The sequence below is a fragment of the Chelonia mydas genome, chromosome 5, assembly GCF_015237465.2.
Source record: "Chelonia mydas isolate rCheMyd1 chromosome 5, rCheMyd1.pri.v2, whole genome shotgun sequence".
NCBI classification, from domain to species: domain Eukaryota; kingdom Metazoa; phylum Chordata; order Testudines; family Cheloniidae; genus Chelonia; species Chelonia mydas.
Window position 1 is genome coordinate 71,790,071 of NC_051245.2, and position 144,179 is coordinate 71,934,249.

At 41.1% G+C, this 144,179-nt stretch overlaps 3 protein-coding genes across 6 annotated transcripts; 1 reads left to right on the forward strand and 2 right to left on the reverse strand.

Moving 5' to 3' along the window:
* Positions 1-17,128: 17,128 nt before the first annotated feature.
* Positions 17,129-32,550, reverse strand: CDO1 (cysteine dioxygenase type 1). 2 transcript variants are annotated; one of them, XM_007055406.4, is made up of 5 exons: positions 32,228-32,550; positions 26,526-26,603; positions 22,962-23,119; positions 20,036-20,205; positions 17,129-17,430 (listed from the first exon to the last, which is right to left on the reverse strand). In XM_007055406.4, the coding sequence occupies exons 1-5, from the start codon at positions 32,404-32,406 to the stop codon at positions 17,401-17,403; spliced, it is 615 nt and encodes a 204-aa protein (XP_007055468.1). In that variant the 5' UTR covers positions 32,407-32,550; the 3' UTR covers positions 17,129-17,400. The 2 variants fall into 2 exon arrangements, with proteins under 2 accessions (XP_007055468.1, XP_043403445.1); XM_043547510.1 differs by lacking the exon at positions 32,228-32,550 and adding an exon at positions 31,664-31,684.
* Positions 32,551-47,179: 14,629 nt separating this feature from the next.
* On the reverse strand, positions 47,180-52,001 carry ATG12 (autophagy related 12). The gene is made up of 5 exons (XM_037901578.2): positions 51,806-52,001; positions 51,297-51,433; positions 49,169-49,231; positions 48,814-48,876; positions 47,180-48,106 (listed from the first exon to the last, which is right to left on the reverse strand). The coding sequence occupies exons 1-4, from the start codon at positions 51,972-51,974 to the stop codon at positions 48,817-48,819; spliced, it is 429 nt and encodes a 142-aa protein (XP_037757506.1). The 5' UTR covers positions 51,975-52,001; the 3' UTR covers positions 47,180-48,106; positions 48,814-48,816.
* Positions 52,002-52,087: 86 nt separating this feature from the next.
* Positions 52,088-94,107, forward strand: AP3S1 (adaptor related protein complex 3 subunit sigma 1). 3 transcript variants are annotated; one of them, XM_037901575.2, is made up of 7 exons: positions 52,099-52,322; positions 61,898-61,989; positions 65,919-66,030; positions 73,506-73,577; positions 83,151-83,258; positions 86,693-86,734; positions 93,521-93,669. In XM_037901575.2, exons 1-6 carry the CDS (start codon positions 52,254-52,256, stop codon positions 86,726-86,728), a joined length of 489 nt encoding a protein of 162 aa, XP_037757503.1. In that variant the 5' UTR covers positions 52,099-52,253; the 3' UTR covers positions 86,729-86,734; positions 93,521-93,669. The 3 variants fall into 3 exon arrangements, with proteins under 3 accessions (XP_037757502.1, XP_037757503.1, XP_037757504.1); XM_037901574.2 differs by lacking the exon at positions 86,693-86,734 and having other exon boundaries at positions 52,088-52,322; positions 93,521-94,107; XM_037901576.2 differs by lacking the exons at positions 52,099-52,322; positions 86,693-86,734 and adding an exon at positions 52,386-52,691 and having other exon boundaries at positions 93,521-94,107.
* Positions 94,108-144,179: the final 50,072 nt, after the last annotated feature.

Here is a 144,179-nt window from a genome sequence, read left to right on the forward strand (position 1 = left end):
CATTGTTTCTCTCTGTTATTAAAAGGCTTTTTGCTACACTCAGACTATGTGCTTGCGAGAGGGGAAGTATTGCCTCTTGGAGGCGCCCAGCGGGGGTGGTATATATTTGTCCCAGGTCACTGGGTGAGGGCTCGAGCCGGTTTGCATTGTGTTATTGGAATGGATCCCCTAGATATTGAACCCGGCCCTTGTTGCTGCCAACTCTGACGGGCAGAAGGGTTACACTTAAATAATTCCTCTCCCTCCCTGGTATTTATCCCTCTGATATATTTATAGAGAGCAATCATATCTCCCCTCAGCCTTCTTTTGGTTAGGCTAAACAAGCCAAGCTCTTTGAGTCTCCTTTCATAAGACGGGTTTTCCATTCCTCTGATCATCCTAGTAGCCCATCTCTGTAGCTGTTCCAGTTTGAATTCATCCTTCTTAAACATGGGAGACCAGAACTGCACACAATATTCCAGATTAGGTCTCACCGGTGCCTTATATAATGGTACCAACACCGTCTTATCTCTACTGGAAATATCTTGCCTGATGCATCCCAAGACCACATTAGCTTTTTTCGTGGCCATATCACATTGGCGGCTCATCGTCATCCTGTGATCAACCAATACTCCGAGGTCCTTCTCCTCCTCTGTTACTTCCAACTGATGCGTCCCCAGCTTATAACAAAAATTCTTGTTATTAATCCCTAAATGCATGACCTTGCACTTTTCACTATTAAATTTCATCCTATTACTATTACTCCAGTTTACAAGGTCATCCAGATCTTCCTGTATGATATCGCGGTCCTTCTCTGTATTGGCAATTCCTCCCGGCTTTGGGTCATCCGCAAACTTTATTAGCACACTCCCACTTTTTGTGCCAAGGTCATTAATTAAAAGATTAAATAAGATTGGTCCCAAAACCGATCCCTGAGGAACTCCACTAGTAACCTCCCTCCAGCCTGACAGTTCACCTTTCAATGTGACCTGTTGTAGTCTCCCCTTTAACCAGTTCCTTATCCACCTTTCAATTTTCATATTGATTCCCATCTTTTCCAATTTAACTAATAATTCCCCATGTGGAACCGTTTCAAATGCCTTACTGAAATCGAGGTAAATTAGATCCACTGTGTTTAGACCTTATGCTCACCTGCCAATATGCACATTTATGCCTCCAGATTAGACCTACAGATATCCAAAGATAAGGTGTAAAGGTGTAAAAATCAATACTTCAGTCCTGCTCCCACTGAAATCAACTGGAGTTTTTTTCCATTGTGACTCCCCTGGACTAAATCAGCTTTTGGGTCTGGCCCACTGTTCTCACACCTTAGTGTAGACAGTGTGTCACTAAACTACAAAAAAGTCAAGTTCCAGACAGCAGAAAGGGGCCATGTTTCCATTTGAACAGGTACAGTATTTCTTAATAGAGAATTTAAAACTTTCATATGATGCATTTATACCAGTTATATGCTATTTGAGTGTTAAACAAAGTATTGCTTATTTGTACATAACAGCAACTCTGTTTCCCTCTTTGGTAGATAATATTGTAGGATTTCACATCTAGGACCTAAGTTTTCATTATATAGCATATTCTGGCCATTCGGAACTTTATAATGACATTAGGAGAACTCAGATCCTTCTGCTCCAAAAGCACACACTGCTACCATGTGAGCTAAAAATGATTTTCTATTAGAATTAATCAATGGTGTGTCATAGACTGTCCTGCTAATTCTGTCCCATTAGAGGGCAATGGTATACACACTAGCCAGGTCATTACATAATACCTTGTCCTGCATCAAAACACATGATTTAGCTGTAGTTACACTCCCATTTAACTTTACACAGCCAGTGAAGCTAGAATTATTATTTAAACATAGCTCCTTTAGATTAGAAAATGATTCATATTGCTTAATATATTCAACCAATTCATCTTTAATTACTGCTGGCAAATTGTCCACAAACAGATTGTAACTTTCACCACTGTATTTGTTGTTCAAAATGGTATGCAAAATTTCTGCGAACAGTTCTTGAACTATGGCTTGTTTGTGAGCATTGAAAATCCAAACTGCTTCCCAACTGGCTGAATACAACTCTTAGAATCTGATTCTTGTGCAAATAACAGTGATTAGGAAATCACAATTCACTTTCTCAAAATAGTGACCCAAATACACTCTTCAGAAAATATTTCCACTCTCAAACTAATCTGTTGGAAAAGTGGAAAATGAAGACAGTCAAACAAAATGAGTTTAGCATTCTGAATACATATTTTATTTATTTATTTATTTACTTATTGCACCAGTTATATTGAAATTTACAGATGAATTTTTAAAATGTTTCTATCCTCCAAAGTGAAGATATAATATTTGTATTTAATGTGTGCACTATTTTTTATGATATTCTGAATTAAAAGATTTGCCTACTAAAGGAAGAGTTCTCAGACCTGGCACCAAAGACTCAAAGTGTGAGCTAGTAGAGGCATTAGAAACTTCATCCAGCTATTGTACCACACACCTCAGCTGGCCTTTCTCAGAAGCCAGGTGGAGTTTATATGGACTTTAGCCGTTAATGATGTTGGTGTTTGTATGGAAAGGTTCGATTCCCTTTCTGTTCCCTCAAGATCACCTTGGTATATGTGATGTGTCAGACACTTGGCACAGCACTGGGTCACTTTACTTGGCATGTTGGGTAGCAGATAAGCTTACATTTTACAGTGCTAGGGATTGACCCTGAACAACTCCCCTTGAAGGCAATGGGGATTTTTATCTTACTAAGGACATCAGGATCTGGCCTCTAGCTTTAAAATAACTGCTTATTTCTATCATTTCTTGGGTTGCACATCTTGCATGTGGAAGAATAAATATATAATAATCCCTGTAGGCTCTCCCTCCCCTTGCTCTACTCAGCTATGGTGTCTCTCTTGAGGATCCTCACTGTAGTAAGGAAGGGACCTAGCCTTCAAAATGAGTCCAAGAGAGGGACTTGTAGATTTCATTAATGCTTCATTCTACAGTGCAATTTCTTGCCCTTTTTAATGTCAGCCCTCCTCTGTATATACACAAGCCACAGCTGAACCGCAGCATCAAGACTGGCTGAAGGCAGGAAGTCAGTTTCCCCCAACACATGAACAGAACTGTAAACTGGTGTTAGGGTTCCTTATGATGCAGGCACTCACCCCCCCACCCTCATCCCAGGAACAGACAGTTTCCCTCTGCGTTTTTCTCACAGCCTCTGTCACAAAATGATTTTGAGATGCTGGTTAGTCTTTCACCCAAGCATCTTGTGTAGCACATGGCAATGTGCTAGCTTTTCTCTACTTTCCAGCATATGAAAGCTATAAATAGGCGCGCATTAAACTCCACTGAAATACATTTTACTTGGAAATGCACTCCAACATTTCAGATACATAAATACACATCAAACTGCGAATGCTGCATATACCCAAGACAAGACCCGTAAGAAGGGTCTGGCAGGGGAAAAGAAGGCAAAGAAATCTTTGTCAGGGGAAGACAGCGGACATTGGGAACTCAGTACATTTACTTACCTGGTATCAGCGTTGAAAAACAGAATAGGTACGGCTAGAAGCTGGAGAGAAGGACACTGTAGACCAATCTATATACCATCACAGAAAGTGTGTCTCTGTCCATCCTCCACTACATGAAGAATCACTATCAGAGGTGCTCCAGTGTATGCAATTAGGTTCCCCTCTACTGGTTGCAGCCTAAAGGGGACATAAACCCAAAGCAAGGAGAGATGTGGATGAAGAAGGGGAGGAAGAGAAATTGAGAGACAAAAGAGGGTGAGGGAAGAGGGGAGAGAATAAGATAGAATGGAGGATTAGGAGGGGAAGAGTGTGAGTTAATGCCACAATCCACAGGCACAAGCCAGTGGCAAGTAAGTTGCTAAAAATATAAAGACAACTCTTTTGAAATGGTTTGGCATGTTTGTACTGTCTGAGGCATTTCTGGACAAATAAGGATTGGTTTCACCGCAGAGTATGAAAACCTTCCTGGTTCTGCTGCTGCAAGAGTTTTATGATATATAGGGATCACTCCACCCATAACTGAAATGTCACCTCTGGAATGAAACACAAGAGCTGCTTGTCAATTAAAGTAACACTACTCAGCAGCTTAGGACAGGAAGTGAAGAGCACTGAATACAGCTGAAGCTACATGGGAATTGCATATAGGCAGGCAGTAACAGCCAGAGTTGAAATTTGGCCAGAACAGAGGCTTGAGTTTGTGGGAAGCAGGAAACAGATTCCTGCATGATGATCATAAATTTTGCTCCATGAAGACAAAGTGGCCGTGAAGCAACACCCATCTTATGGACATGGATACCAAGAATTTAAAATCAGGAGCATAACAAAATCATCCATGTGCTTGGGATCCTGGCTAAGACAGAGGGTATTGACCTATTCACTTACTGGAAGAACATTTTGTCTCCTGTGCTGTGCATGAAAGTTAATGGGTAACGATGAATGAACACTAAATGGAGAAGAGTTACTGCATCCCTGCCAGCCCAATGGGTGCTACACAGGTGCACTGGATATTGTACAAGCTGCTCAGTTGTCAAAGGGAGAGAAAAGGGTCAACTTCCATTGAATCCAGTGCTACTCCCATTCACATGGGAGTAGTAACTCATAATGGCAAAACCCACAGTGATTTCAGTAGGAGCAGGATCAGATTTGATGGCAGTTACAGATGTTCAGCACATCTTGAGAGATGTCAGATAATCTTACAAAACACCCTCAGTCCCTAGTCAAGAGGCCAGTCGCATGACCTCAGATTTTCTTTTCAGATATAATTTCACTCCCTTTTGGAATCCTCACAAACTGGATTATTGTTTATCTAGTGCCATAAGTGGACAAAGGATTGTACAATGGGTTAACACGGCCAGTCAACAAAGTTGCTGATGCAGCAGTAACCTTTACTGTCCCCATTTTATATATAGGAAAAAGAGCGAGGTTAAGAAACTTGCTCAAACAAGGTCATAGAGCAAATCGTAGAGATAGGAATATAAGGCAGATCTCTGAACTTTCAATAGTAGAGAACACTACCATAAAAACACTGGCTAGTAACTCATAATTCTATCTAGCTGTGATCCACAATTACTAAAGAGTCAGTTCTGTTAGAATCCAAAAGTTGGACCCCTTCATGGTGAAATTTCTGTTGGTTGACACAGAAGTATTTGCCCACTATCTTATCTATGAGGCTCCTGTCCTACTCACACTCCATTGCTTACTTCCTTTTTGCTGTTATCACTGTACTCCTCAGGAAGAACCTCATCTTCATTATGAACCTTCTTATATACTAGTTTATTCTCATCTTAGTCATCATATTACTTCTGAAATATGATCTATCCATCTTGGGCATCAGTCTGCAGAGAGAGAACACTGGCTCCAGCTCAGGGTCAGTGTCTCCAAGCAGTAAATACCATAAGCTTCTGACTTTTGATAACTTGTGGTTAAGGAGGATGGCTTGGAATCAGGAGGGCCGGGTCGTGTTCTAAGGTCCACCAAAAACTTCTTCTGCGACCTGGGGCAAGCCACTTAACCTTTTTGTGCCTCGTTTCTTCATCAGAAATGCAGATTTACTTACCTCACAGGGATTTGTGAGGCTGAATTCATTAATGTTTGTGAGAAGAGCTGAGATTCTACAACAAAGGTGCTGTGTAAATGCAAAGTATCATTACCCTTATCAGTCTACAATACAGTTAAATGCTCTTGGACCACCTAGAGTAGAAAAGATGTGGTATTTCCCTCTGATATTTGGAGTTTACCTGGTGGCTCATTATGGTTTATCTGTTAAAAAAATGTCTGTGAATATTATTAACCAGCCTCCTCCAACACACCTTGTTCATGCAGATGAGCTCTCAGTGAATGTGGGAGATCTTTGATTTCATTGCCTGGTTACAAACCACTTAGAAATGTAAAAGTTGCAAATGGAGAATTTGGGGTGCAACCACCATTCTTGACTTTTTAATACAGTGGAGATTTTACTGATTTTAATCTCATCCAATACAGACCAAGTACTGTATCCAATCCATTAGCTCTAAATCCAGTATTTTAGATTGTAAACTCTTTGGAGCAGGGATTATAATTTACTATATAATTTATATAGTGCGTAGCGCAATGGGGCTTTATCTAGATGAGGCCTAATAACTACCACAGTATCAATCACAGAATAGAATAATAGACATGTAGGAGTGGAAGGGATCTTGATAAGTTTTCTAGTCCAGTCCCCTGCACTGAGGCAGGACTAAGTATTATCTTTCTAGACCATCCCTGACAGGTGTTTGTCTAACCTGTTCTTAAAAACGTCCAATGATGGAGATTCCACAACCTCCCTTGGTAATTTGTTCTAGTGCTTAACTACCCTGACAGGAAGTTTTTCCTAATGTCTAAACTAAATCTCCCTTGCTGCAATTTAAGACCTTTACTTCTGGTCCTGTCCTCTGTGAATAAGGAGAACTATTTATCACCTTCTCTTTATACAACCTTTTACATACTTGAAGACTGCTACCAGTCTCCACCTCAGTCTTCTCTTCTCCAGATGAAACAAACCCATTTATTTCAATCTTTCATCATAGGTCATATTTTCTAGATCTTTAATAATTTTTGTTGCTCTCCTCTGGACTTTCTCCAATTTATCCACAGATTTCCTGAAGTGTGGTGCCCAGAACTGGACACAGTACTCCAGTTGAGGCCTAATCAGTGCTGAGTAGAGTAGAAAAATTACTTCTTGTGTGTTGCTTACAACACTCCTGCTAATACATACCAGTATGATGTTTGCTCTTTTTGCAATAGTTTTACATTGTTGACTCATATTTAGTTTGAGATACACTATGACCCCCAGATCCTTTTCTGCACTACTCTTTTCTAGGCAGTCATTTTCCATTTTGTGTTTGTGCAGTTGATTATTCATTCCAAAGTGGAGTACTTTGCATTTGTCCTTATGAATTTCATCCTATTTATTTCAGACCATTTCTCCAATTTGTCAAGATCATTTTGAATTTTAATCCTTATCCTCCAAAGCGCTTGCAACCCCTCCCAGCTTGCTATCGTTCGCAAACTTTATAAGTGTGCTCTCTATGCCATTATCCAAATCATTTATGAAGATATTTAACAGAACTGGATCCAGGACAGATCCCTGTGGGATCCCACTCAATAATCCCTTCCAGCTTGACTGTGAACCATTGATAACTACTCTGAGTATGGTTCTCTAACCAGTTGCGTACCCATCTCATAGTAGGCTTGTCTAGACTATATTTCCTTGTTTGCTTATGAGAAGGTCATGTGAGACAGTATCAAAAGCCTTACAAAAGTGAAGATATATCACATCTACTATTTACTCCCTATTCACAAGGCTTGTTGCCCTGTCAAAGGAGGATATTAGATTGGTTTGACATGATTTGTTCTTCACTGTTTCTTATTACCTTCTTATCTTCTAGGTTCTTACAAAATGATTGATTGATCATTTGCTCCATTACCTTTCCGAGTATCGAAGTTAAGCTGAGTGATCTATTATTCCCTGGGTTATCCTTATTCCCCTTTTTATAAATAGGTACTATATTTGCCCTTTTCCAGCCCTCTGGGATCTCTTCCATTTTCCATGAGTTCTCTTCAGCCAGTTCCGTAAGTATTCTAGGAAGTATTTCATCAGGCCCTGCCCACTTGAAGACATGTAACTTGTCTAAATAATTCTTAACTTGTTCCTTCCATATTTTAGCCGCAGATCCTACCCCATTTACATTGGTGTTCACTGTTAGTCATTTGATCACTGCTAACCTTTCTGGTGAAAACTGAAACAAAATGTCATTTAGCATGTCTGCCATTTCCACATTTGCTGTTATTGCCTTTGTGTAAAGGGCCTACCCCTGTCCTCAGTCTTCCTCTTGCTTCTAATGTATTTGTAAAATGTTTTCTTGTTAATCTTTGTGTCCTTAGCTCATTTTATGCCTTGGCCTTTCTAATTTTGTCCCTACAAGCTTATGTTTGTTTATATTCATCCATTGTAATTTGACCTTGTTTCCAATTTTTGTAGGACTCTTTCTGGTCAATATTTATTTATTATGATGATTATTAATGATCTTTATAAGGGCTTCATTTTTCCTTTTCATATGTATGAAGAGAAACCAAGCAAAAACTATGCAGAAAATTCAAAAGGCATAAAAACAAACAGGGTGCAAAATTTAACCCTCATTGGCAACCTATTTTAGAAAAAAATTTGGAAATTATATCCCATTTTAGAACACAGCCCTAACTACGAAGTCGCTACTAGGTGCCTCCGTAATACTACGAGCTTCTATAACACATCTGTCAAAAACCTGAAAGCGCTTCATTAAATCAGGGGTGGGCAAACTTTTTGGCCCGAGGGCCACATCTGGGTATGGAAATTGTATGGCGGGCCATGAATGCTCACGAAATTGGGGTTGGGGTGCAGGAGGGGGTGAGGACTCAGGCTGGGGGAGTTGGCTCTGGGGTGGGACCAGAAATGAGGAGTTCAGGGTGTGGGAGGGGGCTCCAGGTTGGGGCAGGGGGTTGGGGTGTGGGAGGGGGGTGAGGGCTCCAGCTGGGGGTGCCGGCTCTGGGGTGGGGCTGCGGATGAGGGGTTTGGGGTGCAGGAGGGTGCTCTGGCCTGGGATCGAGGGGTTTGGAGGCCGGGAGGGGGATCAGGGCTGGGGCAGGAGGTTGGAACGCAGGAGGGGCTCAGAGGTGCAGGTTTCGGCCGGCGCTTACCTCAGGCAGCTCCCGGAAGCAGCGCCATGTCCCCACTCGGCGCATGGGGCGGGGGCAGTACGCAGAGCCCCCTGGATGCCACTAAGCATAGGAACTGGAGGGGGGACATGCCGCTGTTTCCGGGAGCCGCGTGGAGTCACGGCATGTGTGCACAGACGGGCTCCCGACCCTGCTCCTTGGCTGGAGCCAGATTAAATCGGCTGGTGGTCCAGATGTGGCCCCTGAGCCATAGTTTGCCCACCCCTGCATTAAATGAATGTATCCCTGTGAGGTAGGGAAGAAATACATTCCCTTATTACATGTGGGCAAACTGAAGCACAAATGCAGGAGGTGGGAGACCCCAGCTCCAACCCCTTGCTCCAGTGGCTCTCATTATTCACCCAGAGTGGAACAGCTTGAATAGGAGACACTGAGGGAGCCCCACACTGAATATCCCATCGCTCAGTGGTTGGAGCACTCTCCTGAGAGATGGGAGCCCCCTGCTCAAATAGTCTCCCCCCATGGCAAGGGGTGGGGAGAGTGAATTTGGCTCTCCGACATCTCAGGTCAATTTTCTAACCCCTGGGTTTAAATGCTATAGGTTGGCGCCTCCTCCAATAACATTTGATTCGAGGACTTACCCCTGCTGTATGGCTTTGTGCCCCTTGGATGTTATTATACAGTTATTGTGCCCACCTTTGCTTAGATCTAGATATGTTACTGGAAACAAAAGGAAGGCATTATGTACATGTATATTCTTGTCACAGTTACAATAAAGAGTTTAAAAAACTCAAAAACTTATTTTCTCAACTACTTATTCCTAATTAGGTTATCCCTGAGCTAAGACAATCCTGAAGTTTTAGAATGAGTGTGTTTTCATTATCCACGCTCACATGGGTGGATCTAAAAATTATCTTAATGCATGCAAAAATACAATTCCCAGGTTAAAAGGCTACCCAAGTGGAAGTTTTTCTGTTTACTCACTATGTGATCTAATCTGGCCAACAAACAAACAAAGCAAAAACAAAACAAAAAAATCTATTGGACCAGATCTCTGTCTGACCACACTATACTTGGCACAGGACCCAGAGGTAAGAGAAAGATAACTTCATACCACCAGTGTGGTCATTGGCTCTTGGGACAGGCCAGGAATGATTTGGCCCTTGCCATGAGTTACAGCAGGGATCTCAAACTCAAATCACCATGAGGGTCGCATGAGGACTAGTACATTGGCCCGAGGGCCGCATCACTGAAACCTTTTCATACAACGATACAAAAGTATAGTGAAAAATGAAAAAAATGAAGAATAATATAGTATGCTATTAAAAGTCAATGTATTAACTTTTTTTAAACTGTAATGCAAAGAGGAGTTTTAATAAAATATAAACTCAGTCATGCACCTCACTCAAATGACAAAACACGCATTTACTTTAGAATTACTTCGGTTAAAGCCCTCCCCCTGCCCCTCGCCTCGCCCCGCCCCCCACTCCACCCCTTCCATGAGGCCCCACCCCTGCCCCGCCTCTTCCCACCCCTTCCCCACCCCCATTCCAACCCCTTCCCCAAAGTCTCTGCCCCCTCCCTGCCCCTATTCCAACCCCTTCCCCAAATCCCCGCCCCAGCCCCGCCTCTTCTCCATCTCCTCCCCTGAGCTTGCTGCGTCCCCGGTCCTCCCCCCTCCCTCCAGGAAAGTCCTATGCGCCGCCAAACAGCTGTTTGGTGGCAGGAAGTGTTGGGAGATAGGCAGAGGAGCGGGGACATGGTGTGCTCGGGAAGGGCTGGGGTGAGGGGAGCTTGGTTGCCAGTGGAGTTGGCGCCTATGGCGGGCCACAGGAAATAACTCTGCGGGCCGCATGCGGCCCGTGGGCCGTGTCTTTGAGACCCCTGAGTTACAGCAACCCAAAGACTGGCTACCCATAGTCCCAGAAGGCCTTGCAGCAGCTGGGGATTGCCATAACACAGACATGCCCACGTGTGCCTCCTTTGTCTCAGGAACATCCTGTACACTAGAGTCTAGGAGGGAATGTTGGTTGCTATATCAGCTCTAGGACACCTGGGAATTCCCCTTCCCTAGTGAGAACCTCCAGGTAGCCAGTTAAGCTGATTTTCCAGAGTGGGGTCCAGAATCAGAGTTAAACCCAAGGTTTAATTTTCCCAGTAGATTATAAAAATCTGAAAATAGATTCAAATGAAAGTGCATCCTTAATCAGATCTCTAATGTGATGACGATGGCATACTTGAATTCATCAAGGGCTGAAGCAATGATATGAAAAAGCTGGAAATGAAGAGGAAGTGGGGTGGTAAAGGCTAGAGGAGCGCACAATTTCTTTTCACTTTCATAGTGGTATGGTAGAGGTTTCTCTCACACTCACGCCATCCTCAGTGATTCTAATGCTTCTTATTGATGGAATGTAGACAATTCTAGACTTGGAAGTTTCTCTTAAACAGTAGATAGACTTCCCTTGCTACAACAGCGTAAACAGCTGGTTGTGACAGCTTAAGGGAAGACTAGATTTACCATAATCTGAGGTTTAAACTAAGGGCCAGATCCTCAGCTGGTGTAAAATGGCAATAGCTCAACTGAAAGCAATGGAATGACACCAATTTACATCAGCTGAGGAACTGGAACCTAGGAGCTCACACTCTTCCTGCTGCCTCGTTTCTAAATGAATGTACTCCAAAGTGGCTTTGTACACCACCCTCAAGAAGAGGGCACTTTCAAATGGCATTTTCCCACCAGGAATGGTCTGACTCTTAATGCCAGCAAACCCAGACTCTTCAGCCCTCTTTTCTCCAAGGTCCTGTCTGCACTGCAAAAATAACCAGTGCCAAGGAATCCAAAGACAACCCAACCATTTCCTCAGTACTCAGTAGCCTTGCAATGCAGATGGTTAAAACATGGTTTAGTCCTATGTCTTCACACTGAACTTCATCTTTTTATTTGTAAACCTGAGATCAACTCCGGGAATGGCCCCTCACCTTCATTTACTCTAACAGTGTCTCACAGATATCTGCATTCTAGTGATTGTTCTCCAGCTGGGACTGAAAATGCAGCTTTCCAAAGAAGATAATCAGATCTAGGACCTCTGAAGGGATCTATGCGGATGCACAGGGGGCATGGCTGCTTTCATGAGTATATGAACTCCCTCCTACCTAGTATCAAAAAAAGGGGCACGCCTGGCTGCCTGCCAGCATTATAAATGGAGATGTGACAGCTAGTTAAGATGACCCTGGAGCTGTTGAGTGGCACACAGATACTAAAACAGTTTAAGCCAGCTGTGAAGCAATGCACATCTTGACTAGATGAAGGTGTGAAGCAATGCAGTGTGGGATAGTAACTGGAGGCCTATCAGCAGCAAAGTAGTTAGTAATTCGGCTACATGAACTTTAAAGGAACAAACTCACTGTGACATGGAGTTACTCCTGTCCCAAGGAGGACTACTGTGATCTAAAACAGTGGTTCTCAACCTTTCCAGACTACTGTACCCCTTTCAGGAGTCTGACTTGTCTTGCGTACCCCAAATTTCACCTCACTTAAAAACTAGTTGCTTACAAAATCAGACATAAAAATACTAAAGTGTCACAGCACGCTATTACTGAAAAACTGCTTACTTTCTCATTTTTACCATATAATTATAAATCAAGTGGAATCTAAATATTGTACTTACATTTCAGTGTGATATTTGAACCTGTTTTTCACTTGTGAGCCTTCTTTGAAGCTCAAGCCCCAGGCAGGAGGGCTGAAGCATGTAACTTAGCTTCGCAGGGCCCCCAGTGGCATAGGGCCCCAGGCAATTGTCCTGCTTGCCACCCCCAATATTGGCCCTGCACTTGCAATCCCGCTAAACCCATCCCGTGACCGTCCTGGGGGCTGCAAGCCCCAGGTTGAGAAACACTGAGCTAGACGAGTTGAGTAGCCCCTGGAAGACTTCTGCATAATCCACTGACCTAAGACACCAAATAATTCACTTTTAAAAAAGGTGGTGTATGGTGGACACAAGACACCTTCAGGGCAAACTAAATCCAAACTAAGTTAAAATTCCAGTATTGACAAGCCTTCAGTTAAGTATAAAGCCATGTCCTTGGATGCAGAAAGACACAGTGGCAGAAACCCACTTCCTTGGCACATTTAATTAGTTGGATTGCTGACAGTAAATATGTGGTTTGTGTTGAGGCACGTGTTTGGGGAGTGAAGGGAAGGTTTAATTTTCTGGCTTCTGCTCTGAGGGCTTCCTAAAAAAACACATGAGTTAGAAGGCCAACACGTGGCACTCAAAGTGAGATTAAAAAATTGCACTACTCAGGGGCTGAACCTGAAAGTTGAGCGGGGGCAGCTCAGCAAGATGTGGCTTGTTTTCATAGCAGAGGGAAACCTTCTTCCCACCCAGAGAACATGTTATGCTCATGGTAATTGCATGTACTTTCCCATGCGTCTTACTGAAACACAGGGAGAATCACCGGAGGAAAATAAAATTTTCCACAGAATTTCCATTCTGATGTTGTTTTTTAGGGCTAGAGCAATTACAGTTTTATAATCCTGCAGGGAACAGGTTGGGATAGCTGCGTGTTGGAGAATGGAAAATTTTCTACAATGGGAAAAATTATTCCTGTTAGCAAATGCTGCATTAACTTACATTTTAAGTAACACATTATTAACATGTAACCAGCTGGCTTTTTAAACATGTCTTTCTCTACAGTAGGTGCTTAACAACATGTTAAATAAGATGTGTGAGTAAAACATGTTTCCTAATACACCTCATTTTTGAGGGTCTACCAGTAGGAAGAGGTAGAACAGTAAATAAGCAGTAGCAGAGACAGACTGAGTACCACAGATGGCTCAGAAGATTAGTAATAATGGGAAACAGCTTTTTGCCATCAGGGCACTGGTTCACATCTGATTTTGAATTGGTAGTGACAAAAAAATCAGTGCTATCTAATGACTGTAAAATAAGTTGGTGGTCTCAGCCAATTTCTTAGTGGATAGTATCCGTAACTTCAGGACTGTTGTCAACTTTATTTGCAATCTCACCAGAAAGCCCAAGTATTGAACAGGCATGGGGCCTGACCCTAGAGGTGATCAGCACTGATGAAACAACAGAAGTCTCAGAGTAACTGCAGGCAGATCTGCCTGCTTTAAGCTCAGGAAGGCTACACCCTGGCAGTACAAACAACTCTTTCCCAGGCTTGGGAGGAATGTGAAAAAACAATTTAAGACTAAGCTCACGAACAACATGTACCATTTGTATCCTTGCAGCTCAGGTACAGGCTTTTTTAATAACAAAAAACAAATTGCAGATAATACAGATCTTGGCATTGCTGTTCTGTTGTTTCTCTACTTCTATGGCAAGCGCAGTGAAAAAACCCAAGTCTTGCTGGAGCGCACAGTTTCATCTGGCACACGTTGTTATTTAGAAATTGAAAACAGAAAAGCAAACGAACAAGTTAAACAGTGCAGAGATTACAACAACTGGTGGAAAGTTACAGTGTTGGCATTTCTGCTTCTCATGGAGGCCAAAGTTGTTGGACTTGTGTCCACAAAAATCACACTATTTTTCCTTTTATTTTGTGATTCACCATTTTACTGATCTTCAGCAAATATAAAAATGAAGGTGCAAAGCCACTGAGAAGAAAACAAACAGCAAGATGCCAAGTTATTGGGGACTAGGGGATATCATAATACTTTGCACTGTGTAGTGTTTTTCATCCATAGGTTTCACAGTGCTTCACAAGGTGAATATTATTAACCCCATTTTACAGCTGGGGACACGAAGGTACTGAGAGATTATGTTGTTTGCTCAAGGTTCTACAATGAGTCAGTGGCAGAATTCTGTTCTCTGGACTCTCAGGCTAGTGCCCTATGTACCACTAGAGCCTTCTGTAAAGTGGAGAATTTGCACCAGTTTAACTAAATCAGTTTTAAACTCCTTACTAAATGCAATGAAACCAGTTTAAACCTTGCTCAGGTAAGTCTTACTTGCATTAGTAAATTGCCAAATTAAGCTAAACCAATTTAGGCAAGGGTTTAACTGATTCAAATGTATTTACATAATAAGTTTGCCTTGGCTTAACTAGATTGATTTTAAAAAATGTAGTTAAACCAGGGCAACTTCTCCTATATAATAGACAAGACCTAGAAAAGACGACAGCAAAAGGGCAAGAGGGGAAGACACCCATGAGACATGATGAAGTCAATCTTTTTTAAAAAGCACAAATGAGCTGGCTCTGCACAGAGGTTACTCTATTGGGCCAGGGTGAAAAGAATCTTTGACCTCCAGTTACTCAGCACACAAACAAATCCTCCTTGTATCTGCAGCTCCTGAGCCGCATTTATTTCCATGACTGCAATATCCCCTCGGTAGGAGAGGAAGGACGGACAGTGGAGCCACATAGATGAACATCCACTGTTAGCACCCACTCCAAAGACTTTTCTGTGTTTCTGAAGACGAGTTTAAACACTCCTGTTGGAGAGGTGAGGTGATGTGGCTCATTTCTCTAGGAAGAGGCAGAAAGTGCTGCCACCATGTGATTTCAGTCCTAGCTCAGGACCACCATTCAGGTTGCAGATACTTTTGGGAATTTCAGCAGTAATATATCAGGACAGGATACACTTTGAAATCTATTGGAGTCCAGAAAAGTATCAGTAAAACTCAGCATTTGAAGTGCCTTTTGCCAGCAGGATCTGCTGCTCCTTTCCCTTCCAATTTTGGACTCAGCATGTTCCTTTAACTTCCTAATGGGTTTCCAAAAGAGGATTCCCTATGTAGACATTCTCCCTGGACTCCTGATTCCCTTTGCTAACATCTTGCAATTCTCTCTGATTTGTTTATTCCATTGGAAACCTCAGATTCACTCCCTCACACCCCTAAGAGATTTACCTGTGTTGAATTTACCTGGTGTAATATTTGGTTAGGACTTTCATAAGCACCTGTGGAAATTAGGCACTAAATTCCCATTGATTTATGAAGGGAATTATTGCCTAACTCTTATCTGTTTTTGAAACTCCTTCCCAAAGTTTCTCCCATCAGACTTTTTTTTTTTACTCCTGGAAACTTGAAAAAGAGCCAAAGACAGAAAACAGTTTTTATGCCTATCACAGAGCACATGGTAAATGGCTGCTACTGAGATTCTAAAAATCTCTGTAGTGTTTACTTCCAATAAGGAGGAAGATGTGAAACTCATTAGAAAAAAGTACTGTTAAAATTTTAAAAACATAACTACATTACTGCCCAGTGGAACATAGTCACTTAAGAAGAGAGTGAAGAGTGCAGTAGGATCTTTATTCAGCCCCATTTTCTACTTTTGTTTTTATAAGGAAATGTGTATTTTCACTTAGTGTATCTCATCTTCTCATGTACATGTTAGGTCAGATAAATAAAGAGAGTCTTTTATGGAGGAAGAAAAAAACCAGACCTCACTGATTTTTGGTGCATTTCTGTTTTTATTATAATTATGTTTTGAAAAAACTCCTGTGTATTGTAACTCAGGGTTAAGGATGAAATCTTGGAGCCACTGAAATCTATCAAAAAAATCCCATTGGCTTTAATGGGGTCAGGATTTCACAGTAAATTTTAAATGCTTTTGTCTTTTTAACTCCTCTTCTAATAATGGTATCACCTAGGTAAGATTTAAGAGATATTCATGAGAGATCTACAGAGGATGGAATTAATCATGAGTAATGAGCATTATATATATGACAGGTTTCAGAGTAACAGCCGTGTTAGTCTGTATTCGCAAAAAGAAAAGGAGTACTTGTGGCACCTTAGAGACTAACCAATTTATTTGAGCATGAGCTTTCGTGAGCTACAGCTCACTTCATCTTCATCAGCTGTAGCTCACGAAAGCTCATGCTCAAATAAATTGGTTAGTCTCTAAGGTGCCACAAGTACTCCTTTTCTTTTTGCATTATATATATGTTAGTTATCAGGAAAGAGGCTGCAATCTTTGGAAATTTGTGCTCAAATCCAGTTTTATTTAGGTTTCCCTAAAAGCATTCAGTAGCTACACAACAGAACTCTGGAAACTGGATGTTAGCCATATTAAACATAATTAGTCTGGTTAAAAACCCAGACCTTTGCCCAACTCAGTTAACTTTTCAAACATTATTGTACATGAAGTGCATTATTGCTCCTGTTTAAAAACAGATCTGACAAATGAAATTTAACAAAAATAAAATAAAAAATGCACAACTACCAAAATGTTCCAGAGCATTAAAACATAAAAGGCTTAATTAAAAAAAAAAAAAAAAAAAAGACAACTGCTCTTACTAGTATCCAATACATTACAAATGGGTACAAATGGTGACTTGAGGCTACAAAGTTTAGATTACTAAATACACTGAGCACGCATACCATATAAAAAGACCTATAAAAAGTGTCAAATGGTGTTTAAAACACCTACTACTGATATTCCCAGTACAGTTTCAAAAGTGGAATTTAAAAGAGGCTAGGATCAGAAAAACAAAGTACTTGATTCTGACTTTACAACAGCCTATGTAAAGGCATCTAACCCCTGCAGCAGCTTATAGCACTAGTCACCTTAGGGTCCCATAATCAGTATTCATTCAACATAACTACATATTGCCAGGAAGCTTCCCTACTGTATTTCTATGTACGGGTTATTCAACTATAGCTAGCATCAGCTAGACAATTCTTCTGTCCCTGGTCAAACATTCAGCAGGCCTTAACACATTAATTCTGGTGCTTCTCAGTTGTTCTCTTGTGACACTGCTGTTGCCTAAAAGAAAGAGGAGAGATTCTTTTAAAAGAAAAGACTTGAGTAGATTATGATGCCCCATCTACTTAAGGTACGTATATGGCCCCCATTACCATAGTAGCTGGGTGCCTCAATCTTTAATGTATTTATTCTCACAACACCTCTGTGAGAGAGGGAAGTGCTCTTATCCCCATTTTACAGCTAGGGAAGTGAGGCAGAGAAAGACCATATAATTTGGTGTGACCTTGGGTATGTCCGTGGCAGAACAGGGAATTTAACTCTGGTCTCCTGAACCCCTGACTCGTGCCCTATCCACACCAGACCATCCTTCCTCTCAGACCTGTTGAATCAAGCTTGATCCTGTCAGCAAAATTAGACCCCCAGTTTAGTGGGGATGGGGGGTGAGAATCATCTAACTGCACTTGCACATGAATGCCTACTAGCAAAAAACATGATGATGTACTACACCTATCAGAGGGCAGGATCAAGCTTATGGGATTTTTCTTGGCAAGCAAATTCTCTATATTAATACTCTGGTATAAATACACAGTAGCACTCAAAGTGCACTCTAGATCCATATAGTTTTCTTTGACTAAGCACATAGCAGGCTACTTTCTGGGGGAAAGTCACTGGTAAGTTAACTGATTAACACTGAAAAAACCAGGCTTTCAGTGTTTGGCATGTTATTCTATTATTCTATGATATTCTATGATTCTGTGTACAAGTGGGTGCAGCTGCACACAGAATTTCTGAATAATTGACCAATTAGCTTTAAAAACCCTCCAGCACAGCTAGATTCCTCTATTAAACCCTAGCTAAACATTTAATGACAACTAATTGAAAAGTACATCAGGAGTTTACTTGCACATTTTGTTTAGTTTGAATGAAAAGGAAAGCTAACAGAAAGTGTTGCATGTTTATAATATTTAGATTTTCAGGTAGATTTTCTTGTTCCTAAGAAAACGTACATACACTTTGCACTATCCTTTGTATTTTTAACCTCTCCTCCCATCTTGCACTTTCCTGCCTCCCCATGTTCCTTTGAGACCTGGTAAACTGCAAAAGACTGTCCGTTTCCAATGAGCTTTCCAGAAACCCTCACTGAAGCCAAAAGTTTTCTGCAACATGAGGTCATTTGAGACAGCTGTATGGCCAAACCCAGGTTCCATCCAGCCCCTGTTTACCAGTTGCAGTTACTGGAACTAAGTGGAGACATCCAATGACTAAGATTTTTCCCACTCAAAAATCAGATAAAACTTCCCATCATAGGTACAAAAGTTGCCAGTTGCTACAGAACAAGAACAGGAAAATATTTGAAGTTCAAATAGCTAGTTTCCAAATATTTCACTTGTTATCTTACACACACAAACCAACCAAGACTTCCTCTCAGGTAAATTTTTTTTAAAGAAAGAGAAAACACAAGCAGCAAAAATCTTGAATTTTTATTCTCATGTGACTGTGCTATTCAAAATTTATCTTATTTCTTCTGGATGATAAGGACTGGAAGGAGTTTAGTTGTCTGGAGGACTTTCACACGTGTAAAGTTTACAGTTTGGGTGCTTTAATGTGAAAAGCTGCAAAGAAGCACAGCTATTTGCATTGTGCTTGTTGGACTGGAGGGATTTTGCCCATTATACATAAAACCTTAGCTGAACTTCACCTACTAAAGGCTTGATCACTCATTTCCTGCTAGTCCATCAGTGAGAGTTAAGAGTGCTCAGTACCTCTCAGCATCAAGCCCTCTGTGAACATCCAGTCCAGCCATGGGCTATCCTAAACAAGGTCCTGAAGATCTGCCTCATTTCTTTACCATTAAGCAGCTTTCCTCCTATAAAGGTCCTAAATTGTGGCCAGGTTTAGACACACTAAAGAGTTCCAAAGGGAAGCCCATCAACCACCACTCCCAGTCCTGGTACTGAGAGCTCCAGACAGAGGCGAACACGGCATTGGTGCTATGCCAGTAAGCAGACCAACCTTGCTCGGGGAGTCTGCATTTCACAGTTTGTTTTTTAAAAATGTCATGACACTGTGTCAGTTTTTGTTGCCAACAAATTACAGGGAGAAAACAATTTGGACTTGAAATGTGAAACTGCTTAGCCCAGCAGCACCCTCAACTCCTTTTGCTATCAAGGGGAGCTGATGGCTCCTCTGTACTTCATAAAATTGGACCTTTTTTTACTGTGGAGCAGGGGGCAGATGGATGAGCAGAGCCAGTAATACCTAAATCCAATTGCAGTTTGGACAAATGACACTGCCTCATCTGTGAAATGAAGATAATCCTTCCTCCCTCCTAGGGATGCTGTGAGAATAATATTTGTACCATGCTTTGAAGAGGCAAAGGAAGAACTTCAGTGTAAGTGCAAAGTAGCATTTTAAAAACTGTGTGTAAAGGGAAACTTAAAGTTGACACCAAAACTGAGCTTCCTTTCGAAACATGTTTCATCTCTATCCTAAAAATGACCAGACAGTCCATAATAAGAACTGTGCTTGTGCTGGACAGCCCACCAAGAGAGCCAAGGGCTGGTTTGCAATGATGGGCAGCAACACAGCAAGCTAGGTCTCTGCTCTGTTCACATGAGGACACAGGATAGTTGAACATAAAGGGTATTCATTAGCTTGTACTTACACCTGGAGTCCTTTCTCCAAACTGGCTATAGAATGTCATTTTGACTTTATGCTTGTGTCCGGTTCTTTGATCAAAGGTGTTACAGCTGTCAAAGGATGGGCTGTACAAGTGCAGACTAATAGCAGACTCTGTGTGGCTTGTGTTCTCCACACGGTGCAGGCCAATGGAGTCTAGACAAGTGAGGACATAAGAGGAAAGGCTACATTAACAGACAGATCTAATTAAATCTGATACGTGCCTGGAAAAGCACCATCTCTAAACCAACAAGACAGCTGGATATACCCACGCTTTCAGGATGAATTTTTAACTCAAAAAAGAGAATTTGGGTTTTACTCTTTAGGACAGATCCCCAAACTCATTGGGACTTCAGAATGTCTTCCTCTCTAACTTTCCATATATAGAATTTTTTGTTATCTACTATGGTATAAAGTTTAACAGGAATCTACAGAAGCTTTAGGAAGAGCAAATGGTTGGTAATTTATTATCAGCTGCCATCCCCAAATGATATTTTCTTTCCTAGGAGACACTGGTGCTCTGAAGATGTTGGATGGAAGATTTGTTTTTCTAAAGAATAAACAAGATATTTCAGAGGAAAACAGGGTTTTGCATTGCTAGTCTTCAGTCTGATAACAAGGACATCAACCATGTTAAGACTGAACTATTTGAATTTCAAGTGTAAATTCCCGGGCAAGGAGACAGTTGCTTTCTTTTACAGTTGTCCATCTTCCAATTACCCTTTCCCATTTGTCTGGGCTTTTATTTAAAGTGACAAATTACCAGAGCATGGCAAACATCCAATCTTCACTGAAACAGCAAATATAATTGAACAGGTAATAAAACAAGCCACTGCCCACAGTGTGGCTATTAATAAGTTGACAGCACTTTCAGAGAACCAGAGGGCAGAAACAGAGTTCTATAAAATACCCAAAGTCCGAACATTAAATCTACCAAAACTTATGTTGATTGAGCACTATGGAAGAATTTTAAAAACTGCTCAAGAGTTCAAGAATTAAAGTTTATGATTCCCAGAGCAAATGCAACTCAGCCCTTTATGCTTATGTAATATCTTATATAATACTCAGCCCTTAATTGTACAATGTAGCCCAGATACTATTACTGTGGGAAGCACTGGTGCATTCCAACTTTGGCTCATTTAAACTATACACCTGTACATTTCATTTACACTATTTCATTTAATGAGGGTAAAAATCCCTAAGTTTATATTCATGTACTGAGAGATTAAAATCAACTCTCTCCTGTGAGTTGTCTTATAAGCAAAGTGGAAACACCAAGTAATAGGCAACTAGCACAAAAAGGAACTGCCATGCTACATGGGATATTCTTTCTGCATCAGCACCATTTATTTGAATGTGCAGATATCCGGATAGAAACACTAATACCTTAGGGCTTTGTTAAAGAGTTAAGGCAACAAATTGTGAATGCACAGCATTTAATTTTCTGTTACTTTTAAGTTGAAATATCCAGCCAGGAAACACAGCAGAGGAGCTAGGCATACAGTTCTCTCAGAGGACTAGTTAGAGGCTTTTAAAAAGATTGCTTTAAAAACAAACAACAACCCAAACAATTTGTTTTTGGAGCATACACACACATAAAGTGCAAATGTTTTCTGAACCAGTAAAAAAGACTGACGTCCCAATGTACTGATTGTATTATAAAAAAAAACCACCCCTTTGACCCCCAATAAAAACCCTGAGCACTTGAACAGATTTCTCTCTCCTTCCACTTCAGAAAGTTTGGTTAATGAAAATCCACCTCTGGGGTGAGAGCAAGCATAGAAAATAATCAGAAGAAAAAGTTTTCAGGAAGTTTTCAAAGGCACTGGCCTCTGGCTGGCTAGCCAAAAGACTAGCTGTACAGGGGTCAAGTAAATTGTTCAAGCCTTTGGTTTTATTTGCAAGCTTCTCACAACAGAAGTAAATATAGAAAACAGCATACAGTGCCTACCGAGAGTTGTACAGAAGCAGTTACACATATTACAATGTGTCAGAAGTAGTCAAGAAGTCCACCATTTTCATACAATATTGTGCACTACTTCACTACTTGTGCTGAGCACTGCAGGACTGGGCTTTAGTGTACTTTTGTACATAGTGAACAACATTGTTCAACAAAAAAGACCCCTCCACTCTCTACCCCAAGTCAAGATAGGTATGAGCTACTGTGCATCCTAAAAAGTGTAAATACAGAATTCTAAAAGACCAGAGCAATGTTCATTTCAATCATTATCCATTCTATTGCTGGCTGTTAGATGTACTGATTGTGTGGGCAATTACTGTTCTACTACGGTTTTGTTCTTAGGCTTTCCATTGTAACCCAAAATGACCTTATACACCCAAGAGATATTTTCTTCATAAATCCAAACAGAGACCTGCAGGACCGGCTCTAGGTACCAGCTAAGGAAGCTGGTGCCTGGGGCGGCACTCCTTTCTCGGTGGCACTTCCGCGGCTGCTTTTTTGTTTTGGTTTGGTTTTTTTGCTTCGCTGCTTGGGGTGGCAAAAAAGGTAGAGCCAGCCCTGGAGACATGTATGAATTTTGGATTTTCATACATGTGATTTGCCTTTTGCTTTACATTTTCAACTTCACATCCACATGCATTTTCAGTTAGTGATTTGGAGCTCAATCCTGCAAGGCTCTGAGCATTCAGGAGCTGTTGAAGGATCTTAGCCTTTACTGCAGTATCTTAATCATGAACTTAGATGAATGGGGTTTTTTTAGACTGTTTAAGTTTAAACACAAGTTTGAGGAGAGTCTGAGTCTGCACAGGTGCTGTATACAAAAGGTTTAGATGAAATACAAGAACCTATAGCTAGACCAGTTTATTAAAGAGTGAACTTTTCAGTTAAGAGTTATAATCATTGATGGGCAGCAATGAAATGGTCATATATGAGACATTAAAAAGAAGCTTACCGTTGATATAGGCACATTGATTTTCCCCCAAAACTCGTTCTGATTTCTTCGTCATTGCTCCAGTCCCTTTTTTCCCAGGCCACTCAAACAGAGTCTCTTTTAGATTCCCCTGAAGGATCTTCATAAAGCAGTGTGAGTCAGTGTGATCATGAATACTGCTATAGAAACACAGAATAGCTGAACTCAGTGTGATGTATACATTTAATACCACCTACTACAAATTTAACAGACTACTCCTGGGGGAATTCTGTGCCAAAAAATTAAAAATTCTATGCACAATATTTTTAAAATATGCATATTTTATTTGTCAAAATAACACAATATAGTCATGCTATTTTCAAGTATTTTGGTAATTTATTTCAAAATACCTGTAAGCAAGTATGTCTGTAACAAACAAAAAAGATTCCAGAAATGTTTTTTGACAAATAGATTCCTTATTAGGCATATTAATACAGAACTTTGACTCATAATTCATATAAATTACAAAACAGAAACATATTTCCCATACCCCTCAGAAACAGTGCAAAGGCTTGGGGGAATCTGGGGCAACAGAGGAGCTGAGGGATAGGGAAGTAATTGCTAGGAAGGAGCCTAGGAGTGAACCTGGAAGGTTGCTGGGTCTGGGTGGGAAAAGTATGGAACAGGGTTTTTCTTGGGGGGGTGATTTTTAGGGAGGTGGGGAGCATCTCCCATGCAGAGCCTGGATGACTCCTAGCTTCTCCCATTCAGTCAGGCACATCTTCTCCTGTCCCCATGTGTCCCTACACCTGCCCCCCATCCCCTCTGTTCCCCATCCCCATGTGGTCCAGCACCCCTACTCCCATTTAGCCCCTGCCCCAGTCTGTTCCCCGCACTAGCCCTTCTGAACCCTCATCTATGTGACCCTCCCAGAAGCTCCCTGTTCCTTGCTCTATCCATCCCCCCATATCCCGGACCTCCTCACCTGGCCCTGTGGGCAGGGTGCTGTGAGGAAAGCTGCCCCTCATCCTCCCTATCCGCAGCTGGCTGCGAGCCAACTGCCCTCTGTTCTGGCGCCACAGCAGCCCTGATGGGCGAAAGGCGTGATTGCAGCGCCTCTCCGGCAGAATGTATTTTCTGCTGAGAAAAACATCTGCGGGGGACATGAATTCTACACGTGCGCAGTGGCAAAGAATTCCCTCAGAAGAAACAGACACTATGGTGTATTGTAGCGGTATAACAGTATGTGCAGGACATGAATGTTATTGCACACTTGTCACATTATCAGAACACCAGCAAATCTCAAAGAAATATTTACTGTGACTGAAAGATACTCAATAAAGGCTGATGTATTAGAAAGCTATTACAATAACTTAACAACAAATACAGGTGTTGGAAAATTTAGCAGATAACTACTAGCTGAAGGATTAACCATACTAGCCAGAAGTAAACACAAAAGAAAAGTCTAGGTAACACATGCTGGCTGTTGAGAAACAACAAGGCACTTTCCATGGACTTTGCTTGGGGGTTCTATCTTTCCTATCAGTTACAGTCTAGGAATAAACTTGAAACTCCACCCCACTATTTGGGAGAGGGAGCTTTCTACTTCTTCTCCATCTTCAGGGCTTCTTTGCTGCTGTGATGGATGTGAGGTACATAGGAGAAAGGAAAGGAGTACTTGTGGCACCTTAGAGACTAACCAATTTATTTGAGCATAAGCTTTCGTGAGCTACAGCTCACTTCATCGGATGAAGTTTCACTGCTTCCCACTGGATTTAATAGCAACAATTAAACTGACCAGACAGAGCTGTTCATTTCACTTTGCTGTTGTTTGGCAAAGCTGTGAGCAGCAGCAGGAGCACTGGTGCAGGCTGGCTACCTACTCAGGAATACAGTTGAATTGCTATATTTGCAGCCGTAAGGGCTAGAAGTATAGTTAAAAAGAAATTAAAGCTTCACTGCTGCAGAAGTTGAAGGCTTCGTCCTCACTCAGGCAAGTGGATTTTTTGACCCCAATGTACAAGGCTAATCAAGCTTCAATCTAGAATATGATGGATTTAAGTGTTATACACAGCAAATGTTCCAATCCAAACAGAAGTTATATTGCTGTTGACTTGCAAAAAGCAGGGTTTTTTTAAGTAGGCAAGTTCATGAATGTCATGTAGTCACTCCCTCAACAGTTTCTCTTCCAATTAATCATGTTAACTATTTTATCCTGCTTACATAGGGAGTGAAAACAAGTCGTGGTATCACTTTAGTCACCAGCAGATGCTTGTCCAAATCATAAACCAGGACACCATTTGACAATAATTTTAGTCTCTGCTCAGAAAAGACCCTATGCTAAAGAGCTGGTGGGCTGCAGATCTAGACTGCCCTCTTACATCTATTTGGGGAAGCATGGCACCATCCCAAATTAGACCTGACAGTGTTAATTCATTTTCACATCTAAAGCAAACAATTATAGTTTTTCTGCTTAAATGCAGGGTCAGTGATTATGTGACAAAAAATTACAGGCTAGAACTTTTTTTGGTTAGCCAACGAAGTTGTGAAAGAACCTCAGAGAGACAGATCCTGCCCCCATGTCCGCAGGCACATAAAACCACCCAATAAGCAACAGTCCTGGCATGGTTCAGCACTGCAGAAGATGCAGGCTATACAGAATATATATAGGAAGTCTGAAACTCCTGCATACCATAGAAGAAAGCTCTGCAGGGAGCTTCAGAGGCACTATGACAGTGATTCTCAAACTTTTGTACTGGTGACCCCTTTCACACAGAAAGCCTCTGACTGCGACCCCCCCTTATAAATAAAAAACACCTTTTTTATATATTTAACACCATTATAAATGCTGGAGGCAAAGCAGGGTTTGGGGTGGAGGCTAACAGCTCGCGACCCCCCACATAACCTCCTGACTCCCTGAGGGGTCCCGACCCCCAGTTTGAGAACCCGTGCACTATGACTATGCAGATCCACCAGTCGATGCCCCCATACATCCCATGTAGACTGGTCACAGCAGTTGTTGTCCCTTTATCATTGTGATAGCAACCACAAAGTGGCCTTGTTATACAGTAGCGTGGGGTGGGGAGAGTCCATTCCTTCCCACACTCCAAACTGCCTAATCCAACCTCGTTTTCTCAGGCTGGCCACACAGACCAGGATTTAAACTATATAGGTGTAATAGAAGCAAAAGCTTTTATAGCCTCTAATACATGGGCCTGATCCTGCAGTTCTGATCAGGCAGAACTCCTATAAAGCAGTTCTTTAGTTTTACTAAAGAATGCAAGATCCAGCTCTGTAACTATAAGGTTAAAAAAGCTCAATGGACAAAACAGAAGCTTAGATTTGGTGGAAGACTGAAAACCGCAGAAATGCCCTAAAATCATGAGATACACAGTTTTCAAAATTACCCCTTTGGCAGAGTCATCCTGATTATTACTACTTATTTTGTTTGTAGTTATCAGTTAACCACCCTCTACCCATTAATGTTTGTGAGGAAGATGGTTTGTCTCTTATTACAGGACAATGACACACAGTAGTACACAGACCAAATGAAAAATACTGTAGCTTTATTTCTGTCTGCAGGTATCAAGCTGTTTGGATACAAACCTGCCATGTCCTTCACCCCAGCATAAGATCATCAAGTTGAACTTTCCATTTCCTTTATCCACAAGATTTCTTGTGTACCTGAAATTGAAAACATCTGTGGTTTTTAAAAATATATGTGTGTGCATATAAAGAAACAACAGGGAATATAAACATGGTTAGTGGCAGCCTATATTACAAGGTTTCTTAGCTTTGGAAAGCAAATTATATGCAGAGAAAGTGAAATGGAATTTTTAAGTGGTTTTTGTCACTGCACTTTTTCAGGTTGGAAAAAAAACGGACATACAACTAGCGCTTGATAGCATCAGGAAAGCTTTTAAATTAAATCCAGGACTGAGGGTTGGATGTATATATCTGAAACTGAAGGAGAAGAGAAAATCTAATATAAATAGTTGCTGAATGAGATCATTTCAACAGCAGGCTTTCTAATTAGAAACAGAGTACTGCAACAAAGAAAAGAAATGTGTACATTTTTCTACAATTCACTTTCAAATATTCTTGGTTTTCCTTTCGGTGACTGCATTCTTTTGCACTGGGCAAAGATTTTTGAAGTATGGGGGTTACCACATATGGTAAAACTGTTGCTTTTCTGGACTATTCTGGTTTTTTGTACTTGTAATTTTTTTGTACGTCTGAAACCCAATACCAACACAGTAATTTCTGTCAAACAGCTACACCCAAAACAAAGCTCGGAAGAGCAGAAGATACGAAAAAAGTTTCCTATATTAAATCAAACAAAAAGAAAAGCAGAAAAGGCTTGCTTTTTACATACATGTTATTCATGTGGTTAATCAAGGGTATGTTCCATTCTCATGGCTTGAGGGCCTCCTGTCCCTAAACAATACAGGTGATTTCATCCTCTGATTCCTAACTGAAGGCCCAATCCTGCAAGCTCGCACATGAGTAGCCTCATTGATTTCAATGGGGTTACTGACAGTGTGAAAAGTGAGGCATATGCTTATACCTTTGCAGGCCCGGGGTCTTAAGCAGTATGAGAGTCCCTAACAAAAAGTGTCCCTCTGCCGCAGCCACTAGTAACTGGTGGGAGATTCTCACCTGGCACACAGAAGAAGTTTTTCTGTTTGTGTTAACTGGCTGTTTGTTTTGCCTAATCTGCTATTTTCCCACAAGATATCCCTTTGTTATATTCTGTCAAAACAGCATGGTGGTAACAAATTATTTTCAGTTCATCCCACATATTTTGCCTTAACTGAATCATAAAGTTAGTTTCTGCATTTCATCTCATTCCATCTTTAGTTTCATCACTATTTTTTATTTTAATTTTTATATAAAAGTTCTCTTCTGTATGACATCACAATACAAGTTTTGTCTGATTAAACAGGTCACAATCTGTCATTTCTGCACAGCTGGCTACACATACATCTAGTGTTACAATGCTTATATCAGAACACAAGTTTTGAGGTTTGTTCTGAATGGGAAAAAAGTCAAACTGAGAAGAAAGGAGTTTATTTTTTAATCCAGTATAATGCATCCACGATAAAGAGAAAAATAAGATTTTTTTTAGAAGTGTAGAAATAATGTATGTTTGAGTTACAATGGAAAGACACCAGCTGCAAGGGGCAAATCAATATTTAGAAAAGTAACAATTACTGTTAAGCCTGAACTGATATTGTACTTTCTTCTCTGCTAAAGCAAGAATATGATAGAAGAAAAACCTAGTCTGATGATATCAGAGGGGGCTGAGGGAAAGGAATCAAACAAACAAAGAAAGTGAAGAAGGGACAACATGGTACTTCTCACTGCCTGATGACAGGATATTGTGCACACCCCCAAGCGTTCAATGAAACTAGATCCCACACTTTAAGGTGATGTGTTTTCCCCCCATCCAAGATTTAGCAACCCTCCTGACACACTTAAATGTAGAGGTGGGCAGGAAATGGTTTTCCCGTCCGACAAATATTTTCAAGAATGCAAGTTTTCCGGTTCCGCATCAAGATGAAACTGAGTGAGAGACATACCCACTCCAAAACAGCCAAAAGCCAGCTGATTAGGGCACTCACCTAAGACAGAATCAGTCAAGTTCTCTCTGGTCATCATATTAAAGGGAAGGATGTTCTTGAGGTTAAGGTACGGGAGTGGGACACAGATGATGTAGAGTCTATTCCAGGTTCTGACAGAGACTGCCTCTGTGAATCTGGAGAAATCACTCAGGGTAGGTTTATCTTGGGAATTTTCATTACTCTTTTCCCACTGTCTAGCCCTAGTCCATGTCCTTCCAATGGTAATAGTGTTTAGTATAAACAATGTATGGGTGCCAGCTGACACAGTGGTAGAAACCCCTGTACTCTGTCTACACCTGCCCTTCCACTAGTGGAGCTCAAGGATGCTGGGCTGAGTGCTAGTGTAGCTGAGTCTGTAACTCAGTTCCTCACCTGCAAACTGTGGATAATACTTGCCCTACCTTGCAGGGGTGGCATGAGGACAACTTCATGAATGTCCGGAGGGGGGTGGGGCACTGATGAACACTGCAGAAAATCCTATAAACTAGGGTGACCATATTTCCCAAAGGGAAAATGGGACACCACATCGCGCTAGCCCAAGGCCTCCTGTTGCCCCCCCATGTGGGGCTGGCCCGAGCCGATAGCCTGAGCCCTGCTTCCCCCACCCCTCGGCTGGTGTCGCTGTTCACTCAAGCCCTGCCCACATCTGAGCCCTGCCTCTCCCTCCCACACCCATGAAGCTGGCGTTGCCACTCACCCCCTGCACCCCACTTTTGGACAAAAGTGGCATTTGTCCCGCTTGCTCTTGACAAATGTCTAATTTACTTTTGCCAGAAAAGTCAGGACAGCCAGGACAGCCCTGTCCCGGCCCAAACAGGATGTCTGGGCACCCCCTACCCTAAACAGATAGTCATACATAAGCACAGCTCTAATGTTTGTCTATTATCTTGGTAATTAGCCCGGATGGGAGAAATTGAGAGGGGTGGGGGAATCAATCTAAGCTCCTGCATTAGGACACTGCCCATGCACTCAGGTCTGCCCATTGACTTCATACTCTTCTACACAAGGGGAGCCCAGGCTAATGCCTATGAGCTTTCCGCTCAACCCTCCCCCCATTTCTTAGACTGGAGAGCAGCTGCACAGGGTAACTTTGGAGCCACAGTCCATGTCCTTCCCATGGTAATAGCGTTTAGTATAAACAGTGTCCGGTTGCCAGCTGCAGCACAGGGCAAACAATCATAGAATACCAGGGTTGGAAAGGACCTCAGAAGGTCATCTAGTCCAACCCCCTGCTCAAAGCAGGACCAATCCCCAATTTTTGGCTCAGATCCCTAAATGGCCCCCTCAAGGACTGAACTCACAACCCTAGCTTTAGCAGGCCAATGCTCAAACCACTGACCTACCCCTCCCCCCAACAATCCGTGCCAGGTCCCGGCAAGTGATGCCCAGGAGCCCATGGGGCAGAGACTGCCCTTGGTCCTGACGCCTTCCAGCTTCATCAGGCTAGACAGCAAGCCCCGGCCAACCAGGCAGCCACGTAGTTCACTGACGTGGGCCGGCTCTGATTTGGGCGTCGCTGAGGGACAGCTCTGATTGGCTGCCGGAGCCCCGCCCCTGGCCCTATCTCTGAACAGCCCTTTGCCAGCCAGCGCGGAAACCTGCAAAGCTACTGGTGGGGAAGGGCGGGAGAAGGGGATAGCGCAGCGGGGATGCGCAGCCCGCGGAGCACAAGGAGCAGAGGGAAAGGCGGAGGGCTGCACGCGCGCCGCCGCACCCTCCGGGGGAGCACGGCGTGGGGGAAGGGCCCCAGGAGGATTGCAAGGGAGCTCCCCCGCGCGCACCGTGTGCAGGGTCGAAAGGAGGCGCGCAAAAGAAGTGGAGCGCGGGAGCACGGAGGGAGCAGGAGGCGGGGGCAGAGGAAGAGCGGAAGGGCACGGGAAATGCCACCCCAGACCCCTGCAGGGCGGGAGAGGAGGAGTGCCTGGCAAACGCAGCGGGAGGTGGCAGGATGGTGTTGAGAGATTTCAGAGTAACAGCCCTTAGTCTGTACTTGCAAAAAGAAAAGGAGGACTTGTGGCACCTTAGAGACTAACCAATGTATTTGAGCGTAAGCTTTCCTGAGCTACAACTCACTTCATATCATACACATTGTAAGGAGAGTGGTCACTTTAGATAAGCTATTACCAGCAGGAGAGTGAGTTTGTGTGTGTGTGTGGGGGGGGGAGTAAGAAAACCTGGATTTGTGCTGGAAATGGCCCAACTTGACTATCATACACATTGTAAAGTGAGTGATCACTTTAGATAAGCTATTACCAGCAGGAGAGTGGGGTGGGAGGAGGTATTTTTTCATGCTTTGTGTGTCTATAAAAAGATCTTCTACACTTTCCACAGTATGCAGCCGATGAAATGAAAAATGAAAAAGCTTATGCTCAAATAAATTGGTTAGTCTCTAAGGTGCCACAAGTCCTCCTTTTCTTTTAGTGTTGAGAGAGGGGTTTTTACTGCCGTGACCCGTTGGTTGGGGCTGGGGGGCGGAGGGAGAAGAAGAGTTTTTGCAGAACAAAAGCCGAGGCAGATGACTGGTGCTGAGTAGACTTTATTTCAGACCACTCCATGCACAACCAAGGCTTCCTGACCTCCGCCAGCCCGCCCCCGGAACTTTGGCTGGGGACTGGGTGGGTTTGAGCAAGCGCTTTCGCTGACCTGTCCCTAACGAGTCACCGCAGCAGTCAACAGTAAATAGCTGGCGCTGCGGTCACCGTTACCGAACAAGAGAGGTGAGCCGCGGCCCCCCTTCCCACAGCGCGGCGCGCACCAGCCCTGAAGACTGGCTTTGTGGAGCGTGGCGATGCGGAGCGAAAGTACCGAGCTGAGCTGAATTAGTCTCCTACTGCTGATCAGTCTGGGAAACTTGCCAAGATATTTTCTCTGGGTTCGTAGTTTCTGAGTTGTTTCCAGGAGACTGGCTTCGTTCTGAATTTGCAAACGGTTCCACACTTGGGGAGGTGCCTCCTCCCATCCGTCACCTCCTAAAACATCTTTGCTATTCGCATGAAAACCACGCATCTGGAGAACAGTTAGAACTGAAGGGAGCAGTCTAGGAAAAGCACTGAGTGTACTAGCTTTAGCAGACAATAAAATAAAGAATAAAAGCCACGTGCATCTAGATCAGATTCTTACCCACAGCTGTACTTAACTGAAATGATCGCAACAGTATAAGCAGTGGCGAGGATACAGTCCTGTTATCCGGCCCTTACAGTGACTCTTCATCATTGTTGTGTATTCCAACCATGTTCTTTATTTTACACTCTATTACAATTAAGTTTACACCGAGATGCCAGTTGCCTCCTTCAGCCAGATGTCACGTTATGTAGATCCCAACTATTAGAACACCAGATGATTGCAAAGACTCTTCCTCCTCTAATTCCTCAAACCGATTCTAAAAGATATTTGGAGTGAATGCTTCCATAGCTCCATGTATGCATGCACACATGAACTACTTCAGTTTAATTCAGGCTTCGTGGAAACTGGTCATACCTAGACTTTACATTCTACTCCTCCGAGCTCTGTTAATTTCACTTTATTTAACTCCCCCCCCACACACAAAAATAGCACAAACGACGTCCCTCAATTCCCACCAGGTGTGTTTGTCTGTCTTGCTTGCTGCGCTGTTCATTTACTATTTAGACAGACTCCTTTTTGCGTTACCACCCTTTGCTCTGAAATAAGAAGTGCTGACTTTACCTGTATTGGTCAAATTGGGCATATTTCATCCACTCCACAGGGTTGCTCTCATACGATTCCATTAAGGCGTGCACTTCTTCTATACTGACTTTATCACTAGAAAATAAGTGATGCAGGATCTGGATCAGTTCCTGTAAAGTCTGCGCTTTCCACACTTCTGTTTGCACCGGCTGCTCCATGATACACCTTCCACACAACCGGCTGCAAGCAGCAAAATTGCTTGTGCTTGGACAAGCAGATTCACCTTCCCCTTCCTAGCAAACAACAAATTTTCTCGCAGCTTGGTGCTGCCTGTATTTATGCTCCTGAAGTTACAGTGGGAATGTACCAACTACCCAAGGAGGGTGGGAGGGAAGTTCACAAAACTGGTTAGTGAGCTATGGGATCCTGGGTTATGCAAACAGAAAGAACCTCCTCCCCCCTCCTGACAAAGAGTTCAGGTATGGCTTCTTAAAGTCCCCCCTCCTTTTGTATGGGAAGGTTGCACTTCTTCATTCTAATGTTTTGCCCCACTCCCAGCCATTTTTTAAAGTGCATTTGAATCTCTTCTTTAAGTGCCAGACTCTGTAGCAGCTAGAAAGCCCCAGCCCTGCATGCTCAAGGGAAAAAGCAGGAACATTAAAAAATAAATCATGAATGGTCCCCACTCTAATCCATCTAATCTGTCTGCTTAGTGTAGTAAAGTATCCATCACCATATTATCTATCCCAGAGGTTTGCATTGCTTCACCTCATGCAGTACCGAAGTATCCCTCCTTCTCACACAACACAGCTTCAGAATGACCCCTTCTCTCCCCACAGCATACTCACCAACCCGGTTCAGCCCCTCCCCCTGCCCCTTAATAGAGGACTCCTCTTCCCAAGCTCATAGCAGTTACTTAGCCCTGCCTTGGCTGCATCAGCTCTGCAGAGCAGGGATCACTGTGTCCCCATCCTTGTCTGAGAGGAAGGGATAAAGTTTCCTAGCCAGCTGGAGGTGAAAAAGCATCAACTCTGCAGATCTCAGCTCATTTGCAATTGTCTCTGAGGATCTGAATTCCTTGATCCTCCTTCTGCAGCAACACCTAGTTTATAATATAATAAATACACTGCCCTTCAATACTTCCTTCCCTCCCAGCACCTCAAAGCACTTTACAAACATTAATGAATTTAGGGAGACAGTTTCAAAAACACTTACGTGACCTAGGAGCACATGCCTGAGGAATTCTTGCTCCTAAAGTCACTGAGGCACTTTTGAATATCCCACCCTTAGTCCCAGAACAACCTAGTTAGGTAGGAAAATACGCCCATTTCACAGTGAGGGACACTGAGGCACCAAGCAGCAATATCTGAGGCCACATAGGAATTCTGTGGCAGAACCAGGAATAAAACCCAGGTTTTCTGACTTCTAAGATGGTCCCCTAAACATATCATCCTTCTCCTTTTCTAGTTCTGCACTTACCTTTGTGCATACCCCTGGCTTCATCAAGCACCAGGTCCTCCTTTTACCATCTCCCTATGCTGCGGGGGAAAGGGGTTACAGCACCAAGACCTCTTCTATGGGCTAGCTGCAGGCCATTAAAGTCAATCTCTTCCCTCAAACCTAGCTGCTTACAAAGGGAGAGGGGAACTGTTAAATAACAGGGGCAGGTTGTCATAGACACTCCTGAAAAGTGCAGAAGCGGAGGAGGAGCAACAGACAGCACAGGCTTAGGAGACAACCACCAAACCAACAGCCAAATGAGAGCTCCCCAGTCATTCAAACTAGAGCTGTCAAGCAATTAAAAAAAAATCATGAATAATCGTGTGATTAAATGCACTTTTAAACAATCATAGAATACCATTTATTTAAATATTTTGGGATGTTTTCTACATTTTCAGATATATTTATTTCAATTACAACACAGAATACAAAGTAAAGAACAAAAGAAATAGTATTTTTCAATTCACCTGATACAAGTACTGTAGTGCAATCTCTTTATCATGAAAGTTGAACTTACAAATGTAGAATTATGTACAAAAAAACCCTGCATTCAAAAATAAAACAATGAAAACTTCAGAGCCTACAAGTCCACTCAGTCCTACTTCTTGTTCAGCCAATCGCTCAGACAAACAAGTTTGTTTACATTTGCAGGAGATAATGCTGCCTGCTTCTTAATTACAATGTTACCTGAAAGTAAGAACAGACATTAACATGGCACTATTGTAGCCTGTGTTGCAAGATGTTTACATGCCAGATGCGCTAAAGATTCATATATTCCTTGACGCTTCAACCACCATTCCAGAGGATGTCTCCATGCTGATGACAGGTTCTGCTTGATAGCGATCCAAATCAGTGCAGACCAACGCATGTTAATTTTCATCATCTGAGTCAGATACCACCAGCAGAAAGTTGATTTTTTTTTTTGATTCGGGTTCTCTAGTTTCCGCATCAGTGTTGCTCTTTTAAGACTTCTGAAAGCATGCTTCACACCTCATCCCTGTCAGATTTTGGAAGGCACTTCAGATTCTTAAATCTTGGGTTGAGTGCTGTAGCTATCTTTAGAAATTTCACATTGGTACCTTCTTTGCATTTTGTTAAATTTGCAGTGAAAGTGTTCATAAAACGAACATGTGCTGGGTCATCATCCGAGACTTTTATAACATGAAATATATGGCAGAATGCGGGTAAAACAGAGCAGGAGAGATACAATTCTCCCCCAGGGAGTTCAGTCACAAATTTAATTAACACATTTTTTTTTAACAAGCGCCATCAGCATGGAAGCATGTCCTCTGGAACAATGGCCAAAGCGTGAAGAGGCATATGAATCTTTAGCACATCTGGCACGTAAATATCTTGCGACGCCAGCTACAACAGTGCCATGCGAATGCCTGTTCTTTCAGGTGACACTTTCAGGTGACATTGTAATTAAGTAGTGGGAAGCATTATCTCCTGTAAATGTAAACAAACTTGTTTCTCTTAGTGATTGGCTGAACAAGATGTAGGACTGAATGGACTTGTAGGCTCTAAAGTTTTACATTGTTTTGTTTTTGAGTGCAGTTATGTAACAAACAAAAAAAACAAATTGCACTTTCATGATAGAGAGATTGCACTACAGTACTTGTATGAGGGGACTTGAAAAATACTATTTCTTTTCTTTATTTGTGCAAATATATTTTGTTTATTTGTAATCAAAAATATAAAGTGAGCTCTGTACACTTTGTGTTATAATTGAAATTGATATATTTGAAAATGTAGAAAAACATCCAAAAATATTTAATACATTTCAATTGGTATGCTATTGTTTAGCAGTGCGGTTAATCACGATTAATTTTTTAAATTGCAATTCATTTTTTGTAGTTAATCATGTGAGTTAACTGTGATTAAGCAACAGCCCTAATTCAAACCAGTTGGACGCATTTAGGAAGGGCAGACCCTATGCTTTTTAGCAAAAAGATTTATAATTTTCCTCATTCTGTCCCTCCAGAAATAATCCCTCTTACTTCCATGTAGTTTAGTGGAGAAAAAAAGATTTCTTCCCCATCTCCCCAAACAAACCTATTCCTAGATTTTAAATATGGCAGGTATGCAATAGAGGGCTGGGGTGGGAGAGAACAGGTGGCTGCTGCTGAGAAAAGGGGAGAAACTAAGAGCAACACCATCTTCAGCAACTCTCTTCCACTTGTGTGAGGCCTCTCCATGTGGCTTCTCTTCCCTTTTGACAAAGCGCAGTACATGCAGTCACCATGGGGACAGGGTCATCATTTATGAACAAAATTGACATGCAATGAATCTTTCACCTTTCTGTTTATGCTATGGACATAAGAAGGAGGTAGACACTTCAAAAAGTCTTCAAGCAGGAAAGCTGTAATGAAGAAATGTAAAGGTTGACATGAGATTGATTAAAAAAAAAAGCCATAAACATGTATATATTTTTTATAAAATGTAGGTAAAAGACATGATAAGGATATTTAGTTCAAATACAGTTTACAGTATCAGAGCACATTAAGGCCATGCTCCTGCACAGCATTTGCATCTGAGCAGTACCAGTTAGTTAAATGGGACTGCTCACATCCATTAGCACCTAGCCATGGTGACTGGCATTCTATAAAGAGGACCCAGGTATACCACATTTTATTTCGGGGTCACAGACTAACACAGAATTCACACCTTGCCAGAAAACTGTGCTTTTGAGTCTAGATTCAGAAGGGGGACTTAGGCACCTAAGCATAGGTGCTGGAACTAGCGGTGCTGGGGCTGCTGCCGTACCCCCTGGCTTGAAGTGGTTTCCATTATATGTAGGGTTTACAATTTGGTTCAATGGCTCACAGCACCCCGTCCCCCCATAAAAATTGTTCCAGCACCCCTGCACCTAAGTGCCTATTAAGTCCAACATTGGCACTTACACAACCAGCCCTCAGACCCCAAGGGACTTTAGAAGCCTACAGGGTTAGGTGCCAACTATGTTTTCACCTTAAAATCCCAGAAGTGCCTAAATTTCAGTGGCTGGGCACAAACACTGTCACCTAAGTCCTGATGATGTCCAGCAGCTCACTACCTAGCTCATGGCTAAATCTTGGTGGGATTCACAAACCAGGTTCTCCCTCCATCTCTTGCTTTGGGACCCAATCCAGTAGGCATGCTCTGAATAAGCCTACATTTGCTGGAAGAGGTGGTGATGGCCCCCTTGTACCCAATGTGGGATATGGGGGTTTGAATCCCCACTCTGTCTGATAGGGAGCAAGGACTTGAACCCAGGTCTCTCACATAAGTGCCCTAACCACTGGGCTGTTGAGTATTCCAGAGTGGATCTCTCTGTCTCCCCTGTTGAAACTGTTCCATTGTGTATGTACGGCTAGTCATTTCACCAAAGAGAGAGAATAGCTCCACACACACACAATTGACACTTCCCTCAATCTGCCCCTCCCCCCCCGCTCAATTTATCCTGGAGAAATACCTTTAAAATTAATCTAGCAGAATAGAAATAACCCCCCACGCCCCCATTTCAAATAGAAATGGTGAAAGCTCTATAAACGTAAATAGTGCTTCATTTTATGTATTTGCACAGGAAGCTATATAAAGAACAATGGACACTTAAAATTTTTGCAGATTTATCTTTGCAAAAAATTAACATTAGTATGATATTCCCATGCTATTTCACAGGCAGAATTGTGTTGATTTTAGTAATGGTGATGGCCACTGCACACAGATAGCCAAGTTATAAAAGATCTTGTGCAGTATTGTTGTAGTCGTGTTGGTCCCAGAATATTAAAGAAACGAGATGGGTGAGGTAATATCTTTTACTGAGCGAACTGCTGTTGGTGAGAGAGAGAACCTTTCAGAGCTGAAGAGTTCGGTATAGTTTGAAAGCCTCTATCACCGTTAGAAGTTGGCCCAACAAAAGCTATTAACTCACTCACCTTGTCTCTTTTGTTGGTATCATAACCACAAGAGCAAAGCTTGAAAGATATCTCCAGCCGTATTCACAGTTTTCCTGTGAAAAGACCCCACTGAAGTCAATAGGAAAATGGTTTATTTGGAGATATTACTAAGCACTCTAGTCAGCACTGTGGTAAAGTCAATGGACTCCATGCAGGCACAGGGTCCTGACTGCATGGAACTATTTAGGATCCAGGTCTTATATAGTCCCAGTCAACATAGGATTTACCCAATGAAAACAATAAAAAAAAGTGTGGTAGGGGGATTTAATCCCAATATAAATGGGAACCATTTTCAAATTCAGAGTTCAATTTATTGTGAATGAATGCCTTACATTTTTAAACACTTCCTTAAATCCCTGAAAGGTGTGTACTTATACTCCTGTAGAAGATGAGCCATTATACATATTCAAGATAATTCATTGTAATGACGGAATATAAGGTTACAGGACACCTTATTCCAACAAAAAAGAGTGAATTCACTAGAGATATTGTAAATGGCAACATTTCAAAACAGAGTTAAATAGGTTTGTATAAAACTGATTACTTAAAACATACTTAAAGAAAAGCTACATGTTGAGGCAAGTGGTCCCATGTATTAAATCTAAATGTTTCTAAATATGGGACTCAGTCCTATACCACTATGCCCAAGATACATGTGGGCCTCTGCAGGATGTGCAACAGACTCTTGAATGAAGTAACAGTGGACAATTTCTTTCTTACTTCGATTTAAAAAAAAAATCACGAAACCAATAGCAATAGTTGAATTGCACAATACCAAACATTTGGGTATTTCAGAGGCCAGCAATTAAACAACTTACCATGAAATTTCTTTTTATTTACGTTAGTTCTCGTATGGTTTCTGTTTTCATGAGTGCCTCATTTACCCTCGCACAATATTCCGTGAGGTAGGGAAGTACTATTATTCCTATTCTACAGGTTGACAACCAAGTCACTGAGAGACTAAGTAACTTGTCCAAGCTCACACAAGAAGCCTGTGGTGCAGCAAGAAATTGAAGCCATTTATTAATTCCCAGGCTAATTCCCTAACTACTTGATCCCCCTACCTCCCCTCTATGCTGCTAACCTGAGAGAAAAGAATGCTGGCACTTCACCCCCTTGGTATGAGTCTTCACTGCTCATTCATAGATCCCCATACTGCTCATTATTTACCAATAATATTAAGTGTCTAAATTCACTCAAGATTCTATATATTTGCAAAAGAGGATTGACCCTTCTGCCCAGTCAAGTGCAATATGTGGGTTCTTATCAGTTTAAGGTAATGTGTCTTAAAGATTCTGGGACGACCACAGAATTCACTGTAAATAAGAAAACAGGTATATACAGCATAAAACATTTTGTCAAACAGATAATAAAAATGAAAATAATGTAAATAATATGCTACAAAGAATATTCCTTTATAAGTAGATGGTATTCTACAGGTTTCAGAGTAGCAGCTGTGTTAGTTTGTATTCGCAAAAAGAAAAGGAGTACTTGTGGCACCTTAGAGACTACCAAATTTATTGGAGCATAAGCTTTCGTGAGCTACAGCTCACCTCATCAGATGCATTCAGTGGAAAATACAGTGGGGAGATTTATATACATAGAGAACATGAAACAATGGGTGTTACCATACACATTGTAACGAGAGTGATCACTTAAGGTGAGCTATTACCAGCAGGAGAGCGGGGCGCGGGGGGGTCCTTTTGTAGTGATAATCAAGGTGGGCCGTTTCCAGCAGTTGACAAGAACCTCTGAGGAACAGTGGGGGGTGGGGGGGAATAAACATGGGGAAATAGTTTTACTTTGTGTAATGACCCATCCACTCCCAGTCTCTTTTCAAGCCTAAGTTAATTGTATTCAGTTTGCAAATTAATTCCAATTCAGCAGTCTCTCGTTAGAGTCTGTTTTTGAAGATTTTTGTTGAAGAATTGCAACTTTTAGATCTGTAATCAAGTGACCAAAGAGATTGAAGTGTTCTCCGACTGGTTTTTGAATGTTATAATTCTTGACGTCTGATTTGTGTCCATTTATTCTTTTATGTAGAGACTGTCCAGTTTGGCCAATGTACATGGCAGAGGGGCATTGCTGGCACATGATGGCATATATCACATTGGTGGATGTGCAGGTGAACAAGCCTCTGATAGTGTGGCTGATGTGATTAGACCCTATGTTGGTGTCCCCTGAATAGATATGTGGACACAGTTGGCAACGGGCTTTGTTGCGAGGATAGGTTCCTGGGTTAGTGGTTCTGTTGTGTGGTTGCTGGTGAGTATTTGCTTCAGGTTGGGGGGCTGTCTGTAAGCAAGGACTGGCCTGTCTCCCACGATCTGTGAGAGTGATGGGTCTTCCTTCAGGATAGGTTGTAGATCCCTGATGATGTGTTGGAGAGGTTTTAGTTGGGGGCTGAAGGTGATGGCTAGTGGCGTTCTGTTATTTTCTTTGTTGGGCTTATTCTACAGTAAGGCTCCAAAGCACTACATCTTACAATGTTGTTGTGGTGTTTTGGACCCTTAATGGAGAATACTTTTTTATAAAATAGGGGCTGTACCAATAAAATTGAAAGTGGTTTGATTTACACCACACAAAATTCTGTGCCTTTTATCTCACATAAAGGTTTGCTCTAAATTCCTGTGGATGTAATTATTTACATAATGTATGATCTTTTCGGTGAGAACCAGAAGCATGTCAGGAGCTGTTGCAAGCGTAATTAAAACTCTACTATTCAGAAATATATAACAAACATCACAAGCATACATCACATCATACTATGAAACATATACCTCACAATGTGTGTGATATACGCATTTCACTAAGTCAGGCTATATGTTGAATAACGTATTGCCCACTGACACAGATACATTCACATTGATGTATGAACTGCTGGGCGAAGCAAATACTATTCATCAGAGAGTTGTGATTTTCAGCCCCAGCCCTGCCCCCAGTTTGGCCCCCTTAGCCATCGGTTTGTGCTCAGTCTGGGGATACATTAGCCTGCTGGAAGTATGTGGTAAGTCTTAGGTTTTCACTTATGTTTTTTGTTTAATGTACATTGCGAGAAAACACGTTTTTAACTAAGATGTTCCACTCTCTCAATTTGCAACAGTTAAATAATGAGAAAATCAAATCTCCCTAAGCCTTCTCTCTAGAATAGTTATTGTGGGGTCTTCTATTTGGAGCCCCTCTTCTCTGCTTTGCAATTGTGCTGTTTTAGAAATAGACGTCCTTTTGTGCATTCCACTTCCCAGAGAAGGCAGGGATTATTAGCTCCAAAACTAAGCCAAGAATGCGTCAGACTTTTTTGCCCATTTTAACATCCCATATTGATTTTTTATGTTTATGTAGGAGTTGCAACTTTGATCTATTGTTTTGATATTTTTATGCTACAGCACACCACACAATCTTTTGGTACAGATATTTAGCAATAACATTATATTATATATATAAAGTTTAATTAAATCAAGTTGACAGTTGTGAATGGGTATTCCATAAGAGCATATGAAGCAGACAAACTAATGTTAACTCACTTCTACCTCGATCCAGTAGGTCAAACTCATCTGCTTCATCAATTTACATGGAGATTGCCACAGGACCATGGTAAATTTAACTCTGGAAATTATGTTATTTTATATTATGTGTACTGTACCTTTAAATAGCTAAAGACTACTTATAGACAAGCAGCCATCTCGTGTTCTGGCAGAGGAGACACACAAACATATCGTGCTCTCTAATGGGGACTTTACTTTTGTTCCTGCTTTGTGGTCTTTGATTAATATAAAAGTCACTTATGCTGAAAGTATATCTTTGTATATGGAAAAACATATAAAGATTAACACTGACTATCTTGCAGCTCATGCTGTTTTATGCAAGGCTGATAACTTTGTTAGCTATCCCCATCAATGATCCATGGACAAGGAGCATTCTTTTCTTCTCTTGCATTATCACCAATAACAAAAATGCTACAGGCCCAATTATACCCTCAGTAACATCCATACAAGCCCAAAAGGTAATGAGGCCTCAGATGGCTAGCTGAGAACACAAAGGTTTCTACAGCCATTAAAGACAAAACTTAATTTGTAGGATCATTAGTGCTAGCAATGATGCATGGGAATAACCTACTGGTCTCTCAGAGCAAAAGCTCCATTTGCAGAGGTGACAGATAGCTAATGATATCTGAGCTGGTGTTATTGGGATGACAAAGATAGAAACATCCCCATTTTGGGGGGTCATTTTTCAGACTAGAACCACACTTTAAACAGGGTTGAGAAGGTCTTTGCTAAAGTTGGCACTGAGCTGACATTGATACTTATACCCGTTGATTCAATACCTCCCTATTAAGCAGGTTCCAATTGAGGCAACTCCAGTTTCATTCAGTACCTCTGATTACCTGGCTTACTATTTATTTCAATTATTAGTTTATATTTAATTTAAAAAACTGAACAGTACAAGTTAATTTCTTATATAAGAAAATATTTATGGAATATTCATTCATATCCGTTGATAAAAGGCAGGTGGCTTTTGGATAAAAGGCAGGTGGTCATACTGATTTTCTTAGGATACAGGAGCTGGTAGAGGATGTATAGGGCTGATCATGGAGCTCTAAGAGGGTGACAGGAAATTACCCCTTCACCTAGTCTGAGAGGGGGGGAGATACTGCTTTTGTCACTGCTTTTTTTTTTTTTTTTTTTTAAAAAGATGTGAGAGGCTGTAAGGCACAATCATCAGATGATTGGAGTTCCAGTAGCATCAACAAGCTGAAAAAGAGGTTCTAGACTTTGTTAGCTGGAAAGTGAAATTATTTAGGCGTTGTAAGGAACAGGTTAGGTCCTTGGAGTCTGCATAGGGAGGAAGCAGTTGCTAGGCACAGAGTGAAATGTAGCATTTCTGTTAATTTGGAAATAATGAGAGGAAATATAAAAATACTTTTACACCTTTAATAACACATTCAGAATATACTAAACCAAATGAAGTAGTTTAGACATTCACATCAACATTACCATCTGTGCAGATAGTGCAGTATTTCAGCTATATCAAACACTATTCCTGTAAGAAGTGACAAGGGGGAAAATGTTAGAGAGACTGTCGCAGCAAGGCAAGATCATGATTATATTATCCTGCTGCTGTATACCAAGTAAACTTCCAGTTTAAAGAAAAACAAACTGACGAGGAAACAGTGAAAGTCAAATTTGATTTGACACTTGTCACACTTACTTTTTTAAACTTTTCATAGATTCTAAGATCCGAAGGAACTATTATGATCATCTTGTCTGACTTCCTGCATAATACATTTCATTCTGTAACTCACCCCATAATTCTACATCAAGCCCATAATTCCTAATTGAGCTGGAGCATCTTTTAGAAAGACATCCAGTCTTGACTCAGAAACTTCAAGTGATGGAGAATCCACCACATTCCTAAATAAGTTGTTCCAATGGATAATTTACACCTTATTTTTAGTCTGAGTTTGTCTAGCTTCAGCTTCCAGCCACTGGATCTGGTTATACTTTTGCCTGCTAGACTGGATTGAAGAGCCTTCTACTATCAGAACCTTTTCCCCATAGACCACAATGAAGTCACCACTTAGCCTGCTCTTGAATAAACTAAATAGAATGGCTTCTCACTGTGAGGCAGGTTCTCCAGACCATTCACGTAGAACTCTTTTCTGAACTCTGTCCAATTTGTATTTTTAAAGTGTCGACACCTGAACTGAAAACAGTATTCCAGTAACTGTCTCACTAATAAAAAGAACCTTAGAGACTAACACATTTATTTGGGCATAAGCTTTCGTGGGCTAAAACCCACTTCATCAGATGCATGGAGTGGAAAATACAGTAGGAAGATATTACACACACACACACACACACAGAGCGAGCATGAAAAGATGAAGGTTGCATACCAACTCAAACAGTGGTGTCAACTGTTTAAAACGCGCCACCCTGATTACCACTACAAAAGTGATTTTTCCTCCTGCTGTTAATAGCCCACTTTAATTGATTTGTCTCTTTAGAGTTGGTAAGGCAACCCCCATCTTTTCATGTTCTCTGTATATCTGCCTATCTTCCTACTGTATTTTCTACTCCAGGCATTTGATGAAGTGGGTTTTAGCCCACAAAAGCTTATGCCCAAATAAATTTGTTAGTCTCTAAGGTGCCACAAGTACTCCTCATTGTTTTTGCTGATACAGACTAACACGGCTACCACTCTGAAACATGTCTCACTGTTATACACAGTGGTAATACCACCTCTTCCTTACTTCTACTCTATATTCCTCTGCTTATACATTCAAGGATCACACTAGCTAGTAGCCACCACTTCGCATTGACACATTATGTTCAGTTGATTACTTACTGTGGCCCCAAGCATTTTTTCTGAATTACTGCTTTCCAAAATACAATTCCCCATCCTGTGAGACCTACATTTTTTGTTCATAATGTTATTTATGACCTTACATACCTTTGGCTCCCCTTTAGCTGTGTAAAAAACAGCAAACAAAAACACCATGTTTTTTCAAGGTTCAAGTGAACCCAGTTTACCAAACAATCCAGATTGCTCTGTAGAACTGAGCTGTCATTATTTACCACTTCACAAATTTGTCACCTGAAAACTTTACCAGAAATGATTTTATAATTTTCTTGCTGATCACTGATAGAAATATTAAATAGCACCAGATCAAGAACGCATTCCTGGATGCGCCCCACTAGAAACACCCCCTTAGATGCCTCCCTATTTACAATTAATAGCTGATAGATATTAAAAAATAAGTTTTTAATCCACTAATAGATCTATGGATTTTGTATAGTGGTATTCATTAATATCAGAATATACATGAGATAGTCATTTGACTTACAGGAATCTATGTAGAACATGTCAGTATAGTTACTATATTAATAGTTACCGCTATCAATTAAATTTCGAAGGTCATAAAAAATAGTTTGTTTGTCAAGACGTATTTGACATAAAACCAGCGTGATTGCATCAGTTATACTACCATTCTTTATTATTATTTTTTCTTTTACTGATTGCATCCCATATCAGCCTTTCCATGGTTTTGCCTTGGATCAAATGTCAAGATAATGTAGGCTTTTTTTAACTATTGGCACAACATTAGCTTTTTTCCAGTCTCTAGAACTTCCCCAATGTTCCAAGATTTGTCAAGAATTAACATTAATTACTCAGACAGTTCTTCAGCCAATTTTTTAAACTCTTGAATGCGGGTTATCTAGTTCTGTAGATTTAAAAATGTGTAGCTTTACACATTAAATATTAAATTCATATCAGTTTCCAAATTATTTTGTCAGTTTTTCTGATATTTTTAGCAATAGTTGAGACTAGAAGTCATTTCTGCACACAACCTAGTACTTCTTGGTCCAGATACACCAAACAGTACAGTAATGCCATGACGCCCATAAATTGCTCTGGCAGTCACATGACTATTGTATTTTCCTTCCATGCATTAAATGAACTTGGGAGTTTGAGAAGCTGTATCACCACAGATACAGTTCTAGTTAATATCGTTTATGAAATGTATTTAAATAAAAAAATGAAAATATGCATATTTTCTCTTAATTGTTTTAGTTTATCTTTTTGCACTCATCCTACAACTCAAATGGATTCTAAAGTTTAAATTTACCCACACTGGTCAACACTCTGAATAGTGAAGATTACCCTTAACAAGGAAAGGTGCATAGTCAAGATCCATGTGATTAAAAGCTTTAGGACTGGGCCCAGGATGTGTAAGACTTCCCTTAATTCCCCCACAGATTAAGTCTGCAACCTCATCCTCGTGTGAAGTCAGTGGTCCCAGTCATCAACCTTCATGATTTAATTTTATAATAAATCCTATCTAGTTTTAAAATATTTCAGTTTGTCACCTCTCACTCATCATGTTTCATGATCAAGAAACTTTATCACTATTCTTATTTCCTTTACCATCTGTTGCCCTAGATGGCACTCCCTCCAATTTAGCTATGTATTTCTTCAGCTGTACTGCATTAATTAACTCAGCGTCATTTAAACTATACATAGCTCAGATATTATTTTACACTTCCATTATTTTACACTTCATATTTCGCCTCTTGACTTGATGCCTGATCTATCAAAATTATCCTGCAATACAGCTACCTCCCGTGTTTCTTAACCATTTCCTCCATTTTAGGCTCATCTGCAAATTGAGATATTACACATTATAGCTTTGACTAAATCAATTTATTTACTGTGGGGCTTCATTCTTTGCCAGATTCCACAGACCACACACTTCTGACTCAAAAAAACCTGCTAGCCATTTATTCACTCACTTTAATAAGCTACGTGACTCACCTTTAGAAAGTTTATACAATAATCCATAATTTCAGACAGACACATATAAAGAATTTCCACTTTTAGGGAGGAGTTGCTATCAGTGGTTCCTGAATGGTGGCATATGGATCACTGGTGGTCTTCCAAGTGCTTTATTGTGGTCAATGGAGAGATGGCCACTTGATCACTGCTAGAAGCAGCTGAAAACAGGACCACCGAGAAGCCTCCTGTAACTCTGAGGCAAAATCTTGGTATGTGTTAAACGCTTTACTGAAAGGAGATTAAAAGACTAGCACTCCCTCTCAATGCCAGAAAGGCAGAATAAGAATGAATTCATAGCAGAGGAACCAAAGTGAATAAGGAAATCTCCCTAGACCCTCCCTCCCCCCCAGTTAGGAGTCTGAAAGAACAAAACATTTTTTAGCTAACAAGTGTGGGAGGAAAAGAACAACTGTCTTTAAGTCTATAAAAAGTGAAAATGCAAGGACAAACAGGAATGATTTAGTGTGGTTGAATGCACCTGCCAAGTCCCAAGGAAAAGCACATTTTATACCTCTAAATAAATAAGAGGTAGGTGCTGCACCTTGGCAGGGGGGTAGACTAGATGATCCTCATAGTCCCTTTTAACCCTATGATTCTAAGTTTGAAATAGGACAAAACTGAGCAAATTAATACATATGTTGAATGCAAGGAAACAGACACCTAACAATGAGGTCTATTACCACTGTAAAATAGCCCCCAAGGGAGCATGAGAAGCCCTTGCTTCATTTAAAAACTCAAACGGATGAAAATGATAATGCAGCAAGACGAACAATCCTGCAGTGGAAGGTGGATGGATAAGATGACTTACATCTCTTCCACCTCTCATTTCTATTCTTTCCTTTTCTGCTTCTCGCATCATTCCAAATGGCCATATGCACCACACCAGTAGTTTGATTAACTAAGACAACTAAGATTTACAGTCTCCGTCTAAAACTAATTAAAGAGAGCCACGGTTGTGGTTTCTCTCTTAGCCAAACAGATTGCCACGTAGGAGCCACAAGCTTGAGAGCAACCTCAATGCACATGTGTTTAGCAGGCAAAACGGGAATTCCATATCACTTTCAAAATCTATTGAAAAATATGCAAGTCTTTTTATCTTCAAGTACCCTCTAGTGGCTGTTGAAGGTTACAATTGCTTCAGAGCAACCCAATAGTTGGCTCTGAAAGAATAACAGGTATTTATTTTTCTGGTTTTGAATTTTAATCAAAGGAGTACTCGTTTAACTGTTCTAGAATGTTTTTGTATTTATTGGAAGACATCATTCCATAAATAAGGAGTTATAACCTTGGGTATTATACCAGTTTTCTAAAAATGTAGTAATTATCACTAAAATAATTCATTTGGAAACAGATTTAGAACACACCTATTCATAAACCTTCAGAATTCCGATCATCTAAATACAGACAGACACTTAATTAATCAACACATTTACATAAATTAGAGTTGGTTGCAACTTGATTAGCTGAAATCAAAGAATTTTGATTTAGCTTTCAACATGAAAAAAAAATACCGAGTTTATTAAAACATCCTAAATAGAACAAAAATTATGCATGCAGAGGATGTAGCCGCACTTTTGGGTAGCATATATTAGCAAGCAGCCAAATTTACAATCACATATTAATAGATCAGCAGGCTGCAGATAATTCTTTAGTATTCCTTCATGTTAATAACAGGAGAAGTTATTTGGTAGAGGAACTTGATTAAGCCTTTGCCCATCCCTAAACAGCTGTTTGGCAAACCTCCTTTCCCACATAGGGCAGATGTCAGTGCATGGGTGGGATGGAGACTCAGTATCCTTCTTCCCATTATTGTGATAGTAAGTCCTCTTCAGGAGAGCCACTTCCTGTGATTACTTTGTGACAGTTGTAAAAATGTCCCGAAGTGGTGTTGCATTTCTTTTGATGGAACAGTGACGATACAGCAGATGAAGCAGGGGACCAGGAGCACAAGTGGAAGTAGGCTTACAGTAGGCTTTAGCCATCCAACATCTATTTCCATGGAACTGAAAGTCAATAGCTGGGTCACTCTCTTTCTGCTGTTACTGGTGGGTGAGAGCTGCCAGGGACATTTTTCCAAGCATATTATAGCTTTCGTGAAAATATGAAACAATTAAGAAAAAGCTGAGAAGCATGTGTCCTGCTATTGCTAAAGGAAAAAATTAGACATTTTATTAAAAAAAAATAGTTCAAGAAATGCAGTTGTATCAGATACTCACATAGCTTAAGGTGTGAGAGACTATATGGTATGACAATACATCTTTTACCTTGTGTGCAACTGTTTATATAGGTTACTTATGAGACAAACACTATAAAATACTTGCCTGAAGTGAGGCATAAGAGAGAGACTACGCATTCAAAGTAAAGACTTCACAACATGTAAGAGTAAACTGCACATAATAGAGATGAACATTATGTCAGACGTAAACTAAATCCCTGTGCACATGTGCAATAAATATCCCTCCTAATAAAGTGAAGCTAAATCCTCAATACAGCATTCAGAGCAATGGAGAGTTATGCAGTTCACAAGGCATGAAATAATGTCCTTTCATATGTGGCAACCAAGGAGCTCTGCAGCAGGAAAGATGGCTCTATTCTACAGATGGCACATGCAAAATTATTTCCATACAACAAATGACACAAGGAAGAAAGAATTACGTGGCTGAAAAGCGTATGTAGCTCTTCTTTTATGCAAGTCATCTGCATCATTTTGTACATAAATGCACAGAATAAAATAAATTCATAGGCAGTAATGTACAATTCTCTTCAGCATGTCCATGGGCATGGTTTCTGAAGATTATCAGAGCCCTTTTCCTTTCTGAAGGCCAGCAGTCCTACGCATCAGTGGCTGCTTACCATTCATCCCCACGCTTGAGATTTGCAGTAATGCAGTACAAGTTTGCCATCACTTCCAAAACACTACAGGGGGAAAGAAAAGGGAGTGGAGAAAGAGAAAAGCAACAAGGGGTTAGATTACCAATGAAGCAGTCCATTCGTGAATTAAACTATTACTATTGGACAAATGCATCATGAAACAGTGTCACCTGTTATTAATATATTTATGTGATGTTATCAATGATGTGACACAAATTTATGATGTCACCACTTTGGGCATGACAGGCATATAGCAGATTTAAAAAGGCAGACAAGAGTACAGACAGATTCTACTAAACAAATATTAAGACAGAATAACACTCAAAACTAAAGTCACCTCATAGAGTGTCCCAACTTCCTGGTCTGGAGAAGGAGCAAAGGATTGATTCACATATATAAACTGTGAGGGAAGAAAACAGAAAGTGAAAAAATCTGCCTGGGGAGTTATCTTCCTACCTATGAGGAGCACTTTTTCGAACCTGTGCCCCTGGCAGGGATAGGGTGAAGGCTACCTTCTGTTCACCGTATTTACCTCTCTTTACACCTTGAAAATTCTGCATCAGAGCCACCATTATTTAGGGAGAGAGGTACTGCATGGAACCTAGCAATTCTGTTCTTTAACTGGCCAACAGGGTCTTTGCTGGAACAATGTGAGACACTCCCGTTTCCCCAGAGTCTGAGCATCCTACCCATTTGTACTAGGACCTGCAATCAAGCACTTGTCTTGCACACTGCCATCAAGCCAATGGTCTTGTCCTCACTCTTTTGCTTTGAATATCCAACACCAAGACCTCCTGTCTAGTGCAAAATTTCTTGCAACAAACATACCCATGGAAACTTTTATCTAGGGGTGAAAGTAACATAAAAGTGTTACAGTAATTTCAGGGCCTCGGGTGGAAGGGGTGGGGCTGGGGATCAGCCTGCCCCAGCCAGCCCTTCTGCGCTGCCCAGCCCTCAGTGCCCAGGGCTCCGGAGGTGATTTAAAAGACCCAGGGCTCCAGCTGCTGCTGCGGTAGCGGCGGCCAGGAGCCCCAGGCCATTTTAAATCGCTGGGCCCTGGGGCAGCTGCCCCTTCTAGTGAAGGCCTGCTAAATCAACAGCAGAGCGCTCTCCAGTTGACTTCCTTACTCCACCTCTCTGAGAAGAGTAAGGTAAGTTGACGGAAGAGCATCTCCCATTGACGCAGCGCAGTGAAGACACTGCGGTAAGTCGACCTAAGCTACGTTGACTCCTTTTACATGATTCATGTAGCTGGAGTAGTGTAACTTAGGTCGATTTACCCCGCTAGTGTAGACAAGACCTAAGTGCTGAAAACTTCTAAGTTTATTAAAAGAAAACCAGGAACTGGCCTCCAGGGGAACAGGAGTGTCTGAGACTGATGGTAAGACCATAGATGTATGTATCTATATTATTATTAATCATTTTTATTACCGTAGTGCCTGGGAGCCCTAGGACCTTGGTGTGCTAGGCACTATACAATTGCATAAGGAAAATGCAATAGCTTTTATTTAATATAAGGGTTTTGAGATTTTTTCCTGTATGCACTACAATGATTTGTGTTTTCCTTACGTTTTATTATATATGTATTTCACTTCCTTCACTTATTTAGACAGCTGAATTTGTGCTTAGCCTAGCTAGGCTAACCTCATCCTAGGGCAGTGGTCCCCAACCTTTCTGTGGGAATAGCATATTCCTATTCCCAGAAGACTGTGGCGGGCGCCAGACACCCTGCTGCTGAAATGCCGCCGAGAAACGGCAATGCTTCTCGGCAGCATTTCGGTGGGCGGTTCTCTGGCGGCCACGATCGGCGGCGGCATTTCAGTGGCGTGGCGTCCTGAAGGCACACACAACTGCCCCGGCGGATGCCATTGCACCCACAGGCACTATGTTGGGGACCCCTGTCCTAGGGTGACCAGACAGCAAGTGTGAAAAATCGCGACGCAGGTGGTGGTGGTGGGGGGGGAATAATAGGTGCCTATATAAGACAAAGCCCCAAATATCAGGACTATCCCTATAAAATCGGGACATCTGGTCACCCTACCTCACCCCAATGTAGACCCATCTAGGTCAATGGAAAAATGCTTTTGGTGAGGTAGCTAACTTTGTTTTTGGAGCTGGTGTTCCTACACTGATGGAAAAACCCCTTCCCTAGTGCAGGCTGGAGCTGCATTCTGGGGCGATGCTAACATAGCTTTGCAACAGTACGGGCTCCATAGTCAGGAAGTACTACCAGCCCCTTTTGTTCTCAGTTTCCCCGTGGAGAGTTACCCTGTCACCATACAAAGCAACTTACACAATTAAGAAGCAGGCAACATGATGCCATCACGGCCTGCAGCCTTGCCAGCTCCACACGCCCCGCGCTTCAACACCCTTTTATTACCTGGCAAGCCTACAGGACACCAAGCAGCCCCAGTGCCCACCGCATCTTTCCCTGGCTCAGAGACTAAACAAGGCAAGGCACGTACCAGCTGCTCCGAGGCCACCAGCTTGAGGAACTTTTTGATGAAGTCAATGAGCCCCTGGATGGTGCGGGTCCTCTCCACGGCCCACTTCTTGTTCTTCATGATCGGCGTGTCCCCCACAGCCTTCAGCAGGACGTCAACTAGGGCGAAAGCAGAGACTGAGCGAAGGAAACCAGCCCCCGCGCACCTGCCTGCCGCAGAGGCAGAGCCCCGCCCCAAGGCACAGGCAGCCGGCCGCACCGACAGCGCAACAGCGACAGACAAGCTATTGGCCGCTGTCCTGCCGGCCCACCCGCGGCCGGGAGATACCAACGCGCCCGTACGACGGGGCTGGAGCATTTTCTCCTCTTCTCTCCCCCCCGCCCCGATCGTATCCTCTGCCTTTTCCTAATTGGTTAAACTAGCTGAAGTAGGCGGCTCATTCTTTCACCCGATTGGCCAATGCGCCTGGCAATCAGAGCAAACCCAGGATCTCGCCCCGCCCCGGAGCAATAATTCCTTTTTCCTATTACTTTTCTTCTTGGTATCCTCGGCGGGTTCCTCGGTCACCGGGGAGCCGGCTGAAGGGGGAGCCGGCTCGGCAACCCCCACCGCAGTTCCCCCATTCGGGGGCTCTTCTCCACACTCGCCTCGGCTACCATCCTGAGGAGAGAGCGGTAGCTGCTTCTCCACTTCCGCCATATTGCTTACAGGCAAGTAAGGGCGGACGTGACGTCACCCATATTAACTCCTGGCCACTGAGATCACGTGACCGAAGGGCACCATTCCCGGCGAATGTTGACAATCGCGATGAGCCGCACTGCCTTGTCAGGTGACTTCGTGTCACGTGGGCAGCGGGAGCTGTTCTGTTTCCGCTCTGGGCCCGAGTCGTGGGGGAGCTGCTGCTGCTCGGGTGAAGGGGGAGGGGCAGAGCTCGCAGTGACCCGGCCGGCTGGAGCGGCCTCCTCCCGCCGCCTCACCATGATCAAAGCGATCCTCATCTTCAACAACCACGGCAAACCCCGGCTCTCCAAGTTCTACCAGCGCTATGTACGGGGGCGGGCGCTGGGCGCGGCGGGGGGGGGGGGTCTCTGTCTCTCTGAGGTTGTCCCGCCCTCGGAGTGTGGCCAGACCGGGGCCTCAGGAGGCTGTTGAGAGGCGGGGTCGGGATAGGGGCAGTAGCGAGGAGTGGGAAGGGCCGGGCAGTGGGTCTGTGCAGTGGGCTGCCTTCCCCATCAGGGTGCAGCCCCTGCTCTGGGGGACGGTGCAGATCTTAGCCCGCAGGAGCGCAGCTCAGAGGTGACCCTTGTCACTCTGCCCGCTTCCCAGCACCCGCCGGCCTGAGCCATGGGTCCCGGCGACTCGTGTGCAGGGCGGCGGATGCAGGCTCCCTGTAGGCGGGGCGGCGACTTCTCGCTGGTAGGTGGTTGGGTGTTGGCGGGTCTTGGTGTCAGCAGGCAGTTGATGTGATCTGGGTCTCTTTGGGGTTGGTGGCCCATGTCTGACTTTAGGGCTTGTCTGCACTAGGAAGACTTATTGTTTGAACTATACGAGTATAATTAAAGCAGTAACCCCCTAGTGTAGATGCAGTTAAACTGGTATAAAAGTGCTTATACAAGTATGGTTTATTCTAGATTAGAAAGGGAAATAAATTATACCAGTGTTAGGTACCTTTGTACTGGTATAACTGCATCCGTAGTGGGCTTAAAATGGTATCAGTATAACAATAAAAATCACAACTGTATCTGACATACCCATATGGTAGTCCAGAGCTTAGAACTGTATCTACAATACAGTAGTTGATTATGGCACAGGCACTTCCAGTGCAAATTAGCCAAAATCATGCGCCACCAATACTGAGGCTCCCAGTAACAGTGATTGATACTGAATATGTGATAAGCGAAGATGATTTTCCAGTACATTGCTTAGATGCAGACCTGGAACTGAGCTAAATACCTGATTCTGACCACCTTTTAATTTTTTTGGGCGTGTGTGTGTGTCTAATTCATATCCAAACTTGGTAACTCAGGATCTCTTATAATTTGGGGTAAAAGGCAATGTTCCCTCTAATTTTTTACATCCATGTGCCGAATGAATTTTATTATGTGCACCAATATGGAGGTGATGTGTGGTGGGGGCGGGGCCGAGGGGTTTGGAGTGTGGGAGGATGCTCAGGTCTAGGGCAGAGGGTTGGGCTTGGGGTACAGGGGGGCGAGGGCTCTGGCTGGAGGTGTGGGCTCTGAGGATGAGGGTTTTGGGGTGCATACTGCCCTGGGGCTGCGGTGGAGAGAGAGGACTTAAAGGGAACTTAGGTGAGAGGATGTTGGACAGACAGAGGATGGACACTGATAATAGGTTTCATGTTAAGGTTTGTAGTGAAACTATGGGTTTCTAGTATTTCAGAAATTAAAACAATAGTCTTAAATATTCATTTTAAATAGTTATATCTGTTTAATGTGTTTGAATCATAATTCTTTTAAAAATTTAAAATTAATTTAAAAATCATGATAGGTGATAGCGTGGTTTATATGGTTTTCTTCTGATATGCCATACTGTCTTAAAATTAGAGATGCGATGTAGAGACATTATACATTCTTCTTTTGAAATACAAGAAAATATAATCAAATCAATTACTTTTCCCAAAGTACTTTTTTAACCTCTTATAACCTAATTGATTCATAGCTGACCAAATTTATAGAGACAGAGACCTCAGCCATCTGCTGTTCCTTTTTGCTCACCATTCCAAAATATTGCACCAGCCTGTATATGAAATAATAAGTGACCATTAATTATGTCTGTTAATAATACTGTCCAGGACTGTTAAATAATTATTCTAAACCAAGTGGTTTTTTTTGAGAGATGATTTTACAAGAAAAAACAGAAGCTCTCAAGCTTTCCCACCCAACTGACAATTTTGTTTGAGCAAAAATCATTCATGCACTATTTCCGTCATAAACAGTTTAATTTCAAAACAAAATTTATTTTGAAGGTGAAAGAATATAGAATTCTGACTTCCAGTAAAAATGATTTACAGCTTTAACTGTGGAGCCGTTACTGCAGATTCATAGTAATTGTCTAAAATATTGGAAAAAAGAATTAAAATCTTAGACAATATGCTTTGGAGAGTTCTTTTACACTCCTTTCTATATCTCTTGTGCACCATTACGTGCCTCTGTAGTTACAGAGATGCTAGCGTTGAGAACATGAGAAAAAGGCTTACAGCCTTTGGTAGAGGTCAGTCAGCAAACTTTTTTTCTGTAAACTCCTATAGTATTAGAAAAGTGATGATTCTCATACAAAGGAAAAAAATTAATGAACAGCAGCAGATGCTGAACAGTGAAATCTTCAGTGAGCTTAAACTCAAAAAGGAAGCTTACAAGAAGTGGAAATTTGGACAGATGACTAGGGAGGAGTATAAAAATATTGCTAGAGCACGTGGGGTGTTATCAGGAAGGCCAACGCACAAACGCAGCTAGCAAGGGATGTGAAGGGTAACAAGAAGGGTTTCTACAGGTATGTTAGCAACAAGAAGAAGGTCAGGGAAAGTGTGGGACCCTTACTGAATGGGGGAGGCAACATAGTGACAGATGATGTGGAAAAAGCTGAAGTACTCAATGCTTTTTTTTGCCTCGATCTTCACAGACAAGGTCAGCTCTCAGAATGCTGCATGGGGCAACACAGTATGGGGAGGAGGTGAGCAGCCATCAGTGGTGAAAGAACAGGTTAAGGACTGTTTAGAAAAGCTGGACGAGCATAAGTCCATGGGTCCTGATCTAATGTATCCAAGGGTGCTGAGGGAGTTGGCTGATGTGATTGCAGAGCCATTGGCCATTATCTTTGAAAATTCGTGGCGATTGTGGGAGGTCCCGGACAATGGAAAAAAGGCAAATATAGTGCCCATATTTTAAAAAGGAAAGAAAGGGAACCTGGGGAACCACAGACTTCCAATACAGCCTCACTTCAGTCCCCAGCAAAATCAGGGAGCAGGTCCTCAAGGAATCCATTTTGAAGCACTTGGAGGAGAGGAAGGTGATCAGGAACAGTCAGCATGGATTCACCAAGGGCAAGTCATGCCTGACCAACCTGATTGCCTTCTATGATGAGATAACTGGCACTGTGAATATGGGGAAAGCAGTGGATGTGATATATCTTGACTTTAGCAAAGCTTTTGATACAGTCTCCCACAGTATTCTTGCCAGCAAGTTAAAAAAGTATGGACTGGATGAACAGACTATAAGGTGGATAGAAAGCTGGTTAGAGTGTTGGGCTCAACGGTAGTGATCAGCAGCTCGATGTCTAGTTGGCAGCCGATATCAAGTGGAGTGCCCCAGGGGTTGGTCCTGGGGCCGGTTTTGTTCAAAATCTTTATTAATGATCTGGATGATGGGATTAATTGCACCCTCAGCAAGTTTGCAGACGATACTAAGCTGGTGGGAGAGATAGATACACTGGAGGGTAGGGATAGGATCCAGAATGACTTAAACAAATTGGAGGGTTGAGCTAAAAGAAATCTGATGAGGTTTAACAAGGACAAGTGCAGAGTCCTGCACTTAGGAAGGAAGAATCCCATGCACCGCTACAGGCTGGGGACTGACTGGATAAGCAGCAGAAAAGGACCTGGGGATTACAGTGGATGAGAAGCTGGATATGAGTCAACAGTGTGCCCTTGTTGTCAAGAAAGCTAACGGCATACTGGGCTGCATTAATAGGAGCATTGCCGGCAGATCGAGGGAAGTGATTATTCCCCTCTATTCGGCACTGGTGAGGCCACAGCTGGAGTATTGCATCCAGTTTTGGTCCCCCCACTATAGAAGGGATGTGGACAAATTAGAGAGAGTCCATTAGAGGGCAAAGAAAATGATTGGGGGCTGAGGCACATGATTTACGAGGAGGGGCTGAGGGACTGGGGTTAGTTAGTCTACAGAAGAGAAGAGTGAGGGGAGATTTGACGGCAGCCTTCAACTACCTGAAGGGGGTTTCCAAAGAGGATGGAGCTCGGCTGTTCTCAGTGGTGGCAGATGACCGAACAAGGAGCAATGGTCTCAAGTTGCAGTTGGGGAGGTCTAGGCTGGATATTAGGAAACACTCTTTCATTAGGAGGGTGGTGAAACACTGGAATGGGTTACTTGGGAGGTGGTGGAATCTCCATCCTTAGAGGTTTTTAAGGCCCGGCTTGACAAAGCCCTGGCTGGGATGATTTAGTGGGTGTTGGTCCTGCTTTGAGCAGGGGATTGGACTAGAGGTCTCTTCCAACCCTAATATTCTATGATTCTATGCACGTGTTTGTTTGTTTTTTAACCTGTGGGAAAGTGAAGTTTGTGCAAAATTCTATGTAAATATGTGCTTTGGAGTCAGGAATTACCACCGCAGGCTTGATCGGGGAATGAACAAAACAAAAGAGTTAACCCAGAATAAAACTGAAGTATAATCTTTTAAGCTGTGTGCTGTATTTCCCAGCTGTGGAGTTACCATTGGGAGTAGAAAAATACACAAAAACACTTGTCTTCAGCAAAATTAATACATCTAGATATTAAAAGTAGTACCAATGGAAAGAATTTCACCTTTGGTGTCTGTGGCTAGTCAGTCAAATACACAAAGGTTGCATTGTTCAGAATTATATAACTTCACAACTTTTACTGTTAAAAATATGTTTGATCAAGGACGTACCTTTGCAGAAATGATGACTGTGGCTCATTGGGTGGCACTGCCAGTGTTTAATAAATGAGTACATTGCTGGCAGAAAACCACTCTCTCTGAGTGAGAGAATTTCATCCACTCCCCTGGGAAAGAGAACCTGGAGAAACTATAACACAGGTCAAAAATCCCACTACCTCTTCTTAGCACTTATCAGCCAGCAAACTGATTATCTTGATTTACCATTTCAAAATTAAAATTTATGTGAAGAGTTTCAGGCTGGCTATGTCTGTAAGACTTCAATTTCATTTTTTATGTGTGTGAATCTCCCCTTCTTCTTCCCAATTTCAAAGGGGGGATTTCAGAAATTTCAGGGAAGGGATTTTGTTATTTTCCTTTGTCTGTTAATTTTACAGTGTTTGTTACTTGGATTGGTAGCAGAAAGGGACTTGACTATAGGAAACTCTTACTAAAATGAATCAGTTCACTTCTATTTTCTCTTTCCTATCCTAAGATTTATTTCATCACTGATTTGTTTTTTTGTATGTCTCTTTGCTATTGTCCATGCCTGTTGCAGCTGCAGCAGCTCTGGGAAAAGTAGGGGGATGGCTTTGTGGTTGCCCACTTTTTTCTGAGCTGCATTTGTCCAAAGAACTGAAGGACAGTGGGGTTGCTCCCACTTGACATAGACTTGTTGCTGTCCCTTCCTGTTAAGCAGGATTATTTTGCCTGAGGAGCAGTAAAATTGTGGGAACATTTAAAAGCTTCACAATTCCAATAATCTTGCAGCAACCGTAAAACACTAATTAGTTTGATCCATAGTTTAGTGACAGTAGAATGTACAGTAAAACCTCAGAGTTACAAACACCTCGGGAATGGAGGTTGTTTGTAACTCTGAACAAAACGTTATGGTAGTTCTTTCAAAAGTTTACAACTGAACATCAACTTAATACAGTTTTGAAACTTTACTATGTGGAAGAAAAATGCTAAGTTCCTTTTTTTTTAGTAGTTGACATTTAACACTACTGTACTGTATTTCCTTTTTTTTTTTTTTGGGGGGGGGGGGGTGTCTCCGCTGCTGCCTGATTGTGTATTTCCAGTTCCAAATGAGGCGTGTGGTTGACTGGTCACTTCATATCTCTGGTGTTCATAACTCTGAGGTTGTACTGTAGTTACTGTTACTTTGAATAAATATTTGTGTATGATCATTGCTTTGTTTACAGTTTCCTTCTACACATCTACAACTCGTTTAGTATGCCCTAGGCACCGTGATAAATCTTTTTGTTTGTTTGTTTTAGTTTACCTAACAGTATGTCCACAATACAGTATTTAATTTTGGCCCAGAATGTAGCCGCACTTTGCACCAATGCAGCTCACCCTGTGCTTGAAACTGGGGTGAGCTGCACTGTGCAAATCCAGCTTTCCTTGTCTACACTAGTGTTTTGCACCACCCATTACTGGAATTAGGACAAAAAACCACAGTTCAGTAGAACAACAGGTTCTGCGTCTGGGTGAACAATTACAGATATATGAATGAAACTAAGCAATTTAAATGAAAATATTTTCTGAAGTGCAAGTCCTCTACAGTGTTTAAAACCGGACACTTCTGAATTGTGCTAGAAAACTGCCCTTGCCTAAAGTCTTGCGAAGGCAGAGGATATATCTACAGAGCAAAGAACCACCTGCGGCTGGCCTGTGCCAGCCGACTCAGGCTCGGGTTGTGAGGCTGTTTCATTGCTGTGTAGACTTCTGAGTTTGGGATGGAACCTGGGTTCTGGGACCCTCCTACCCTGTAGGGCTCTAGAGCCCAGACTCCAGCCTGAGCCCAGAAGTCTACACAGCAGTGAAACAGCCCGAGCCCTGTGAGCCCAAGTCAGCTGTCATGGGCCAGCCACAGGTTTTTCTTTGCTGTGTACAGATACCCTGGGAGGAGGAGGAAAACTTTACATTTTGTGTAATTATGACTTTAATTGAATGGAATGTTTTGACAGAAATGTGTTCTGCATACAATTGTGGGTGATACCTACGATTTCCCCCTCTTTCTTGAAATCCATATTTGAGAACTTGTAATATGGTACAATTTCAGAGGAAACTTCTAGTATTTAGTGAATCTAATTTACATTTAGCACACGGACTGACTTTGTTATGTTGCTAACCAATAAGAAAGAGATTCTTCTTAAATGAAGTAATCCAGTTTCTGTGTTTGGGAGGTGGGGGACTATCTGAAATTCAAAAAGCGCAGCTATGCTAAGAAATGTAAAAGAAAAAGAACATGAAGATTACATGTTAATTTGAAGAACAGCCTCCCTCCCCATCCACCACCAGTTACATAATTGTACCATGTAACAATTGTGGAACTTAATGCCTATGTATCATTGATTTCCCCAGCTTCACTTGAATTTAAAAACTACCTGGTTCATTGAATAAGTACTTCATAATAGCTACTGGAAAATGCTTGTTAGTTACCAATCTGAATTCCAGTGCTTGTATTTTAAGTCTTTTTAATTACACACTTTTTTCCCTTCTAAAAGGCAGAACCATTTGTGTGTTCTAGTCAGTGAAAATTAGGCTTGCACTCTAAGAGGATTTTGCAGATTTAGATCTAAGTGGAACAAAACCCAGTTCTGGAGACAAACCTCTCTTGTCTCTGCTAGGTATCCGATGCACTGCACTGAGCATAATGTGTCATCTTTTGTCAAGCTTATAAAATAAGACACTCATAGATTCCAAGCCAGAAGGGACCAGATGTTCATCTAGTCTGACTTCCTGTATACATAGGCCATAGAACTTCCCCCAAATGCTTCCTACAGCAGATTATTTCGAAAACCATCCAATCTTGATTAAAAATTGTCAGTGATAGAGAGTCCATGACTCTTGGTAAATTGTTCTCATGGTTAATTACTCTCACCATTTAAAAATTTATGCCATTTCCAGTTTGAATTTGTCTCCTTCAACTTCCAGCCATTGGATAATGTTATACCTTTCTTTGCTACACTGAAGAGCCCATTATTAAATATTTGTTCCCCATGTTGGTACTTTCAGATTTTAATCATGTTACTGCTTACTCGTCTCTTTAAGATAAATAGATAGACTCAAAAAGCTCAATCACTATGAGGCATATATTTTAATCGTTTAATCATTCTTGTGGCTCTTCTCCGAACCCGCTCTAATTTGTCAACATCCTTCTTGAATTGTGTGCACCAAAAGTGGACACAGTATTCCAAGAAGCGGTCATTTCAGTGCCAAATGTAGAAGTAAAATAACTTCTCTGCTCCTACTTGAGATTCCCCTGTTTGTCCATTTAGGATCGCATTAGCTCTTTTAACTACAGCACCCCTCTGGCAGCGCATGTTCAACTGGTTATCTGCCAGGACACCCACATCTTTTTCAGAGTCACTGCTTTCCAGGGTAGAATCAGCCGTCATAGAAGTATGGACTACATTTTTTGTTCCTACACGTATACATTTACATTGAGCTGTATTAAAGTGCAACTTAGTTGCTTGTGCACAGCTTACCAAGTGATCTAGATTGTTCTGTATCACTGACCGATCCTCTTTGTTATTTACCACTCCACCAATTTTTGTTTCATGTGCAGACTTTATTAGTGATGATTTTTATGTCGTCTTCCAGGTCATTGATAAAAATGTTGAATAGTGTAGGGCCCAAGAACCAATATCTGCAGGATCCCACTAGAAACACACCTGCTGTGTGATGATTCCCCATTTTACAATTACCTTTTGAGAACTATTAATTAGCTGATTGTTTTATCCAATTAATGTGTGACATGTTAATTGTATGTTCAGTTTCATTAATCAAAAGCCATGTGGCACCAAGTCAACTGCCTTACAGAAGTCTGAACATATTATGTCAACACTATTGCCTTTATCAACCACACTTATAATCTCATCAAAAAATATGTTAATTTGATAGGATCTGTTTTCCATAAACCCATGTTTATTTACCTTAATTACACTACCCTCCTTTAATTCTTTATCACATCCTCCATTATCTTGACTGGAATTGATGTGAGACTGACGGAGCTATAATTACTCTGGTCATCATGTTTACCTATTTTGAAAAATTGCCACAATATTAGCTTTCTTCCAGTTTTCTGGAGATTTTTGGAATGTGTAGCTTTGTTGATAGCAAAACTGACAGATCCCTTCCATAACTAAATTAAGGTCTAATCTGGTAGATTAATCTGGTAGATTTTCTAATCTGGTAGATTAGAAAATTTGGGTGATTTTTCTATTGGAAAGTTGTACTCATGGTGGTTCTAGAATGTAGGCCCATTGTCGTAATTTAAAAGTGTGAAATAGTTTCCTGAACAACTCTTGGATAAGGTCCTGTTTACCCAGACTTGTACTGGTGTACTGAAGATACTTTAAAAAAAAATCATTTTCGGTAATGCACTGCAAACCCCTGTGTGGATTATCTTAAATAGGTTTTGAAATGGTAAATCTTAGGCTGAATCGATATAAACCAAATCAATACACAGTCTTCAAACTGGTTTAAGAGCATCAATTCAGGGGTTTGTATTGCTTTAACTAAAAACATATATTCAGTTAAACTGGTGGAAATTTGTTTGTAGACAAGATCTAAAATGCAAAATAACATTTTGTTCAGTCTACAGTACAGTTATCAGGGATGGTTCTGGGAATGTTTCTACTCAAAATAACTTGTCCTAAAGTTTATGTTAAATCAATGTAGGTTTTTTGAGAGCAGTAAAACTTATTTACTGTTGCAACTTGTTTAACAGCTTTGTTCAGTCTAGTTTAGAAAAGTGTCACCCTATAGCTTAATAACGGACCTCAAAGATAATGAAATAGTGTTACAATAAATTGAGGGTTGACTGATTAGAAGGCAGCAAAGATGATTGTCTTGCTAGTGCTGTTAATAAACGGAGTGCAAACTATATGACCTATAAATATAAACTACTGTTAACTAATCCACTTTAGTCTGATAGTAAAATACATTTTTTTTTTTCACAGAGTGAAGATACACAGCAACAAATTATCAGAGAAACTTTCCATTTGGTATCCAAACGTGATGAAAATGTTTGTAATTTCCTAGAAGGAGGCTTGTAAGTATTGAAATTTAACAGAAATTTCTAGTATTAATGAATAGCAAGGGATGTCACAAAAACCTTGAAGAGTACCATATTTTAGAGCAGGTTTCAGAGTAACAGCCGTGTTAGTCTGTATTCACAAAAAGAAAAGGAGTACTTGTGGCACCTTAGAGACTAACCAATTTATTTGAGCATAAGCTTTCGTGAGCTACAGCAGTAATTTAGTTAAAATTTCTGTCTAAATATTTCTGATGCACCCATGAGAAAGACCATCTACCCGTCTCCATTGTATCTTGGTAATAAATACGCTGTTACAGTTAAGTAGCTATAACTATCTTCTGTTATAAAGTGTTCTCTGACTTTAACAAAATATTTCTTCTAGGGCCCTGTCTGTTGTACAGCTGTAACTGAATTAGGGGATATGGTTACAACACAGCTGTCGCTGATCCAGAGACAATACAGAAACAAATATATAGTAGCCTAGATGGCACCTAACTATATTCCCAAAGCCCAGCTAAAGCTTTGAGGTCAACCTAAGAGACTGTTTCACTACACCATTGCAAAACTTGAAATCAGTGGCAACTTGTCTACTGGGTACATAGGCCTGAGCTCCTAATATTTGGATGCTGTGTGCTCTTGGTAGAGGGTTCCTGGCCTAAAGATTCCATGGATTTCTGCCAGAGTCCAAGTTTGCTGGTTTGTAGAGCAGTGGTTTTCAAACTTTTTTTCTGGGGACCCAATTGAAGAAAACTGTTGATGCCTTTGACCCAACAGAGCTGGGGATGAGAGGTTTGGGGTGTGGGAGGGGCTCTGGGCTGGAGCCGGGGATGAGGGGTTTGGGATGCAAGAGGGGCTCTGGGTTGGGGGGAGGCTCAAGGCTGGGGCAGGGGGTTGGGGTGCGGGAGGGGGTCAGGGCTCTGGGCTGGGGGTGCAGGCCCTGGGGGCGTCAGAGATGAGGGGCTTGGAGTTCAGGAAGGGGTTCCAGGTTTGGGGGGGGATTAGGGCTGGGCCAGGGGATTGGGGCATGGATTTACCTCCGGTGGCTCCCGGTCAGCAGCGCAGCCGGGGTGAAGAGGCAGGCTTCCCGGAAGCGGCCAGCAGCAGGTCCGGCTCCTAGGCAGAGGCGCGCAAGCGGCTTCGCGCTACTCTCGCCCGCAGGCACCACCTTCCCCCTGGTTCCCATTGGCTGGGAACTGGCCAATGGGAATGTGGAGCTGGTGCTCAGGGTGGAGGCAGTGCGCGGAGCCCCGTGGGCCCCCTGCCTAGAAGCCGGACCCACTGCTGGCTGCTTCTGGGTTGCAGTGCGGTGTTGGAAAAGGTAGGCACTAGCCTGCCTTAGCTGGGAAACACCGCCGACGGGACTTTTAACATCCCAGTCGGTGGTGCTGACCAGAGCAAGGCGACCCAGTGCCTGACATGCCGTGACCCAGTACTAGGTCACGACCCACGGTTTGAAAAACACAGCTGCAGAGCAAGTCTGGATTAAGAAAAATGATTGTTTTAAAAACTGTGTTAGCAAACGCATTTTTAAAAGTGGGTCTTTTGCACAGTGTAGACAGCAAGTTGTGTTGCTGGCCATGATCAACCCTAGGCTTCTCCCATGTAGCAGGTTTTTGAACTTGACTTTCCCCGTCTACACTAGGTACAAAATCCTGTTTACAATGTGTTTAGCTAATGTGTTTCAAAACATGTCTGTTTTTCCTAGTTTAGTTGTGCCCTCTGAGCCTGGTATTTAAATAAAGCATATTTGTTTGACCTTTGGTTAAAACTGTGGAGTGTTTTCCTCTGATGTATTGGGGTGGCTGATAAGGAGGCAGATATTTTTGATGACAGGTGTTGTCAGTGCTGAAGTGATGATTGGATTTTTAAGGTAAAAATGTCAAGTTTTTTTACTCCTTGCGATCTTAGAGCATGTTTGTTGTGAGTTCTCACACCTTAACAGAGGGCAGAAGTGCTGAAATAAGAGACGCGTTCATTCAAAATTTTAGTAATTGAAGTTACATAGGTATTAACAAAAAACACAATTTTTGGGAAAAGAGGTCATGATTGACTTTGTTTTAGCTGCCATGATTTTGGTCTCTTTGTAGATCACTGTTGACACTTAACATGAGTTAACTAGCTGCATTCCTCTGTGGGGGGAACCTAGGGTTGACTAAAGCCAGTTAACATGTTAAAAGCTGTGTCTACGCTTGGAACACAATCATGATCAAAGTTGTGGTAGCTACCATGATACCAACCCTGACCTGTTTTCCTAGTCAAGACAAGGCCTGACATTTGACGAACAATCCTTTCTCCTCTTAATTATTCCACTTTTGCTTTCTTCACTCTTGGAAGTATCATTGCAGTAGTTCTCCAGTTAGCATAGTCTTCCAGGCTGGACAGGACCTGAATTTCTAATGTTAAAAAAAAAAGCCACAGAGCAAAAGCCCACCCTTTCAGGCATTTTTTTTATACATCATAAAGAAGTGCGCAAAAAAAAAAAAAGTGGGGGGGGTGGGTGGCACTAGCTCAACTTTTGTTTCCTTTCTTCAAGTCCCCATTTGATATAGCTCTTCAAGCAGGGACAGTCTTCCTGTGTCTCTGTAGAGCAATTTGCACATTTTGGGCATAATTGTAATATAATACTTGTAAGGTACTTGGAGGTTCTAGCAGTAAGTGTGGAACAACTTCACATGCACTGCAATATCTAGATAATTGTCATAAATTAAGGACACAGTATCAACCTTTACTTCGCTTTTTTTTTTTTTTTTTTTTTAGTTTTCAAATCACGAAAACTCTGTATATTTTTTGTTTTTGTTTAGTATTTGGGAGCATGGGACTTGTCTCTTCAAGCATTAATGTGAAGCTGTGTGGAAAGTGCAGGTGTTCTAAAGGTTCTTAATAGTTTTAACTTACAAATAAAGAATAGAAAATTAGAGGGATCATTTCTTTGTGCAGATTTGTGATCTATTAGACTCTGGTGATTTCTTCTGTAAATCCAGTTTAGGAGGGGTTTTTAATGGCTTATTCCCCAATGTTCAGAATCATCAGCTTAATACCTGTATACCCATGTGTCACAAAATGTTTTCATTTATACATGAACCATGTTGTTGCTTAACATAGAATTTTTAGCCACCTAAAGAAGAGAGATACATGCCTTCTGATATTTACAGTTAAAATTTTCTCTCAGGGGGAGGCTATAGAGGATGGGCTGAAGCATATCACTGTTGATTCACTTAAGATAACTCTTCCTTTTGTAGTTCACTAACTTGATGATTAAGGAGAAATATAAGGAATTTAAATTTCTGCATCTCTTTTAACATTGTAATACAACCAGTTGAGTGCAATGTACTCATACTTTCTGTAATGTCAAATATTCTGTAGCACAACTGTTGTATTAATTCAGTTTATCACTAAGATCATAAATTTTGTTTAAGTGAATATCCGTGCAATCCATGTGTACTAATCACTGACTTCAGTGCATGTGTACTTAAATTTTTTCAACTCCTCTCCATGGCTCCCCTGAGCGGGACTGGGAAAGATGCTTGGGCATGTGATCGACCCCCTTCTGAGTAATATTCCTTACTCTCTGCTCAGTGCCTGCTAGAATGTCAGAGTGACACTTGCACACATGTGGAAGAGTGTATTTATTGATCTGTTTGCCATAGTTCTGATGTGCAGGTGCATATATCGGTGTGCTTACTACTGTCTATGAGGATATTTACTAACAGTAATTACAATTCAGAGTTAAGATGTCATGTTGGTTTGGCTTGGTTTTTTCCAGAGCACCTTTACATTAAATTATGAGGTTCTGTATTATGCTGTTAATGGCTGAAGTATTTTCAACATATACTTATTTCATGATGTAATTTAAATTTAAACTGTATCCTGAAAAGTATATAATTTGCTGTTAATGAGTTTTTGCTCATCTTGTCTTGACACTGACCTAGCTTCTCTTTATTTAGACTAATAGGTGGATCTGATAACAAACTAATCTACCGACACTATGCCACGTTGTACTTTGTCTTCTGTGTGGATTCTTCAGAAAGTGAACTTGGCATTTTAGACCTAATACAAGTAAGTGTTGTTTTTAAAGGAAATGCCATATTTTTAGAGATACTTGGTGTTTCTGCCTTCTGGCTTACCTTTTTCTGAATTGCTTGAAAATAAAGATGACTTCCATTATAGTGTAAAGTACAACATACTTGTGTTAATCGTTGTACAGTTTCCTACCATTACTAGAGAAAGTTCTTTTTTCACAAATTAATGTTTAGGTAAGAAAACAGTTCATTTGACAGGTAATGAGCCTAAATTATAATCTGCCATATTTTGTTGCATCTTTGCAGAGAATTGGAGTCTAGTTTTGGTAACAGATTCATTCAGTTCAAATGGCTGTTTTCCTGGATTTTTGTTTCCTCTTTGCTCACTTTGGCATTTTGTAGTGTCTGAACAGTGCAAGATATTGGATATCACATACAATGAATCATCTTTTCACAGCTGTTTGCTCTACAGAGTAGAGTTGCTTTGTTTTGTAGCATATCTTCTTACTCAAATGTGTTAAAATATTTACAAAGTGAGAAGAGCAGCGCATTAATATTTAATGCAACTTCTCAGGTATTTCTGAATATTCACTCTATCTACAAAATATACATCTTCATTCTTAATTAGAAACAATAGGATCAGAAAAGACCACTTGAGTTATCCAGTCTGATCCCTTGCATTTTGCAGGGCCACTTATGCAACTCCAACTGATTTCTTTCTTGCTGTGCTCTGATATGTACAATGCTGATACTTCAGCAACCTCCCAATAATTCCACTATCCAATGGCACTGTCTAGCCTGTGTTTCCTTTTCATGTCTTTAGGACAATGGCTTTATGCGTACTGAAGCCTCTAGGTAGGTGTGCAATCATCATAAAAACATCAAAATTAAATCTTTGTTCTCAAACTTCTTCACAAAAGCACCTCTATCACAAGAAGTAATTCAACCTATGAACACCATTTCATCTCCCAATACCAGTCTGACATCTTCCCTGTGGAAGCTATAATGCTTGGAAACATAAACAACTGCGGGAAGGAAACAATATATTTATAAATGCTTTCTAGGTCACCTTTAGCAGATCAAGGTGTTCCATGGATATTAATCTTTGACTTTCACTCAGAGGATATACTGTACATGTTTGTCCAGCTTCCGGTCTCTGCCTCAGAGGATTCTCATGTCAGGACAGACTAGTGAAACCTTTCACCTTAATACTGCAGACTTCTTGTATATAATCACTTTTAAGGCTGTATACAAATTGTTTAAAGGCTCTTTGTATTGGTGTTTGTGATTAACTAGAAAAGGGAGAGTGCTATGGGTTAGCATCATTATCAGTGGGTATGTAAAGTCTACAGGGTTAAATGTGAGTTATTCTTAAATCTCCCTTGAAGTGTTACAAGAGGAAATCAAGGCCTTGGTTCATCTTTTTTCTCTCAGTAGAGTTTATGATATTATAGCCACAGTAAGCAAAATGAAACTAGAACCTTGATGAACAGCCAGAGCCATGGCAATGCGAGGGAGAGTCACATCAAACTTTCAAAAGAACCTAACTAACTTAGGTGCCAAGTCCCTTTGACTTTCAGTGAGACTTAAGCTTCTGAATTGCTTTAGCACTTTTGAAAATTTTACCCCTTATGTATAGTCTTGACTTCTAAGGCTCACTTCCCCATGAAGTACCCACAAAGAATACTGAGATCTCAGTGGTTAAAATCTGTACAGAGCCTTGCAAGTTGCATTTGTGCAATCAGACAGTTTTATGGGAGGCATAATGCAGTTTGGTCTGAAAGATGGATTTCTTAATTTCTTAACCTTAAGTCATTATGACCATAGATGCATCCAAGTAGAGCGAGGTAAATCACATGCAAATATTGCAATCTTTAGAGGCACACTAAACCTAGAGGTCCTGGGGCAACAGACTACTGTAATCTTTAACAAGTCTGGGGTCCAAAAAGCCTAATATTAATTCAAACAGGTATGTAAGATACAAGGTAGAACTGGGTGGGAAATGATTTTCCTGTTATGGAAGAAGTTTTGAGATTTCCAAAAATTTTCCTGTCCCAACTTGGGACAAAAAGTCCGTCTAAAATTTTCACAAACCAGAAATCCGGGGAAAAATTCAGATTGGCTCAGTTGAAACATTTGATAACTTCAAAATATTTCACTTACGTTTTTCCTTTACGTTTTTTTTTTACTTTACTGTAAATTAACTTCAATCTTGAACTGAAATTCAGGGGACATGTCAGCAATTTCAAAACTTTTTTCAAATCTTTTTTTCGCACAGGATGTTCATCAGAACCAACCTTATCCTGCAGACAGATTTGATTTCAACAAATAGGCATTTACCAATGAAAATGTTTAGTTGAAAAATTCCTGACTGGCTCTAGTACGAGGTCAGCCCTTTTAGTTTAGGTTAGAGCTGGGCAGAAATCCAAAAAACTTTCTTCTGGTTGATGAAATTGAAAACTTAAAAAAATCAATGGTAGTTAAGGTCCATTTGACAGATTTGCCTGAAAACTGACAGATTTGTGCTTTGGCTGACCACCAGAGGGAGTGATTTCCACAGTCTGACCTCCCTCTTATGTACTGGAGGCTGGAAATGCTCAAAATTTTTTTTTAACTTTTGTAAAAAGAAAAGGAGTACTTGTGGCACCTTAGAGACTAACCAATTTATTTGAGCATAAGCTTTCGTGAGCTACAGCTCACTTCATCGGACGTATTCAGTGGAAATCATCCGATGAAGTGAGCTGTAGCTCACGAAAGCTTATGCTCAAATAAATTGGTTAGTCTCTAAGGTGCAACAAGTACTCCTTTTCTTTTTGCGAATACAGACTAACACGGCTGCTACTCTGAAACTTAACTTTTGTAGTGCTTCAAGTGCAGTAGTTCCCAGATGTCAGTACCCAAGTCCTGTTGTGCAGGACCTGGCACAAACGTAAGAAGAGATGGACCCTGTCCCAAGGAGCTTGTGATCAAAAAGACTCTCAGCAAAAGCATCTCAGCTGACTTGAGCAGTTTTTATAGTGCACAGGGAATTCTGTGATCCCTAAAGCAGCCACCTGCTAAACCATATAAGGTTTTATAGAGTAAACCAGATACTTCAGATTGCACCCAGAAGCAGCGGGGAAGTCAGTATAGTTTATGTAGAACAAGTGTAATGTGCTCATGCTGACCAGCTCCACTAGGAACATGTATTGTTATACTCAGCACTATTAAAGCTTCCAAGTTTCATTGAAAGTCAGCCCCATGTGTGGTGGTGCTGCATTTATTTACTGCTATAACTACTAATGTCCAACCATTTAGGTATTAAATGCCTGGATGATTGTCCCATGCGTCTATCAGAGATCACTTTGAGCCAGTTGTCTGAATGATGACATTACAGCTTGCACTGTAGTAAAAACACTTTCACAGGCAGACTGGATTAATCTCTCTTGAGGTTTGCTAGTGCTCTCTAGATTTGGTGACACACAAAAACCTGAGTTAAGAAAGTAGGTCTATTGACACCAAATACAAACAGGATTTTCTAGATCTGAAATAGACATTCCATAATATTTCTTATTTAGATTTATCGTTTTATAGTATCTGTGTTTTAGATGCATTTGATTAGTTATCTGTTTTTTTCAGCCGTTAATGCTGTAGTAGAATCTGAGTACTTAATGCAAGAGGAGAAGGGATGGTCTTGTCTTGTGGCTAAACACTGGACTTCAGAGATCTGAGTTTAATTCCCTTCTCTGCTACGGACTTCCTGTGTGATCTTGGGCAAGTCATTTAGTCGTTTTGTCCCTCAGTTCCCAATCTTCTGCTTGTGTGTTGTGTCCTTTTTCTCCCACTTTGTCTGTATAGAATGGAAGTTTTTCAGGACAAGGACTGTGTTGTTATGTTGCTGAGCACAGTGGGCCCTGATGCTGACAATGGACTTTTAATTTGTCTTACCATAACACTAAGAACAAACTGAGGTTTTGATTATGTATGCTATACTTAGTATTGTATGTATTTAGGTTTATTAATATTTGAGTAAAATTAAAACAAAAAATAAAATACAGCTTTATTGTAATAGTTCATGTAATTCTAAAAGTAAAGCACAAGGGGGTGCTAAAAATTCACTTTGGAGCATAGTTAGTTACGGAAAACACACTATTTCTACATCTCTAGTCACCAGGTCTTGGCTTGAGATTTATTTGCCTCCAGAATTCATTTTTAATTCTCTGTTCTGTGACTCACATTGTTCCTGCATTGTTGCTCAATCTTTTTTATGAAGTTGCTTTGTGAAAGTCAGTAGGTAGCCAGCAATTCCTTGGATGTCAGTTTCATGATTAATTTAATGTCCTATAGTTAGGCTCAGCTGCAGTGGCATCCCAATAGTACATTTGAACTAGTTTTTCTCTTAAGGAGAAAAAAACCCCTGGTTCTCATGACCCATAAGTGCTAACGCATCTGAAGCAATTACTGCCTTGTTTGAGATCTGTGTGCTTTTATCTCTTGGTGCACGTGTTTGACACTAAAATAAATTTTGTGTTGTAAGCATGTTGGCTCTTATTTTATCCACTGATGCAGTTATTCTGAGACTTTTTAAAAATACTTAATTTTAATTAATCTCCCTTCTTATAACTTGTATTCTAGAGTAATACTTTTTAAAATGAATGTGACATAAAAGGTTATAAACCTGTTTACAGTCTGATTCTGGGCTTCTGCCCTACCAGTGTCACACATAATCCCAGCTGTCACCAGTAGAAGACTGAGAAATTTCAAATATTTTATTAATAGAAATCTTTATCTTGTGAAAATTCCAACTGTGGGGCTCTGCAAAACTAATAGTTTTCTCTTAATTTACCAGTGTATTTAGTGCTTAATGATCATGCTGTGTAGACAGAGGTTTTTGGGCTTCAGTGGTTATCTTCCAAAACTTTCCTGTATTGTCTTAGATAACTAATTATGCTACCTTGATATTTGCATTAATTTAAATAAATTTTTTTAAGGGCAGTCACTGAAGTTATGGATCTAAGGCTGTTGTGAGGAGTGAGGAGAGGTCCTAGTTGTTGGGACAGTGTAAGAGTGAAATACCGTTCAGTTGCTCCTTTCCTGTTCCCCTGTCTGTGAACATAAATATCGCTAGTGAAGACACTTCGCTTCTTATGCCTTATTTTAAAATGTCATTTTGTATAAAGGAACATTTTTCAAGGTACTAAATGAGTGTCTTAAGGTCAGAATTTATAAATATCTTTGTTGTCTGTGCTTTGGAAAACTGTGCTTTTTCCCACCCCCAACCTCTAAACATAAATAGCATCAGGATAACTTCCTCTAGATAGAGGATACACTTATTTTTGTGGCTAAATGCTAGACAAAACTGCCCTTATATATACATCCCCCTTGAGGCACACAGAAGTTAAGAGAATTTCCCCTGGGCAATCATGGCTTCTCTGAGCCACATTGTAAACATCATTTAAGCAGTTTAACATATGAACTAATCATTTGTAAACGTGCCCTGTTTCTAGAAGACATTTGGTGTCTTAACAGTTAGCTATATGAAGAAAATTAGTACTTTTTAAGCATGAAGAAAAGAGGCAGCTTGTTGGGGTTAGTATTCAATTAAATTTAAGATATTTATTTGTAAGGTTAATTATCATAGTAACTCTTGTATTGAATCCATTTAAGAAATAACACAGGTCTAGATCCACAAAGAGGCAGAGGCACCTAAATCCATTTACATTACAAAAACATTTAGGCACCATTGAGATCTTCAACCCCTGCTCGCTGCCGTCTAATCCTGTAGTTGCCTAAATTCATTAGGCATCAATATTTCCGCTGGTGGGAATGCACAGTGGATGGATATAAAGAGAGGTGCAACATGGTCAAATCAATGGGGTAGGAAAATGGTCCATTCAGCAGCATATTGAATGGATATGAGTGGGGCAAGATTGCATTTGTCAAGACCAGATAAAAGGATCTTGCAGTAATTGCAACGTGGTATGATGAGAGCCTGGATGAGAATTTTATTTGTATGGATGGAAAGGAAAGTCTGTATCTTAAGATATTATGCAGAAAGAATCTGCGAGACTTGGACATAAAGAGATGTTCACTTTGAAGATGACACCGAGGTGACTGTCAGGATGGTGGTGTTGTCCAGTGATTGAGAAAGAAGGTAACGGGAAAGACATGGGGGAAGATTAAGATCTGCTTTAGCTGTGTTGAGCTTGAGCTGACAGCTAGACATCCACAAGGAGATGTCAGAGAGACCAGCTGAGATTTTAGTTTGGACAGAAGGAGACAGGTCTTGAGCAGAGAGGTGGGTTTATGAGTGCTCAGCAGAGATATGGTAATTGAATTTGTGTTTGCAGATGAAATTACCCAGAGATAGGATGCAAAGGGAGAAGTGAAGGGGCGCAAGGACAGAGCCTTGTGGAACCCTCACAGAAAGATGGAAGAGGGATGAGGAAGATCTGCTGAAGGAGCGATTAGGAGAACAAGGAGAGGGGAGAGTGATGTAAGCCAAAGAAGGACAGCATTTCAAGGAGAGCATGGTTGACTGTGTAGAAGGTGGGTGACAGATAGAGGATGAGGATGGAGAACAAGTTCTTAGCTTAGGTTAGGACATGGTCATTAGAGAATTTGGCAGAAGTGATTTCAGTGGAGTGCTGGGGCTGAAACCAGTCTGTGATGGATTTTGAGGAGAGGCACTTCAGACAATAGTTATAGACAGCTCATTCCGTGATCTTAGAGTTGAAAGGGAGAAGGGAAATGGGCAGGAGTTGAAGCAAGTGGGGTCAAGGATGGGTGTTGTTTAAGATGGGAGAGACTAAGTCATGCTTGAGTTATGGGGGTGGGAGGAAGAACCAGAGGAGCATGAGAGGTTAAGAAGAAGAAGAAGGGAGGGGATGAAATGATGGGATGGGATCACTGAGGCAAATGGAGAGGATAGAGCAGGAAAGTAGATGAGAAACTTCTGCCTCTGTGACAGGGGACGAAGAAGAGAGGGTTGTAGGAGGGGAAGAGAAGGCAAGCCAAGGGAAGTGTGAGGGTCACGTCACATTTTAGCAATTTTCTCTTGGAAGAAATCGGCGAGATTCTGTGAGGAGAGAAGTGGAAGCAGGCTACTGGAATATAAATAATAAATTGGTAAAAATAAACAGCTGAAATTCATTTTTACTAGATAGTTGGCATCCCAATAAAATTAGAAGAAACAGTTCAGATCACAACTGCATAAAATTGCAGTATAGATTTTCTTGGAATGTTCTTTCAATGTGTGACTATTCTTTAACTTTTGTATATGTGTAATCCCTTGGCCATGTTGCAGAGCTGTATTAAAAGCTGTCTTACTTTACATACCCTTTTGCCTGAGGCCTGCCAGCATTACAGGATCCCAATAATAGTGTTAACCACACATGTTTTTCAGATACAGTAGGCCTTGTAAAATCTACATGATCTCTATTTTCCATATGTGCCACGTTTGAAGTTCATAAATATTGGAATGATTGCGTTGCTCTTAAACCTTGACCTTTTGCTTTGTTTTTTCTTCCACAGGTATTCGTGGAAACACTAGACAAATGTTTTGAAAATGTCTGTGAACTGGATTTAATTTTCCATGTAGACAAGGTACTGTGCTGAGCTACTATAATATCAGTTGAACCAAACATTCTTCTTGACAAGAAACATTTGGTCCTGAATCTGACAGAGTGTATAACAAGCCTATCCTTGTTGTTGGTGAAATCTTGTCAGTTTCTATCAAGTTATTTTTAAAGTGCAAAAAGTGTGCTGGAACATGTCTTTAGTGAAATTCATTAGTACATTTACTTAGGAGATGTCTGCAATGTAACTGTGTGTATAAATGCAAAACCTGAGACACCAGAATATTGTTCTTCTGATGAGGGAAGCTGATGGTTCCAAGAAATATTTTCGCCCAGGTTTCTTTTTTAATGATATGTTACTCAGAATTGACATTAACTTTGGATTTTAGCATTCCAAATCCAGCAATTGCCTTTCACATATTTTATTATGAACATATAACTCAGAAATGAAGTTAGTATACTGGGGGTGGGATGGATTCTGTACTGAACCCCCTAATACATATTAATGTCTTTTCTCGTGTTTAAATAGAAGGTTCTGTGTGAACTCCCAGCTAGATGGTATAATTGACTTATTTATTGGTCTGGTATAGGGACATGCTGTTACTAATGCAGTCTGTCATTTACAAGGACACTGTCAACTTCTGACTACAAGTAACATCTAAAATGACTGTAGTTGAGAGAGATTGGAGGAAAATGGTTATTCCTCTCAATTTTTTCATTGTGTTTACTTTGTGCATATATCTGTTCTGTGTGTGCAGTCATATCCCCCTCTTTGTGAGAGTTTTTCACATCTCAACAGAGCAAGAAAAACATTAAAGGGAAATGTGATATTGATGCAGCAAAAACTGGAAAGAGGAAGAAGGGCAAGTGTACTACCTGAAACTCACCTTTTGAAGCTGAATAGCTGATTGCAAGCTGACTGCATCCTTCTTAAAGAAAGAATGCTTACCTGTTGACACTGATCACTGAAAATTTCAGTAGATCTGTGTTGGTGTTTGAACTGATTTGATACTCCTGAAAAGTTCATTAAAATTTCACAGTAATAAATTAATTGTGCTTTCCCCATCCCAAAAGAGAAGTTGGTTTTGCTCCTAAAATTTAATTTTTTTGATTATGCTGATAATATTGAGATTGCAAACAGTGATAGACAAATATTTTATTATAACCTTGTGGGTTTCTCTTTATGACAAAACAGTTTTTTCATCAAATAAAGTAACTGAATCTAGACAGAATCCACTAATGGCTTAGGCCAATATTTTCAAACCTGCAGCCTAAAATTAGGCCCTTAATTCCATAGTTAAGCAAAAGTGGCCTTATTTATTTTTTTCCGAAGATGAAAAATCAGGACACGTCTGCTAAATGGCCTAACTTAAGGCCTGCAGGTTTGAAAATACTGGCATTAATCTCTACAGTTCTTGGATTGTATTGTGACCGTTTTCAAGATAGTGCAATGAACAAGGTTACCAGGATTATAACCGTCTCATTTGAGCTACTCTGGCTATTAGGTTTTTTTCAGTGGATTTGTAACTGGTCCATAAAGACATATTAAAGGAACTGGCACATGAAATTACAAGTCCAATAGCAAGGATTTTTAATGAATCTGTAAACATGGAGGTCATACTCTATGACTGAAGAATTGCTAATATGGTTTTTAAGAAAGGGGAAAAAATGTGATCCAGGAAACTGCAGGCCTGTTATTTTGTATGCAAGGTCTTGGAACAAATTTTGAAAAAGAAAGTAGTTAAAGACATAGAGGTTAATGATAATTGGAATAAAACACAACGTGGTTTTACAAAAAGGCAGATCGTGTCAGACCAACCTGATATCTTTCTTTGAGACGATAACTGATTTTTTTAGACAAAGGAAATGCAGTAGATCTAATCTACCAGGATTTCTGCAAGGCATTTGATACAGTTCCACATGGGAAATTATTAGTTAAATTGGAGAGCTAGGGATTAAGAATTGAAATATGAGAATATGAATGCAAAATGAAGTATGAGAATTGAAAGGTGGATAAGGAACGGGTTAACGGGGAGACTACAGTTGTCATACTTAAAGGTCAACTGTCAGGCTGGAGGGAGGTTACAAGTGGAGTTCCTCAGGGATCGGTCTTGCAACCATTCTTATTTAACATTTTTATTACTGACATTGGCACAAAAAGTGGGAGTGTGCTAATACCATTTGCAGATGACACAGAGTTGGGCAGTGTTGCCAATATGGAGGAGTACCAGAATATCATAGAAGAAGATCTGGATGACCTTGTAAACTGGAGGAATAGAAATGGGATGAAATTTAACAATGCAAAGTGCAAGGTCATGCATTCAGGGACTAACAACAAGAATTTTTGCTGTCAGCTGGAGACTTAGCAGTTGGAAGTGACAGAGAAGAAGAAATTCCTGGGTGTATTGGTTGATCACAGGATGACTTTAAGCCACCATTGTGATGTGGCTGTGACAAAGGCTAATGCAGTCCTAGGATGCATCAGGAGAGGTATTTCCAGTAGAGACATGGAAATATTACTATCATTATACAAAGCACTGGTGAGACCTCATCTGGAATACTGTGTGCAATTCTGGTCTCCCATATTTAAGAAAGAAGAATTCAAACTGATACAGGGTGCAGAGAAGGGCTGCTAGAATTATTCAAGGAATGGAAACCTTCCCTTGAGAGGAGGCTCAAGGAGCGTGGCTTGTTTAGCCTAGCAAAAAGAAGACTGAGGGGCGATACGATTGCTCTCTATAAATAGATCAGAGTAATAAATACCAGGGAGGGAGGGAGAGGAGTTATTTAAGTTAAGCGCCAATATGGAGACACGAACAAATGGATATAAACAGCCATCAATAAATTTAGGCTTGAAATTACGCGAAAGTTTCTAACCATCAGAGGAGTGAAGTTTTGGAACAGCCTCCTAAGAGGATTAGTGGGGGCAAAAAACCTAACTGGCTTCAAGACTGAGCTTGATAAATATATGGAGGGGATGGTATGATGTGACTGCCTACAATGGCATGTGGCCCACTGGCGACTGCCAGTATCAAAAATCCCCAATGGCTGGAAATGGGACACTAGATGGGGAGGGCTCAGAATTATTTCCCAGGTATCTGCCTTGTGGATCTTGCCCATGTGCTCAGGATCTAACTGATTGCCATATTTGGGGTTGGGAAGGAATTTTCTCCCAGGTCAGATTGGCAGAGACCCTGGGGTTTTTTCGCCGCCTTCTGCATCGTAGGGCATGGGTCACTTGCAGGTTTAAACTAGTGTACATGGTGAATTCTCTGTAACTTAAAGTCTTTAAACCATGATTTGAAGACTTCAGTAACTCAGCCAGAGGTTAGGGGTCTATTACAGGAGTTGGGTGGGTGAGGTTCTGTGGCCTGCAATGTGCAGGAGGTTAGGCTAGATGATCACAATGCTCCTTTCTGATCTTACAGTGAATGAGTTTGAGACTCATTTTCAACTGTAATGTGGCATCCAGAGCTTCTGTCTAAGTGTAGATAAAGTCTATTCAGGCATTTGTAATTTATGAACCGTAGGCTATGTCTACACTACAAGTGCTGCAGCTTTGCCACTGTAGTGTAGATGCTTCCTACACCAACGAAGGGGTTTCTTCCATTGATGATGTAATTAATCCACCTCTCTGAGAGGTAGTAGCTAGGTCAAAAGAAGAATTCTGCCAGAGCAAAGTGGAAGTATTTTCCCAAAGCTGGATTTGCACTTGGCATTTATGCTAGTGCTGACTGATTTCTCTCTTTTTTTAGTTTGATTTTTAAAATAACAGACTCTGATGCATGGCAGGCAAGATGGTGACAGTAATATTTGTAAAGAGAAAATACAATAGTGCAAATCTACAAGTGGCAATGGAAAACGGTAATATTTGTACTTAAGAGCCTTGGTGAAGGATGGAAGAAATATTCCATAATTTATTTCTTCATTATATAAGATTGGTCTGAAAATTTTACTCCTTACTCATTGAGGAAAAGGAGCCAGATTACCATTTATCGCCCACCATATTGTGTGTGTACTATACATAGAGAAACCAGAAAAGCAGTGATCAAGTCTCATAGAATTTCACAAAAATCTGATATATAAACTACTTTTGCTTATTAAATGTTTGTTAAACAATGTAAAAATATAGCTTTTATGCATAAACTATATTTTAGTTTATTCAGGCTCTAATTTGAATAATGTACAGTTTTAAACTTTTATCTTACAATTATTGTGCATATTTTTAAAATTAAGGACCTTCTACATCCTTGTTTGGACAGCTTTTTCCTCCCCCAATTGGCATATCTGATGTGAGATAGGGTGAGAAAGGAATGTAAACTTGTCTGCAAGGTATTTTATGATCACAACTCTGCAAAAGAACCTTTTGTTTCTTGGTTAATGAAGGATGATTGGCGTTTACATATTGCAGAGCGTCTGCCTACTGTTGAGATAAAAACACATTCATCATGTACTGTCTCCTCCTCCAAGGCTAACCAAATTCAACATTGCTCTTGTTGCCTCTCACACTGTAGCTCTTCAGTCGTCTGAGCCATAGCTCTAGGAACTGTAGCATTTTTTTGAGGCCTTTATTAGTAATGAATATGCTACGATTTCCCCATAATGTTTTTTGCCTTTATGAAAATGACCATCACTTACTTTTTGGTGCAAAAACATTGTTCAGAGCTACTTTTGTAACTAAGAAATTTTCACTTTTTGAGCAATGGCTAACAGTGTCTAAATTCAAAAAACTCCTTTCCATCTGAATGAAATTGCATTGTTTGAAAAAAAATTAATTTTCATTCCCGGTTGATCCTATTTAATAAAGTGACATGTTATGTTGTGGGAGAGGGAGGGGGGAAAGGAGTCCTATGAGAAAGAGAAATCAGTTTTTGCAGATTTTCAGCAAAATGTTCAGAATATCTAATTTTGTGGTAAATATTTCACAGTGTTAGGCGATGGATCAGTTTTCTCTCCTCATTTTGGTATTAGCCTTTTTAGTCATGTGCTTCTCTTACTGAAATTGTGCATTTATATAGTGCAATAAACTATTTCCTTGTCTAAATGAATAAAAACTACTGGGGGAGGTGGGGGGATTGTTCTTTTTCTTTCTTCCGCTTTAATTAGTTTGAATGATCTAGATAATATATTAAAGCCAAAAATAACACTTTCCCCCCTTTTTTAATTCTGAATTTGGAAGGTGCTGAATTCATCTAGGTACAAGCCAGTATTGGAGGAGTGACACCTCTTTTTCTCCACCCTTAGTTTACTCTTTCTAGGCCGGTTCTGTTGGCTGTGTTACAAGGCATATGTACAGTGTGCACATCCTCTCCAGGGGAAATAATCCACCCTAATAAGGATTTTTTTTAATCATTTCCCTTGATGTTTGATAGTCTGACTCTTAAAACTCTGCAGCAGAGGCACGTGAGGGAAGAGAGCTGTTCATTCTTCTCTGAATGTGTTTATCATGTTTCAATTGAAATAGACTAACAAACTAGTTTTCAATACTGTTCTTTAGACTATTCCTTCAAAGTTGTAGCACAAAAACAGGAATTGTGGTGGTTCTTTTTAGGTCAGTACATAAGTGCCTCACACTTTGCTATCTCATTATACTTTGTCTCTGTTTGCTTCTTTCTTTGATCTGTCGCCATAACTGGGAAATGTTACAAATAGCCAAAATGATGAAAGAAGCATGCTTTGATGTGCCAGATTGCTTGCACATCACACTCTTTAACTCTCTACAAATGTTATCAAATGTTGGTTGTCTTTACAGTTACTATGGCGTTGAAATACTGCACATTACTAAATATATAGCCAAGATTAATTCACGTATGGAAACTATTTTTCCTGAAACCAGGACATAAGCATAGAATACATCTGAATCAATGTGGATAACTCAAAGAATTGTTAATGTAGTAATAGTGGGCTGATTCCACAATTTAGGGCTTAGAGATTTAAATGTTTTTCATCAGCACTTTCATCTTCAAAATGGCTTTTATTTTTGAACTATCAAGATGATTTTGTTGGCAATTTTACTCTTTTTGAAACTGCCTCCTGCATCTTTGCAGCTACATATATGGTAAATGTTTTAAATACATATTCTGGAACGTTTTCACCATGTGAATTTTCTAAATTGGAGCAAAGAAAAGCAATGAATAGGGCAGGTTTTCCCCCCTGGGTCTTCCCTCGTCTTTTAAACATCCCACGTAGTTACAATTTTTTATGGTTCAAGTTCATTGAACCTACATCTGTTATATTACTTATCCGTTTCTGAGAATGTAATCAAATTTTCATGAGAACTTAGAGGTAGTTAGAATAGCTTTGCCATAAGTTGGTGAAGAGAGTAGGCCACATTACTTAGATGGTGTGTGTTACTGTTTGAAACACAGTTTAAGTGTGTATCTTAAAAAACAATTTGTCTAATTTTGAAAATGCTTACTGGAGAGGCACAAAATTATTTGATTTATAATACCTGGGACAATCTGAAAATTCAGACTCTCTTGGGAATTAGCAATGTTAACTGTAAATACGTATAATTTATTTAAAAAATTAAATTATTAGTAAATGTAGCATTGTAGCAATTGCAAACCACAAAAATTTAATATTCTGCATGAGTCGTTTTGGAGGATGTCATGTTGAGAAATGTAGCTTTTGACCTAGAAGTTGTTAAAGCATCTGCAATGGACAATGTTCTCTTAAGTACGTGTTTCACATAAATGAAAGACTTCAGGAAACAAATGCCATAAGATGGATTTAAAGGTGAACAGAATACAGCAATGGGACTGAACTTCATTTTGATAGATTTATTTCCATAAGTTTTCATTTCTAAAGAAGCTTGATCAGTTTTCCATTTAATTATCACCCAAACCAACTCTTGTGGCAAAGTAATGGTTTAGCAATCTCTCAAGAAGAAAAGAGTAACCTTGAATCCAGTAATAAACTATTTTCGGGGGTTAGGAGGGCAAGAACAATCTTAGTCAGATATTTTCTAGGATTAGACTGAACATCTAAAGTCTGCAGGCGCAGTTGTAGCTGTTTCAGTCCCAGGATATTAGAGAGAAAAGATGGTTCAGGAAAAAAATTAACCACGAAATCCTTAACAAACTTCAGATCCACCATAATCTCTCCACTGCTGAGAGGACAGCCATGCAGTCCTTGAGATCTAACCACCAGATAATGATCAAACTAGCAGACAAAGGGAGTGCCATTGTAGTCCTCGACCGTGATGACAAAATAAACAAGGCCAACAGACTACTCTCTGGCACAGCCTATGATAAAGAACTTAAAAAAGACCCCACACTACAGTTTACCCAGGAGCTTTAGGATACCATCAAAACCTTCCCCAGACAACACCAAGAGAGAGTCTACAAACTCATCCCCCACAAACCCATTCTAGAGATCTTCTGCTTCCCAAGGTACCCAAAGAAGGGAACCCGGATAAATCCATCATATCTGGCCATGGCACTCTTACTAATGGAATATCAGGGCTCATAGAAACTGACCTCACACCACTCACCCCACAAAGGGCCAGCTTCCTCCAGGACACAACTGACTTCCTTCACAAATTCAGCAATATTAACCTTGATAAGAATACCGTCCTTGCCACCATGGATGTCATTTGCCCATACACAATGATGGAATCGCTGTCTGCCTCAGATATTTACAAGACAATGGGCAATCCTCATATCTACCCCCAAATACATTGCCAAACTCATCCATTTCACCTCACTCATGACAATTTTATATACAGCAACATACACTTTTTTTTCAAACCATGGGAACAGCCATGGGTACTAGGATGATTCCCCAATATGCCAGCCTCTTCATGGGCCTCTTTGAAGAAGATATTCTGCACCGATACACCATGAAACCAATGATATACCTGAAATATATCACTGATATTTTCATCCTCTGCACAGATTGGTTAAACTCCCTCATAGATTTCCAGCACAACTTCAACAACCACCATTCATCCATTAAACTCTCTCTGGAACACTCCCACACTATCATCAACTTCCTGGACACCACAATTGACTTCAGCAGTAGAGCCCTGCAGACAACCGTATACAAAAAACCCACAGAACACAATGTCTACCTTCATGGATGCAGTAGCCACCCCAAGAAATCTGTGATGCCACAGTGTGTGCTACAGGATGTAAATCTTGGCACATTATGGCTGCCTTTGTCTGATGGGGACACTCCACCAGAGAAGTAGATCATGTCATGGAATGGGCCACCCAAATGCCCTGAGAGAGCCTGCTTCAATACAGAGATAAGACCCCCTCTGACCACATGCCCCTGTTTGTCGCCTGCCACCCCACACTTGAGCCCATGCAGGGTTACAGCCCTTACTCAGTGGGTACCGCATCCTGTGGGAGGCCTTTCCTGAACTCCCACTTCTGGATTTCAGGCAGCCCCCTGGCCTTTCCGCACTCATCATCAAAAGCAGGCTCCCCACAGACTGGGACATATCAGTTCAAAGTGGCTTCAGGCCCTGTCAGAACAACAGATGCAAAACCTGCAGAAATATCTCCACTGCTACAATGATCGGCACCCCCACACACACACACAACACACCTTCCACACATTCTACATGTGCCTATCACAACATGTGATATACCTCATCCAGTCCATTGAATGCCCCAATAACGATTATCTGGGTGAAACCAGACAATCACTGCGTGCTTGAGCGAGCTCACACAGGAAAATCATGAAAGACAACAAAACCTTATCACTTGTGGGCAAACACTTTTCACAAAGCGATCACTCTGTATCTGACCTATCAGTCCTCATCTTCAAAGGAAACATGCACAACACTATCAAAAGACAAGCCTGGGAGCTTAAATTCATTATTTTGCTAGACTCTAAAAATCATGTACTGAACAAAGACACTGGATGTATGGTTTACTACAATAATCTATAACCCACTAACCCCCTCTTTTTGTTTTATGACTGCAGAGGTGTTAAAGGGCCACTTTACAGTGTGTGCTAACTGCTTATGCTAAACAATCTGTTCCACCTTGCATTTTGCTTTTTTGTTTCCCAGACCTGAAGAAGAGCTCTGTGTGGCTCAAAATCTTGTCTCTCTCACCAACAGAAATTGATCCAATAAAAGATATTAACTCAACTTCCTTGTCTAGCTGAAGTCTACTTCCCTTAATCCTGCCTGGTTTGTTACGGAATGAAAGTTATCTGGTTATTTTAGCTTAAACTGATATATTTTTTTATTTCATACCAAAAAACTGCCTGTCCAAGGTGCTCATTGCTCTTATGTATGTTTCTGAACAATGTTTTTAATCCCATAAATGCTCCCTTCTTAAAAACATTAGTGTACCTGGTATTAATTGGCACCCTTGTTGGCAGTCTCTGCAGAAAAGACTAAAAAGGGAATGGAGACTAGTGTTCCCACTTATTCCGATGTTAGTCATCGAACAGGCAGTGCTGATGATCTCGCTGTGTGGACTTTGGACTATGTCAACTTTTTCTGGACCCTACAATTTTTAAAAGGCTGTTTAGATATTACCCAGAAATATAAATTTTCTGTAAGTGGTGTAGTTGGCACCTTAACACTCAGACAGTATTTTGCTGATTAAAATAAATATTGTTTTGTGATCTTTCTTAGGTCCATAACATTCTCGCTGAGATGGTCATGGGTGGAATGGTTTTGGAGACCAACATGAATGAAATTGTCACTCAAATTGATGCACAAAATAAACTGGAGAAGTCTGAGGTAAGGCTGAGAGACTCTATAATGACCTTTAATTTAAAGCATGATCATAATATCTGCATGATATGCAACCTGTGCTGTTTGTCCTTCAGTACCATACGAGATACAGCTGCTTGCTTATAGTGCTAAAAATTGACACTGCACATTTAGTATGTGGTATGTTTCATCTTCTGTGATAACTGCATAGAATAGTAGCTAATTATTCTTTTGTTACTTTTATCAAACAAAGCCACATCTGCCATTGGTGTCAGTGTGCATTGATAGTCCTTTAAATTTCTTTCACTCAAGACCTCTGGCTTCTTGTTTTTTGTTTGTTTGTTTTTTCATGATGGAACCCAATACTGGCTGTAGAACTTAAGGGAAAAAATATTTATACCTATCTCCAAACAAGATTGTAAAGTGTTAAATAAGTGGTAGTGTATTCGGTGTCATAGTAATACTGCAACACAAAATGATAAACTGGGGTGGAAGTGGGAGGGTAGCTATGCATTTAAAGCCCAATCCTGGTCCCATTTAACAGATGGGAGTTCTGCCATTATTTGCAGCGATAAGAGTTTGTCTGCATGAACAATTTGACTGCAGAACTTGGGATCTGAAGCTACCCCACACAACCCTGCCATAGTCTCAGTATTTTTGTGCATCCTGCTGATGCGCACAGTTTGTTAGAGCACTTTGAGCTTGTCCCATTTCAAAGAGGAATATAGATTAAAGCGCAGTAATGAACTGTTCAGGCATGTCAGCAGGCTGCACATGGACAGCGAGACTGCAGTAGGCAAGTGCTGGCTAGATTCTACTTTTCAGTTTGCCACAGTCTAACTGTTCATGCAGACAAACCCTAAGATTTGGTCTTCAGTGTACCTTCAAATAGGAAGATTGCATTCTGTATGTACAATGGCCAGATAAATTTGAGTAGGCAAACGTGCTCAAATTTATACTTATGGCTATCACCAATTCACTGGCAGGATATAACTGTAGTTTAAATAAATTCAGTGCCAAGTGTTTGATTCTGCAGAACTTGATATCTAATTGGCTTAGTTTAGTACTGCTGAATTTAATTTGCAGTGGGGAGAATGCTAGAAGTAATATAACTGTGACATAAAATGTTATGATCTTTATATATTGTGTCACTTGCAGCGTAAACCAGCAATATGTTAGCTAAACCTCCTTGGCTGATCCTTGTTTGTGAGAGGTGATAATCCTGTGTCTGACCAATTTATCTTTTTCTGGAAGCTCATTGCTATCGTTCAAATTGGGAAAACACTGCAAATTTAATAGTTTACATTTTAACAAATATTTTTATTACATCTACCAAATTAAGTGAGAAATGAGCTCTGAAGCTATGTTATGTCCAGCCATTTATACTGTTACTCCTAATTCGTAATCTGGCATAGCAACCGTTTCAGTCTGTCTGTGCCTCTGATTTTCCATTTTGCACCACTTCTTAGTCGCTTCAAGAAGCAGCACAGCACTGACTGAGAAACACACAAGTTGACAATGATATGATACTGTTTATGCCAATGTATGCCCAATAATAAATTATAGAATTTTAATAAGATGCCCAAAATGCCGTTTAACTTTCTGACAAAGTATTGATCTTGCCCAAGTAAATGTTGTTTGTTTTTTCCCCCTTATAAAATAAGGTAAGGTCTATCTGAGTAACTTCTTTACATATTTTTCTATGATGGGTACAGCAAGACAATAACCTAAGGTTTAAGAGGCATAATTTCTTAAGATTACTATGTCATGGTGTTTGAAGAACTTCTTTAAGCTCTGCCTAAAAACACTAGTTAAGGTATTTATTCACTAACTTGTTAATTCTGTTGCTAAATCAGCCAGAGAACAGTCTTTTGATTACTCATCTCAAATCTGTCAGTTGAGTGCAGTGAGCCCTATTAATTATTGTTTCCCACTACCTCATCTGCAAGTTAACTACCTTTTTCTTAATATGATGCCTGAAATACAAAACTAATTGATAGAAAAATACAAACAAAGTAATTAATTTGGCTCATAGGAAGTTTGGCTCCATATTTTAGCCACATAGCAGTTTTGCCTGTTGTATAGAGCAATGAATTATAGAAGGTAAAATTATAGTAGTAGTAAACTGAAATACTTGGTGACTGGGATGGAGTGGATAGCTTCACAATCTGCTCTTCATTAATGCAGATTTTGAGTACAGTTACTGTTTCTTTTTCAGCTCTGACAGTTAATGTAATATTATGATACTCTAGAGTCCATGGTGAATGTTTACTCAGTCAATTCATTAGTCATTTGTTACATGTATACCTAATCTTCATTTCTTCCCAGATCACTATTTCTTCTCCTGTTTCCTTTTTGACTAAAGGTATTGTGTCTCAGCTCATTTTCCCAAAGGTGAACTGACAAGATACAAACCTTAAACTGAAACATATATCTACATGGTATATATTAAAGTTCTTTTGTAGCAGACAACTTTTAGAAACCAGTGGATCTTGTCATTTTGATAATCTTTGATTGAAACAACGTTAGAAATAAATGAACAAAAGCTCTCCAGAGGCTGTTTTCAATGGGATCTTGTACTTCATACTCGTAAAATTACCAAGGCTTCCAAACACTTTACAGCTCTTGACTTTTAGTATGGTTTCCATCTATTAGAAATGCTTGGGTCCAGAAAGTAGTTGTATGAAAGATAAGCTGCTTTTCCTTTTGCAGCTAAAATGGCAAATTTCATGAAATATATTTAGCCTATATCTTCAGAAATTACTTACATTTTACTTAAATTTTAATATAAAGTGGGTGGATAGGTGTGGGTTTCAGTTTTGGGTTCAGTTTCAATAGAATAAAATGCAAAATGATTATATGTAGATTTTGTCTGCCTTACTGTTGTATGTCATAAACATTTGAACAGTTAAGCTGCTCCAATTTTTTTTTATTGGATTTCAGTTGAAATTTAACATGAAGAGTTAAACATGTGTTTATTGCATTCACAAATGTGAGTAACAAACTCCTTTATCAAACCAAAGACTGCTTAGCCAGGGCCCTTGGCAGAATAGTAGCACTTTGCATTGTTGTGATGGAGTCTCAGGTTTGATTTCTGGCTATAATCCTTTGTCACCTGGACTATGAGAATATGAGGCAATATGCCCTTTTCTGGAGGGAGGGGAAGTGTGTCGCGTGCGCTTCATCGCTGACACATGTGACTACGGAGCAGCATTGTTGGTCCCTGAATGGATTCCTGGTCAATCCCTCTGAACCAAAAACATTACTGTGATTTGGGATTAAGGGAGGGAAGCTTGGGAGAAGATCATTGGGATGCTATCAGGTCCACAGCTAAAACTGGGCTACTTATGTTCTATTTGGGGTGTTAAGATGGGTGTGAATTTAGTCTTACTTTTAAGTCGGACCTCATTTTTCCAAACCTCCTGATCTTTTCTAGCTCTTTCCATTCTTCTCTCTTACAGACCTTTATCTTTCAGTCTCCCAGACAGGACAGGTAGACACAGGTATTGCTGACTTTGAGAAAAAATGTATTTTTAACAAAAAGGGAAAGCAAAATGATGTCAAAGGCAATAAATTATTTAGGCCAGACTCAAAAATTATGTGTTAATATACCCATGCCAGTCCTTGTAGCCTACTTTTTGTGCTAGTTTCTTCTTGTAGTTCCCTCATCTTTTATTGGCCAGAGTGTATTTTACTAGCTTGTCATTTACTTCATATGTTCTTTATTTTATTTTATTTTTCTTCCTACATTGTAGAATTTAACTTTGGGTTTTTTTATGTCAGCATGTAAATTACAAAAATTGTGGATCTTTTTTTAATTAAAAAATATTAATCTGAATAACAGTTGAGCACACAAATAGCTGACATTACTAGTGCAGTGTCACGTGGTTGAAAAACTTAAACTCTAAGTGTATGGTCAGGAACATTCTACCGATGAGAGCCTTAACATAGTTAGTGTTAGCTCTAATGGTACAGCTTCCAAACTCAGTATTTCAAATTAAAAATCAGAACCTTTATGCTCTTGGAGTGAAATTTTAGAAAAAGTTGCACATAAACAACAAAGCATTTTTGTTTTAAAAGTTTAATCCCAAATAAATACTGAATAATCCATAGAATTTAAAATTATAGAGGTGAAATGTAAAGATGACCTACAGATGTTATAATTGGCTTTTTAAGGTTGAAGTTATTGTGCTGAATGTCACTAATGAATAGGGTCAAAGGACAGTCGGCACATAATGAACTTCAAATGTATATTTTTCTCCTTTTGCAAGTGCTGATGTCCAGAGAAGTTGTGGATCATTGGCTTCTTCTTCAGGAGACACTCTGGTATTTTCACAGGGAGTCTTATGGAGCAACAGCCAGCGATCCAAGTCAGATATGAACAAAAGAATTTGGAAAAGGACAAGGAAGTGTACATTTTAAGTTCAGAATGTGCCGACTGCCCCTTTGACCCTGATTATTTGAAACATTAAGTACAACACAGTAATTTAAGTGTCAATGTGCATTAGTTGAAGAATACCTTTGAAATAAATCTGCTTTTTAAAATGATTTTTTAAAGAATATTTCAACAAGTATAGCTTATCTGAAGTCAGGTTTTACTATTCTGCATTTTAAGGCTTAGTGTAAAAATATTTTATATGGTAAGAACATATTTTACTTGAATTTGAAACTTCTTGTATTATATGAAGGAAGTAATCTAAACAAATAACCATCCTCATCCTCAAGTCACTGAAAATAAGCCATATTTCACTATGTAAGAAAGAGGAGCTAATTTTTCAATAGTTTTTGGCATATTGCTACTTTTTTTGTTTTCTGTTGTGTTCGCAGGTTCTGTTTTTTATTTTTGGGTCTGGCAATTTAAAGAAAAAACAATCAAACAAAAAATCATTCCCATCCATTACTATCTTTGTGATTCAAGTGCTTGAAATTTCTAAGAGTATGTCTAAGTCTTCTATCTGTTTGGCCTCATTTTGATATACCTGCAGACTTCATTTTGTTTTTTCTCTAATTCTGTTCATTTATCTAACCTCATGAGCAGAGAACATGATCATTCCTTTTTATTCTGTATTGCATCCTTTCATCCTATTCATAACCCTGCTGCTTTGAAATCATACTTCCTCTGGGAAGAGGAGTTGGTATAAAACACCAGCAGCAGTGATATCCAAGTACATTCCAATACATATGGAAAAGACCAGTTTCTCTAGCAGGGTTTCAGCCTTCATTAATTCATTTTCAAGTAAGCTTCATATTTTTGTCCCTCCTTTTTACTATAACAGTTAGCTTGTGGAGCTGTTGGAAGGGCAGCCTAAATATTTATCCATTTGTCTAGTAAGAAGCATACATGAATATTACCTAAACTTTCAAAAGCACCAGTAATCTGTTCCTGTGTACTTGAGATCTTTTAAAAAATGTGAATAAAATCAACATTTCTAGGGTTATCTTCATGTAACACATTATACCAGGATTATCAGGAAAGAATATTGTGACATATAATTACCATATTAACAAAATAATGACCTCAAATTATACCTAACATATTTAGTATTTAAGTGAATTGAAATTTCTCATTTGATAAATAGAAGAACATTTTCTGTTCATCCTACTCAACGGAATGTGCTAGCTTTGATCTCAAGCAAAACAGCCATATTATTTAAAGTTCCTTATGTGGCATTGATAATTCATGTTGAAGCCACAAGCCTTTAAGTATACTGTCAGATTTACAAACATTCTTGCAGTGGCTGTGAATAAAGTATTAACATGTCAGGTGTTTCAGGATTAGTGTACAACATTTTTTAACAGTGAAATGGAGAATACAAAGCAGCTAGGGGGAAAATACGGTGTTTGGTTCATTGTAATAACAGCTATATGCAAGTTCATACCGTACTTCTAAAACTTCATGAACATGCTTGAAAAATGTCATTTTCACTTGCTTAGGTCATTTTGCTTGCTGTGAACCTTCATAATTCACTGCATGATCAAGGCTTGCCACTTAGTTTTTTAAAGTGTTATAATTTTTCCTTCGCCACCCTAACTTTTCTTCTAAAGTATTGAATAATAAAAGTAGTTGAAAGCTATACTGTGCAATATTACAGTAACTACTTTCTCATCAGGTACCTGCCACAAACCTTTTATGAACAAATTGAATTTGAAGTATTTCTTGTGATTCCTTTTTTCCTTCATAAATTAAATTTTCTCTTGGCAGCAGGAATTACAGAAAAATAGCAGAATTGCTCACCAGTTTACTACTTGACATACTAAACATTGATAAGTCTGCTGATGCATTCAATATATAATAACTTAATACAAACACAAACTACTTTTACTGTGGATTACTTTTTTTTGTTACTGTAATACCTTTTGTCAGATATTTTTTATTAGACCTCTTAATCTAAAAATCTGTTCAGTGTGTCTTAGAAGTACTGTATGACTTTGTCTTGTGCTTATAAAATTGTGAGAATGGTTGTGCTAAAAGGGCATTGCAGTATGTAAATGCGACATATGTCAAATCACAAATCCATTTAATAAAGAGGAGGACTTTAGGAGAAAAGGGAGTGGTGGCTTGAGAATGTCTACGCTCTAGTGTGTGAAGATGAATCCTTATCTTTCACTGTGGAAACTGTTTCACTTGCAGGCAGAAAAGAGGCAATCTGAAATGCCATAGTCCTTCTATCATGGATATTCTTTGATCTTAAACCAAAATTGTCATAGATGAAGTTTAGTTAAAAGTGTGGTGTTGTATTTTTGATTTTATTTTAATTATTTTATTTTTTGGGTGTCAATTATGGTATTTTAAATAATTCTCAATTATGTCTTCATTTTCTTGGGGTGGGAGTCAGGGACTGTAAGTCTATGTAAAGAGGATAGCTGCAGGTAGGTAAAAATAATGGCCAGTTATGTTCAAGTTTTTATTTGTCCATTCAAAAAAGAAAAATTATCCTTCATTAAATTAGAGTAAATTTTTGCCTGAACCCTAATCTGCATTAAATTAGGGTACGGGATCTCCATCCTAGTCACCTAGAAAGACATCTGTGTTTTAAATTGCCACCCATGTCTGTCTATGTGGACCACGTGCATTATTTATAGTATTTTGCTCGTTTCCCATTGTTTAAGTTTTGAATTGTATAATTCATTGCTTTTGTTGTTGCTTTAACAGTATTTACATCTTCTGTATGGAAAACAGTTTACATTGTCCTATTCTTGGAATTGCTCAAAGGATTTTTCTCCGGCAACTCAATATTGTATTTAAAAGAGAGAGAAATCAAGTTAGAGGAGGAAATTCACATTTTCTTTGGTATCTTGTAAAACTTTCTGAACAGTTATTTGTGTATTAATAGAGATGTTGCAAGACTCTCAAATCAAAACGGAGGTTTTACAATCAATTTCTTGTTGCATTATCTCATTGCATTATGTTTTTTTAAAGGCAAACCACAATAAAAAAGGTAGTACTGTGCTTGGCAGTGCTCTTGTGGGATGTATAAAGTGAGCCTCAAGGATTTTTTTTTTAAAATTTCTACTTGTGAGTTTTTATATTAGTAATACCAGCTCTTGACTTCCGCTCTCATGGAGTTGAGATGATGGTGACAGTTTTCCAGATACAAGAGGGAAGTCAGGGTACAGTACTTCTGGTATTCTTTTTAGGTGAGGGTCTGTACTATGCCTCAGCCCATGAAGTGGCTTCAAGCTTTCCCAGTTCTGGTGTACTTAATGTTCCCCAGCACCATTTAGACAGCCAGGGTGGGGATGGGGCACCAATTAAGTTACGGCAGCATGGCCTGGCTTCCTGTGTGCTGCAGCACTGCCTGGAATCTCTAGTGTTACAGTGCCACCCCTGATATGCCCTTCTCAACCTGGCATGCCTCTTATGCCAGTGTTTGTGAGGGGTCCACAGAAGACACTCACAGCTATCTGCCTCAACCCTGATCCTCCTGTGGCTGGATCCGAAAGTTTGAGCCCGTTTGCACTGCACTAACCCTTCCACGGGGCATAAAAAGTCCAAAGAAGTGAGAATTTCATCTTAGGTTTTTCTGTCTTTGGTATAAAAACAAAATTGTATAGGGTTGGGGAAAATCTTAGATCAACTTTAGTCCTTGTAAAAGAGCGGTAGAGAGAAAAAATACTGTTCCACTTTGTAGTCCGTCTTTAAATCTGGATATTGCGTATATCTAATGAATTGTTGCATATCTGTGGGGTTTTTGTTCACCACTGCAAGCTGATACCACAGATGTCATATGCACCTTAGCCCAATTACTGTAAATACTACAAACTATCTTTTAAAAACATTATACATTACATGTAGAGACTGTACTTTGAGCAGTAATTAATTACAGAAAATACTATTATGAACAAGTATGAATCAGATGTCTCCAGAAAACCACCATTCTTTTTTGCCATGTTGCTCACTCAGAATTCAGGGTCCTTACCCAGTTTAGAATAAAATCTTAGATATCTTCCATCTCCAAATGTTTAATCTTTTGTTTATTGGAATAGCTTTTACATTTTTTTTCTTGCCGTTTGTTTATATTAGCTCATTACTTAAATCCCCCAAGTATAAATATTGTACAGGAATATTGCTTTCTAAGATCGTTAGTTCTGAGAATTGCCTATGTAAATTTAATTTTAAAAAATTGTTAATGTATTAAGCACTATGTTAAGCCTCGATAGATAAGTTTTAATGTTCTTAATCTAGAGAATATTAAATTTAAATCTCTATCTTTCCAAATACCCTTTGCTTTTTAAAACCATTTTGCAGACTTTTAAAAAAGTAATATTAGTGAGAGTAGCCAGCAGCCTATCTAACACTCTAGCTGCTTTTGGGTCTCTTTCCTGTGTTGTAAACCTGAAATACTGACACAGGTAAATTCTACATATGTTTCAGCAAGATAGTCAGTCTTGTTTTCACATTCTACATCTGACCATACATGTGCAATGAGTTGTTTTATTGAGGGGGAAAGTTATGGTGTTTAAAATAAGTTTTAGCTTTTCTGCACACTAGTAAATACAATGGTGATTTGATTCTAGTTTCTATCTTTAAATAATTCTTTATGCTTTTCAATTAGGAACACCTGTATTTAGAAACTAATAATGGAGAGAGGTTCTCTGTATCCCATAGGGCTCTGAGTTGGAAATTAGTCAGTATTTCTACTACAAATCCTTGTTTTCAGGGGATACAACTTGTCATTTGGCCATACAAAAAATCTACAGGGTAATAATGCTTGGCATAAAAAACTTAACTCATGAGCATTTTTCCCCCTTAAATATTAAAGGGGAAAAAATCAGCATCGTTAGTAAGTGGGCAGAAGAAATCAAATGATTCATGCTTTGTTTTGCATTCCATTGAAAATGTTAGGCCCAGCTTTTCAGAATTGCATGCACGTAATTACTGTGATTGTGTGCAGTTGTGTACATTCCAGTACTACATTTTTGTTGGTGGTGGTGCAGTTCTAAAAATATGGGCCTTTGATCCTAAATGTATTTTATGTATTTTTCAAGTCATTACTTTTTAAAAGAAATACTAGAATAAATCGTTAGAAAACCAGCTACTGTGCAAAAAACATTTCAAATAAAGAGTTGTATGGGTTTTTTGCCCCTTGTACAGACTTGGGATCAGATCATTAGTTCGCTGTAAATTGGTATAGCTGCATAGAAGTTTGCAGAGCTATGTCAGTGTACACCAGCTGAGGATCTAGCCCGTGGAACTTAGGCAGGGCAGCAACTTTGTCTAAATGGCAGTACTAGAATAAAATTAGTTGTAAAATGTTCTTTTATTTTACAAATTAATGAGTGACTTTAACTGATTAAAGAGCAGAGGAAATTAACACTAAATACAATTGTTTAATGTTTGACTTGACTCAAGCCAATAAAATTAAGCTATGACTGTTAATGTCTCGGTATTCTTAGGAATTGCAGGTGTCTCGAATGATTTGAGATTATGGATCATGTAAGTGGCTTTAGGATCAGTACAAGTTAAAGACAGTATGTTAGCTTCAGCTATATCTCAGTGTGGTGGTTTTATTACTTAGCCTGGTTTCCTCTGGTCCTTCCCTACTCCCATATACTTTTCATCAAATTGACACAGCGTGTTTCCATAATATTTTAGACGTTGTGTGAACTGTTTTCTCTTTCTGGTTTAGTATTTCCAAATAACCCATTTCATTCCAACGCAAACTACCATCTGGTCTTTCTAATCTCATAACCGTGCGAACAATTTAAATGTTAGTGTTGTCTGCCTATCCCACTTGTAGTAATAGGCTTCACCTGTGTTGTATTTTTTTCTTTACTTCTATATACAGGCTGGTTTAGCAGGAGCCCCAGCCCGGGCTGTGTCAGCTGTAAAGAATATGAATCTTCCAGAGATCCCAAGAAATATTAATATTGGTGACATCAGTATAAAAGTGCCAAACCTGCCCTCTTTTAAATAAAATGGCTACTACAGGTAAAATCAAGGAAAAATGTAATTGAGGTTTACCAAACAAAGACATTTCTAACTTTTGTTATTTGGATAAAAAGTAAAGGTGCTTCATAGAAATTCTGTGTAAAATCAGTATGTGAAGTTGAATGTTGCTTTTGTCTTGCGCAATGATTTTAAAGGAAATGGGTAGTTCCTGTGTGATTTTCTAAATTCCATTCCTATGCCCTTGTAAGGCATATCACTGTCTTGGCTGCTGCAGTATTTTGGAAAAGTATTTAAGATATTCTTTACTTTATATAACCTATAATATTGAGTCTTTTTGTATATCCACTAAGGTCTATGATTAGTGCAGCATTCCTTATCTACTTCTGCTGTTTGTCATGATTATTTAAGATCAGAGTGTGTGTGTTGCATGAAAACATTAAACTGTCTTTTGTTTTTGTTTAAATAAAGTCATAATTAACTGGACTTCTAAACATGTTTTTGTCTGAAATCTACTCTTAGCAACAAATCACTTGCTTCCTGTTTGTTGAGCAAAGCGTGTGTATAAAAAAATTGTGTTAGTGTTAATGTATCATTTTGATGTCCAAATGTTAAAAGAATTATACTAAAATATTGTGTGAATGTTCTGGAACTATGAATTTCACACACAGATTATTCAAGATTGTTTTGAAGAAGAAATTTGCCTCTATTAAAAATGGGTAGAAATGTGTAGACTTCTGTTACAAAAAGATGTTTTCAAAAGTGGCACACGTGTGTTCTTAATTCTGAAAATCTTTTCATGTTGACCTATGTCAAAGTCAGATTCAAGGCTCACAGAATTTGTCAGACCACTCTGTTTATTAGCAAAGCGCTTTGCCAGTGCACCCATGTGATTGTGAGCCCCCTGCAAAAGCTCAAGCTAGCTTATTTATACAGGTCAGCCAAAGCCAATTTAACATAAGAGACAAAAGGAAGTAGAAACTGACAAATATACATACATATCTTATTTGCATACTAACATTTACCAATTTCCTAGCTCAGTAGAAGCTCTAAGTTAATTAGTTTGAGGACCCATTGTCTCACACTCCTTAATGTTTCTCTTCCTGACAACTGTATTTCAGCAAACCCACCAGATGCATTTCTTTAATGAATTATAATTTCAATATAATTCATTCTACTTTCACAATCCCTCCTTTTGGTCAAGCTACGCAATGACCAACAATGACTGGGTTCCACATATCAATCGTTCTTTATCTCTTTGTTCATCAGGGATATTTAAAATCATCAAATTAGTATTCTGGTTTGGGGCAGCTATCTGTGTAGCATGCCTGACACAATTTTGGATACAACAGGAAAGTAACTGAAAACATACAAAAATTAAGGATTCCAGACAGGAGAGTTAGGGCTCCCTGAAACAACCAGTTTCCTATGCCAGAGAAATTGAAAAGGTTACTTAGCCACTTCCATAAAGATCGTGGCTCTTCGTGGGGAAGATATGTGATTTGTTCTAAGTGGCTAGAACGATCTATTACCTCATTGGTGTTGTCTGGTATATATGCACAGCAGTCTTTTCCAATGAGAGCACAAGTCCCTCCTTTTGCCGCCAGCACTATATCCAATGCCTGACGGTTTTGGAGGGCCATCTGTCGGATTGCCCCTGTTTCTTTGGCCAGGGCTCTTAAACTTTCTCCGGTTTCATTTGCCATTATTTCAACTACTGCTTGTAACCTTAGGAGCCTTTTTGCATGGTGTATTACTCCCCCTAATGGTATGACGGAACCGCCAGTGGCCTCTTCCCAGGTTAAGGGGCTTATGTTATTTACATACCATTGGGCATCTGTTAAGTCCCTTCTTTTTCACCTGAAATTGCGGAGGCGTTCTCGAGGGAAGGTTCCTAGCACTCGGAATTGTGGGAGGAGTCAGGCGGGATAACAGATTTCTGACCAGTTAGCTGGTAGTGTGGTATAAGCTCTGGTCCCACACACTCAGTGATGGCCTATTAAGGCCGGGAAGGGTCGGTTGCACCCATTTGTCATATAGGTGTTTGCAAAGGAGGAGTAGTATCCCCCAAAGGGTACAGGGTAATTCTCCTTACGAGGAGTGGTGTTATTTGCATGACATTGAAAGATTGTATTGTTTTCACTAAAGTTACTGTAGGGGGAACATGAGATTGATTTCCCTGTTTGATCCCAGGTTGAGAAAAAAATTCATATCTCCATACCCGGCCCGCCACTTTTTAGTTTTGTTTGAATAATCCCATACACCATTGGCCACAATATGCTGAAGGCAACGGCATTTCCCCAGATCCAGCCCTGTCCCATTACACACCCAACACTGATGACCTTTTCCCTCCACCACACTTATCCATTTAGATGCATTTATTCCCACTGCTTCCCAAGTGTCATTGCTGTTCCATAATTTGATAAACAGACGAGGCCCTCCAGTGAGGTCTGGGGACTTGAGTGGGATAGCCAGGACAGGAACACCAGTTTGAGAGTGGGCTGGGATGTGGCTGCGGCTGCAGACCCAGCAATTAGAAATATTAAGGGTCTGAGCTATCCACACCTGCTGCTGGATAAAAGAATTGTCATCATGGTCTCCCCAGACAGTAAGATACCAGCAGCCGAGGAACAGCGTCTGCTTCTGGCAGCCCTTCCGAGAGCATAGATTGTAAGGTATTGCAGACTGTTCCTCTACGTCTTCTTCTAGAGTCAAAATTGACTCTGCGTTGTCCTGAAGTGATGATTGGTTCTCTGGGGATGGTGCCTTCTTACACTGTGAAGCATGTATTCACGCTGTGATACCAGATAGTTTTACAGCCGTCTGTGTAGTAAGCAGTACCTGATGAAGACCCTTCCACCGGGGCTCCAAGGCGTGCTTTCGATGATGGCGCCGTACGTAGACCCAATCACCTGGCTCGAGGTTGTGGCAAGCATTGGAGGTGGGTTCCGTGGACCAGGCGGCTCGAACCTGTGAATGGAAGTGACTTACAGCTTGCATTAGTCCCTTGCAATACCGAAGGAGCGCACTGTGAGTCAAGTTCAAATCTGGAACGGGAGTAATGGTAGTCATAGCTCACATAGGGCGTCCCATAACAATTTCAAAGGGACTTAATTTATGCCTTTGGGATGGAGTGGATCTCATGACCATAAGGGCTAATGGTAAGGCTACTGGCCAGCTTAATCCTGTAGAGTCACAAATTTTAGCAAGCTTATTCTTAAGTACACCATTTCGTCTTTCAACTGCACCTGCACGCTGTGGGTGGTAGGGACAGTGCAACAGGTGTTTGATATGCAATGTACGGCCCAGGTGTTGAACAAGTTGTCCAGTAAAATGTGTACCCCGATCACTGGACAGAGTAGCAGGAATTCCCTTGGCAGGCATAATATGATTTAACAAACATTTGGCAACAGACAGTGAGTCAGCCTTGCAACAAGGAAAGGCTTCAATCCAACCGGAGAATAAACATACCATAACAATATAAATTCATATTGTTGACACTTAGGCATTTGTACAAAATCAAGTTGCCAATGCAAGAACGGTGCTTGAGGCAGGCCCCAGAACCCCTGGGCCACTTTTACAGGTTTACCAATATTATGGCTTTGGCAAATGGTACAGGCTGCACAGTGCGGGCTGCAAAAGAGCTAAAATGGGGGTGCCCACCATCCTGTCTTAGTTACAGCAGAGACCATCCCCTCCTTTCCGACATGCGAAACACCGTGTAGCAGGGCGGCCAGAGGCAGGTAGAGTGAAAAGGGGACTACAAAGGTGCCAGTAGGCGAGCGCCAAAAAGAATCGGGATGTAGAGAGCAACCTTGGGCAACCCAGGATTCTTTCTCAGTTTCTGGGGCAGAGTCTTGGAGCAGGGTGAGGTCAGTGAGGGACCAGGAGGGTAAGAGGAGAGCAGAGAACAAGGGAATCAGACATTTTGACTAGGCACACTGCAGCAGCCACAGCACGCAGGGGGGTAAGCCTTGGGCAACAGGGTCTAAAGTGGCAGAGAAATAAGCCACTGGGCGGTTCTTTTCTCCGTGCATCTGAGTGAGAACTCCAAGTGCACACCTAGATTGTTCGTGGCAGAAAAGGGTAAAAGGCTTAGAATAGTCAGGCAGCCCTAAGGCAGGGGCAGAAGCCAAACCCTGTTTGAGGGAAACAAAGGCAGAATTGGCCTCAGGGGGCCACGGCATGGGGTCAGGCACAGAGGATCGAGTGAGTTCCTGGAGAGGTTTTGCAAGGGAGGCATATTAGGGAATCCATTGACTGCAAAATCCAGTCATGCCTAAAAACTTCCAGACCTGGCGTGGGGAGCGGGGTCGGGGAAAGCTAAGGATAGCTTGGACGCGGGTGGGAGAAAGTGCACGGGAACCCTGGGAGAAGAGAAAGCCAAGGTATGTGACAGAAGCTTGACAGAGTTGTAGTTTTGAGCGAGAAGCTTTGTGACCCTTATTTGCTAGGGCAGTAAGGAGCACTGAAGAGTCAGTTTCAGAGGCAGACAATGAAGGGGAACAGAGGAGTAGATCATCTACATATTGGACTAGTGTGGACCTGGACGGGAAAACAAGGTCAGCAAGGTCTCGGGCTAATGCTTGGGAAAAATACAACAGGATTTCAGTGTACCCCTGGGGCAGTGTGGTCCATGTGTACTGTTGCCCCTTGTAAGAAAAGGCAAACAGGAACTGAGAGTCAGGATGAACCAGGACAGAAAAGAAAGCAGAGCACAAATCAACAACAGTAAAATGAGTTGCATCTGGTGGGATAGAAGCCAGAATCTTTCAGAGGCATGTTTTGATTCTGTCCACCTATGATTTGCCTCTTCCCACCACTGCATGAAAAATCAACCTCTCCTTTTGCCAATTTAGTTTTAGGTTGGCCGAGTTTGTCTTTTAAGACGTCTACTCGGTCTTTGTCCCAGGATCCTAACAGTGGCCACTGAATTTTGGGATTCTCCTGAGTTAGCCTAGACCATTTTTCCAGAAATTTATGAGAGTCTGGACCCTTCCTAAAATACATAAAATGAGCCAGCGTTCCTTTAGGGAACTGTCCCGACTTAGACATTTGGTTACCCATACAGGAGGACTTTACACGCCAATCACACAAGAAGGAAAGTCGGGTTCGTCAGAGCGATGCCCAGTGCAACACACAAAAGGAGCCCACAGGCTACTGCCTCAATCGCCCTTGCTTTCACACCAAGGGTTTTACCCAAGGCGCGGTGAGGCTGCGATTGTGCAGCTTTCACTCACTCAGACCGTGGGGACAGGAACCCTTTGGTCAGCCGATCCCCAGACGGAGACGGTGCCCAGACTCAAACACACCACAGAGAGGATGGATAGACACAGAGACAAGACAGTCCTCAGTCTGGACAAAACACAGAAATAATTACCTGACCAGATTCCTGATGTCAGATCCCGGGATCCCTACCAGAACAGAGTGGGAACCAACAGGTTCGATGGCATAGACTTCACTGTGGTCATGCACCCTCCCATTCTGGCGGAGGACCGCTTGGGCCAAATGCCCAGGTGCCGGCTTGCCACGGCTGTCCTAAGAACAGTCAGGAGTCACACGGCCCCAGTGAAGACAGTTGCCATCTTGGTGGGACCTCCAAATCGTCAAAGTCAGATTCAAGGCTCACAGAATCTGTCAGACCACTCTGTTTATTAGCAAAGCGCTTTGCCAATGCACCCATGTGATTGTGAGCCCCCTGCAAAAGCTCAAGCTAGCTTATTTATACAGGTCAGCCAAAGCCAATTTAACATAAGAGACAAAAGGAAGCAGAAACTGACAAATATACATACATATCTTATTTGCATACTAACATTTACCAATCTCCTAGCTCAGTAGGAGCTTTAAGTTAATTAGTTTGAGGACCCTTTGTCTCACACTCCTTAATGTTTCTCTTCCTGACAACTATATTTCAAGAAACCCACCAGATGCATTTCTTTAATGAATTATAATTTCAATATAATTCATTCTACTTTCACACCTATATGTGCTGATGATAAAGGATGGTGGCATAGTGGGTTGTGTTTTCCGGAGGGTTGTATAGTTGTGTGAGAGGAGGAAGAGAAGAAGGTTATGGGAACAGTGGGCAGCTGGGAACACAGGGTCTAGGAAGAAGTTGCTCTTTAAGGGAAAAAAATGGAGAATTAGAGGTAAACTGGGCAGCCAAAAGGGAATATCATGCTGGTGTACCGCTGCTATGGAAGGGTATGGTGTGGTGGGAAGGAAGCTGGTTAAAAAGACCTGGCAGCTGGGATAAAATGTTTGTTTAGGAGAATTGGGGGAGGGAAAATATCCAGCCCAAAGACTCTTTATTAGATTCAGGAACTGATGAGCTAGCCTCATGTTAAATTTTTGAAAGGACCAAGGTTTCAAATATTAGTTGGATTTCTATGAGTTAAAATATAAAGTGTATCAGCAATTCAACGGCTCCCTTGTTTGAAAATTGAGTAGTCGTGGAAATTGTAACAAATTATAGTACTTAAACTGTTATTATGATATGTTCATTTTTGAATTTGAAGTTGAATTCAGCTCTGTCTGCAAACAGCTTTTATTCACTCACCTCTTGAAGAGCATGGTGTGGTGCCCATATTTGCTATCAAAAGTACATATCTGAAAATTTAAATTTCTTTCTGAATCATTGTCTGCCAAGACCAGCTGTAATGTTTCTAGTGTAGTGTGTGTGCGCTTCTGCCATGAAATTTTAAAGAGCTGTAAGTATAACAACTTTAATAGTTTGGAAGCAGAAAAATATCATGTTAATTAAATCTGCAGGTTAAATGTGGGGAGAGAAGGGTTGAATTAGATATGTAGAGACAGATATAAAACAAGATAAGTTAGAAACATGACTAGGAAGTAACACAATGAGATTCAGCTACAAAAATGCAAGCTTATATAACTGGATATAATAATCAAAAACAGATATTCAATTGGCTTGAGATACTTGGAAAGCAGTAATGTTTTAAAGGCCCGTGGGTGGTAATGGGCAGGAAATCGGTATGCTGTTGAGTTTGCAAAGTGATAGGGTAGTCAGATAAAAAACGTCAAAACAAATTACAGGGCAGATTATCGGCTGACGTAAACTGTCATACTTCCAGTGGAAGGAGGGAGTTGCCATTAGAATGATGACAATTTACATCAGCTAAGAATCTGCCTCTTTGATTTTGGGCTGGGTCCACTGATGCATTCCTTCATGGATCACTGAATGAAAAGTACTGCTCTGGGTAGCACTGGCAAGACTGCATCTAGAATAAAGCACGTAAGGGGAAACTGCAAAGAATGGAGGAAGTATCCACTGGGAGAAGGTCCACTCTCACAGGCATTCCACGTATTTTGTCTTATTACCGGCAAGCATTGGGCCAAAGTTTTAGAGTTCTGCTGACTAATGACCAAAGTGTTGCATTTGTTTTGTTCAGTGTTTTGTTTTGTTTTTTAGCATAGGGCCAGTGAGAATATTTACTGGTTGTTTGTTCTGTCCCTAACTACATAATAATACCTTTATATTTCCTTTACGTTAACTTGACCAAATCTGCTTTTTTAAAGGAGCTATGTTTCAGGGCCAAAATCCAGCCTTTGTTTCCAGGGATTCAGAAGTTCCACAAACACTGGGAAAGGGGGCATTCTTGTGTGCAAGAGTGTTGGGGGGCCTGGTGGTGAGGGTGGTGAACAGCTCAATGAAGGGCTGGGCCTTAGGTATCCTGTGGTAGGGATGAGTTCAGGGCTAGGGTTCCACCATCTTCGAGATCTTTGTATCTTCAGGCCCTCGGTGCACACTGGGGTTGCAGAGCCTAATTCAGCTGGAGGCAGTCTGGCCTGGCCACCTGGGGTGGATGCTGGACCAAGGATCTTAGCAGTAGTACATCTGAATCACTGAATTATGTTTTTTTCATTATAGATTCACTGACCCTTTCCTATTGAACCACAGGCACTTCTGGTGTCTGCCTTCTATTCTCCTTTGTGAACATAAAGAATTCAGAGAGTATTTCAGTAATAGTACATAACATATTCTGTTGCTAAATTATTATTGTCATATCATGGAGTCTGTGCTTGCATCTACACAGGTTTCTGCTCCCCCTTATAGGCAGAGATAGTAGCAATGCCCATAATTAATGCTGCCTAACACTTCATTATAAGTTTCCATTTTCAGTTGTTTATAACATTGCCAGAATTTAATCAATTGAGGTGAAACTTTCTATGTTTTTGTTTTTATTTTTATTTATTTGTATTATGGAAGTGCCTAAGGTGAGAACAGGGCCGCATTGTTCTAGGCAGTGTACAAATAGAGTAACTCAGTCCCTGTCTAAAGAGCTTAATAGACAAGACAGACATGGGGGTAGGGAAAATGGATAGAACAGAGGGATGGTTTGCAAATGGTGTGTTATTGGCACAAAATTTAAAAAAAACCTCTGCAGTGGGTTCTTGTTAGGGGAGTGGATTAGCGAAGCTGACAGACAAAACAAGGGACAGAAGGGACAGCATAAGGAGGATAAGGACAGTGTTAAAAAGGGAGGGAAGAATGTAGGGGGACCACACAGGGCAGATGGAATGAGGCTGAGGTGAATGGACTGAGCAAGGGGGCAGACCAGTCAGCACAAGGGAGAGAATGGCCAGATTCAAATTGTAGAAAGCAGTCTGATGACATCCATGATTGACAGTCCCTGCAATGGTAGTAACTATTGAGGATGCTCCTTGCCTTTACCCCTGCAGGCTTGAGTTTCTCTTGCCCCTGGGCTGTGTCTTCCCTCTAATTTCGGTTCAGTGTGAATTTTTTTGGAACATTTCAATGAAAACGATTTAGCCATTTCTAAGGATGGAATTAGGGAAGAGTAGGTGGTAAACTTCTGCTGCTGGCAGTAGCGCTGGCTTTAGACCAGGGTGCCCAGTCAGCAGCCTTCCTCTCTGGCTGCCCAGCTCTGAAGGCGGTGCCCTTGCCAGCAGTAGGGCAGAAGTAAGAATAGTGATCCCACGACCCCCTGCAATAGCCCCATACATCCCCCTACAATAGCCTTGCCACCTCCCCTTTCCCCCTCCCGACTCTTGTGTTGGGACTCCCATGATTACACCACCTTGAAATTTCAGATGTAAACATCTGAAAATATGAAACTGGCTAATTTTAAAAAATCCTGACCATGAAATGGTCCTGCTTTCCACTGATCTGCCTGTAAGCCAGCAGTTTCGAAACTTTTGAGGGTCTCGCCCCCTCTTCATTTGCACACCACAGTCTGAGGACAGCTCAAGAAGATTTTCTTGCTGACTGATAGAGGTTACTGCTGCTAACGTGACAAAATGAATGCATTTCTGACCCAGTTGAGCTGAGTTACGTTGAATGTTGGGGAAATATGACTTGAACTCAGGTGGCAAGTGGGCTAAATGATCTACTGTTATTTCTTTAATTTTGCTCTGCTCAGTTTCCCCTGTGCAGACAGCAGTGACAGGCACGAAGTAGTGGAAAACAGGTAAAGTCTTTGTCTCCATATTTGTGGACTCCCAGAATTCAGTTTTCATGATGAAAGCATTCACTTTGTCATAGCGATTTAGAATGTTAGTGCCACGGCCTTGCATGGACAAATTTAGATCATTCAGCTTGCTAAATATATCCGTGGGGGAGGCCAGTTGAGCTAACCACACAGTATTGTTAAACACAGAGGCAAGAGGGAAATGAATGATCTGGAAGAAACTTCTGTGCGTAACAGCCTGTCAAATACTTCCCCTTTTGAAAGTCAGTGAACCTTTATGTGAAGCAACAGTTGCTGATGTTCTGACCCCATCTCTTCACAAACAATGCGAAACAGGCAAGCACCGATTGGCCTGGACTTGATAATGATGACAATTTTGACAGACTCATCTAAAACTTCAAGGAGCTCAGAACTCGTTTTTTGAAGCAAGTGCCTAGAGGGTATGATACAGTGCACCCACTGCAAGGAAGGATTTTCTTTTCTGATCCTAGCTACAAGTCCATTCACTCTCCCAGTCATTGCAGCAGCCCTGTCAGTGCAGATGAATTTGCATAAAATCGAACTCAAATGGTGTTCAGAAAAAAAGTCAATTAGTTTAAAAATGGCGCCTTTGGTTGAGTTTGCCATTATACTTTTGCAAAACAGTATGTGCTTTTTGACATCCGTAGTTGCTTACGTTCAATACCGTGAAATCGGCTGAGCTTCTCCACTAATATCTATGGACTCCTCAAGCTGAAAGACAAATGTTTTTGCCATTTGGTTTCTCTGCAAGTTGAGAGAGACTATCCTCAGCCATTTTTTCAGTTCTACAACACAGTGTCATTAGATAAGGGTACTTTCTTGAGAATATCAACTGTTTTTTGTCAAGCGTGTTTTCTGCAAGTGCTACAACAACAGACAATCAGATCTTCTACAGTTGTGTACGGCTTCTTTTATTTTGCTACAAGAAAGGAGACAGCATACGAAGCTTCAAGTGCTTTGGTAGAAAAAGTGAAGCTTTTTTCCATTTTGAGCTGGTAAGTCTGGACTTGGATTTATTAGAAAAAATTCTACTGGCTTACCCACATGCACAAGGTGTTTTGGCTTCAAATGTCGTTGCAAACACACCAGCTTCATACTGTTATTTGATAGTTTCTGTGCAAAGGAAACGCAAATCTTGAGGAGGATTGCTATTTGTAGATGTGAATCGAAAAGCAATATAGTCTTCGCAGAACTGACTATGTTTTTTTTCCAGGTCATTTCAACTTCTTTACAAATTTAGTGTCACCACTACCGCTGCTTCCAGCTCCTCGTTTTAAAAATCTAGCCATTTTTACATCACAGCAGCATACACACCATGACAACTTCACCTCATTAACATGCTTGCACAATCAGTAAATGACATAACGCATGTCTAATAGTTCATATATGCATGTTACGTTACCATTTAATATAGTATATAGAGCAGTATAAACAAGTCATCGTATGAAATTTTAGTTTGTACTAACTTCGTTAGTGTTTTATGTAGCCTGTTGTAAAACGAGGCAAATGTCTAGATGAGTTGATGTACCTCTTGGAAGAACTCTGCGTACCCCCAGGGATACACCTATCCCTGGTGGAGAACCACTGATCTAGACTGACCTCCTGCACATTGAAGGCCACAGATCTCACTCCTCTATTCCTGGAATAGGCTCATAATCTCTGGCTGAGTTACTGAAGTCCTCAAATCATAGTTTAAAGACTTCAAATTACAGAGAATCCACCATTTACACTAGTTCAAACCAGCAAGTGATCCGACCCATGCAGAAGAAGGCAAAAAATCCCCAGGGTTTCTGCCAATGTGTCCTGGTGGAAAATCCCTTCCTGACACTAAATATGGTGATCAGTTAGACCCTGAGGATGTTGGCCAGACACCGGGGAAGGAATTCACTGTAGTAACTCAGAGTCTTCCCTGTCTACTATCCTGTCTCTGGCCATTGGAGATATTAGCTACTAGCAGTCGCAGACGTACCACGTGCCATTGAAGGCAATCATACCATTCCCTTCATAAACTTATCAAACTCCGTCTCAAAACCAGTTAGGCCTTTTGACACCAGTTAGGCCTCCCTTCCCCTGGGAAGGCTGTTCCAGAACTTCACTCCTCTGAGGGTTAGAAATCTTCTAATTTCAAGCCTAAACTTGGCCAGTTTGTTCTTGTAATGGGGCTGAATTAAGATTGCATGGGCTATCTTAATTTGGGCATTTCCCAATTTTGGAGTGCTTTATTTTGCAATCAGTATATAGTTTTAGCATCATATTATAATTGCTATAATTTCATTCTGTTTTCTTTTGCATCTTTCCATATTTGGATGCCTTTGTGTATTCATTTGCCTTTCAGGGTTTGTACCTTCCTGTTACACACTTTAGCTAAAGGCATTTGTCACATTGTTACATTAAAAGTTACACTTTTAAACAGGAGGAGAATATTTAAGAAGTAGCTTGATCTTGGATACAAAATCAAAAGGCTAAACTAGTCTAAATCTGTTAAATCAGATGGCAAGTGGGCTAAATGATCTACTGTTATTTCTTTAATTTTGCTCTGCTCAGTTTCCCCTGTGCAGACAGCAGTGACAGGCACGAAGTAGTGGAAAACAGGTAAAGTCTTTATCTCCATATTTGTGGACTTCCAGAATTCAGTTTTCATGATGAAAGCATTCACTTTGTCATAGCGATTTAGAATGTTAGTGCCACAGCCTTGCGTGGACAAATTTAGATCGTTCAGTTTTTTCCTGTCAGTGCTAGTGTGTGAGCAGCTGCTTTTTTTTTGGCTTGGATGACATAGCTTATAAATAAAATGCTAATATCTCTAGATGACTAAAATATACATCTGTTAATGTGAGGGGAAAAAATTACTGGCACAGTGTTGAAGTTCTAGTACGAAAGCCACTACAAAAGTAATTATTAGGCCTCCCCAAGAAGTCATGGTCATGCCCTGCAGGGACATAAAAAGAGGATTCTCTGACTGATTAACTTCAATTTTTTTCTGTGCTCAACCTTCCTAAGCTTCCCAATGAAGACAGGTTTGATTTTCCTGCTATCCTATTTTCTGTAGCAGATAACTTTATCAAAGAAATGTAACCCAAGAGCAAGCTTCCAGCCTTGTTGAGTTTATATCTCATTTCTGCAAACAAACAAACAAAACCCTTAATATGCTTAGAACATGCACTTTCTTTCTTTCTGTTTCTAACAGTGCATGAATTATATGAAAGCAAAATAAATTAACCTCTGAAAACTATGCTTTCCTAAGAACATAAAAAAACCCAGACTGGGTCAGATCAGTAGTTCATCTAGCCCAGTATCCTGTCTTCAGACAGTGGCCAATGCCAGGTGCCCCAGAGAGAATGAACAGAAGAAGTAATCATCAAGTGATCCATCCCTTTTTGCCCATTAATGATTCCCAACAATCTGTTTGCTTTTTTTCCTTTTTTGAGTAGTGTCTCTATGCATGCTCCACTGTAGGTGTATCTAATCAAAGATTAAGTAGCAGTGTCCATTTGGCTCGCACTTGGGTTGATAGCCTGGGAGCTGTTGCCAGCCTGAAGGGTAGTACTTTGTACAGGTACAGGTAATTGCCTAGCATGAAACTCAGGTATTTTCTGTGCCTTTACCAACCCAGCCCTGAAAGCTGAGAGCAGTGATTATGCTCCCCAGAGGAACCAGGTGGAATTTGATTTCCCTTTAGAATCTGTTAAATTTGTAGAATTCTAGAAAAGAACGCAGACCGCAGCCTATTTTAGGAGTAGGAAAAGTTTCTGGTGAGAACGATCTTTCTACCAGAGTGAACTTTGACCAGACTATTATTTCCTGAGCGGCATCAGCTTGTCTTTTTGAGCTTTCTAAAAAGAGCTTATAGACATCATAGCCTTTTCAATCAAAGGCTTTCTTCCTGCCCCTAACCAGCAGTTATAATTCCTGTCAGAAGTGGGGCGTTTAGCATGGCAAGAAGATAACCCAAACCCACAGTTTTACAAGGTGGGTTTTTCACTGGATGTGGCAGTGTGGGAAGGGCCCCCAGTTATACAAACGCAGGAAGAAAATATATGGAAACTTTAGATTTTTTTTTTTTAAGACTATCGACCAATTATCCAATCCAGTAAAGAACTATTTACAGAACTTCATCTACTGCTCTTGCAGTGGAAGAAGGGAGGGAATTGGTTCTGAGACTGCTCCAGCAGTTGGGCTTGGAATGTTGGGATTCAGAACGCATGCGTGGCCCACATGCGCCAACTACTACACAAAAATGGTTCCATGGCTGTGTGGCTAGACACCCAGCACTGCCATGGGGCTGTGTGGTAGTGGTGGTTTGAAGAAGGTTATATTTTGATATTGGACTTGTTCCTGGTGAGTGGAGATACAAGGCTCCCTTTATTTGCCTTTACCAGGAAACCACTTTCAAAATGTTGGCTAAAGTAACCACATTTTAGAAAACGTTTTAAATGGCCAGTAAAACTCAACCGGTCAGTGTAATTTATTAAATCAGACAGACTTCTTAATTCACAAGTGGTTTGCATCAATATCGTATCCATGCTAGGACATTTATTACAGTTCATTTGCTACCAAAGGAAATAACTCTTGAAAATAAGAAAGTAAAGTGGAAAATAAAGTTTGCTCATAATAGTCAAAAGAAGAATGGACTAAAGCTATTTCCAATATTTAGGTGGTTTCTTTCTGTAACAAGTTTTGCAACTCAGAGAGTAGTTATCACTGGTTCACTTTCAAACTGGGAGGATGTGTGTAGTGGGGTCTTCCAGGAGTCTGTCCTGGAGCCAGTACTAGTCAATATTTTCATTAATGACCTGGATAATGGAGTGGATGACAACAAGCTGGGAGAAGTTGCAAGCATTTTGGAGGACAGGATTGGAATTTAAAATGTCCTTGATAAATTGGAGAACTGGTCTGAAATCAAAATGAAATTCAATGAAGATAAGTGTAAAGTACTAGGGAAGGAGAAATCAAATACACAAATATAGAACAGAAAATAATTGGGGCTAGGTAGTAGTGCTGCTGAAAAGCATCTGGGGACTGTAGTGGGTCACAAATTGAATGAGAGTCAGTGTGATGAAACGGCAAAAAAAAAAAAAAAAAGGCTAGTATTCTGGGATGAATTAACAGGAGTGTTGTATGTAAGAGAGGAGTGGTAATTGTTCTGCTGTACTCGGTCCTGGTGAGGCTTCAGCTGGAATATTGTGTCCAGTTTGGGGCAGAATGCTTTAAGACAAATGGGAGAGTCCAGAGAAGAGCAACAAAAATGATAAAAGATTTAGAAGACCTGATGTGTGAAGAAAGGTTGGGGAAAAATTGACATGTTTAGTCTGAGAAAAGAAGACTGAGGGGGGACCTGATAAGTTTTCAAATGTATTAAAGGCTGTTATAAAAAGGATGGCGATCAATTGTTTTCCATGTCCACCAAGGATAGGATAAGAAGTAATGGGCTAAATCTGCCGCAAGGGAGGCTAGATATTAGGAAAAGTGTTCTAAAAAGAAGGATAGTTAAGTACTGGAATAGGTTCCAGAGGGAGGTTATGGAATCCCTGTCACTGGAGGATTTTTTAAGAACAGGTTAGACAGGGATGGTTTAGGTCTGTGTTCCACTTGATCCTCCTGGTAAGACCCAAGCAGAGTCATTCAAAAATATTAAATAGTAATTAACATGAACTGCTACTAAAATAAGCTTTATTAGAAACTACAAAATCTCTCACACTGTGCTGCACGAACCCACCACTTTCTGGAGGACACACTGTATATATTACTTTTGCCAAACTTTTAAGGATAATTTCAAAGTGTGTTAGTTATTTCAATGATGCAAAATAATGCAGGGTTTGAAGGGCATCCAGACTCAATTGTATACTACATTATGCAGTAATTCAACTTGTGTCTGCCACGCACAAGCTGGCATACATAGAGCCGAAGGTTCGGGAAGTGGAGAGGGGTAGGAAGGGTGGAAAGTAAATGGGTGATACGGAGTGGTGAGACCAGTTACAAATTCCCGCAATTACTACATCTTTCCTTCACCCAATCTTTCCCCAGTTTTATAAACTCACCAGTTAAAAAGGGACTACCTCAACTAACCTCTCTCCTTGCTTTTATACTTTCCTGTGCCCTCTTTTGAGATGCTCCCTCACCCTAATCCTGCCTGCTAAACTTTTTCATACCCGATAGTAATCAAAGCCTCCCAGCCTCCTTACCTGATAAAATAACCCCCTTATCTCCTGTGAGCAGCACTCCTAGCAGACCTCTCCATTCCTTCACTCATCCTGGGACAAATGCTCTGATCCCCTTCCAGCTGCCAGGCTATCTTGTCCCCATTCAGTTTTTGTCTTTAAAATTTCCCACCCATGGCAGCAAGGACAGTGGGTAGCACTGGTCTGAACAAGACTGTCATGGACCTGGGTGTTTGTGGCACAGGTTGTGCCTGAGTAGGTTTGGGTAAGCATAGTGGCAGCAGTTTGTGACCACCTGCAACCCTGTGTGCTCCAACATGGCAACCAGTGGACGTGCGCCAGGTTGAGCAGCGATGCAAGCGTTTTCAGAAAAAACGGCTAGTGTCGATGCACTCTAGTGTTGCTGGAGCCAACAGTGAAGGAGACAGACACACAGATGCAGAGGGAGCTGATGGACCCATAGCTGTGTGCTGTGCTGGCTGCAAAATCAAAACTAATATAAAAGTGAGGTTTTGCACAGGGGAGGTGGGAGAGGAGAGCACAAAGATCCCTGAACACATAAAAGGACAGGACAGCACAGTGACAAAACCCTGCTGTATCCCACCTCCTCATTATTTCAACTATGGCTAGTATTACAAGAAAATACTTGTCCCCTGCACAGGTCAGTCTTGTATATCAGTCCTGATATAGCCAGCCCATGAATATTTTATCATAGTGTAGGGAGGTGGTCACCCTGCTCTGGCCCTGAAGGGGTTAAAACAGCCCTGGGAGAGGGCTGCCTGCAGGGCCAATAGTAAAAGCAGCCCTGGAGAGGGCTGCTGCTGGGGGAAGAGGAGTGAGAACAACTGGGGGAAGCAGGGTGAGGCCAGCTCAATCAGGGCCCAGCTGGCCCTTATAAGAGGGCCGCAGGCCAGAAGCTGGAGGCATCTCACTCTAGCCCTGGAGTGGGAAAGGCTAGCTGCCTGGGAGCAAGGTACCTGAGCTGGAGCAGTGCTGGGGAAGGGCAAAGAGAGCTGGGGTGCTCCAGCTTGGTAAAGGCCCAGAAAGGTACTAGGGCTGCAGAGGGACAGTCTGGGAATAGGCAGAGGTAGCTGGTCCTAACCCTTGCCAATGATGAGCAGCCATTACACTGCAGTCTGTCCCAGTGAGCAGGGGCTAGATGATGACTGGCAGTAGCCACTGAGGCGAGGTGGGTTTAGAGGGTTGGGGGTTCCAGTTTTGTAAGCTCCTGCTGGGGCAGAACCCCAAAGTTAAAGGGCACCAGGGTCTGGGAGGAACACAGGGGTCAGTGGTAGGTGAGACACCGGCCGGCAGAGGGCACTCCAGGCTGGAAGAGCTAATTCCCAAGACAACCAGCAGGAGGTGCCACTCCAGTGAGTCCTTGCTTCGCTACACATAGGTTTTGAAAATGTCCCAAATTCACAGAGTTGTGGAATGAAATTAAGAAATGAAAGAGTGCCCATACCAAAAATTCAGCTCAATTATTTTAAATGTCCTGTTTAATATAGGCTTAGTTGAATTGTTTGGATAGAACACACAACAACTGATTTGTAATCTGTTGTTTTGGTCCAGGAAAGCGTTTCTCTTTGAGTGAATAAACAGCCTGGATCCTATGAAGCAGCTGTGGAGGAGACAGAAAGGGGATATTTTCTTGTGAATGCACTCACATATTTGTATAGATGAACTACCATGCATGATCCTTATGTAAACACACACTTTATCCACATGAAGGATATATCCTGGTTATCTTTAATTTCCTCCTACTCAATGCTTCAAAGACTGAAATCCTCCTCTTGGATAAAACATCCTTTGTGTGCCATGTGACACTCTGTTATTACTTTCCTTAAGTTGGGTCTCAGTTCCAGAGGTCTTAGAGGAAATCCAGATTTAGCAATGACCCTTTCTTTTCCCATCTCCTGTATACAAGTTTGCCTACCTCAGTATTGCCAGAATTCATCCATATTCTTGACTTTTCTGTTTCAGAACTTTAATTATTTTCTGCCTTGCCTACTGCAGTTCCTTCTTTTATTGTCTTCTTATATTCCTTATCTAAAGATCAGGAGGTCTAGTATGCTACGGGTAGTCCATGTTCCTTCTTGGAATAAGCACATAATACCCGCATTCTTTGTCACCTTTACTGATTTCCTATTCACTTCTATCAAATTCAAAACTCTTATTTTCAGAACTCCTCATAAACTTGCATAACATTACTGTAATAGGGCAGCCTGCCTGGAGTGCCCTACAGTGGTAGGCTCTGGTAGAATAGGCACACCTGCCTCAGTTTCCCTTCTCAGTCGCACCAAGGACACTAGGACATTTTCTCTTGACTCAATTATACTCATACTGGGGCCAGTGTCTGACACAAACATAGTCTAAACAGTACACAACACAAGTCACAGACCTAGACCATGTCTCACACCCAGTATGTAGAGTCCTTAAACTGACATATTCTCTGGTCCATTGACATAGTACATACCACATTTTGATGTCTTCCACGGTAACTGGGATCTTCTTAGTTTCACTCTAGTCCTAGAGCCCTCCCAGCTCTTCCACTTGGAGTGTGACCCTACTCCTCCACGCGGGAACCCCCACAGTTTCTCTGGTGAGAGTTCATCCCAGTCAGGGGGGCATCTTTCACGCTCACTGGCCGTCAGCCTTCTCCAGCCTTCTGGCTCCAGCAAGGAGACAACAGTGGGTAAGCTCCTCCACTGCTCCCCTGCCTACAGCCCTCTTCTTTGGCTTTCTGGCTTGGGGAATTCAACCAGAAAATCCCTCTTGCTGCTCTCCAGCCTTAAGCTTCCCGCAGGGAACCACCTACAGCTTCCTTCAGGGATCTCCTGCAGTCTCCTGGCTCTGGGAGCTCTCAATTGCCGATCTCTCACTCCCCGCTGTTCTCAGGTGGTCCTTTTCGGCTCTTAGATTCCCCCAGTCTCCTTCTTTCTAAGGCCCAGGTGCCATCTTAGGCCTAATTGGAGGTCAGCTGGCCAGTCAGAGGTGTACTGGCCTCTTTCCTCTGAAAGGGCCAGTGTTAGACTTGTGAATTTCCTGGAACACTCTCCCTCCAGATACAAAGCTGTAGAGCTATCTGCCTTCTTCAAATATTATCTCAAGACCTTTTTCTTTTTAACTTATGACTGACCCATTGTCAAGCATTTTGTAATACTTGGATGGGTGATAGCTATAGATGTATGTATTCCTTGTATTTGGAATAATGGCCTGAATTCATCCTGGTGACATTCCAATGAAGTCAGTGAAGTTAAATCAGAGATGCATTTGGATCATGATTTCAACCGGAATTCTCACGAAGTAAGAAACTGTTCAACATGGTACTAAGCACCAAGGGCTGGATCCTGCTCCATTAAAGTCAGTAGGAGCAGGATGATACCATAAGTCCCCAAAGAACTGGATTTTCAAAGGTTACAAACACCCAGAATGTCATTTGAAATCCGTGGGAGCTGCAGGTGCTCAACACCACTGAAAATCAGGTTTCATATTTTTAGTGTGTTTACATAATGACTAAGTGTTAGCAACCTCACATTGATTATATTTTCCTTTTCCAGTGTTGGTTCAGGAAGGAGAGCAGTATGTAAAACCAAGGAGAGAAATCTATGGCACAGATTAAGATTCCTTAAGAGCAAAGAATGTACCCACTGAGCAATGAGAGAAGAGAAAGTAGAGGAAAGATGGGTAAACTATGAGGTTGTAGTGACCCAGATTGAAAAAGCGTTTTGTGATGGGGTGTACCAGGCCCAGAGGCCATACTGGAGGCCTTGTGGCCCTTTCACACCCTGCCCCAGGAAAGGGCGCAGTAGAGGTGGGTCTTCCACGCTCCCTAGAGAGGCTTGCAGGGGGAGCAGCCAATCAGAGCCCATCAGGCTCTCAAGAGTTGCTGCTGAACAGAGCAGTCATTGACAGGAGCCAGAAGAGCAAGGGTCGTGCTCCTAGCGAGGTGCAGGAGCTGCAGTACATGGACAGAGCAGTTGCTGTCTGGAACCAGAGGAACAAGAAAGGTGCTTTGCTGGCTGCTGGAACTCAAATGATATCTTCAGCCCTGGGGTAAGGGTGAAGCAGAGGGGCTGCATGGGAAGTGGCCTGAGGAATAGCAGCAGCAACTATTACACAAAGCACAAGTGGCTGCTATTTATAGAGTGCTTGGGTCAGGACTTTGAGTAATGGGTGGGCCTGGGTCCCCCGCACTGGCAGAATGGCCTAAGCTCTGTGAAGGGGACAAGTGGTGTTTAGAGGGACACAACTCCTTCTCCATGGAGAAAGCCCTGGGGGCACTGCTCTATAAAAGGGCAGGGACAGATTGAAAACTAGCCCAGAAGGGGCTGAAGACTGAGCCCTGAGACAGCGCCTATAGAAATTACTGAGGGCACTGTGACAAGTCCTGTTGGACTTTTCACCTCAGAAGGGGTTTGTGTGTTCAGGGATCTAGACTATGCATGGCTTAGCCGGAGGGCTGAGCCCCTGAAGACCCATTTAATTCCAGAAAAGTCTGAGAGAGTTTGTGGAAACCATTAGGGAAGTCCTGTACAATTCTGTACTTGAGTGAGTGCTCATCCCAGTCCAATAACTGAAGCATGAACATCTTTTTTACAGAACAGCACAAGGCTGATTTGCTTGTTCATCCATTCATTCATCATACTAGGCTTAGTATCGTGGTATCTGACTGCCTTTCTTCTGGAGCACATGCATGGCTGGACTCTGTAGGGAAAAGGGACCACTGTGCAGAATAGCTCTGTCCCTTATCAAAAGAATCTTCTGAAAATTAAAGGTCAAGTCCACTTCCAAAGAAGACTAGACTCAAGCATGTCTGTACATGGCTGGGAGGGATTCATGGAGAAGACCGAGAGGTAAATGTGAAAGCAAGGTGAGTCCAAATTATTGTAAAAGAGCGAGTTTGTTAGTTTTAAAACAACTCAAAAACTGAATTTATAGCTAAAGAAAGGGTGTTTCCAGAATAAGCCATAATACTGGAGTTCAGATCAGGCAAGATTTACGTGCCCTGAGACAAGAACCATTTATTATACTTTTGTGTTTGAGGTGTGGTGGGATGGATCAGACACAGCAGAAACCTTTGAATTTCAGCTTTTGTTTTGTAGTTTGAAACTCCCGGTGGGGTTTCTGCAGCTGGACTGAGTAATTCTGAGATGTATTCATCTCCACAAAGCTTTAATAACTCATATTGCACAACACTACAGTCTATTACTAGTCTTCTGATATCTGTAGTCACTGTCAGAATACTTAGGGGCCCCTGCATTTTGTACATGCAAATCTGAACCACCTCAGTTTGACTATAATTATCTGGCTGAGACTGTAGGGGAAAATATTTGAATTTACTTTTTTGTTGTTGCATTCTTTGAATTTACATTCTTTTCATTCCCCTTATTTACCCACCTGACCATAATCTACTCTGAGTGGTGCTGCTATACCATGCTTAATGGATGTAATCTTGTGGATAATGTATTCTTTTACCTAAGAGAATGAGAGATTAGAGCACCTTGAGAAAGATGAGAGCTGTGGCCAAACTGGGAGTTGGGGAGAGGTAAAGAGAATAATCTTTATCCAACAGCATAAACAGATGTAGTTTAGTGGTTGGGTGAAAATCTAGCCAGGTTTTCAATTTTCCAACTGCTTCTCTCAACTCTAGGGATGGGCATGAAAAGCCAAGCCCAGCACAACTTGTACCGTATTGTACCCATGAGGATTGTATTTTGGAAATGGCCTCAAGTCAGATGATAATTGGTGGAATAACCTCCGCTATTATAATCCTACCACATTTACCATGTCTCGTCTGCAGTCCTGTTCTGACATCCTGAAATATCTATAATTTAAAAACAAAACACAAACACACACAAAAATACCACCCCAAGGGTTTTCTCCTGTTTTAATTTTTTCCTGTGCTTTTCTAACAAACATAGTCTTTAAATAAATAGATGCAGAACAAAATGACACAATGAAATTGTTTTTAAAGTGCAGTTCTAGTAAAAGTTACAGTAAAAATAACAATGGGGGTTCCCATATTTATTGTTTCTCAACAGGTTTCAGATCAATCTTGTTTAGCTGACAAATAAAAATGTAAATTTTCTAACTGCTAGCCCTGCAAACTCAACTTGGGATCTGAGAATCAAGCTGAAGCTTGAATTTGCATTGGCCCATCAATCAACATCATTAATAAAGATTCTGCTACTGCAAGTTAGTTACCAAGTCTGCTGATGTTACATGAGCCAGATAGAATCCAGCTCACTCTACATAGTCCTTCAGAGCCAATACTACTATTAGGAGTAAAAAACAGTAAAAGATTATTTTGTATCAGAAACGCTAAGTGGGTCTGACACTGTGAAGACTGTCACAATAAGCCCCCTGTTTTGTAGAAAAGAGAATCTCAGCTTTTGTTTAAATAATAACTTTCAAGTTTCTAACCCTTGAAAACCTAAACTAGTTTAAACTAATTCCTAAAGCTGAAAGGAACAAATAGGATACTTGGGAAATGACCTGAAGATCTCTGTGGCACACACAGCTGTCTTATTGTAAATAAAGAGGGAGTACGTTTTGAGTATATTGCAAAGATCACTTTGAGGAAATAGGGCTGGGTCCAATGTTCATCAAAGTCAATGGAAAGACTCCCAGGATAGGATCTACAAAGGTACTTAGGCATCTAAGTCCCATTTTTAACCACCATTGCAATCCACAAAACATCTGCTTGGCTTCTGCTGAGCACTGTAGGCTTCCGCAGTTGGTCAGCACCTATGTTTTACTGTCTTCCCCCCCGCCCAAAAAGAGTTCACTAGCCACCTACGTTTCTGTAGCTCAGCATGTGCACTGCTGTCTCATTCTAGGCACTCACGTGCCTGTCTCTAGCCAGAATGATTCACAAACCAGGGGAAACCATAGGTGTTTGGCCACCTAAGATGCATGCAGGGCCTGGTCCGGTAGCTATGCTCAGGGGCTGCTTAACTCCATGCAAAGTAGCGGGAGTGGTCCTCCTTTATAACCTTTACCTTCGTGGTTATGGTACTCACCCTGGATGTGGAAAACTCCTGGTTCAAGTCTCCTTCTCCTCATTAGGCAGAGGGGGATTTGAACAGTGATCTCCTACCTTTTAGGTAATGGCTCTAACCACTGGGCTATGGGCTATCCTGATGTGGGTCTTCCTCAATCTCTCCTATTGAAGTTGTTCCACTTTAAGTAAATATTAATCGAGCCAGTGGAGTTGTTAGACTGACTCTTCAGCCAAGTGATTAGGCCACTCACCTGAGAGGTGGCAGATACCTGTTGAAAGCCCTTCTCCTCATCAGGTGCAGAGGGGACTTAAGTGCAGGGCTCTCCCCCTGTCGAAAGTGAGTACCCTACCCACAAGGTTATAAGGGAGGTCTTCCAGCCCTTCCCAGCGCCAGATTGTTATGTGTGGAATTAGGTGGCCTCTGAGCATGCATGTTGGATTAGGCCCTGCACACAATTTAGGCACCAAATGCCTATCTTCCTTGGTTCATGGACCACTAGCGGAGATAGATTCCTCCCCGCAGCCCAGACTTAAGCTCTGAGCTCCAGGGATTGGGCTTAGTACACCACCCTGTCCTCAACATCTCCTATTAGTCAGCTTAGGCAGCTCCCCACCAAGTATGCTGGCTTTTGGATCACATTCTAAAGCATCTGTCTCTCTCCGTTCATTGTGTAGGAGCCTACGCACCTAATGCAACTTTGTGGATAATAGTGTTGGTCATGTGATTTTTTTTTTTCTGAGCTGTTGTCAAATAGTTGAAAGAAAGAATCTGACAGACTTGAGGAACACACCAGTAACCTACTGATTTGCACCAATTGTGGCTTAGTGCTATAATCAGAAATACATTGTTTATTTGTAACATAAAAACTCACCATCTATGTGGTATTATATCCTTTCCTCATAAACATTCTCAAGAAATATGCCTTCTGGTCAAAAGATGGTCTGAATAAGGGTAAAGATCATAAAGAGTTAGTTTTCCTACACAACATACTTGTTTCTTAAGAACTTATGTATTCCTTATTGCACATTTAATTCACTAAATGCAGCTATTCATGATTCAAAACAGAATAATCTAATCAAGAAATGAGTCATTGACCTCATGAACTGTTATTGTCTTTTAATAGGTTTCAGAGTAGCAGCTGTGTTAGTCTGTATTTGCAAAAAGGAAAAGGAGGACTTGTGGCACCTTAGAGACTAACCAGTTTGAGCATAAGCTTTCGTGAGCTACAGCTCACTTCATCGGATGCATTCAGTGGAAAATACAGTGGGGAGATTTATATACACACAGAACATGGAAAAAATGGATGTTATCATACACACTGTAAGGAGAGGTTTCAGAGTAACAGCCGTGTTAGTCCGTATTTGCAAAAAGAAAAGGAGTACTTGTGGCAGCTTAGAGACTAACCAATTTATTTGAGCATAAGCTTTCGTGAGCCACAGCTCACTACCCATGTTTATTTTCCACCCCCCCCCCCCCCCCCCCCCCCCCCCCGTTCCTCAGATGTTCTTGTTAACTGTTCGAAATGGCCCACCTTGATTATCACTACAAAATGTTTTCTCTCCCTGCCTCCCGCCACCCCCAGCCCCGGCTCTCCTGCTGGTAATAGCTCATCTTAAGTGATCACTCTCCTTACAGTGTGTATGGTAACACCCATTTTTTCCATGTTCTGTGTGTATATAAATCTCCCCACTTTATTTTCCACTGAATGCATCCGATGAAGTGAGCTCTAGCTCACGAAAGCTTATGCTCAAATAAATTGGTTAGTCTCTAAGATGCCACAAGTACTCCTTTTCTTTTTGTCTTTTAATACCATCTCTGTTTTTTTTATTCAAAAAGCTTCTGAAATAAACCTTGATTTATTTATTTTTTTTAAAAAGACCAGACAGTCTGAATAAAAATGAAATGTAATCTTTATTTTCTGTAGTGTTCTCATTAACTAAACCATCAGTGTCTTAGCATGGCAATGTATTTCAATACATGTTTCAATTATGCACATTTTAAAAATACCAGTTGGAAATGTCCCATACTAGAATTTCATTTATAACGAACTGATTTACTGTTAGAATTTGTGATATTAATTTTCACATCCACATCATAAGCAGGTTTTCTGATAGATATTTCTCCTCTCTTGTGAGTTAAAAAATACAACTGATATTTTCGACATATCATTTTCAGTTGTCAGGATGAGATTAGTTATGGTTGGATGACAACATGCTGTTTCTTTTATAAGTACAATATGTAACAATGAAATGTGATACATAATGATGCTTGTTTTTCTGTAATATGACTTAAATGTCATAAAAACAGTTTGAAAAAAATTTTTTTTTTTGGTAACAAACACACACAATGTTCTCTATTTTCTTTGTGGGATCTACCACAGGAAAATTGACCTTAATTTAATTTGCGTGTTCTTGCCATCAGCTTAAAATGTATAACATCCATCACATTCATGTATATTGTGTTAGTCACAACAGCAGAAACTCTATTTTCTCTATAACATAGCAAGTAAATATTTTCCAAAAGTAGATAAAGATTTTAATTTCAAGTGATGTCCCCCTCATGCAGAGCTCAAGAAGTAGTCATGACAGGATATTGGCTGTTGTTGACAAATCTAGTTGTCAAACTAACAGTTTTATTAATAATGGGAACGGATGTGACAATGCCAGAATATCAACCAAATAAGCAGTTATTCACAACCAACCACAGCAACAAAGCAATGGGGTATTAGGACCAAATAATAAGGACACAAAAGGTGAGTCAATAAATTTAAATCCACAGATTTATATTAATCTCGCTTGCATATACTCTAATTACAAGCTTCTTAAATTTATAAACAACATAATCAAATCAATAATAGTTTGCACAGTATATCATAGACAGAGTGTCATACCATCTAATTGACAAGCCAGGGAATACAGGAAAGGACCCTAAATTAATTGCACAATGTTGTATTAAAGAATATGTGGAGAACAATAGTGCACCTATCCTGCAACTATATGTGTTCAGATGGATATCTGTATTCAGGCAGAGCCCCACTAAAGTTCTGTTGAAGTTGAGGGGGCTCCATGTAGGGGTGCAGGAATTCCCATATGCTTATTTAACTGCAGGATTGGGACCGACGGTTGCAAAGTAGTTAAAAGCCAAGAAATGCCAGAGTTAAGGTTGGGTACACAACTCTTTGTGCCAGTGATTTTTCGCCTAATCTTATGAGAGTGTTCTGGTTGCACATTATGCAAAGTAGAAAAAAATGTAAATAACATAGCCAAAGCAGCAACATGCGTTGTCAAGATGATCACCCTAAAGAACCTGAGCATCAGAGATAAAGAGGAAGAGGCAGAGTACATTATCTGCGTTGGCTGCTTCTCTTTCTCTCTCTCTCTTCAGATTTATACTGCGATAGGCATTGCTGGTTACCCAAAGGCCTTAAAGGCATGATCCAAACCCTACTGGAGTCAATGGGAGGCTTTTAATTGACTTCAGCAAAATTTGGATCAGGCCCTACGTCCCCTTTTGGACAGGTCCCTTGTGTTCACCTAGTCTCTAAACTATTTGGTAACTTTGTTCTGTGTTCCAGTTGTTCAAGGCTAAGAGATCTTGGGAGCAACTCCTTCTTCTTTGAAAATGCAGGTATCTTTTATAAATGCTTGTAATGGCTGATGTGGCTTGCTCTGATAAAATGAACTCTTTCACTATACACCAAAAATGTTTGGCCTGTAAGTGTTAACTTGCATGTTGCTTTTCATAGCCCTGCTCTTGGGTCTGAGCAAGGTGTAGTGCAGGGATCGGCAACTTTTGGCCTGCGACTCGCCAGGGTAAGCCCCCTGGCAGGCCAGGCCGGTTTGTTTTCCTGCCACATCTGCATGTTCAGCCGATCGCGGCTCCCACTGGCTGCGGTTTGCCACTGCAGGCTAGTGGGGGCTGCAGGAAGCGGTGGCCAGCACATCGCTCGGCCAGTACTGCTTCCCGCAGCCCCCATTGGCCTGGAGCAGCGAACTGCAGCCAGTGGGAGTCACGATTGGCCGAACCTGTGGACGCACCAGGTAAACAAAGTGGGCTTACCCTGGTGGGCCACGTGCCAAAGGTTGACGATCCCTGGTGTAGTGTGATATCCTTAAGTTAACATAAGAACGGTCATAGTAGGTCAGACCAATGGTCCATCTAGCCCAGTATCCTGTCTTCCGTCCATGGCCAATGCCAGGTGCTTCAGAGGGAATAAACAGAACAGGTAATCATCAAGTGATGAATCCTCTCTCGCCCATTCCCAGCTTCCGGCAAACAGAGGCTAGGGATACCATCCCTGTGCATCCTGGCTAATAGCCATTGATGGACCTATCCTCCATGAATTTATCTAGTTCTTTTTTGACTCCTGTAATAGTCTTGGCCTTGACAACATCCTCTGGTCCACATGTTGACTGTGTGTTGTGTGAAGGAATACTTCCTTTTGTTTGTTTTAAACCTGCTGCCTATTAATTTCATTTGATGACTCCTAATTCTTGTGATATGAGACAGAGTAAATAACACTTCCTTATTTACTTCACATCAGTCATTATTTTCTAGACCTCTATCATCTCCCCCCCCCTTAGTTGTCTCTTTTTTCAAGCTGAAAAGTCCCAGTTTTATTAATCTCTACTTATATGGAAGCTGTTCCATACCCTTACTAATTTTTGTTGCCCTTTTCTGAACTTTTTCCAATTCCAAAAAACCTTTTTTGAGATGGGGCAACCACATCTGCATGCAGTATTCAAGATGTGGGCATACCATGGATTTATATATAGGCAATATGATATTTTCTGTCTTTTTCTCTATCCCTTTACTAATGATTCTCAACATTCTGGTCACTTTTTTGACTGCCGCTGCATGTTGAGTGGATGTTTTCGGAGAACTATCCCCAATGACTCCAAGATCTCTTTCTTGAGTGGTAACAGTTAATTTAGACCCCATCATTTTATATGTGTAGTTGGGAATGTGCTTTCCAATGTGCATTACTTTGCATTTATCAACATTGAATTTCATCTGCCATTTTGTTTGCCCAGTTACCCAGTTTTGTGAGATCCCTTTGTAACTCTTTTGCAGTCTGTTTTGGACTTAACTATCTTGAGTAGTTTTGTGTCACTTGCAAATTTTGCCATCTCGCTGTTTACCCCTTTTTCCAGATCATTTATGAATATGTTGAATAGGACTGGTCCTAGTACAGATCCCTGGGGGGTGCCACTATTTACTCATTCTGAAAACTGACCATTTATTCCTAACCTTTGTTTCCTATCTTTTAACCGGTTACTGACCCAAAAGACCTTCCCTCTTATCCCATGACAGCTCACTTTGCTTAAGAGCCTTTGTAGAGGGACCTTGGCAAAGGCTTTCTGAAAATCTAAATACACTATATCCACTGGATCCCCCTTGTCCACATGCTTGTTGACCCCTTCAAAGCATTCTAGTAGACTGGTGAGGCATGATTTCCCTTTACAAAAACATGTTGACTCTTCCCCAAATCATGTTCATCTGTGTCTGACAGTTTTATTCTTTACTATAGTTTCAACCAGTTTGCCTGGTACTGAAGTTAGGCTTACCAGCCTGTAATTGTCAGCATCACCTCTGAGCCTTTTTTAAAAATTGGCATCACATTAGCTATCCTCCAGTCATCTGGTACAGAAGCTGATTTAAATAATAGGTTACATACCACAGCTAGTATTTCTGCAATTTTAAATTGGAATTCCTTCAGAACGCTTGGGTGAATACCATCTGGTTCTGGTGACTTATTACTGTTTAGTTTATCAATTTGTTCCAAAATCTCCCCTAATGACACCTAAATCTGAGGAACTGTCCCAGACTGGTGACCTAAAAAGAATGGCTCAGGTTTGGGAATTTCCCTCACATCCTCTGCAGTAAAGACTGATGCAAAGAATTCATTTAGTTTCTCCACAATGGCCTTATCGTTCCTGAGTGCTCCTTTAGCATCTCGATCGTCCAATGGTTCCACTGGTTGTTTAGCAGGCTTCCTGCTTCTGATGTAGTTAAATTTTTGCTATGACTTTTTGAGTCTTTGGTTAGCTGTTCTTCAAATTCTTTTTTTGGCCTTCCTAATTATATTTTTACACTTTATTTGCCAGAGTTCTCCTTTTTATTTTCCTCACCAGGATTTAACTGGGACTGTCAATTAATTGCAGTTAACTCACACGATTAACTCAGAAAAATTTATCAAGATGAATCGCACTGTTAAACAATAGAATACCAACTGAAAATTATTAAATATTTTGGATGTTTTTCCACATTTTCATATATATTCTCTGTTGTAATTGAAATCCAAGTGTATATTTTTGATTACAGATATTTGCACTGTAAAAATGATAAACAGAAGAAATAGTATTTTTCAATTCACCTCATACAAGTAGTAGTGCAATTTACAAATGTAGATGTTTGTTTGTTACATAACTGCACTCAAAAACAAAACAATGTAAAATTTCAGCGCCTACAAGTCCACTCAGTCCTACTTCTCATTCAGCCAATTGCTTAGACTAACACGTTTGTTTACCTTTACAGGAGATAATGCTACCCGCTTCTTATTTACAATGTCACCAGAAAGTGAGAACAGGCATCCACATGGCACTTTTGTAGCCAGCATTGCAAGGTATTTAGGTGCCAGATATGCTAAACATTTGTATGCCTCTTCATGCTTTGGCCACCATTCCAGAGAACATGCTTCTATGATGATGATGCATGTTTAAAAAAAAAATGCGTTAATTAAATTTGTGACTGAACTCCCCGGGGGATGAATTGTATGTCCTCTGCTCTGTTTTACCATCATTCTGCTGTATATTTCATGTTATAGCAGTTATAGAAGTAGGACTGAGTGGACTTGCAGGCTCTGAAGTTTTACATTGTGTTTTTGAGTGCAGTTTTTTGTACATAATTCTACTTTTGTAAGTTCAAATTTCATGATAAAGAGATTGCACTATAGTACTTGTATTAGGTGAATTGAAAAATACTATTCTTTTGCTTTTTTTAACAGGGCAAATACTTGTAATCAAAAATATAAAGTGAGCACTGTACACTTTGTATTTGGTGTTGAAACTGAAATGAATATTTGAAAACATAGAAAAGATCCAAAATATTTAAATAAATGGTATTCTATTATTGTTTAACAGCACGATAAATCGCGATTAATTTTTTTAATCGCTTGACACTCCTAGATTTAACTTCCACTTATTTAAAGGATTCCTTTTTGCCTCTCATTGTTTCTTTTACTTTGCTGTTTAGTCACTGTGGCCCTTTTTTGGTTCTCTTACTATGTGTTTTTTAATTTGGGGTATACATTTAAGTTGAGCCTCTATTATGGTGTCTTTAAAAAGTTTGCATGCAGCTTGCAGGGATTTCGCTTTGGCACTGTACCTTTTTAATTTCTGTTTAACTAACTTCCTCATTTTTTGTGTAGTTCCTCTTTCTGAAATTAAATGCTACCGTGTTGGGCTGCTGTGGGGTTTCCCTGCCACAGGGATGTTAAATTTAATTATATTATGGTCACTATTACCAAGTGGTTCAGCCATAGTTGATACAGCAGCTGTGCTGTGGAAGAAACACAAAAACTCAACAACATCCCCACCCACCCTCACATATATATTTATAGTTGCATTTGCATAGAGAAATGTTTAACCTCAAAATTATCCACACCAATACACAACATTTTATGGTAGTTGGCTCCAAACCTGTGTTAACAGCCATCACATCTTCCAGTGTTGACCAGTCTAGAATAAAACTTTCAACATGCTTTGATAGCTTCCCACTGCTCATCCTGTGCATCCTTTATTTGTATTGTTTTGGCTCCTTATTCAGATTATAAGGTCACTACTGGGAGAGACTGTGGGCCTCACTGATTTTTTGCCCATTTACACCACCTGAAGTTCTGGCCCATTGTCAGAATTGACAGTGTCCAAAAACCTAGAGATCCAGAGTCCTGGAGCTGAAACTAATCTGGGGAAACTTTGTATCCAAATATCAGGTCTAGCTCTATAAAAATATAGGGCTAACATTTTTCTGAAGTACAGAGCATCCAAAACTCTATTTGAAACCAGTGAGAGCTGCTGTACCCAGCCCCTCTTAAAAATCAGGCCTGTAGTGATCAGACTGGAGCTTGCTGCAGAATACCCCTGGGAAAGCAGAGACATTGATAGAACCAACTGCCTTGAAACAGGTACCAGAATCTGAATATTATATCTAGTTTTGAGCCCTAAAAAGACCATTCACAGTGCAGACTTTATTTAACTGCTTTGTTGACTTGGTCCAAGTCCCATCAAAGTCAGTGGAACTTGGATGAGAGTTGGATTGGGCCCTATTACTGTATTTGATAAGTTTGTACCATGAACTTTTGTATTCTTTTGTGACCCTGTGTAACTCAGGTCCATGATTAAGGCTGTTTGGATGTTAAAGGTTGAGTATGACTGCTCTAAAGAGTGGCAATGATTAACAAAGAACTGAGGGAGAGTCCCAAAGAATTCAGACTGTCTCCTTTTAGATAAAAGCCTCTACAACAACTAACCCATCATCATTTGCTGAATTTGGTTCCAAGGTCTTAGGAAAATAAAAAGCTTCATTCTTAATGGAAAATAGCATGGCTCTTGCAGGCATCAGCACGTATGTACTGTCTGTGCATTTGGAAAGGAAGCGTGGCTAGGGGTTAGTGCATCAGACGGCAATCAGCATTCTGTTCCCTGCTCTGCATTGTCTTGACCTTGGGTAAGCCACTTGGTCTCTGCTTCATTTTCATATAAAGGTGTTATGAAACTTACTGCATATACACACCATGCTTTGAAATCTTTGGATGAAAGGTCCTACATAAATGCAATGTGTTCTTTGCAGAGAATAGTGTTCAAGTCTGCCTCTTGGATAACAGCATGTGCGGGCTTACAAAAGAATTGTCAGCCAACCAGGACAAGGGCAATCAAGCCTAGTGGTCAGAGTGGGCGTCAAGCCTAGTGGCTAGGGTCAGAGCTGTAGTCAGAAGCTAAAGCCAAGGGTCAAACTGGAAAGCAGGAACTGGATACCAGAACCGAGGGTTGAGCAGGAGTCAGAGACAAGGGTCAAGCCAGAGGTCAGGAATTGGAGCAAGCAAGGTATCAGGCAAGAGCAGGGGTTCAAGGAAGGGGCAGAAGGCTGGGTGCAAGACAGGAGCAGCCAGAGCCAGGTAATACAGGAGTAGGTGCAGTGATGAGTATGAGCATTGAGAAGCCAGCAAGCTGCTGCTTCTGGCTTCAGAACCACCCTACTGGCTTCTGCAACCCATCAGGTGGCGTGGCTAATCAGGCAGCCTGTTGTGGGCCAGCTGTACTGATGAGGCTGCCTGGAGACTAGCTCTGCAGCAGGTCCTGATTCCTGACAGTATCCCCCCCTTCCAAGGCAGCTTGGGACCTAGTTTCTCAGGGTAAGTGTGGTGGAAGGCACACAGGAGATCCGAGGCATGGATGTCTTCTGCAGGCTCCCCTGAACATTTGTCCCAGTCATCCATACCCATCCCAGTCAACTAGATATTGAAGTTTTTCCTCAGACCCAACGAGAGTCTAGAATCTGCAGAACCATGTATTCTTGCACCTGAAGAGTTATAGGCAAAGGAAGGGGAGTGGGAAGGGGTTTTAGAAGGGAGACCTGGAAGATGAGATAAATTTTCAGGGAATCTGGTAGTTGTTACTTGAAAGTAACTTGACTAATCTGCTTTGTGATCGGAGAAGGTCCCAGGGTACTTATGGCCCAGCTTTGCAGAGGAGCAAGTCGATCATTGATTCTGGACAGACAACCACATCTTATGCCCTACCCCAAAGCCGGGTGTTGGCTGGCGGGACTGGTCAGCATACTGTTTGTAGGTGGCCTTGGTGACTTCCAACTGACTCTGGAGTTCTTGGTGTGCCTACTGCATGTGAGTTTGGTAACAGCAGCCATCGATGATTAGGAGGGGATCTCTGGATGAGCATGAAGATGGAAACCATAGTTAGCAAAGAAGGGAGTCTTCTTGGTGAAGGTGTGTATGGCATTGTTGTAAGCAAACTCAGCATGAGGGATCAGGGACAGCCAATCATCTTGATGATAGTTTAGGACGCAATATAGATACTGGTCAAGGACCTGCTCTGCCTGCCTGTAGGTGCTGGGGTGACCAGCTGTTGAGGTTAGGGTCTCGATACTCTGGCTGCACAGAAATTCTCACCAGAAGTGGGAAATAAACTGAAATCCTCGGTCAGCCCATAAGCAAGCTGTCGAGATGAAAGATGTCGCTTACAAACAGGTGGGCTTTTTCCTGAATAGAGGGGAGCGCTTGACATGGAACAAAATACACTATCTTGGTTAAATGGTTCACCACCACTAGAACGGTAGTGTGGCCTTGGACTTGATCATGGAATTACCACCTTCCCATGGTAATGATGGCCCCAGGCCAAGGTGAAGTGGGTAAGGGCTGGAGAAGACCCAGCAGTCTTGAACAGGGAATCTTCGTTCAGGCACAAAGATCACAGGATTCAACCTAGGGTGCAACAGAGGTGCATACGGCAGGCTACCAAAAGTTCCTGGAAGCCAGGTCTCAGAATGGCCAAAGTGATTGCTAGGGGAGCATTATGGCAGAGTTGTAGGATTCAAAACTGAGTGGCGCCTTTAGGCACATAGACATGTTCCTCATGGTATAGGATCCTCTCCTGGCATGTGAAGCCTGTGGTGGTCTGCTCCTGGTAATGGTCTTAGGGTTGGATGGCAAAGAGATCAGTGGGGAACAGAGAAGATTGAGGATAGCAGGTCAGAGGCTGTGGTGCCAGAAATGAAGTCTGAGGGCTTGAGAACCGTGGATGTAATATCCTCATCAGGTTTGTAGTACTTCTCCTTTATCTCCTCGTTTAATCCCAGGCAGAAATGGTGGTGCTTTGCTCCTCATTCCACCTGGTATCAGGAGCCAGACAACAAAATTCAGCAGTGTACTTGGCTATGAGCTGGCCCCCCGGCCAAAAGGCCTGCAGGGTTTGCCTCAGTAGTCTGCACGTGGTCGGGGTCACCAATGATAATGGACGTAGCTTGAATGAATTCCTCTAATGGTTGCAAGAGGGAGCTGAACTGTTCCAGGGACAGGAAAGCCCAGGCCCTGCAGTCAACAAACCTAAGATGAACCCCACATGGGCCTGATCCATGGAGAATGATCAGGGGCATAGGAGGAACAGGAGCCAACATTGGTTCAGGAACCCCCCAGACTTGTCCCGATCACCATCAGATTTGTCGGGCAGCAGAATCTTTGGCTCCAAGAGGGGTAGAATAGGAGCAACCTACGCCTTCAGTGCTGTATTTTGTGATTGCGGGGCAGTTACTTGGAACTGCAGGTTCTGGACAGCATCTACCAGTTTCACTGGGGCCTTAGTAGGGTCCATGCTAGTGCCAAGAGCCCCTGGCCCCAATTTTAAGGACTTCTCATTCTGTTAGCTGACTGAGATCAGAGTGGTCTAGCCTAGTGGTCCCAGCAGGCCTAGTGGTTAGGGTCAGGCGCCAAAGCCAAGGGCCAAACTGGAGGTCAGGAACTAGAGTGAGTTGGGTATCAGACAAGGAGGGGTTCAAGGCAAGGGCAGGACAAAGGCAAGGCTGGGTGCAAGGCAGGAGCAGAGGAACATGATAACACAGGAGGAGGTACAGTGGTAGGCATGAGCACTGAGAAGCAGCAAGCTGCTGCTGCTGGCTTAAGAGCCAGCTTGCTGGTCCCTGCAGCCAGTCAGGTAGCATGGCTAATCAGGCAGCTTGCTGCAGATCAGCTGTACTGATGAGATTTCTGGGAGACTAGCTGCAGGCCCTGATTCCTGACAAGAACACTCATTACCTTTTGCAATGTTTGTTATTTTTCAGTAATAAAGAGATTTTATGAAATATGGACTTGTGCCCCATCCGATATAAAGAAGGCCTGAAAAGATATATATCATGAAGCAAAGAAAGGCAAAGCCTGTTTCCCCCTCTTTGTAAATCACTGGCATTTTGATAAAGTCTGCACTGTGATTATTATTATTATTATTATTTTTTTAAGAATACTGGTTGATAGTTTATACAAAAGGGCACAAAATCTTAGGATTAGCAGGATGATTATTGCTTCACATACTAAATATATTTGGTACCGGTAGTTTGTTTGTATCCAAAATTATTTACTCATGCACCAAGGGGAATGCAGACAGCTGCACATTGCTCTTGGATTTTCTGTTAGTTAGAGGTAGAGGTTAACTGAAGAGAGAAAGTTGATCTCTTTTGGGGGGATTAAGTACTGCTATATTGTCTATTTTACAAATGAAGGCCTATTCTGGTCTTGTGTACTTGTACAGATTGTTTTGTAAACATATTCTTCACTTCCCTACACAGTTGGACAGGAACACTGTATCCTGGCTGCAAATTTGAATTTAATAGGGTCACCTACTTGATTGTTGCATTTGAATAACACCATATGTGTAACCCTAACAGATGCCTATTGTGCAGCAGTACTGTAAATAAGGGAAAACTTGAATTCTGTATGGATGATATCTTGAAAGACAAGAGAGAGAGCCAGTTTGAAGTCCAGTTTCTAAATATTTTCATACTTCAGGGAATGCTACTGAAATATTTAAATTCCATGAGCTCTTTGAAATGCAATGTACCAGTAAAACAAAAGAGAAAATATGAATTAGGAATATATCACGGATTTAATATTGGTTATTTACTTGCTTAACCCATTTAAAGCACTTTATAGACACTGATATCATGGTGATGGGTGTGATATAAGAACCTAGAGAGACTAGAATAAGAATAAAATGAATAATTTACTAGTTAATAGACATGATATTTAGTCTAAAGGATGTCCGTTTCATTAAACTTCAGTGTCACTTTGAATTTTGTAGGTATTTTTATATAATATTTTTATTTAACCTATTGGACATATGGGGTCAGATTCTACTCATTGACATCTTAAATTATTTGTTTTAACAGAGAGTAGAATCTGGCCATTGATGTGCAGATATAATTTTTGGTAACACTCACCATTAATGGTGTGATAAAAAAATTTCTTCTTGGATGCTATTCTTATCTTCTAGCTAAATGTTTTATTTAGGATTGTGTAAATATGTATTTAGGCTTTTGAGTTAAATGAGCATTTTGGAATTATTCACCCACTAGACCATTGCACCTCTGATACGTACATAGATAGATTGGCGCACATAGTGATTTGCAGGGAGGGGGGAAGGCTTTAATAAATAGTGTTTACAGAAGCCATGATGGCACATAGACTATGCTGATGCCAGGAGTTGCCTATCTAAGTTAACTCCAATGCAGAAAAAGAGAGGAGGGTTCCTGTGATGGTGTATATAAACCTGGGACTGAAGAGATTAAGGAGCAGTTTGGGGCCTATGTGGCTCCACCCCACTGCACCTGTAGAGCCTGTTCCAGTTGGAGGAGGAGCTTAAAAAAGGAGTCAGACAGACAGCTCCAAAGGGGGCAGGTGAGGGCTGAGCTCGGCTGAATTGGCAGGTGTGGGGGAAATGGAAGTAATAGCTAATGATACTAAAACCTGGCTAGAAAATGTGGACAGGGAAAGCATTGAGGAAGATTGGATGCAAACGAGGAAGAAGAGAAGGGTAGATTCTTTGGAACCAGCAGAAGGAGCAGCAAGCGGGAAGGCAGGAATGGGACACGGGGGAAAATGACATAATAGTAAAATCGCTAGCTAAGGACATAAAGAGAGGGGATGTCAACCCCTGGACGATTGCAGAGTAATTCAAAAAAATTGTTGGAGATATAGAAAGGGCTAGGAAACTACCTGATGGAGACTTGTTAATAGAATGCAAAAACAAAGAACTAGTAGGAAAGCTCCTAAGACACTGCTGCTAGGAAAGCTAAAAATAAGCTGTTATCACCCAGGTTCCTAACTGACGTGAGAGGGGCCGTATATGGTGTGGCACTTGAAATGTCAGTAGAGACAATAAAGCCAGAATAGGTGAAGATAAAGTGAAATATCTGAAGAGGCTAATTAGCAGAAGAGGAGGTGCTGGTCACCTTTAAGGGAAGGCCATTTCCAGAGAGTAACTTTAGAGTATTAGATATTCTGGACTAAGCTGTATATACCTCCTCCAGTGAGATGCTACCAATGTCAAAGATTTAGTCAGGTAGCAAATGATTGCAAAGGGAAATTTAAGGTGCAGCAAGTGGGGAGGTGACCATTCATACAGCAATTGTGAGGAAGGGACAGAACAACAATGTTGTAACTGTGGAGTGAAGACACAGCTCAGCATATGGAGAATGTACTGTGGGAAAGTAAATGACAGAAATACAACCCCCCCAAATCATTTATAACATCTCCTATGCAAAAGCTCCTAGGAGACACCTAAAAGGAGGGGGGAAAGAAAACCCATATTGGGACAGGGATCAAAAGCAACAAAATATTGGGAAGGAAGTAATGAGTGATATCAGGGTAAAAGGAGATGACATGCTATTTATAGAAAAAGAGAGAGTCATTGCACTTATGATTGAAGTAATATATGTCTCAGACAGGAAAGAAAACAGAAAAAAAAGAGAACTGTAGTTGACAATGCTGAAAAATATCTACGAGCTAGCAACCTGTCATTGGAATGACACCAAGCTTTCCTAAGTGAAAGAAGTATTGAAAGTGATAAGTGGGGGGTGACTATTTTTAGCTGGCATGCATATGGGCAGGATTTAAAGAAACATATAATTGATAAGAAAATCAAGCCTGATTATAATATGCCTACAAGAGACTCGGCTAATTAAAAGAAAACAAACCTAGACTAAAAAATCCCTGGATGTAGCATATATAAACACGATAGAGAAATAAGAAAAGATAGGGGTGTCTGTACCTTCATTAAGAAGAGCCTAAACTATCTCAAAGTAGAGATTACAAAGCTAAGTATTGACTATAATGCTGTTCAGAAATGGATACAAAACACTCTGTCTCTCAGACCATATAATATTTATAACTTGCAAAGAAAACTAGAGGCTATGGAACTGAATTAATTGCAGATGTCACACGCCCATACATTATCTGCAGTGATCTGCACAGTCAGATTGTGGAGAAGTAGGACAAATGATAATGGAAAATGGCTAGAGCAATTTTTTTGAAAATAATCTAGGAATACTAAATGATGGAGCACCTACCAGCTTCAATGCAGTGGACAGAAACCTCTCTTGCCTAGACCTGGGAATAGCTTCTAGTAATGTAGCAACAAAAGGTAGCTGAGCAATTTACAGAGAAGAGAGAATGGGTAGTGACCACTTCCTGAGGTTAATTATCAAGGAAAAGGAAATATCCCTACCTGAAACCTTAAAAAAAAGCAAATTGGAATCTCCTCAGACATAAAAGTGAGGAATATGTGGGCAAGCAATGTATAAACAAGACTATTGAGGAATTCTGTAGTAATATTACTAAGGGAATTATAAAGACAGACATCTTAGATATGCCGACGATACCAGCTCTAATTAGAGATAGGAAAAGTATACCATGGAACAAGGAATGTGACAAGATAATTAAGGGAAAGGAACAAGGCATATAAGAAAGGAAAAACTACACTAAACGGTAAGGAGTTAATGACGTGAAAAAAGTAAGGGAGTTGCACAGAGGGCAATAAAAAGGGCAAAAAGAGAAAGCTGGAGTAAATATTGTGGGGAAAGTCAGTAAAGATACCAATACATTGGAACCTTGCAGTGGAAGGCCATGAAGTAATGATCTCCAACAAAAAGATATCAGAAATTCTGGCTGCCATGTTTCACTTCACCTTGAATGGTCCCTTGAAATATGGGTTAACTACTCATGCTAAACAATCTGTTCCACCTTGTATTACTGTGACACTATGATGTTTCCCAGACGTGAAGAAGAGCAATGTGTAAGCTCATAAGCTTCTCTTTCACCAGCAGAAGTTGGTCCAATATAAGATATTACCTCACCTCCTATATTTCAAAAATGATGAGGATCAGAGGATAGAAACTAGGAAAAGGAAAAGAATCATCCTTAGTAGTAATTATGAAATGATGAAGAGGTGGGAGGAGGATGTGGATCTTATTTTAAATGAAAACTTCAGTAGGAGGAAACTCCAAAAAAGTGGTGATGAGGAGCAAAAAACAACACACCAGGCAAGGAGACAAAATAAGTTTTGAAATGCTCAAAAACCTAGGTGATGAAAGCCTGGGGGATTATACAATAGTATATTATACAATAGCATATGGGAAAATACCTAGAGACTTGAAATGTGTGATTATTGTTCCAGTGAGGAAACCAGGCAACCAGGCACTCTAAGTCTGAGGCATACAGATCAATTGCCCTCACAGCATGTTTAGGTAAAACTCTGGAAAAACTGGTGACTGTGAGATTAGTAGCACACTTGGAAAGAAATAGGCTCATGGATGGAACACAAAGTGGGTCAGAAATGGTATGTGTGTGCAACTGACCACACTGTAGGGATAGAGATAGATGCACCAAAAAAAGTGTGAGAACCAAAGAATACGTGTTAGTAGCATTCCTGGACCTAGAAAAAGCCTGTAATGTGCTCTGGTGAGAGGGATTGTTATATAAAGTGACAACCTTGAGTATGGTGGGAAGAACATACAGATGGATAAGGGATTTCCTTAGCGAAAGAATTATACAAAGTGTGGGTAAGGAAAACCTTTTCCACCATCTATTCCATTACAAATGGAATTCCATAGGGGAGTGTCATTAGTTCAGCCATTTCTAATACGATGATAAATGGCCTGTCAAAGATGAAGAGAGCAGGAATAGGCTTCACATTGTTTTTTTTTCTGATGACTGTGCCATATGGCCCAAAAGCAGAAACCTTAAAAGTGCCACCAAAAGAATCAGTGATGCACTTTAGAGGCATACAGAATGGGGAAATGGGTGGGGCTTCAGATTCTCGCTTGCAAAAAATATGGGAATGATCTTCACAACACAGAAGATTCAAAAAGAGGTAAAACGTGTATATATAAAATGACCATCAGAAAAGTATAGCAAAAAAATACAAATTCTTAGGTGTGGAATTTGACACCAAGCTCACCTGGAAGGACCATAATAAAAATATTATCGATAAGTAAAAAGTAAGAATCAGCTTAGTATATCTGGATCCTCTTGGGGAGCAGATAAGAAAATGATGACGTTATACAGAGCACTAATCAGACTTCTTATTATTGATATGACTGCCAGGACTTTAGGTCAGAATCGAAATAAAATCTCAGAAAACTAGACTGTATCCAAGCTGGCACTGCATATAGCATGTGGTGCCTTCATTAATACTCTTCTGTGTGTAATGCAGATAGCAGCTGGAAAAATGCCTCTCACTCTTATAATGAAGCGCCAACAGGTTAAGTCTAGGAGCAAAGTTCTAGATAATAGTGAAGATGATAATAATGAGCTAATATATACTGATTGTTGGGAATTAAGTGGAAACTGGGTTGGACAAAAACTCAAAATTTCTCATGTAAGTAGGGTAAGGAGGTGGATAAAGGATCCCGGTGAAAAGAGAGGCTTAAAAGACGCTAAAATCTATAGCTAAGGGAAAATACTCTGATCGCTGGGAAGTCATTCCCCCTGAGATAGACATGGAATTATACAATAAAAGGAGAATGATAAATATACAAGATATTGCAAATCACTATATCTGTGCTAAATGAGGACATTATTCTCAATTATATAGTGATGGCTCCAAAGAGGAGGGAAGAGTGCAAATAGCTTGTGTCCTCACATTCAGACTCAAGAAAGCCATAAAGCTAACTAACTTTATCTCTGTCTTTAAGGCAGAGCTAACAGGAATATTTCTGGCACTAATTTAGGCCTTAGATGTGTGACCAGCTGCTGTGGCCATCCTGTCTGATTCCTTATCAGGGTTGTAGTCACTATACAATGGCAAGTCAGACAGTAAAAATGGTATACTTCATGAAATAATACTGCTAACAACAGAACTGGCCCAATTGGATGTGAACGTAGCATAGATCCTGGCATATGTAAGGATAGCCGGCAATGAATTGGCAGACTAAGAGGCAAAAAAATGCTATTAAGCACAAACATCTTGACCTAGAGATCCTCTTAAGCAAACTGGAATTTAAACACTTAATCAAAAGTGACCTACGGAAGGAATGGCAGGAACTGTGGGCACATGAAACAAAGGGGAAAAAATTCTGTGAAGAATGCCCAAGAGTTGAAAATGTTGATATAATCCAAGGCTCTGAGAGGAGGAGTGAAGTGGCTCTAGTCAGAATTTTAACAAGTCATTGTGGATTAAACAGTAATATATTTCTAATAAACAAACATAAGGGTGGTGTATGCAAAACACATACGGTCCAGAAAACTGATAGATCATTTTTTATAGAACTGTAGAGATAGTACCAGTGAAAGGACATTATAACTCAGAAGCCTTAGAGTAACATTTTCTTTGGAACATCTCTCCAAAATACAAGGGAAATGGGACTCAATTAAAAAAAAAAAAGTTCTGCAATTCTTTAAGAATACAGGGAAAGGAACAGGTTATGATTTAAAATCGATCTGCTGCACCACAAAATAAATGAAGAAGAAGGGGGCAGACAGGATAGGAGGAGACACCTATCCTGGCAGCTCCTGAGTATAGGTCTAGCTGGAGTCTTGGCTGCAGGGGAGAGGTCTGCAAGTAGCAGCAGTTATCAACAGCCCTAGAGAAGGGACTAGCCTTTTCCTAGGACTAGGGAACCTAGTTCACACCATCTTCTGATGAATCATTTGCAAGGCTTTTGACCATGCTCTGGACTGGGAGGGTAAGCGGCAGGAGGTGGCCCAGGGAGGTAGTCCTGAAGCACTCCTGGCTGTTTGACATCACTGCCCCTCAGAGGGCCCTGGTTTGGAGCACAGTGGACAGGGAGGACTGGGCTCCCCAACCAACTCCCTCCCTCTCCACCTCCCCTCTTCTTCCCCCCCCCAGAGATAAGAGGGAATAGAAACATTGTAAGCCTTGAGGCAAGGGTGTGCAACCTATGAGGGCCTGAATATGGGGTGAAGACTCTTTTGAGAGGGAGTTTGACACTAGCACCTCTTAGCAAAGGGTTCCCTGTTCTTTGCAAACAATGCTCACCTCAGACCTGACAAACTCACTATACCAAACACGTCTTACTGGATATTAATCCATAAAGAGTAACACACAAGGTATCTCCAGAAAGCTCATAACTTGTCAACATTCATAATCATTATGAGATGTATGCATAGATAATATTTAAGGAATCATGTATTTATACATGAAAGTATGTTTTATGGACTTGGAGTAGAAATTAATCACCAGGGGATAATATGGTTCAGTGAGGGCCTATTCAGGCAGCAAAGAGTTGTCACCCCACCCTGTTTAGCTGGTGAGGTAATGCAAAGCTCAATTGCTTAGCCTTGCACAATGCTAAAACTTTGAAATGGAAACCATCAGAGGCAACTGCAAACAATCAAAACTACTTAACGGTAAAAAAGAAAGTTCACAACAAGGCAAGAGTTCATCCTATCTGTGAATAGAAACCAAAGGCTGTTTCCAGGGGTACTGGAACAATTTGTGTAGTGGGGGTGCTGTGAGCCATTGAACCAAATTGTAAACCCTGTATATAATGAAAACCACTTCAAGCCAGGGGGTGCTGCAGCACCCCTTGCACCTGTAGTTCCAGCCCCCATGGCTGTTTCAGTGTAACAGAGGAGGGAGAAGCAGTCTGTATCCATTCAAAGAAGAAACCACTGGCAGGGGATGCTACAGATGGGAGAGAGTTGTGACCCAGGTATGTAACCCACTAAGTGGCACCACCAGTAAGTGCTGCCTGTCACAGTTCCTTTAAACTTTTATACCGATTCAACTTCCCAACCTCTTTGTCATTTTTGTGTTAATTCTCTGTCATTTTCCATTCCTATGGCATCACTATGAAAACTCCCCTAGAGAAAATGGTTTATGTGAAGTACTGGCTACCTGCTTATTGCTAGGGTTTTATAATTCAACTCATATGTTTTTTATAACCCAGGTCAACACGAGAGCTGTAACATGACAGCTCTGTACAGGTTTGTTTAAGGTCAGCTTAATTTGAAAAGCTCTGTTTTCTCTGGCTGTGGCAATTAGATTAAAACACTGTCAAGGAATAAGATTGTATCTGAAAAGAGTGTCTATTTTTAACTGCCTGGGAAAACATGTGTGTTCTGTAGAAATAAATGTCATGAAATGGAAACAAATTAGATTAATTTGGAAAATTCAAAATTGCTCAAGTATTTCTTAAAGCTTATAAAAGGAGAATTTATTGTAATTACTACAAATGATGTGTATAGATGGAATCACTCTCAAATTTAGACTAATCATCTGTTCATGTCAGACTCCATTAATTGATATCCACAAGGGAGTTAAAAATATAGGGAAGAAATAAGAGTAAATTACTGGGGCTACTCCTTTGAGGAGTTCTGGTGATATCATAAACCACGAGAATGCAGAGTGGGTGTGTAGTGACAAAAATATGTACCACACTAGAGGGTGATGAGACATGCATTTTCCCAGTGGGTTTCCCAGCTATTGACTAATAGCAGAGGAATGGTGAGACTCACGAATCTCAGGTTCCATTACAGGCCCTCTAGGGTAAGATGCTCTGGGCCCAGACTCTTCTGCCTATTCCCCGACCACCCCCTGCCCAGAAACTTTAACCCTTCTTGTCAGTCCCCTCCAACATGTCCTCCATCCCAACTCTGTCTCTTTCCCACCCCAAGCTCCACATCCCAGTCCCAGTCTCTGCCCTTGCCAGTCCCAGTCTATTTGCCCAGCCAGTCTCTCCTCCAACTCCTCCTCTGAACCCAGTTGCAGCCCACCCTCTGGCTTCCAATTCCCCTCCAGCATTTCCCTCCCCGGCTCCCAGTTCCTGGCTTCTTGCCCAGATAGTTCCAGTCTCTGTAGCCTGGTTCCTAGTCCCAATCTCCTGGACCAGCCAATCCTAGTGTCCCTGTCTGCCCCAACTCCCAGTTCACCTCTTCCTCCACTTTCCAGTCCCAGTTCCCCCCCAACACAAGCTCCTTGTCCCAATTTATTCCACCTGCCCTCTCCCACCGTGTCTGGCTCTTGTCCCTGCTGCATTTAAATTAGGCAGCTTCCTCCTCCATGCTTCCTAACCTGGTGGGAAAGTTCTGCTCAGCCCTGGGCTGAAGCATGCCCAATCAGACAGAAACGTCAGAATTTTAGCTGCAATGCTCTATCTAGTCTCTACTGATCACGTGTGAACTATGGTGTTATCCTTGCCAAATTTGGGCTGATTTTCACAGTATTGTCAAAAAGCCTTCCCTGACCCAAAGGCCACCCCATGCCATATTTTAAGTCCCTGCTTGAAAGCATGTGGGCACTAGAGTGTCTCAAAGGAAAGGTTGCCAGAATTTTTTAACATGGGCAAAGCTATTTATTTTTATTAGCCTTGTTTTCAGAATGAATGTGCCTGTTTGGCTGACATAAAAAAATCAGCCTTGGGAAGACACCGAGCATGAACAATTTCAGTCCAAATAGTTAGTTTGGCAAAGTTATAAACAATGGTAAACAGGGTCTTATAATAGGAAGTGTTGGGCAACCTTAATAATAGGTAAGGTTAAGATTCTGTCACAGGTATTTTTAGTAAAAGCCAGAGACAGGTCATGGGCTTCTGTGAGTTTTTGTTTTTTTGCCCATGTCCTGTGTCTGACTTTTACTAAAAATACCTGGGAGGTGGGGGGTGGGAAACAGCACTGCCAAAGGCTTGCAGCTGCTCCAGTCGCACTCCTGTGGCACCGGCTGACCACTGCTGCTCCAGCCCCAGGGAGGCTGATCCAAACCTAGCTGTTGCTCCAGCAGCCTGGGGACCGCTGCTCTGGTGGCTCCGGTGGCCCTGGGGCTGGCCGGTGGTTCCCATGGCCCTGGGACTGTTGCTCCTGCGGCAGAGTCTGACCCAATCGTAGCCGCTGCTTCAGTCCTAGGGCCACTGCTCCAGCCCTGCCACAGAAGTCCTGGAGGTCCCAGAAAGTCCAGGAATCTGTGACCTCCATGACAGAATCATATTGCCTTCCTCTGTAGCATGGGGCACGGGTCACTTGCTGGAGAATTCTCTGCTCCTTGAAGTCTTTAAACCACGATTTGAGGACTTCAGTAGCTCAGACATAGGTGAGAGGTTTTTCACGGGAGTGGGTGGGTGAGATTCTGTGGCCTGCGTTGTGCAGGTCAGACTAGATGATTATAATGGTCCCTTCTGACCTTAGTATCTATGAATCTATATCCTTAATAATATCATTTCGTCTATTTATAGCCCTAACAAAATTAAGAATAGGATGAGGAGGAGGTTTACAATGCAGTGTGGACACCCAAGCCCGGGCTTGGAACCACTGAGTCAAAAAGCCCATGTCCCACAGACCCAGATTAACAATGCATACAATTACTGTTAGCTGACAAAGAACACTGATTTAAAGGTGCCTTTTGAAGAGTTCATTGGTAGGCATAATAACCCACTAGCCTTCATGAATTTTGATATTATAACTCTAGGGCTTAATAATGCAGAGGTGAGAGTGAAGGGAGTTGCATATGAACAAAAGAAAGGGAGGAGATGTCAAGCTACTTTGCAAGTAAGGCCATTTCTCACTATTTTTAAGATTGGTTTTGTTCTCCGTTATATATCAGTGTAAAGGAGTGCCTCCAGTGAAGTCAATGGAAATATGTAAGGGAAAACTAGTGGCACAGGAGAATCGGGCACGTGAAATTAGGGTGCCTGAATGTGGATGCAGTCAATCTAAGAGACAGACCAGTAGTCTGTCCTTTTCATTTATGGAAAACTCCTCTACTTCCAGATGGAACCTGGCTGAGATTTAGTACAATCTCTGAGTGGCATCCCTGTACCAAGCATTGTTTCCTTAGGAAGATCCATAGTATAGCTAGATATTGCAGAGAAGTGTGGAGGAGAAAACCACAGGATCTGTCTGGTCCGCTTTGGAATGACCACAAGAATAGGAACAGTGGCATTTCCCATCCCCAATTGTACTACCACAGAGCATGGAGCTTTGAACTGTTTCCCAGCACATACACTTTTTTCTTAGCGTGTGAGTGTATTGTTTGCTTCAGGATTTCTCTGCCTGCTAGGCATCCCTGTTCTGCTGCACAGCTATTGGATCTGCTAATCCTAGTGCAGGGTGGGAAGGGGAGGGAAGAGACTATTCCGATCCTCTGCTGACATCATTCTTGTCTTAGTGGTTGATAAATAATGTGAGTCTGGACCTGCCTAAATCTCCTCATGCTGAACATGGCTAAACCAGAAATCCTTTCATTAGCGTCTCAAAGGATGGGGACCTCTTCTCACTCTCCTGAGGCCAGTTCTGCTGCAATCACTCATGTAGTGGTGGTGAAGAACTTGGGATTCCTCTTCCTCCCCATATAGAATTGATGATCTGACCCTGCAAGCTTCAGTTAGTCATTATAAGACTGATAAACTCATTCTAATTTCCCCTTCCCCAGCCTGACTTTCACCCTGTCAAATGTGTACATTGTTGTATTTTGGGAGTGATCCATGACAAAATATTAGTTGCATAAACTCACAGCATTAGCTGTCTTCTGAGGGGTAAGCCTAGTGGCCTCCTGCCATTTTACTCACTTCTGTGATTAGCTTGCACTCTCCTTCTCATGGATCTTCATGGGGGCAGCCATTGGCCTGCTCCTTCCTCCCAAATATAACAGCCTGGTCAGTTTCCCCTGCTGTCTGTTTAGGGGAATAGCCAGTAGGCTCGCTTCCTGTTCAAACCCAAGTTATTTTCTTCAGGAGGTTATGCCGCCTGCTTATCCCAGTCCTTGTTCTGAAGCAGCAAGGCTAGTAAGATTTCTTTGGGTCCTACTACTGCCACTCCATTGTCCCTTTCACTGCACTGGAGGCTGAGATGCCCCAGAATGCACTACAGTACATGATATTCAGGCATATAACTATTGTTTTCAAAACACAGGCAGATCCTCAGAGGTTTGTTTTTACTAGATTAAGAGTTTCCCTGAGACTTATCCACAGTTTTTTGTTAATTTGGAGCCCTATCTGCACCAAAGATTGGTTCTCCTGTTCAGTCTCGACAACCTGGCTCTTTATGCTGCTTGCACACTAGTTCTTGGTAAGAATTTTAACCTATCCTTAGTCTCATTTATAAGGATCCCCCTTCCCTTCAATCCTGCCTAAAGAAACCCCAACTACTCTGCACCTGCAGCAGTAAGGAAGAGAGACGGGTGGGTGTGGGGTTGTGTGTGTACATGTGGTGTTTGGGTTTTTTTTTTACACACAAGTCCAGTGATGTTAAAGGTATATGGATTCATATCATGACTTCTATAGCACACCATAGCTTTTTATTTATTTATCTTTTGCCATGAGGCATGTTACTAAGTGCAGGGACTGGCCAGCCAGTGTCCAAAATTAGCCAATCATGCAAGATTTGGCAGGAATCCTCCTCCTTGTCTCTTTTTGTGTCAGAATGGGGGGGTGGGAAAGGAACCTTCCTTGGGAATTCATTAGTGTGTGAACTGAATCCTGGCAATGGTAAGTTCAGAACATGAATAAGTAGAGAGAGTGCTCCTGCTGGCTATACTATGACAATGATAAAATATGTCCAAGTAAAGCAGGGGTGGCCAACCTGAGCCTGAGAAGGAGCCATAATTTACCAATGTACATTGCCAACGAGCCACAGTAATACATCAGCAGCCCTGCATCAGCTCCCCCGCCGCTCCCGCCCAGCTCCCAGCATCTCCTGCCCAAGGGTAGCTCCGCCGATCAGCGCTTCTCCGTCCCTCCCTGCACCTCCCGATCAGCTGTTTCATGGCGTGCAAGAGGCTCTGGTGGAGAGCAGGAGGAGTGAGGGCATGGCAGGCTCAGGGGGCGGGAAGGGGTGAAATGGGGGCAGGGCCTGTGGCAGAGCCAGGTGTTGACCAGTGAGCACCCCCCGGCACATAGGAAAGTTGGCACCTGTAGCTCCATCCCTGGAGTCGGTGCCTATACAAGGAGCCGCATATTAACTTCTGAAGAGCCACATGTGGCTCCGGAGCCACAGGTTGGCCACCCCTGATGTAAAGCAACCCCAGTCCTGAGACTGACACATAAAAGGGCTCAATCAGAGACCTGTTAATCCATTTGCATGAGCCCAAAGCATCAACACGTTTCCAATAAACTATGGCTGAACGTTCTGCCAGGAAGAGGCCCTAGAAAGTGGACTCTCTAGAGTCTGTAAAACACAAAGCTCTGCCCAATTTGATCACAGGTGATATACAGCCATCATCTGTGGTAAAACACAAATGGTTTGTCTGATTGACAAAGGTTCTGTAACATTGCTGTGAACTCTCCTGGAAGCTTATCTTGTAAAATGATACCAGAAATCTGGGGGAGGAGGGAGAAGTCCACCTCTGAGCTTTAGAGACCCTTAAATCATAACTTTTCATTTAATTCACTGCCAACATGGATCCAAACTCACATCTCTCAGGCATTGCTTAGTCTGTGTGATTTATGATGACTTTAATAGGAAATCAGTTCTGCATTGCAAGGCCTTCCAGATGAAGATATAGATGCCTTAACTTTAGGTTTGGAAGGATTAGATTTGATATAGGTAAATGTCAGTCAATATCAGTTTCACTGTACACACACACACACGCACACACACACACAAAGCAACAAATATTTCTGTTGATAATCAAAATTTACAGATAGGCAAAATAAGAAAAATGCTGCTTGAGAATGTAATTTTGATTTAAAGATATTTACTTTATATATTTTTGACATGATGTTGATTCTGTGTTTTAACAGTTAAAGCCTTAAATGTTAAAACACAGTATCTTGCTGTCACTAAGTAAGTGTCTGATAATTGACTGGCACTGCCCATATGTCACCTGTGAAAATGTATATTGATCTAAAAAAGCTTAAAAATAAATCTTCTCCACTGAGGTTATAAAAAAAATAAAAACTGAATTACTAAAATCACTCTGGACTACTTGGCATATTGTCAAAACTAGAATCCATCTTGATTTACAAGATAATGGACAGATGTTAAAAATGCTGTCAGCAAAAGAAGTTTGTATTATTTTGGGCTGTTTTGTGCACACACCCTGCAGCTGTCATTAATTATGTTCTGCTGAAACAGCTGCCCATGGGCAAAGTGAGCAATATGAGCCAAGGCTCTGGTAAACGTTTCATGCCATCCAAAAACCTTGGCCTTCTTCAAAAACAGATAAAACTAGAGGAGACAAATTCCTCCCTGGTCTAACTCATTGAGTAGAGTTATACACCAGGATCGATATGGCCCAGTGTACCCACTGTATGGCATTTGACCTGCTGTGGTGGATAGAGAATTCATGGACAGGCCTGCCAAGAGCAATGATGAGCACCAGGGCAGAACAGTCAATGGGCGCTCTTCCGGTACAGCCAGGGCTTCTACATGCTTGCCCGGCTGCCTTTGCCGCCACCGGTACCACCCCACGCGCACCTAGGAGCCCTGCGGCCCACCCAGGCAATTTAAAAGGCCCCCCGGACCCTTTTAAATCACCCAGGCCCCTGGGCAATTGCCCCTTTTCTTCCCCTCCCCCCGCCCCACCCATCGGCGGGCCTGTTCATGGATTCTAAGTGTGTTTTGCACTGAGACAACAAATACCACCTTCCTGACTCCATTACAAATGTGGAGTTGGCTGGAGAGGGTGTCAGCCCTTTATGCAGTTAAAAGGGAAAATCAGCCCTGGACAAATTCTTATTTCTTATGGCTTATCTGCAGCTTGCATTTGCTGGGCCAGAGTCTAACTGGCTTCTTTTCCTTGAGCCTTAGGGCCAGATTTTTAAAGGTATTTAGGCATTGCTGTACTCAGTATTGTAATGCCTAACTGATTTAGGAGCCTGGCTCACTTTTAAAAAGGGATTTAGGCACTTGGGAGGCAAAATCCCATTGACACCTGATGTCATTTAGGCTCCCAAGTACCTAAATCCCTTTTGAAAGTGAGACTAAGGCACCTAAATCAGTTAGGCATTGCAATACTAAGTGCAGGAACATCTAAATACCTTTAAAAATCTGGGTTTAAGTGATGTTTGAAAATAGTACTTAGGCTCTCAAGTCACTTAGGGTATGTCTACACAGCAAAGAAAACCCCCATGGCTGGCCAGTGCTTGGACTGTGGAGCTGTTGCATTGGTGTCTAGACGTCTAGGCTTGGGCTGGAATCTGGGCCCTGGGATCCTCCAACCCTGCAGGGTCCCAGAGCTCAAGCCCGAGCCCAGAAGTCTAGACAGTAATGAAACAGCTCCACAGCCTGAGTGCCGCAAGCCTGAGTTGGCTGGTACTGGCCAGCCGCAGGGTTTTCTTTGCTGTGTAGACATACAATTAGATACTTTTTTGAAAAATTTATCCTTTATCTAACTAGCTAACATCAACTTAATTTACTTTAATGCCGACTTAACAAAAATTGTCTTTACATATTAATTCTTGGCCAACCATTTGCTCACTTCACACGGTCTCACAAACCGAACTCCTAAAATGTATAACAATTTAATTGAGTTAATTTGATTTATGGTGAATCAAATCTTTCTTTTATGTCTTGAGGTATGTATTTAATGCAATTACATATATGGTACATAGAATATTTTTTCAGTAACTAAACTTCAAATTAAATTGCTGGCATTTTTTAGAGAATACAGTTTTATAGCTGCTTAAATGCAGTAAAAATCATAATCAAGTGAAACTTTTCTTTATAAAAAAGCATAATAAATTCCATCTGGACTAGATTTTCAAGATTGAGGACAGTTCTTGCACTCACACATTCTTTTTGTCTCAAATTGTAACAATACGATTTTCAAAACTCGGTTCCAGTTAACAGTGTGATATTTTCTATTCACACCAAAACTAACGGAAGGAAATATAACTGACTTATTTACTGTATATCCTTCTTTGCAAAGGTGTCAGTTTTCCCAATCCTGGAAATTAGGGGCTTTTCC

Excerpts from the sequence above, each read along its gene's own strand:
- ATG12 (XM_037901578.2), bottom strand. The coding sequence starts at position 51,974 with ATGGCGGAAGTGGAGAAGCAGCTACCGCTCTCTCCTCAGGATGGTAGC. Across the intron at positions 51,434-51,805 it reads CGAGGATACCAAGAAGAAAA|TTGACGTCCTGCTGAAGGCT; the intron begins GTAATAGGAAAA and ends CTTTCGCCCTAG. Across the intron at positions 49,232-51,296 it reads TGGTGGCCTCGGAGCAGCTG|TTTATATATGTGAATCAATC; the intron begins GTACGTGCCTTG and ends CTTCCCTCACAG.
- AP3S1 (XM_037901576.2), top strand. The coding sequence starts at position 52,620 with ATGGGTCCCGGCGACTCGTGTGCAGGGCGGCGGATGCAGGCTCCCTGT. Across the intron at positions 52,692-61,897 it reads GGGGCGGCGACTTCTCGCTG|AGTGAAGATACACAGCAACA; the intron begins GTAGGTGGTTGG and ends TTTTTTTCACAG. Across the intron at positions 66,031-73,505 it reads GCATTTTAGACCTAATACAA|GTATTCGTGGAAACACTAGA; the intron begins GTAAGTGTTGTT and ends TTTCTTCCACAG.
- CDO1 (XM_007055406.4), bottom strand. The coding sequence starts at position 32,406 with ATGGAGCAGCCGGTGCAAACAGAAGTGTGGAAAGCGCAGACTTTACAG. Across the intron at positions 26,604-32,227 it reads GCCCAATTTGACCAATACAG|GTACACAAGAAATCTTGTGG; the intron begins GTAAAGTCAGCA and ends TTTCAATTTCAG. Across the intron at positions 23,120-26,525 it reads TGGGGTGAAGGACATGGCAG|CAGTATTCATGATCACACTG; the intron begins GTTTGTATCCAA and ends GTGTTTCTATAG.